Source organism: Cornus florida, unplaced genomic scaffold (assembly GCF_030987335.1).
Source record: "Cornus florida cultivar Cherokee Brave unplaced genomic scaffold, ASM3098733v1 CherokeeBrave_3.0.0_Hap2_Chr03, whole genome shotgun sequence".
NCBI classification, from domain to species: Eukaryota; Viridiplantae; Streptophyta; class Magnoliopsida; order Cornales; family Cornaceae; genus Cornus; species Cornus florida.
In genome coordinates this window covers 39871816-40015994 of record NW_026775573.1, presented here as the reverse complement: position 1 = coordinate 40015994, position 144179 = coordinate 39871816, and the positions used below count along the sequence as shown (strand labels likewise).

General features: G+C 37.9%; 1 protein-coding gene, 1 long non-coding RNA gene and 2 pseudogenes across 4 annotated transcripts; all 4 read left to right on the top strand.

Moving 5' to 3' along the window:
- Positions 1-28455: 28455 nt before the first annotated feature.
- On the top strand, positions 28456-28554 carry LOC132301838 (small nucleolar RNA R71; annotated as a pseudogene).
- Positions 28555-58511: 29957 nt separating this feature from the next.
- LOC132301475 (uncharacterized) lies at positions 58512-71475 on the top strand (annotated as a pseudogene).
- A 561-nt stretch (positions 71476-72036) lies between these two features.
- On the top strand, positions 72037-85024 carry LOC132300335 (uncharacterized). The gene is made up of 2 exons (XR_009480400.1): positions 72037-72926; positions 84814-85024. It is a non-coding gene; the product is annotated as an uncharacterized LOC132300335 (long non-coding RNA).
- Positions 85025-96368: 11344 nt separating this feature from the next.
- Positions 96369-102114, top strand: LOC132300334 (zinc finger BED domain-containing protein RICESLEEPER 2-like). 3 transcript variants are annotated; one of them, XM_059797361.1, is made up of 9 exons: positions 96369-99125; positions 99216-99281; positions 99373-99599; positions 99684-99921; positions 100014-100467; positions 100604-100669; positions 100749-100842; positions 100948-101013; positions 101098-102114. In XM_059797361.1, exons 1-2 carry the CDS (start codon positions 98118-98120, stop codon positions 99252-99254), a joined length of 1047 nt encoding a protein of 348 aa, XP_059653344.1. In that variant the 5' UTR covers positions 96369-98117; the 3' UTR covers positions 99255-99281; positions 99373-99599; positions 99684-99921; positions 100014-100467; positions 100604-100669; positions 100749-100842; positions 100948-101013; positions 101098-102114. The 3 variants fall into 3 exon arrangements, with proteins under 3 accessions (XP_059653344.1, XP_059653343.1, XP_059653342.1); XM_059797360.1 differs by having other exon boundaries at positions 100014-100669; positions 100754-100842; XM_059797359.1 differs by having other exon boundaries at positions 100014-100669.
- Positions 102115-144179: the final 42065 nt, after the last annotated feature.

Here is a 144179-nt window from a genome sequence, read left to right as displayed (position 1 = left end):
CTTCCAAAAGATATTTTCTTAGATGCCCCTGAAATAAAATATCTTCAAAAGATATTTATGAAAAACACCCCAAGAAATGAAAAAGATTCTGAAGAATTGTGCATCCATACCCCTATGGATACCGGGAACAATCAGAGTACTTTCTTGCAAAAGTGAAGATACGTATTTCGAGGAAACCACTGAAGATGAAGACACGTGAAGTCAAAAACTAACTCCGAGCATGAAAAGTGAGGTTGCGCTAAAAACTGACAAACGGAGATAAGACAGAATAGGGAAAAGACGAAATAGCGCGTAGTGTCCGAAAAGTGAAAATGCAGAAATGACTCGGTCCTCAAAGAAATTTGTTAATCCACAGAAAAGAGTCTCGGAATCACTCCAGAGCCCTCGAGACGACTCTAATCGACAAGAAACCAAACTTAGAAGGGAAAAGACAACGGAAAAAATTTATCCGACAAATTCGAGTCATTACAACCTTCCCACCTTCAAGGGATTTCGTCCCCGAAATCAGGAACAAACAAAAGAGAACCGAACAAAATCAAAGCAAGATCAAACTAAAGGACACACGATAAGGTGCTAAAGGACAACTTCAAAAGCCTGAAGATCATCTGAAGGAATGCAAAACCCAATAACTCAGTGACACTTCCCAAACAAATTGACATATTAACTCAACGCCAATCACTGAGAGAATCCCAAGACAACTACAAGTCAAATCAAGACAGATGGCTAAGAATGACACGGCAGTACGAACAATGGCCAGAACCCGCCCACACTGACTCGTCAGTAAGGTAGCATGACAGTATAAAGCACTAGTTCACAACATGCCACAGAAAGAAACATTTCGATACAAATGACATCAATGTCGGAAATGATTATTACTAAAAGCACTACGGAAACCAGCCATCCACGAGAGTTGGGGTAGCTAATCCCAAAACTCTAACAAAAATGTCAGTGGCACTGTTACGCTTAAGGCTTTAAATCCCTAACACTGGAGTACTAACGAACCCCACATCTGAAAATGTAACAACAACAAAACTAGTCCCGAATCCACAGCCTGACAAGTCTGTGCCCTCAAGCCAATGAATTGGACCCGCAAAATCAAAAACCTAAACACAGATCTGAAGTAGACCTACCGTAAGGCTACATATAAAAGACAAAACCCTCTATGGTGGACAACTAAAATCCTCAAAACACAAGTCTACAACGTGGTTCACTCATCTCTATCCCAACAACCACGGTCACAAAACCCCAACATAAGTGCAGGAAAGATGAAGCAGTATTAAAACAAATACTTACATAGTACATGTTCACAAAAATTAAATGATATAAATCAAATAATATCTTAGTACTAAGCATAGTACACACAAGGTAAATGAAACATGCCACCTATCACATAGGGGTTAAACAAACAATGACATGCCATACACCACTAATGGTACTAGCATGTTAAATGGATACAGTATATGAAAACGTATCATATACACCTTCACACAAACTACCACATATCCTAAACATGTTTCTAATGCATGCCCGAAAACAATGGGACTCATAAACATGTAAAAATGGTCACACAAATATCAAGTTCTTAAAATCAAAAGAAATGAATGGAATGTCTCGTAAAAGACACCATGCAGAAAACATAACACAAAACCTGGATGAGTCCAATCTCTCACTACGAGGAAAGAAACCATCCCTTAAATGACCACTAAGGTCCTCGAGACATAGGGTCAGCAAATCTTTCCCAAGACCAGCTCATACCCCGATGGAATCCCAACACCACACGAAACAAGACAACATCGAAATGGATGGCCCCAATGCTAACTGTTACAAGACAATCAACAAGAAAACTCCCGATCGAAGATGCCAATGAGTCCGATAGGAACTCTACAGGATTCTACCAGAACCCTAACATAACGCCCCAAGTCTCCAAAGATAAGGGAGAGTAATTAATTGCACCAACACAATTAATTACACAAAGCCGCTTACATCCCAACTGTAGCTCGTAAGAGCTAACCAAGGCAACAAAAGAAGGATTCTAGGTTAACGCACCTATCCAAATTTCGAAACCATCGCCCTAAGGAGGCAAGACACAAGAACCTCGCCCTGAGGCTCACAAGAAACTTCCCAACTCCTAAAGGAAAGATTCGAGTCAATCCTGACTCATCATCCTATGATGCTAGAAATAAAGACCTTAATGATATCACGATGTCAAGACCACTATGAAGTCCTAAGGGATGACACTGACACCTCCAACACCACCGTGACTATGTCATAAAAAGACAAAAGAAAATGAGATGAAATGGTGCCTCCGTGGCTTACGTCTCATCTCATCAAAAAGGAGACTACAACACCATGCTCATCTGAGCCCTAACGAGAAGACTCTCCGTGAGTCAAGACTGTGACGCTATATGCGTAAAAAAGAAACGAGATCAATAATAACACGAGTTATTATGATCGAATGCAACTCGCTCAATAAATGCATAAAATAATTACCACGTCAATGTATGCAACATACAGTCATGCATAAGCAGATAAGCATATACAACATGCTAAACAGATAATGAAAACTCCTAGGTACTTAAACACATAAGCACGTATCAAACGATGATGCTTTTAAACACATAAGCATATAAGTACAGCAAACATGTCATCACACCGAGCATGTTATCAAATGGCACGTATACATGTTATCAAAAAGCATGTGAACATATCAAAGTACATCAACAAAACATGATATGTACCTAAAACCCATTGTCTAAGGTATTCGAACTCGGACGCTCTGATACCACTTGTGACGGCCTAAGTTTTTCAACCCGGTGCGTCAGTGATGAATCAAAAGATGACTCGATAACGGATTTGAAATGCGGAAGCAAAAGATAAACAATGGTCTCTAGAGATACAACATGACTCTAAGACGCCAATGTGACCCTCAACGAGGTCACGGAACCCAAAGGAATCAAATGCGGAAGCAACGTTTCAAAAACAAACAAGAATGAACCTAGGGGAAAAATCATCATTTCTAGCTTAAAAGTGGGTGCCACCAAGCACACCATTGGAAAAACAATGAAAAATTAATGAATTTAGACTCAAGAATCACATGATTCGGAGTCCGGATGAAGAAGATATGGCTAACGGAAGAAGAAGGGGCAAAACGGTCAAAAAAGTGACAACCATGAACATCTAACCGATTAGGAGACCTTCCTAACCGGTTAGAAGGCCAAAAATCACAACATATACACTGCCCACACTCAGCTAACCAGTTACGAAACCCCTCGTAACCGTTTAGATGTGAAGGCGGCAGAATGGGTAACAAGAAACCCTGGCAGCAGGGATTTTTCTGGGAAAATAGGAAATTTGAGGGCCAAGATGACCTTTTCTGGAAAAACTCAAAGAAGAAACCCCCCTCAAGATTGAGTTTTCTATGTGAAACTCAAAAAAAAATCAAATAATAAGCAATGTGAAATTCCCAAAATGCCCCTCCATGAAATCTGGTCATGGAGGTCCAAAACGCTGCTAAATTGAAAAACTGAGAGCTGAACTTCGGAAATGGTTTTCGATGCCAAGATAACATTTTCCGAAAAAACACGAAGAAGAAACCCCCCCTAAAATCACATTTTCTAATTGAGCATGTGAAGAACGGAATTTATTTTCTAAATAAAATTCCCAAAATAACCTTAGGTCAGAATATGCAACAAAATTATAAAATGAGTCCGTAGGAGGCACATTTCACCAAAGAATAAGCTTTGCTTGGAAACGACCATGCACACAAACATAACATACCTACTAAGATGTGCTACAATGGTCCAAGGCTCAAAAATATGGCCGATACAAAATATGACCCCCCAACGGCCAAAATGACAAAATGAAGTTTGGAATGAAAACTTGAAACATAAAATCATGAAATGATTTTAAAATGCCGTTTGGCCCTTGGCCACACTTCATGCATGTTAAATGAATGCTAATGGAAGAAGTTCATACATAATGCACGCTCTGGTGCAAAATAGCATACTAAAATGCATGGTTTTCCATATGTTCTCATTGAAGGCAAAAATTAACATCCATAACATAAATGTAATTTCAAAAGGAGTTTGGCCATTGGCCTCATGTCATATACATAAAATAAGAATCAAAAAGTGTGTTTAGGCACACATTACAAGTCTAGAAGCAAATATACACGTTTAACATATAAGGTTACAAATGGCTTTTTAAGCCAACCTTCAGAAGAATTGAACCCTTCAAGTTCCCAAATCATCCAAGCATGGTGAGAATCTCTAACCTTGAATCATATACCTGAAATATGCCCCAATATCGTAGGGGTGAGTAACATAAAGCTACTCGTAGGAAATGAGCATGCATCGACCTACGTTTTACAAGTTTGCATGATAAATTATTGTGGTTCATTCCACCTAATGTCTATGTCAAAGGTGAGACTCAAGAAATATCTTAGCTACTTAAGATCATTTCTAGCATCAATCACCTCACTCATGCAATTTTAGCAACATAGGGTCATGCTTACACAAAGCAACAACATAGGAGCATGCTTACACCAAGCAACAACATAGGAGCATGCTTATACAAAGCAACAAACATAGATTCTCAAAGTCATCAATTTGAAATCTAAAGAACGAAAACGACATAAGTGATCATGCAACCTAACGTCTATGTTCCAAATGAATCTATAGGATCATTCCTAATTTATATTTGAACAACACAACATGAATGTACTTGACAACATCAAAAGCTTATAATGATTCATTAAAATCATAAAACAAGAATGTACTTAACAACATTAAAAGCTCACAATGATTTATTAAAAATCATGAACATGAATGTACTTAACAACATTAAAATGATTTATTAAAATCATAAAATATGGATGTACTTGGCAACATCAAAATCTACAAAGATCATAAAGGATGGATGTACTTAACAACATCAAAATCGCCGATAGCCAAAACCACAAGTCACAATATAAACATGATTGCTAACTTGGAATTGAATGCGAAAGTAAATATTGGAAGACTTGGACATCTAGACTCAGAATTCTGCCAAGATCAATGATTGTTCCGGGCACTAACCTGTAGGGAAAACCACCCTAAGTGCGCACTATCTCAATTGGGGAGAACTCATACCACCCGCACTAAAGCCGAACTTTAGCCATATCATAGTAACCATGTCCCAAGTGACTCTAAAATAAATAAGTTAACAACTTATATATATACGAAACCACATCCCATGCACAAATAGTTTGTAACCACACAATTCATGCTCTAAATCCACAACTACTATAGGATGACAAATGTCAAATCTTCAGAGCGCGATTCGTTACGCTCTATAATAACATCACATGTCGAATCTTCAATATGCGATACATTACACGCTATAACAAAATAATCCAATATTGAAATGTAATCTCATAAATTCATTATAAGTCTAAAATCATGCTTTAGATATATAATCAACGTCGAACACATGATTTAAATTCATAATGCAATAGAAACGGAATTTAATCAAGTAAACTAATTAATTCCTCTAAGTTGCAATTCTCAACTAAATGGCTTCAAATTACACATGTTAAACAACATAGCATGGTCATTGCATTTACCAATTCCAAAACTTGATTAGGCCAATTGAATAACAAAATAAAATTTAATTAAATCATGATAATCAAATCCCTAAATTCTAAAACAACATAAAATGGTCCCATATTAACATATACTAGTATACAAGTCCTAGTCATCTCAAATATCAAGTCAAAATTTAATTAAGCTAAAGGAACCATTAAATAGATTTTAATTAATCATTTTAATTAAAGTCTCTAGATTTTCATACTTATCCAAATGCTCTCAAATTTAAGAATGTTAAACAACATGCCTAGACTTAATTTAAAAGCATGCTACAAGTCAATTTCATACAAGGTACATCCATGTAAATTTAATCTTGTACAAAGAATTAAATATTACTAATTTTCTAGATTTGGTACAAGTCATGCAATCAAGTTGTATAATCATGGAAAACACCCCATACAACACATAAAAAATCCTAAAACATCCCTTACCTCTATTTGAGATGAAATCTCAAATCCCTACCAAAATAAATCGGCTCGAAATCTGACGAAACTCCTAGGTTTTGTCGGGGACAACACCATGAACATGAATCCCAAGGTAGCCCCATCAAAAACACAACTTGACTTCAAGCCTGAACTCAAGAAATGGCCAAAGCAAGATTCCAATCGGTTGCAATCGAAGGCCTCGCCGAAGGGAACAATAAACACTGAGGCACTAAGGTATTTCATTGAAGGGAAGAAGCTCAAAAGAAGAGAGAGAAGATGGAAGCCACGGCTACCTCTAGATCAGGCCAAGAGAGAGGAGAGAGAGAAAAATCTGATTTTTTCTTTCTAAGGCCCCCTATTTATAGAAAATCTCAAAAAGAGCCCCGAACGGGCCCCCCGGGTCCGGAAAAGTGAAATTTGAGTATACGCGCTCAAACGTTGAAACTCTGTGAATGAAAAAGATTCAAAATGAGAGAATATGAACAACGGAAGAAACGGCGTCAAAAACTGAGTCCCGAGCAGAGAGTTATGCCCCAAACAAGTTTGGCGCAAACTAGGGCCAAAAACCCTGAAACTGGAAAACATCGACTAGGTGGAAATTCTAAGAGTCCATGACTCGACGAAATGTGAAAATGAATCCCGTACGAGGATCCAGGCTCAAAACAAGACATTTAGCAATAACTTTCATTAATTGCATAATGGCCCCTCCAAAAAGTGAAAACTATGAAACTGCCCCAGAGTGAAAATATCTTCCAAAAGATATTTTCTTAGATGCCCTTGAAATAAAATATCTTCAAAAGATATTTACGAAAAACACCCCAAGAAATGAAAAAGATTCTAAAGAATTGTGCATCTATGCCTCTATGGACACCGGGAGCAACCAGAGTACTTTCTTGGAAAAGTGAAGATACGTATTTCGAGGAAACCACTGAAGATGAAGACACGTGAAGTCAAAAACTAACTCTAAGCATGAAAAGTGAGGTTGCGCCAAAAACTGACAAACGGAGATAAGACAGAATAGGGAAAAGACGAAATAACGAATAGTGTTCGAAAAGTGAAAATGCAGAAATGACTCGGTCCTCAAAGGAAGTTGTCAATCCAAAAAAAAGAGTCTCGGAATCACTCCAAAGCACTTGATATGACACTAATCGATAAGAAACCAAACTCATAAGGGAAAAGACAACGAAAAAAAATTATCCAAAAAATCCTGGTCATTACATAACTGGATCAGGAAACTATGGTATAACTTGAGCATGCTCTAGAGAATGAACTAGCGACCCTGCTGGAGAGTGATACTGTAGACACTCTGTAGGATACTACTCCAAGTCTATATCCATATGGACTACAGCCGGGTCGACTACTGGATCGTCCGCTTCTGGTGCGTCTGCTTCTGCTGCTATCTCCTCCGCTTCTACCTCCTCTGCTGCTATCACTGCGTCCTCTAGAAGACTCTTAATAAGAGTATTGTAGCTTTTATTCTAGTCCTTCTTGCCAAAATGGCAAGCTCCTATCTCTGAGCACTCATTGTGATGAAATGGATAGCACTGATCCCGGAGGATCTGAGTGATAAGATGGCTAAATGGAAAATACTTAGCCCACTTGGGCTTGGCCGTGCTGATATAGTCGGCATAGAGCTTCATCATCACAGTCCAGTATAAGGCTAGAATAAAAACCCGGCACCCTATGTAGAGAGCATACAAGGCAGTCAAATAATCGCCGCACCTCTGGATCGTGTGGCCGGCCATGAACACATTTCGATACAGGACCGAATTAAAGAACTACAGGTCATCGGGTAGGTAGGTGCGAGTAGTAAATTTTTAGCCCTCACTATAATGGCCTGTAAGTGCCTCGACTATAAATGTATAAGAAGGCCTCCTCTCTAAAATGGGATAATCGAGCTCAAGCTCAGAAGGGCAGGCATGCGGGCATCGGCAGGATCGGGCCAGAGTCTCCACTGTAATACTGATAGGATGGCCATCCACTGTAGTGTGCAGCTCCGCCAGATTACTTGAGGCAGGTCGGAGGTTCTGGAAGAACATCCGAACAAGCCTCGGGTAAACTGGGTAAGTGACCGGGGCTAGAATGGCTGAAATGCCCCTACGGTCAATGTCCTCATAGGCTGCCCGGGTCAAGATATATCGGGAGAAGAAAGAGATGTCAAAAACTGACTCATGCGCCACCTGAAGGCATGAGTATCTTGGCAGAGGTCTGTCTAAGGCCTGGTCTGGCTGTGTAGGAGGCGGAGATGAAGAAAGTGATGGTGTATGCTCAGCCTTATCATGAGATGATGAAGATGCAGAAGCAGAAGACTGTAGTCTGCTGTCTGATGGGGACTGAGCTAGATCGGCCTCTGTATAATCCTCTTGCTTCTCAGGTTACTTAGGATCATGAGATGGTCCTACCTGATGCTTGGGCTGCTCCCGAACATGAGAGGGCTCACTTGGCCCCTCTAATCTGGGCCTGACTTGGCAATGATAATGTCCACGGCAACTGCAAAACAGAAAGAAACATATAGAAACATATAAGTTAGTATTGGCATTAAGAATTGAAGCACAGTATATAGAAACATATATGTCAAATAAGATAGACAACACAAAATCATGAATCTACGAAGTGATGATGGGGCTAAATAAACAGTGACAGTAAGTGAAGCATGCTAAACAATATAAGTATGGGATGTATCCAATGTGGAAAACACAGGCATTGGGCATGTATGAGATAGCATGGAATCATAAAAGAAAGTGTGTGAAGTGTGGGATGCAAATCTGTGAAGTTCGATCGATCACAAAAATGTGAGATCGATCTCTATGAGATCGATCTTTGAATGATCGATCTGAGAAAACTTTGATCGATCGAACTAGGATGGGAAATTCGAAAAGTCACAGATCTGTGGCGTGGAAGGCACGGGGGCACCCAAGCAAACTTGTGGGGCCCTCTTACACATCAACAACACAATATGGTTCACTTGTTTGGCCAGTGACACTCAAAAATCGATTTAAAAATGAAATATATATACAAAACTATATATACATATATACACGTATATACACAATCATGGAAACTTCAAATATGGGAAGATTTAGACATAGTAACCCTAGATCTAACATGGCAAGTATCTGAAACATAGGATTAAAGATCAAAAATCAAGAAATACAATGTGAAACTTACCAAATTCGAGAGAGAGAAGTGGTGCGAAGGAGAGATGTAATGACCCGAATTTTTCGGATAAATTTTTTTCCGTTGTCTTTTCCCTTCTGAGTTTGGTTTCTTGTCGATTAGTGTCATCTCGAGTGCTCTGGAGTGATTTCTGAGACTCTTTTCTGTGTATTGACAACTTCCTTTGAGGACCGAGTCAGTTCCACTATTCACTTTTTGTCTTTTCCCTATTTTGTCTTTTTTCCTATTTCGTCCTTTCCTCGTTGTCACTTTGTTTGCATAACCACACTTCTTGTGCTCGGAGTTGATTTCTGACTTCACGTATCTTCATTCTCAATGATTTCTAGGAGATACGTATCTTTACTTTCGTGAGAAAGTACTCTGGTTGCTCCCGGTGCCCATAGGGGCATAAGTGCAAAGTTCTTTGAAAACATTTCCCTTTCTTAGGGTGTTTTTCGTAAATATCTTTTGAAGATATTTTATTTCAAGGGTATTTAAGAAAATATATTTTGGAAGATATTTTCATTCTAGGGCAGTTTCGTATTTTTCACTTTTTGAAGGGGCCATTGTGCAATTAATGAAAGTTATTGTTCAATGCCTTGTTTTGAGCCTGGATCCTCGTACGGGATTCATTTTCACATTTTGTCGAGTCATGGACTCTTAGATTTTCCTCCTGATCAATGTTTTCCAGTTTCAGGGTTTCTGGCCCCGGTTTGTGCCAAACTTGTTTTGGGCATAACTTTATGTACATGACTTGATTTTTGACACCGTTTCTTCTGTTATTTATATTTTCTCATTTTGAATCTTTTTCATTCACAGAGTTTTGCCGTTTGAGCGCGTCTGCTCAAATTTCACTTTTCTGGACCCGACGGGGCCCGTTCGGGGCACTTTTTTGAGATTTTCTATAAATAGGGGGCCTTAGAAAGAAAAATCAGATTTTTCTCTCTCTCTCTCCTCTCTCATGGCCGGTCCAAGCTCCATCCATGGCTGCCATCTTCTCTCTCCTCTTTTGGACTTCTTCCCTTCATTAAAAAGTGGTGATGCCTTTGTGTTTATTGTTCCCCTCGGCGAGGCCTTCGATTCCAACCGATTGGAATCTTGTTTTGGCCGTTTCTTGAGCTCGGGTTTGAAGTCAAGTTATGTTTTGGATGGGGGTTCCTTGGGATTCATGTTCGTGATGTTGTCCCCGACAAAACCTAGGAGTTTCGTCTGATTCGGAGCCAATTTATTTTGGTGGGGATTTGAGATTTCATCTCAAATGGAGGTAGGGGATGTTTTAGGATTTTGTATGTGTTGAATGGGGGGTTTTCCATGATTATACAACTTGATTGCATGACTTGTATCAAATATAGAAAATTAGTAATATTTAATTCTTTGTACAAGATTAAATTTACATGGATGTACCTTGCATGAAATTGACTTATAGCATGCTTTTAAATTAAGTCTAGGCATGTTGTTTAACATACTTTAAATTGAGAGCATTTGGATAAGTATGATAATCTAGAGACTTTAATTAAAATGATTAATTAAAATCTATTTAATGGTTCCTTTATCTTAATTAAGTTTTGACATGATATTTGAGATGAGTAGGACTTGTATACTAGTATATGTTGATATGGGACCATTTTATGTTGTTTTAGAATTTAGGGATTTGATTAGCATGATTTAATTAAATTCCATTTTGTTATTCAATTGGCCTAATCAAGTTTTGGAATTGGTATATGCAATGACCATGCTATGTTGTTTAACATGTGTAATTTGAGGCCATTTGGTTGAGAATTGCAACTTAGAGGAATTAATTAGTTTACTTGATTAAATTCCGTTTCTATTGCATTATGGATTTAAATCATGTGTTTGACGTTGATTGTATATCTAAAGCATAATTTTAGACTTGTAATGAATTTATGAGATTACGTTTCAATATTGGATTATCTTATTATAGCGTGTAACGAGTCGCACACTGAAGACTCGATATGTGATGTTATTATAGCGCGTAACGAATCGTGCTCTGAAGATTCGACATTTGTCATCCTATAGTAGTTGTGGATTTAGTGCATGTATTGTGTGGTTACAAACTACTTGTGCATGGGATGTGGTTTCGTATATATATAAGTTGTTAATTTATTTATTTTGGAGTCACTTGGGACATGGTTACTATGATATGGCTAAAGTTCGGCTTTAGTGCGGGAGGTATGAGTTCTCCCCAATTGAGATAGTGCGTACTTAGGATGGTTTTCCCTGCGGGTTAGTGCCCGGAACAACCATTGACCTCGGCAGAATTCCGAGTTTAGATGTCCAAGTCTTCCATTATTTATTTTCGCATTCAATTCCAAGTTAGCAATCACGTTTATATTGTAACTTGTGGTTTTGGCTATCGGCGATTTTGATGTTGTTAAGTACATCCATACTTTATGATCTTTGTAGATTTTGATGTTGCCAAGTACATCCATGTTTTATGATTTTAATAAATCATTTTAATGTTGTTAAGTACATTCATGTTCATGGTTTTTAATAAATCATTGTGAGCTTTTAATGTTGTTAAGTACATTCTTGTTTTATGATTTTAATGAATCATTATAAGCATTTGATATTGTCAAGTACATTCATGTTGTGTTGTTCAAATGTAAAATAGGAATGATCCTATAGATTCATTTGGAACATAGACGTTAGGTGGCATGATCACTTATGTCCTTTTCGTTCTTTAGATTTCAAATTGATGACTTTGAGAATCTATGTTAGTTGCTTTGTGTAAGTATGCTCCTATGTTGTTGCTTTGTGTAAGCATGACCCTATGTTGCTAAAATTGCATGAATGAGGTGATTGATGCTAGAAATGATCTTAGGTAGCTAGGATACTCCTTGAGTCTCACCTTTGATGTAGACGTTAGGTGGAATGAACCACAATAATTAATCATACAAACTTGTAAAACGTAGGTCGATGCATGCTCATTTCCTACGAGTAGCTTTATGTTACTCACCCCTATGCTACTGGGGCATATTTCAGGTACAGGATTCAAGGTTAGAGATTCTTAACATGCTTGGATGATTTAGGAACTTGAAGGGTTCAATTCTTGTGAAGGTTGGCTTGAAAAGCCATTTGTAACCTTATATGTCACATGTGTATATTTGCTTCTAGACTTGTAGCGTGTGCCTTAGCACACCTTTTGATTCTCATTTTATGTATATGACATGAGGCCAATGGCCAAACTCCTTTTGAAACTACATTTATGTCATGGATGTTAATTTTTGCTTTCAATGAGAACATATGGTAAACAATGCGTTTTAGTATGCTATTTTGCACCGGAGCATGCATTATGTATGAACTTCTTCCATTAGCAATTCATTTAATATGCATGAAGTGTGGCCAAGGGCCAAACGGCATTCCGAAACCATTTCATGATTTTAGATTTCAAGTTTTCATTCCAAACTTCGTTTTTGGCATTTTGGCCGTTGGGGGGGTCATATTTTGCGTCGGCCATATTTTTGAGCCACAGACCATTGTAGCACATCTTATTAGGTAAGTTACATTTGCGTGCATGGTCGTTTCCGGGCAAAGTTTCTTCTTTGGTGAAATGAGCCTCCTACGAACTCATTTTACATTTTTGTTGCACATTCTGACCTAAGGGTATTTTGGGAATTTTCTTTGGCAAATAAATTCCTTTCTTTACATGGTCACTTAGAAAATGTGATTTTAGGGGGAGTTTATTTTTTGTATTTTTCCAGAAAATTCCATCTTGGCATCGGAAATCGCATCCAAAGTTCAGCTCTCAGTTTTTAAATTTAGCAGCTTTTTGGGACCTCTGGACCAGTTTTCATGGAGGGGCATTTTGGGTATTTCAAATTGCGTATTTTTTTATTTTCCTAACAAGTCCCATAGAAAATTCGATTTTGAGGGGGGTTTCTTCTTTGAGTTTTTCCAGAAAATGTCATCTAGGTCCTCAAATTTCCTTTTTTTTCCCGAAAAACCCCTGTCGCCAGAATTTCTTGCTGCCCATTCTGCCTCCTTCACAAGTAAACTGTTACGAGAAGTTTGGTAACCGATTACATGTGCTTGGGCAGTGTTTTGGTCGAATTTTTTTGTCTCCTAACTGGCTAAGAAGGCTTGGTAACCGGTTAGATGATCTAGGGTTTGCACTTTTTGACCGTTTTGCCCCTTCTTTTTCCGTAAGCCATATCTTCTTCATCCAGACTCCGAATCAAGTGATTCTTGAGTCTAAATTCATTAATTTTTTGTTGTCTTTCCAATGGTGTGCTTGGTGGAACCCACTTTTAAGCTAGAAATGATGATTTTGCCCCTAGGTTCAATCTTGTTTGTTTTTGAAACGTTACTTCCCCATTTAATTCCTTTGGGTTCCGTGACCTCGTTGAGGGTCATAATGGTGTCTTAGAGCAATGATGTACCTCTAGAGACCGTTGTTTTGTCTTTTGCTTTCGCATTTCGGATCCGTTATTGGGTCATTTTTCGGTTTATCACTGACGCACTGGGTTGAAAAACTCAGGTCGTCACAAGAGAGATGAGATCTGAGATGAAGGAGAGAGATTCGAGGCTCGGGAAAGTCGCCGGAGGGCTCACCGGAGATGGAAGAGATGTGGTTTGTAGCAGCGAGGGTTGAGAAGGTCTTAAATCGATCTAATGATCCTAGGGTTTTGTTTTTAAAAACATTTCCCGACAGGTTCGATCGATCAAGGAAAATTTTCGATCGATCGAACAAGATCGATCTTAAAAATGTTGAGATCGATCTCTATTCACTAAACGACATATTTATTTTATTTTATTTTATTTATTTATTTATATATATTTGAATATTTACAAATTAAAAATTGAAGTTCAAAACATTTTTTTTTTTTTTTGGATTTTTGGAAAAATAACATAAAATACAATTTTTGGAATTTTAGAAAATATATAAATTTTTGGATTTGAAAATTTTAAAATGAAAAGAAAAGTAGAAATTAAAAATCAAAAATCTTTAAAATAAAATAAAATAGAAATCTTTTTAAGGTTTTTTAAGATAAGATAAAATAAAATAAAAATAAAAATAAAAATAAAAACAAAAATTCAATCAAAGTCAAAATCAAGGTTAACAAAGAGTAGAGATCGATCAAGCTGAGATCGATTGAAAAGGTGCTTCGATCGATCGAATAGGTGAAAACCTGCAGAGATGTTCGAACGATGCACAAAGAGGCCTTTTTTTCATAGATCTCAAAAAATTTCTAAGTGTGGAGTGAAGATCGATCCAAGAAAAAGTTGAATCGATCTAGGAACTTTCAGATCGATCCAAAAAAATTCTCGAACGATACACAGAGGGCTGATTTATGCAGGAATTTTCAAATCGATGGAACAGAGCAATGATTAGATGTAGGGATGAGTGTTCGACCGATCGAGCCTCATTTGAGATCGATTGAATAGGGATAAAATGCCTATTTTCAGAACGAAAGTGCATGCATACTCAATCAAAATTCCTAGCCATGTGTATGAATTCCAAAACATATCTAGACGACGCAAGAAATGAAAGATAAAACAGAAATGAGGGAGGAATAGGGTTGTAAACCCTACGAAGCATTTATTAGTCTTTAACGTCTCTAGCAAGATGTTGGGCTCTTTTAGCCAGGATCAAACATCTTGTAATGCATCCCCTCCTTGTCGGGGTGATAAGTACTTTGAATTCCACCCAACAAACGGTTCCCTAAAGAACTTGTTGGATTAGATTCAAAGGAATTTGTTAGTCCTTTGTTAATGTGATCTTTGTGCTTCCATGCCCTTTCAAAGCAAGATTTTAAAACATCATTTTTTAGTTTCAAGGTTGAAGATGAACTTTTTGAAGTTTTGGTTTTAAGCAAAGACTCCATTCTTTCACATTCATTGTCTAGACATTTTTCTACAACATTTACTTCTTCATGCTTGTCAAATGAATTTGGGGTCGGATTGAAGATATTTAACTTCACTTGCATATGCCCAAATGAAATTATCATTACCCCCGTCCTACAATTGATGTTGGTATTTAAGGTTGCCAAGAAAGGACAGCCAAGGATAACAGGACTTTGGCTCTTGGGATTTGGAACCGATTCCATGTCAATGACAACGAAATCGACCGGGAAAAAGAATTTATCAATTTTAATCAAGACGTCCTCAATGATACCCCTAGGCTTTTTGATGGATCGGTCGGCAAGTTGTAAAACCACCGATGTCGGTTTCAAGTCTCCTAAGCCTAATTTAACATATATCGAGTATGGAAAAAGATTAATGACATGGTCAACAATGATACAAGAAGTAGTAGGCGAACTGGGGTCCTTAAACTTTGAAAGGGTGTTATGTTCTAAGATTGAGCTCACTTGCTTGGTCAAGACCAATTTCCTAGGTGCTTGGCTCTTGTTCATCCTCTTTTGGGTGCAAAGATCTTTTAAGAACTTGGCATAAGCTGGAATTTGCTTAATTGCATCCAAAAGTGGAAGATTAATCTTCACTTGCCTAAACATTTCAATGATTTCATTGGTCTTGGTCTTTTGTTTATTAAGATAAATGGATCCTTTCAAGGCATCCGGAAATAGAGCTCTTGGCTCAAAAGCTTTTTCAAAATTTTCTTTAAAGAATCTTCAATACAAGAATTTTTAATATCCTTTTTCAAAGCTTTGTTCAATTCTTCCTTCAAATCAATTTTGGACTCACTGTTCAGATCACTTTCTAACACTTTCTTATTTGAATGATCATGCATATGCAATGAAGGAGGAATATGATAAGAAATGGGACGGGTGTCAACTTTTGGTTTCGCCGGTTGACTCTTTTCATTGGACACACCTACTTTGTTGTCCACAATCTTCCCACTTCTCAAGTGTGACGGCCCAAGTTTTTCAACCCGGTGCGTCAGTGATGAACCGAAAGTTGACCCGATAACGGATCCAAAATGTGGAAGCAAAAGATAAAACAATAGTCCCTAAAGGTACAACACGTCTCTAAGGCCCAAATATGATCCTTAATGAGGTCACAAAACCAAAAGAAAACAAGTGCGGAAGTGACGCTTCAAAAATGGACTAAAAGGGGCCTAGGGGTAAAATGGTCATTTCTAACAAAAAATTGAGTGTTACCAAGCATACCGTTGGAAAGACAACAAAAAATTAATCAATTTCAAAAAAAAATTCACTTGATTTGGATTCCAGATGAAAAAGTTATGGCTAACGGAAGAAGAAGGGGCAAAAAGGTCAAAAGTAGCTAACCCTAGGTCATCTAAATGTATAGGAAGCCTTTCTAACCGGTTAGAAGGCTGAAAATCACATCCAACCCACTGCCCAAGCACATGTAACCATTTACATAGCCCCTTGTAACCGGTTACGAAGCAAAAAACAGAATAGGCAACAAGGAAAACTGGCAGCAAGGGTTTTTTTGGTATAAAATGTGATTTTGAGGGCCAATATGACATTTTCTGGAAAAACACAAAAAAGAAACCCCCCTCAAAATTGAGTTTTGAAAAAAAATGAAAATGAAAAAAAATGCATTTTTAAATACCCAAAATGCCCATGGGACAGAATAGGGTCAAAACTCAAAAATATGCAACTTTAGGATTTTGTTTCATCAAGAAAGGTATTGTTTGCCAAAGTGAGTATACAAGTGCATGAAATATGATAAAATAGATGTACCAACATGGCCTAAAGCCTCATTACATTCCATTAACAAGTTTTAACATACAAAACCTCAATTTCTCACAAACAAGCTACAATGGCAAAACTTGAGTTTTAAAGAAATATACTTGCAACCTTTCATGTTGATGGCTCTTGGCCTTATGTTATACATACAAAACAAGTAACAAAAAGAGTACTTAGATACACATTACATGAAGGAAGCCATCTTAGCTTCTACAATACCATACATCCATGGTATGCAAAAGTATTACATCCAAAAGATAAAACATGTTAAACAAGTGCATGCTAATACACGAAAATGTTTCAACTAGCTCAAAAGCTTCTAAGGATAATGAGCATCCATGAACATGGTCTCTTTACCTGAAAAACAACCCAAACCACTAGGGTGACTAATCAAGTTACTTGTAGGAGAAGTAGGAGAAGCATATGCGTATACCCTAAAGTTTCAATATCATTGCAAGATCAATATAGACGAATACAAGAGAGCATTCCACCTAACGTCTATGTTCAAGGTGTTCTAAGGGATCATCTTAAACTTAATGCAATGATTCTATTGCAACACAATATCAAAAGGATGTACTTAACAACATCAAATCGCATGAAACAAAAATTACAAGTTACAACTTAAGCATTGATTGTTAACTTGGAATTGAACGCGAAATCAAAAGTGGAATCCTTGGACACCTAAGCTCGGAATTCTGTCGAGACCTCAACGGTTATTCCGGGCATTAACCCGCATGGAAGACCACCCTAACTACGCACTATCCCAATTGGGGAGAACTCATACCTTCCGCTCTAGAGCCAAACTCTAGCCATGTTAGTAGAAACCATGTCCCAAGAGAATCCAAAGTATATATCATGCTCAAAACTTAAATATAGATAACAAGGCATATAAACCACCTTCCATGCACAAGTACTTTGAAACCATACAAACCATGTCTTAGGGTTCCAAGTCTAGAATGGCATACCAAATGACAATTCCTCATTATGGTACTATGCACAATAAAATACCATTAACTTAACAACTTAGATCATGCCTCAACAATAAGCTTCATATACTAAATATCAACATTATAGCAATAAGCTTCCAAATAATTACAATTAGTAATTCACAAGGATATAGAATTATTGTAACAACAAATATAGCAATTCATATCAATAGAGATTGCATATAACATTAACAATTCTACAAGTGTTCCATATCACTAACAAATGTGAAATTTCTAGAATTTACATACTACTAAATTTTATAATCCTCTACACATGGTTTTATACATAACATACATGCTTAATCCAATAAACCCTATGTCAAGAATTAAGGGTTTCCTATAATATGCAAAACTATCTTATTAAAAGCATGTACACAATATATATTAAACTCCAAGGATTATAAAACATTTAGAATATTAACATACTACCACCCCTACCTCAATAGAGAATTGTATCTCGATAATCCAAGCTACCAACCACAAAATAGAAAACAAGTTTAGGGTTCTTGAAGAGGAGAATGAGAGGAAACTTTTCTCTCCCAAGGTTTTTAGTCTAAGGTGTATGGAAGTGAGCCAAATTGAAAGGGTAAGCTATGGAATAAGCTTTTATTTGTTAGGGTTCATGTGAGATAATGAAATGAAGAAGGTAAAGTGTAAAAAATGGTGAGTGGAAGGGCTAGAGATCCTCCACTCACTATGTGCTCTTGCACTACCTCTCTCACACACACAATGCAAGACTGCATCATGGCCATACACTTATCATTAATCCAATGCCTCTTCCAAGACTTAATCCTAAGCTTATATTTTTCAATAATCAATGGCTACATGTGCACCAATCCTAAGCCAACAAATGGATGACTCTCCACCTTCCAATTGTCAAGAAACTATGGTATCAAGTCTCTTCACCCAATTGCCAATAAGTGGCACCATGAGAATGTGACACTTGTCACATTTTCCAAAAATTGCAAAATGATCCTTTTCAAAATATCTTCCAAAATAAATTTCAAAAATGTCCCTCAAACGAAAAATAATTATTTTATATAATTACCCTAAAAAACCAAAATTGAGAATAATTAAACTAAAGTATGCATTCATGCCCTTTATGAAAGATAAAAGCAACTAGCATGCTTTTCAACAAAAGTGAAAATACCAATGTCATGGAAATCAAGTATCATGAATGCATGCAAAACTGGAATCAAATCCGAACACTCGAAGTGAGGTTAAGCAAGGAAAAACGATAAACGAGTAAAAGACGAAATAAGAAAAAGACGAAAAAAAAAAGAAAATCACCAAAAATGAAAAAGGAGGAAAAAAACCAGGTCATTACAACTTACCCTCCTTAAAAAGATTTCGTCCCCGAAGTCAAGTCGTACCTGAAAGAGAGAACAAATGGGGATACCGAGAGCGAACCTCCTGCTCGAGCTCCCAGGTATCCTCCTCAACGCCGTGGTGTCTCCACAAAACCTTAACCAATGGAATGGTCTTGGTCCACAAGACTTGCTCCCGTGAATCAAAAATCTAGACTGGACCCTCCTCGTAGGTCACGTCGTCATCAACAACAACATCTGTCTACCGTAAAACATGTGATGGATCCGGCTCATACTTCCTCAACATAGATACATGAACGACGTCATAAACTCTATCCAAGTCTGGCAGCAATGCCAAATGATAAGCAACTTCACCGATGCGCTCTGAAATCTGAAATGGTCCTTTGAACCTAGGCGACAACTTGCCCGTCTGTCGAAATCTCAGAAGTCCCTTCCGTGAAGAAATCTTGAGAAAGACGTGGTCCCCTACCTCAAAAGACAAGGATCTCCTCCTCTTATCAGCATAACTCTTTTGCCTACTCTGAGCTGTAGCCAACTGCTGCCGAATCAACTTGATCTTCTCTGTAGTCTCAATGACAATGTCGGGACCCAAGGCGACTGTATCACCTACCTCGGTCCAACAAACTGGAGATCTGCAAGGTCTGCCATACAGCGCCTCAAAAAGGTGCCATGCCAATACTGGTCTGGTAATTGTTGTTGTAGGTAAACTCAACCAAGGGTAAGTAGTCTTCCCAATTACCCCCAAAATCTAAAATGCAAGCCTATAGCATGTCCTCCAATGTCTAAATGGTACACTCTGACTGACCATCAATCTAGGGATGGAATACCGTACTGAAATGAAGCCCCGTGTCAAGAGCCTCCTGAAAACTCTGCCAAAAGTGAGACGTGAACCTGGGATCCCTATCCGAAACAATGGATATCGGAACCCCGTGAAGCCTGACAATCTGCCCCACATACAGTCCACTAAGCCTCTCTGCGTCATCTGTCACTGCCATAGGCAAAAAGTGAGCCGTCTTAGTCAATCTATCAACAATGACCCAAATGGTATCATTCCTTGCCTTAGATCTCGGAAGTCCCGTCACGAAATCCATAGTGATGTGCTCCCACTTTCACTCTGCCACTGGTAGTGGTTGCAACAAACCTGCCGGTCTCTGATGCTCTGCCTTTACTTGCTGACAAGTAAGGCATCTAGCCACAAACTGAGAAACTTCCCGTTTCATACCTTTCCACCAAAACTGTCTCCGCAAATTGTGATACATCTTCATACCACCAGGATGTACTGCGAGTCGAGAATGGTGAAAATCTTGAAAAACATCGTCACAACAAGACAAAGGAACAAACATCTCCCTCTGTACCTGATACCACTGTCTGAATGTAAGGTCCAACCCTCTACATTCCCGCCGCCTGAAATCTGATCGTGGATGGACTTCATCTCCCCATCCTCCTGCTGTACCTCAATAACTCTACTAACAAGTGCCGGTTGAGCCACAAGGCTAAACAAAATAGCCGGTGAAACATCTTCACACAACCACAAACCAAGATCTGCAAGCTCTTCTAGCATCTTCCATCTGTGAAGAAAAATGCTAGCAAGAGTGCCCCGTGACTTCCTACTCAATGCATCGGCCACCACATTGGCCTTCCCCGGATGATACTGCAACACAAAATCATAATCCTCCATGAACTCAACCCATCTGCACTGTCTCAAATTCAAATCTTTCTAAGAGAAGAGATATTTGAGACTCTTGTGATCGGAGAAAACTTCAAACTTCTCCCCATACAAATAATGCCTCCACCCTTTCATGGCGAAGATAACTGCTGCCAACTCCAAATCATGTGTCGGATAGTTCAACTTGTGAGTTTTCAACTGTCGAGACCCATAAGCTACCACTCATTCAGTCTGCATCAGAACACAACCCAAACCTTCTCGCGAAGCATACACAATAGACCACGTAACCCAAACCACGTTCAGGTATGATCAAAACTGGAGCTGATGTCAACCTGACCTTTAACTCCTGAAAAGCAAAATCACAAGCCTCATTCCATATGAACTTGACTCCCTTGCGAGTAAATCGAGTCATAGGTGCTGCTAGACGAGAGAAATCCCAAACAAATCTCCTGTAATAGCCAGCTAGGCCAAGAAAGCTCTGAATCTCAAACCCTGTTTTCGGACGCTCCCAATCCATCACAGACTCAATCTTTGATGGATCCACTGCAACACCGCCCCCTGACACGACGTGTCCAAGGAACTTCACCTCTGGTAGCCAAAATTTGCATTTCTCGAACTTGGTATACATTTGGTTATCCCTAAGGATCTGCAAAACTGCTCTCAAGTGATACTCATGCTCCTCCCTCGAAGCTGAGTACATGAGAATGTCATCAACAAACACCACCAAAAACTTATCAAGATAGTCACTGAATACACGGTTCATCAAATCCATAAAAGCTGCTGGAGCATTGGTCAAACCAAATGGCATCACCAGAAACTCATAATGGCCATACCGTGTGTGAAAAGTGGTCTTGGATATATCCTCATCCTTAACCCTTAACTGATAATAACCTGATCTTAAATCAATCTTCGAAAATCATGTCGCTCCCTTCAACTAATCAAACAAGTCATCAATCCTAGGCAAATGATACATGTTCTTGATCGTAGCTTGATTCAACTTGCGATAATCAACACAAAGTCTCAAAGACCCATCTTTCTTGTTTACAAAAAGAACTGGTGCTCCCCATGGTGAAGCACTAGGACGAATAAAGCCCTTAGTTTTCAAATCATCCAACTGACTTTGCAGCTCGTCAAGCTCTGCCGGTGCCATACGGTACGGTGCCATAGAGATGGGTGTTGTACTGGGAATGACATCGATGGCAAAAACAACTTCCCTTAAAGGAGGTAACTCTATCAGTTCCTCAGGAAAGACATCAACATAATCCTCAACAACTGTCAGAAGAACATAGCCTAAATTGTTATCCTCATCAACTAGCAAACTAGCCAAGTAGGATCTGTGGCGACTCTAGTCACCAATGCTGAAAACCATTACCGGGTGGGAATCACATGGATCTCCCATAAAATGGAAACAATCTCCCTTGGGAGTGCAAACAGACACCCTCCCACGGAAGTAATCGATCGTAGCCCAGAAGAATGACAACCAATCCATCCTAAGAATGATGTCAAAACTCGTCATATCGAGAACAACAAAATCGAACTCCAAAGTCCATCCAGCTATCTCAATAGCGCAACCCCGACAAACACGATCCAAAGACATTGGACCCCCTATTGGTGTGTCAACACAGAGAAAACTGTCCCGAAGTGTGACCTCCGGACCCAATGAATGTGCAAATGATGCAGAACTGAAAGAATGTGATGCACCCGTGTCAACAAGAACTCGTGCCCAAGAACTAAAATCTGGAAAGATACCTCGAACTGAAGAGGTGTCTGCGGAAGCATCCACCTGTGGAAGAGCGTAAGCTCGTCCCTGAGTCCCTGAGCCCTGCTGTGAACTGCCCTGATAGCCTGACTGGTGTGTAGAAGCAGTAGGTGTAGAACCTCTGGCTATATAAGTGCCAACTGGCGCCACTGGCTGTGGTGCCTGAGGAACTCTGAAACCAAACTGAACCACTGCAGACTGTACCGGTACCGTCTATGAATCTGTGCCACTACGTGACTTATTCAACAACTTTGGACAATCCTTCCTGAGATGACCTGGCCGTTTACAATAGAAGCAAGCTCCCTACCCTATCTTTGTAGAAACTAAAGTCTGACTGGCCTGTGCCCGAAGCTGTGGGCAATGAGGCTTGATGTGCCCCGGCTGCTGACAATGGTAATAAACCACTCCTTGGGTTGATCCCCGAAGATACAGGAACTATGGGTGCAGAATGATTCTGCTGTGAAGCCCCCTATGAGTGAATACCATTCCCTACCCTGGCCTTCTTTCACTGACTCCCGGAAGATGATGGATTATCTCTGCGAGGCTGCTCATGTGAACCCCTGATCCGTAACTGATCTCGTTCCTCTGCCTCAGCTAGCATAGCCCTCTGGACCACTTCTCTGTAAGTCCTCAAATCAAGAATTGAAACCCGTGGCCTGATGTCAAGATGTAGCCCATCCTGAAACTTCATTGCCTTGGCCTCGTCTGTTGCTACCATATCCTCGGCATGACGAGAAAGAGAAGTAAATCGTGTCTCATACTCAATAACACTCATAGTGCCCTAATAAAGACCTGCAAACTATGTCCTCATCTCCCGCCTCATAACCCTAGGAAAGAAATGCTCAAGGAACAAACCCCTAAACTCATCCCAAGTCATCAACTCAATATTGTGGATATAGGTCATAGACCTCCACCAGATATCTACATCCCCCATGAACAAAGAAGCAGTCAAGGAAATCCTCAACCTGTCCGTGGGTACCGCCATATTGTCTAACTTGCGAACCATAAAGTCCAACCAATCTTCTGAGACTAGCGGATCTGAACTCCCTGCAAATGGATCAATCTTGACCCTCTGAAGTCGTATAAAGTACTCTAGTGCCTCATTGACTATCGGTGCCGGTGCCGGTGCTAGAATCTGTATCCCTGCCACCTGCCTGAGTATCATCTCCTGTAGGGATTTAGCAATTCCCTAAGTTATACCCTGAGCCACTCGCTCCTCGTAAATCGGTGCCTGTGGCGGATTAGCATCTACGCCACGAACTGAAATGCTGGGCCTTCCCGGACCCCGTGTGAACTCGGTGTTAGCTACTTGCTCCTCAGTGCCCTGACGTGAAGACTCTCCATGTGTGACAACCATGGTGCTAAACGTGTAAAAGAAAGCAGGTCAACAATAACACAAGTTATTATGACCAAGTGCAACTCACACTGTGAATGCACAAGACACGAAGTAAGACAAGATATGCAACATACTGTCATGTTAAAGCAATCAAAGAAAGCTCTTAAAATAGTTAAGCACTTGAAGCAAATAAGCATACATGTCAAACTAAAATGCTCTTAACCACATTGGCATATAAGCACAAAGGCATGTCATACTACTAAACGTGCAATCAAGAAACACTTAAACATGTTATAAAGACAAAACATGTTATCAAAAGCATGTGAATATGTCAAATTAGATCAACAAAAGCATGATATGCACCCAAAACCCGTCGTCCTAAGGTTTTCAAACCTATGAGCTCTGATACCACTTATGACGGCCTAAGTTTTTCAACCTGGTGCGTCAGTGATGAACCGAAAGTTGACCCGATAACGGATCCAAAATGTGAAAGCAAAAGATAAAACAATAGTCCCTAGAGGTACAACACGTCTCTAAGACCCTAATATGATCCTCAATGAGGTCACAAAACCAAATGAAAACAAGCGCGGAAGTGACGCTTCAAAAATGGACTAAAAGGGGCCTAGGGGTAAAATGGTCATTTCTAACATAAAAGTGAGTGTTACCAAGTATACCGTTGGAAAGACAATGAAAAATTAATCAATTTCAACAAAAAAAGTCACTTGATTTGGATTCTGGATGAAGAAGTTATGGCTAACGGAAGAAGAAGGGGCAAAAAGGTCAAAAGTAGCTAACCCTAGGTCATCTAAACATTTAGGAAGCCTTTCTAACCTGTTAGAAGGCTGAAAATCATGTCCAACCCACTTCCCATGCACATGTAACCGTTTACATAGCCCTTTGTAACCGGTTACGAAGCAATAAACAAAATAGGCAACAAGGAAAACTGGCAGTAAAGGTTTTTCGGCAAAAAATGTGATTTTGAGGGCCAAGATGACATTTTCTGGAAAAACACAAAAAAGAAACTCCCCTCAAAATTGAGTTTTCTACATCGTAACCAAGGAAAATGAAAAAAAAAAAAAAAAAGCATTTTGAAATACCCAAAATGCCCATGGAACAAAATAGGGTCAAAACTAAAAAATATGCAACTTTAGGATTTTGTTTCATCAAGAAAGGTATTGTTTGCCAAAGTGAGTATGCAAGTGCATGCAATATGATAAAATAGATGTACCAACATGGCCTAAAGCCTCATTATATTCCATTAACAAGTTTTAGCATACAAAACCTCAATTTCTCACAAAAAAGCTACAATGGCAAAACTTGAGTTTTAAAGAAATATACTTGCAACCTTTCATGTTGATGGCTCTTGGCCTCATGTTATACATACAAAACAAGTATAAAAAAGAGTACTTAGATACATATTACATGAAGGAACCCATCTTAGCTTCTAAAATACCATACATCCATGGCATGCAAAAGTATTACATCCAAAAGATAAAACATGTTAAACAAGTGCATGCTAATACACAAAAATGCTTCAACTAGCTCAAAAGCTTCTAAGGATGATGAGCATCCATGAACATGGTCTCTTTACCTGAAAAATAACCCAAACCACTAGGGTGACTAATCAAGTTACTCGTAGGAGAAGCATATGCGCATACCCTAAAGTTTCAATATCATTGCAAGATCAATATAGACGAATACAAGGGCGCATTCCACTTAACGTCTATGTTCAAGGTGTTCTAAGGGATCATCTTAAACTTAATGCAATGATTCTATTGCAACACAATATCAAAAGGATGTACTTAACAACATCAAATCGCATAAAAAAAAAATTACAAGTTACAACTTAAGCATTGATTGTCAACTTGGAATTGAATGCGAAATCAAAAGTGGAATCCTTGGACACCTAAGCTCAGAATTCTACCGAGACCTCAACGGTTATTCCGGGCATTAACCCTCACGGAAGACCACCCTAAGCGCGCACTATCTCAGTTGGGGAGAACTCATACCTTCCGCACTAGAGCCAAACTCTAGCCCTGTTACTAATAACCATGTCCTAAGAGAATCCAAAGTATATATCATGCTCAAAACTTATATTTAGATAACAAGGCATATAAACCACCTTCCATGCACAAGTACTTTGAAACCATACAAACCACGTCTTAGGGTTCCAAGTCTAGAATGGCATGCCAAATGACAATTCCTCATTATGGTACTATACACAATAAAATACCATTAACTTAACAACTTAGGTCATGCCTCAACAATAAGCTTTATATACTAAATATCAACATTATAGCAATAAGCTTCCAAATAATTACAATTAGTAATTCACAAGGACATAGAATTATTGTAACAACAAATATAGCAATTCATATCAATAGAGATTGCATATAACATCCATAATTCTATAAGTGTTCCATATCACTAACACATGTGAAATTTCTAGAATTTACATACTACTAAATTTTATAATCCTCTACACATGGTTTATACATAACATACATGCTTAATCCAATAAACCCTATGTCAAGAAGTGAGGGTTTCCTATAATATGCAAAACTATCGTATTAAAAGCATGTACACAATATATATTAAGCTCCAAGGATTATAAAACACTTAGAATATAAACATACTGCCACCCATACCTCAATAGAGAATTGTATCTCTATAATCCAAGCTATCAAGCACAAAATGGAAAACAAGTTTAGGGTTCTTAAAGAAAAGAATGAGAGGAAACTTTTCTCTCCCAAGGTTTTTAGTCTAAGGTGTATGGAAGTGAGCCAAATTGAAGGAGTAATCTACGGACTAAGCTTTTCTCCAATGGTGGATTTGTTAGGGTTCATGTGAGATAATGAAATAAAGAAGGTAAAGTGTAAAAAATGGTGAGTGGAAGGGCTAGAGATCCTCCACTCACTATGTGCTCTTGCACTACCTCTCACACACACACAATGCAAGACTACATCATGGCCATACACTTGTCACTAATCCAATGCCTCTTCCAAGACTTAATCCTAAGCTTACACTTGTCACTAATCCAATGCTTCTTCCTAGACTTAATCCTAAGCTTACACTTGTCAACAATCAATGGCTACATGTGCACCAATCCTAAGCCAACAAATGGATGACTCTCCACCTTCCAATTGTCAAGAAACTATGGTACCAAGTCTCTTCACCCAATTGCCAACAAGTGGCACCATGAGAATGTGACGCTTGTCACATTTTTCAAAAATTGCAAAATGATCCTTTTTCAAAATATCTTCTAAAATAAATTATAAAAAGGTCCTTCAAACGAAAAATAATTATTTTACATAATTACACTAAAAACCCAAAATTAAGAATAATTACACTAAAGTATGCATTCATGCCCTTATGAAAAATAAAAGCAACTAGCATGCTTTTCAACAAAAGTGAAAATACCAATGTTATGGTAATCAAGTATCATGAATGCATGCAAAACCAGAATCAAATCCGAACACTCGAAGTGAGGTTAAGCAAGGAAAAATGATAAACGAGTAAAAGACGAAATAAGAAAAAGACGACAAAAAAGAAAATTACCAAAAATGAAAACGGAGGAAAAAGACTAGGTCATTACATCAAGGTTGTCACCACATTGATATATTCAATTATGTGCCTTTCCGATGAGGAATGAGTCTCTACAACACATCGTTGCTTTGGTGGGGCATTCAAAGGCATCTTCCCCTTCTCTCTAGCATTTAAGGTACTAGCTATTTGCCCTACTTGGGTTTCTAGCTTTGCTATGGATTGAGAATGAGAATGAAGTAATTGAGTGTTCGCCTCTAAAGTGCCTAGAGCGGTTAAAACTTTTTCTTCAAAGGGGGGACTCCTAGAATTTCCTTGGGAATATGATGGTTGATTAGGAAAATGAGAATTAGAAAATTAATTGCCATGTGATTGAAATGATGATGATTTAAAATCTTAGGAACCTTGGCCTTGCATTGGTGGAGGACCATACTTCCCTTGAAAACCACATTGGGGAGGGTTTGAGCCTTCCCCTTGGCTTTTCCAAGAAAAATTTGGATGGTTCCTCTAACTTGAATTTTAATAAATGCCATAGGGATTATTCCCTTGATTAATAACTGTAGCATTAACTTGCTCATGGGGCTCACTTTGCACATATCCATGGGGACAATTGGAAGTAAAATGCAAGACACTTAAACAAGTCATGCAAGATTCATTAGATGCACGATGATGAATATGAGTAGGGGAAGAAGATACTTATTTCCGAATTTTGGTTGATCAAAAATTGATCAAACCTTTGAGACAAGGATTTCATCTTGGTGGCTATGTCATTGGAGTTGTTAACTTGATACAAGCCGACATTCTTCCTTCCACCTAGGTTTCTACCATTTTTAGAAGATAAGGACCTATGCATTGAATTTTGATTCATACTTTCATACAATTGCCACACATCATTTTCATGCTTATCAAGATAAGAACCACCCATAGATGTATTAACCATACCCTTGTGATTATCCGGTAAACTTTCAAAGAAATATTGGACTAGTTGTCACTTAGGTATGTCATGATGAGGACACTTTCTAAGAAAATCATTAAATCTTTCCCATGCCTCATGAAACATTTCCCCATCCCCTTGAGAAAATTCTCTAATTGAAGTTCTTATGGCATTTGTAATACCCCTAATTTTACAAGGATATTCCTGGTATTTAATTTTTATTTCATTTATTAGTTAATTGCATTTTAGTTGCTTAATTGTTTTATTGTGGTGATTAAATTGAATTAATTGAGTTATTTTTAATTATTTACTTGGAATTAATTGTTTAAGTGTATTTAATTATTTAATTGGTTTTATTATGTTATTTTACTTAATTGGTTTGTATCTGATTTAATTAATAACTTGGATTAGTTAACTATTTTAATTACTTTAATTACTTAATTGTTTCATTTAGTTAATTCACTATTTATTGATCTTGTGTATCATGACTAAGGGTTTTAGGTTTCAAGGTATAGCCGACTTATTAATTTAATTATTGAATACATTCCATTCTTGGATTACAATTAGAATTAGGGTTTAGGGTTTATAAATCTATAAATATACATGTATACGTTCTGCCTAGGGTTGAAAACAAAACCTTACTCCCGGAGTAAGAGGCAGAGAGAAACAGAGAGAAGGATTGGAGAGAAACACAGAGTAACCTTGGGTGATTAATAAAGCAGTTCAAAGAGGAAGGCACAGGGTTGTTTCTGGGTTGAACCAAAGCACTGGAGGAGCAGACTTGTAGTTTAGGACACAAACGTATCATACAGAAACTGTGGAATTAGAGTTTCAAATCTAAAACTCAAAGACAAGTTTCTGCTCTTCTCTTTCCCATGAATCTGTGTTCTGTGCATGCTTAGTTAGACTCTAGGAATTAAACAAAGTTTTAATTACATCGTTTATGCATGTTAAATTAGTTTCTAGCATCATTGAATTAAAATCTATTTCTCAGTTGTTACAAGTTCAGTTTTTATATGGTTGTCGTTGCTTTAAACATTGATCTGTAATTCAATTCATAGATGTATAACTCTGTCTTGTGATCAATCTGGGATGAGGATGGGACCTTAAAACATGTAATAAAACTGAATTTAAAGATTGGAAACTACCGGAGTCAGAGAAGACAACAGAAGAACAGCTTACGGCTCTTATGGTTGACTAATGCACCAGCGGTTTTCATGGATTTAATAAATAGAGTCTTTAGGGATTACTTGGATCAATTTTGTTACCCAAGAATTGACTCTAGAGGGGGGGTGAATAGAGTCAATTGCCAATTTTCGCAAATTATAGAAATACAATTTCTAATTAACAATATAACCAATTATGCAATAATCAAGATATGAAAGTAATCAATTTAGCACAATTGTAAAAGAGATAAGGGAAGAGAAATTGCAAACAATAACACGGCGATTTTTGTGAGGTTTGGAAACTCCTACTCCTCGGCTCAGGATCCCTCTTGAGACTTCCCAAATTCCTTAGAGCTTCTCCTTAATGGTGGAGAGCAAACCTTCAATTGAAGCAAGACCTTGCTTCTCTTTCTTACTAAGAGAACACCCTTCTCCTAGGCTTCCTTTTAGGTCACACCAACCCTTTACATAACTTGTAATAGAAATGAAGTGTACAATGAATCTTTCAAAGTTAGTAGTACAATTTTTTAGCTCACAACTAAAGTATTGATGAATATAAATGAAGCTAAAACTCTATGAATGAAATGAATGAGAGAAGATGAAATATGTGAAGAAAATAAGCTCCTATGAATTCAATAGAATCTCTCAAGTATATAATAGAGCAAAAACTCTATGAAGATTAAAACAAGAGCAAAAACGCTTTTAATCTTTACTGAAATCTCTTAAGATAGAATAAGAGTGAAATGAGATAGATGAAGAGAAGATGGGAACAAAAGCTCTCTTTGCAATGTAATATAATGTCTCTCAAAATGGTTTTTTTTTGTTAGCAGACAACCCCTCTGTATATATATAAAATCGCAGCTCAATATAGCTGTTAGAAGTAGTTGGAGGAATTAAATGCAGAAAAATTGCCGTTGTAATTCAAATCCCTCAAAGGAGCCGGCTCTTTACAAAAGTGGAGGTAGCTCCAATATGAGTGGAGCAGGCTCTTTTTCAAATGGAGGCGGCTCCATTAAAAATGGAGCAGACTCTTTTTCTGAAATGGAGGCGGCTCTATTAAAAAAATGGAGCAGACTCTTTTCTTAAAGATTGTTCTACGAGCCAAGAAATGCTACTGGAATGAAAAGAGAAGGCTCCTTTTTTTGAGTGGAGGCGGCTCCATTTGACAGAAAAGAGTTTGCTTTAGTTTTCATGGAGGCAGCTTATTTGTTGTGCATGACTTCAAATGGACATAACTTAGTCCATTTAACTCTAAATAAGGTGAAATTTGAGTCCAAATTCATTGTCTTGAAGTCAGTTTTCGAATGCCACCTACCTCACTCAAAAATTCCAACCATAGAAATAGTTATGGCTATTTAAGTGCAACCTAGTCAAAATTTTTGCAGAGCAGAATCAGGCATCTTGTGATAGTTATATCTCTCTCAATTCAAATCCTTTTTAGGTGAAATTTGAGTCTAAACTCAAGGGCTCGAAGTCAGATTTCCAATTCCACTTACCTTACATAAAAATTCCAACTACACAAATAGTTATACCATTTTTAGTAGAGGCTGGTCTAAAATTTTTCTGGGCTAAAAATTGCTTCTTATGAGATATCCATCTTTCTAGCACTTAGGACTTTGATGAATGGTTCAATTTAGTTCAAGGCCTATTTCTAAGAGTCTAGGGACATATGAAGATGATAAATTTCAAGTGCATTGTGTCCTAGAGTCATTTACCAAATTATGGCAACAAAGGCTTTAAAGATGAAAAATTAATTTCAATGCCTTTTCCTTTACTTTCTAGAGACTAAAATAAATATTATGATTAATGTGCATGGTCCTAGAATTTCTAGCTTAAATAATGAGTTCTTTCAAAGCTTATCAAGCTTGAACTAACTCTTTCTTAGCAAAGACTTCATATATCAATATATATAAATGAAGTTCGTAGTCTATTGCTAATGGTCATAGGAGCATATGAATGATGTATGATATGCATGGTCCTATAATTTTGAGCTTTAAAATATATTCAAATATACTTTGACATTAAATCTTAAGCCCTCACCATCCTATCTACCCTTTTCTTCATTCTTTGACCATGATCGTTTAGGCTTGATAAAAACTTGCTTTGTTTCTTTGAAATGCTTTGTGTGATCTTTGAAGTCTGAGTTTTTCTTTAATTTCTTGCAACTTTGGGCTTCCTTGAATCCATAGTTTGAGTATTTGGAATGCTTGGAATAGATCTTCTAGCTTAACATTGAGGATTGAATATTGATCAACTATATATCACTCAATGAAAATATTAGTACTTAAACATCATTAATGATTTGTAATCATCAAAATATAAGATTGACCTTTAGATAAAAATCCTTAGGCCAACAAATTTTTCATTGTCTTCATAGATGACATTTTGAATTACTCGAGGTCAGAGGACGACCATGCTAGACATCTACGGATTGTGTTGCAGACACTTCGTGAGCACCAGTTGTATGCCAAATTCAAGAAATGTGAATTTTGGCAGCGGGAAGTGAAATTTTTGGGTCACGTGGTGTCAGAAAGGGGAATAGCCGTGGACCCAACCAAGGTTTCAGCCGTGGTGGAGTAGGGACAGCCTACTTCACCTACCGAGATTCGGAGTTTCCTCGGATTGGCAAGATATTATAGGAGGTTCATCCAAGGGTTCTCAAAGATAGCAGGACCACTCACTTATTTGACTAAGAAAGGTGTACGATTTGTGTGGGATGAACATTGTCAGAAAGCTTTTGATGAGCTGAAGACTAAGTTGACCTCTGCACCTATTTTGTCTACCCCACAAAGCGGGATAGAGTATCTCGTTTACACCGATGCTTCTTTGCAAGGTCTTAGATGTGTTTTGATGTAGGAGGAGCAACCGATTTCGTATGGATCTCGTAAGCTTAAGCCTCATGAGCTTAATTATCCAACCCATGATTTGGAGTTGGCAGCTATGGTCTTTACCTTATATATTTGGAGGCATTATCAGTTGGGTGACTCCTTCAGATTATTTAGTGATCACAAGAGTCTATAGTATTTGTTCACTCAGCGAGAGTTGATTATGAGACAGCGCAGATGGTTGGAGTTTGTGAAAGACTATCACTTTTCTATACAGTATCATCCACGGAAAGCGAATATGGTGGCGGATGCACTCAGTCGCCGACCTGTTTGTAGTATTTATGCTCTATTCGCTACTGAGTGGAATGCTTTGAAGATGGTGGATGAGTTATCAGATGCTTTCATAACTTGTATGGTAGTTACACCTTCCATTATTCACAAGGTTTTGAAGGCACAACTCATATATCAGCAGTGCATTAACAAAATTGCAGATATAGCTTCCAGAGAGGTTCCATTCTACTATGTTGGGGCTGATGGAGGTTTAAGGTACAAGGGATGGTTAGTGGTACCTTCTGCTGATGATTTGAGGAAGGATGTGATGACTGAGACTCACCACTCTGAGTTTTCTGTTCATCCAGGAGGCGATAAGATGTATTAGGATATGAAGTGGCAGTTTTGGTGGGCAGGTATAAAGAGGGACATTGCTCTTTTTCTCTCACGATGTAGTACTTGTCAGATGGTCAAGATTGATCATCAGAGGCCGCCAGGAGCTCTACAGCCACTGCCGATACCAGAGTAAAAATGGGAGAGCATTTCTATAGATTTTGTGGAAGGGTTGCCAAATTCCTTCAAGGATCACAATTCCATTTGGGTCATTGTGAACAGATTGACAAAATCTGCTCATTTCTTGCCTATTCGCACTGGCTTCACCTCGGAGCAGTTGGCAAGACTTTACATTTTGAATATTGTAAAGCTGCATGGCATTCTATTGTCTATTATATTGGACAGGGATTCTAGCTTTGTGTCATGATTTTGGAAGAGTTTTCAGCAGGCTTTGGGTATAGAAGTACACCTTAGTACTACTTATCATCCTCAAACTGATGGACAGATTGAGAAGGTTAATCAGATCATGGAGGATATGCTTCGGTCGTGTGTTCTTGACTTCAAGGGCAACTGGGAGGATTAGTTGCCACTTGTGTAGTTTGCATATAACAGTAGTTTCCAGAAGACTATTGGGATGGCACCATTTGAGGCATTGTATGGCCGACTGTGTCGATCACCTATTTGTTGGATGGAGGTTGGCAAGAGAAGATTTTTGGGTCCTGAGTTCATCAAGGATAATTCTGAGAAGATAGCTCTTATTAGGGATCGCATGCGTACTGCCTAGAGTCGGCAGAAGAGCTATGCTGATCGTTGCACTCGTGCTCTGGAGTTTCAGGTTGGGGATCAGGTTCTCCTCAAAGTGTCTCCTATGAAAGGAGTTATGAGCTTTGGGAAAAAAAGGGAAGTTGTCACTGCGATTTGTCGGTCCATTTATGATTACGGATAGAGTTGGAGTGGTTGCTTATCGGTTAGCACTGCCAGATAATTTGGATCACGTACACAACGTATTCCACGTTTTCATGTTGTGGAAATTTCTACGAGATCAGGATCGGTATCAACATATCGATGTTGGGGAGATTGAGTTACAGCCGGATGCAACTTATTTGGAGCCACCATGTCGTATTGTTGACCGGCAGGATCAAATCCGTCGTAACAAGGTTATTCCATTTGTTCTTGTTCAATGGAGTCATCACAATGAGGCTGAGTCCACTTGGGAACGGGAGGATGTCATTCGCTCGCAGTTTCCTGAAATATTGGAAGAAGGTAAAAGCGAATTCCGAGGACAGAATTCCTTTTGTTAGGGGGGAAGAATGTAATACCCCTAATTTTACAGGAATATTCTTGGTATTTAATTTTTATTTCATTTATTAGTTAATTGCATTTTAGTTGTTTAATTGTTTTATTGTGGTGATTAAATTGAATTAATTGAGTTATTTTTAATTATTTACTTGGAATTAACTGTTTAAGTGTATTTCATTAATTAATTGGTTTTATTATGTTATTTTACTTAATTGGTTTGTATATGATTTAATTAATAACTTGGATTAGTTGACTGTTTTAATTACTTAATTGTTTCATTTAGTTAATTCACTATTTATTGATCTTGTGCATTGTGACTTAGGGTTTTAGGTTTCAAAGTGTAGTCGACTTATTAATTTAATTATTGAATACGTTCCATTCTTGGATTACAATTAGAATTAGGGTTTAGGGTTTATAAATCTATAAATATACATGTATACGTTCTGCCTAGGGTTGAAAACAAAACCTTATTCCCAGAGTGAGAGGCAGAAAGAAATAGAGAGAAGGATTGGAGAGAAACAAAGAGTAACAATGGGTGATTAATAAAGCAGTTCAAAGAGGAAGGCATGGGGTTGTTTCTGGGTTGAACCAAAGCACTGGAGGAGCAGACTTGCAGTTTAGGACACAAACGTATCATACAGAAATTGTGGAATTAGAGTATCAAATCTGAAACTCAAAGGCAAGTTTCTGTTCTTCTCTTTCCCATGAATCTGTGTTCTGTGCATGCTTAGTTAGACTCCAGGAATTAAACTAAGTTTAATTACATCGTTTATGCATGTTAAATCAGTTTCTAGCATCATTGAATTAAAATCTATTTCTCAGTTTTTACAAGTTCAGTTTTTATATGGTTGTCGTTGCTTTAAAGATTGATCTGTAATTCAATTCATAGATGTATAACTCTATCTTGTGATCAATCTGGGATGAGGATGGGACCTTGAAACATGTAATAGAACTGAATTTAAAGACTGGAAACTACCAGTGTCGGAGAAGACAACAGAAGAACAGCTTACGGCTCTTAGGGGTGAGAGCATGCTCCAAAAAAGGAGGGAGCCTGCTCCCAAATTGCTAGAGCCGGCTCTCTAGGGTTGAGAGCCAGCTCTCAACCATCTAGAGCTGGCTCCCAAGGAAAGGGAGCTGGCTCTCCTTGAATAGAGAAGGCTCTCTGAGTTTCAGAGCCTTCTCTTTCTCTTATTATTGCGTATACTGAGTTTTAGTGGACTGTTTAGCTGAGACTGGGTTTCTGAAACTATTTCAGGGCTACTGAATGATGTAATACACTGATTAAGACTTATATAAGAATTGAGAAGCAAGCTAATATCCAGAAATTTAGGATGGAAATAGCCTAAGGTTCAAAGTAAACCTGTAGGAGAAAGGGTTGACATAAACTGGTAATGTCTTACTGTTTTAGGGATTTAAGTTTCTCTGCATGACTTAGAATTATGAATCATGTTTTGCAGCTGAGTTATAAGCATTTTGTTATTTAATTATATGTATGCTTAGTTGGGATTAACTGACAATTAAATCTGTTATATATCTCATCTGTTACGACACTATTTGGAGGAGGTAATTGCATAGTTGGATTCTGTCAATTTAAAGGACTGGGATTTGGTTCCTTAATCTATTATTGGATGCATCATTCAGTTTTACACATGTTAAATTGTATTTATGCTTATTTTGGAATGTAGTTGATAACTATTTATACTGATTTGTCAACTATGGTAAATAGAGTGCAGTTTGCACCGGTATGGGATGGTGGCATACAAGGTATGGATTAGTTCAGACACTAAGCCTACCTAATCTAGATTGAGGTTCGGATTAATAATAAAAGTTAAGTCTGACTTCTGTTAGTGTCAAGTCAGTAAATAACTGAATGGCATAATTGGATTTCTGGGATGAATTGTTATACAGATATCAAGCCACTATATTAGATGGATGATATTTTGTATTAGGAGGACACGGACTTTATATATTTATGTTATGATGCCATGTTATGAGCTTGAGTTGAGTCTCATGACCATGGTTAGGGTGCGTATATCACCTAGGATGGATAGCTGGACAGAGGTGTTGTTCCCTGGTAGGTCTAGGTACACATGACCACGTAATGTGCGATTTGTATGGTATCTCTACTCAGGCTGAGACAGACTTATTGGACTAGTGAGCATCCTATACTGTGTAATATATACATATATGGACTACTCTAGATATTTTTGAGTATATCTAAGATATATCTGCGTATTGGATTCCTGTTTAGATCGGAGTAGATCAGGATTTGCATGTGGGCCTGACCCACTCTTTTATTTTTCAGGTGCTCGTCAGTTCCAGGGTTAGAGCTTGGTCGTGCAGAGCAGATACAGACTTCTATTCCATCGACTATGTAGGACTGCTTACTTATTAGCTTTGGATCTTATTTCAGTTATTCCATTTTACAGTTGGGATTTTTATTAGGGGTCCACTAGATGGATTCCCGAGTTGTTAATTAATCGGAAGTTTTGGAGTTAGATTTTATATTATTATTTTGAGGATTTTCAGTTAGAGTTCTTTTCAGCCATTTTTTTTTTACTTCTTATTATTTCATCATGTATTCTGTGTTCATTATTAAAGTATTAATTGTTTGATATTTTCCTCGGGTTTGGGCCTGGGCCAGATCAACCCATGTCTCGGATCCAAGGGGTATCACAGCATTGGTCTTAGAAACTGGATAGTACTTTTTCAAGAACTCTTGTTACATTTCCGCCCAAGAAGTTATCGAAAAAGGCCTAAGATTGTTGAACCAATATTTTGCCTTGTCTTTAAGGGTAAAAGGAAAAAGTTTAAGTCTTAAAACTTCCTCCGACATGTCCGTGTATTTCACGATGGAACACACTTCAAGAAACTCATCCAAATGCTTATAAGGTTCTTCACTAAGAAGTCCATGATAGTTTGGAAGCATTTGAATAGTTTATGATTTAATTTCATAGTGATGTACTCTAAATGGAGGCAAGTAAATGCAAGTGGGTGCATTGTATTCATTTGGCACATAATGGTCTCTTAATGCAATGGGAGTATTCACAATTGGTGGTGCTAAACGAACACCTTGATTAGCTTGAACTATGGGGGGTTGTGGAACAAATATTGGCCTAGGCATTCCCAATGGAACTTGGCCTTATTGTTGTGGGTGAATAAATGGTCTAGGCATGGCTAATGGTACTTGAACATTTTCATGATGCACATTAGGGTGGAGGTTACCTTGTTGGTCTATATGACCAAGGTCCTCCACATGGTCGTCATTTAAATCCTTCATTGGTGAAATGAATTGATGAGAACTACCTCTCCCCCTACGATTACGAACAACCGATTCAAGATGCAAATTAGGAGGGACAAGAGTAGGATTCAATGACCTACAACCATGCATAGCAAATCAAATAACAAGCAAGTAACAATCACTTCACCCCCACAACAATTCAATCAACAAATCTCCACATACAATGATCCCATACTCCCATGCTTAAACAACATGCAAAGAAAAGTAAATTGCCTCCACCCGGGCTCACGATTTATCTAAGAAATGAAAAACAAACCTCCACGGGGGCCGACGATTTAACTAGAGCTTGAGTTAGAAAGATCTCACAAAGGGTCCTTAAGCAACTTCAATTCATTTTCAACTTCCACGCTTTGCTATGCTTTGCATTTTTTTAGATTCTTAGTCCTTTTTGTGCTTAGCTTAGCTCCTTGCTTTGAATTCTACTTTGCTTAACCTCCTTGCTCAATTTCACCTAGCCAAATAAGAACAAACACAATAAGTAACCAAAAATAAAAAATAAATAAATAAAGAAAAGACAGGATCAAAAGAGTACTAATCCCTAATTATTTCCAAAACACGGTGTTGCCAATTAAATCCCCAGCAACGGCGCCAAAAACTTGGTGTTCGTCAAGCACCAAAGCTTAAAGATGTGCAAAAGATAGTGAATGTGCAATGTAGCCAAGTTTTACATTTATAAATGCCACTACTACCATTAACTAAAAATATAGCAAGGGTGAGTAGCGATCGTCCCAAGGGATTAAAGAGCTACTAGTAATGGAAACAATGCTTAAGGTTAGTAGGAAGAGTGATCAAAGGTAGGTTGTTTGTTTGATTAAACTACAATTAAGATTAAACAAAATCAATATAAAACAAGTAATTAAAAGATAGAGAAAATAAGAGAGAGAGATCTTAGGACTTAGAGATCACCACTAAGCATCACCTTTTTATATACTCAATTCACAATTAATGAGGGGGAAAACATATGTTTCAACAATAGTGAGTGTGTGTGGTTGTTTTTACAAGCATGGATGACCAATTAAGTATATATTGTCTAAATAATGCAATGAATAGCACAATACATCAAACTAAGTCATTAATCCTTCTTTAAGCTCACAATCCAAACCCATCACAAAATTAGAGAAATATACTACTTGCATGCATAAGTATGGAACATCAAATAACAAGCATGGATTGTCCTCCCACTTAACAACTAAGGTAGCTACACTACATCTAAGCTAATGACATGAAAATTAAACTAATTAGACTAAGGGAAAGGCACAATCCATCAAGAAATGAGTATGAACCATCAAATAAACCACAAGAACATTCTATTAAGCACTATGTCTTAACAATCTCTAGATTTATAGCATCAATACACATAGACATGCATCAACAACCCAAGAGATAGAGATAAACATATGAACATCTATCCTAGTATACATAGACATATGGATAGAATGAAATGATCAATTAGAAGAATTAAACCACACAAATCATTGAATAAACAAGATCTATGTATATAAATATGTTAAAACATGTATTACAACACAAATCCCCTCAAAAATACATAAATCAAGGTAAAGAAAGCATGCTTAGGGCTAACTCTAGCCCTAAGAAGATGTCTAGCCACTCATGAATGGCGTCCTCCAACCCTCAAGGGCTATCTCCATGGTAGAAGTGCTCTTCTTCTTGAGGAAGATGGAAAACCACTCAAGAATGTCTTTAGCCTCCTCTTCTTTTTTCTTCCTCTCTTAGAATTGTATCTAAGACTATCAAAAAACTATATGTAAAAGTGGTTTATATTCCTTATATAGGTAGCTCAAATGTCACACCCAATGGTTTAGGCTCGTACACAAGGGCTCCTTCAATGATTGCACAATGAGACAACTTTTAATGAGCTGGAGATATATTTTTTCGAATTTGAGAGGGTTCGATTGATCGAACCTATGCTGTGATCGATCGAACATAGCTGAGATCTTTCAAACTTTGGTTGGATCGATCCTCCAATGGTGGCGCCTTTTTAGATAATGACAGATCTGAGATATTTTGGGGAATGAGACAAAAAGTGGTAGGTAGGGTGGTACAACAGGATAAGATGGAATCTTTTCGATCGATCTGAGAATTGTTGGATCGATCGAACTTTATGGGATCTTTAGATAAGGACAAAAGAGCTTGGATCCATCTTGGAGAGTCTAGATCGAAGAACATTCGATCGATCGAAGTATTCTTGAGATCGATTGAACCTGCTGAATTTCCACACTTTGCTTCAATTTGCTTCCACTTTGCTCCTTTCTTCCATCTAGCTTGAGTTACCTTCTTTTAAGCTCTTATTTGGTTGAATTAGCTTATTTTGGGGATAAGCACCTAAAAAGGGCAATAACATGAAATTAGTCTAAAACGAGAAAGCAAGATAGATAAAGGTCCTATAATACCTAAGCTTAAGGGGTTTAAATGCACACTTTTCAGCGCTCATCATCAAGCTCAGATCGCGGTACCATAAGTATATGCTTAAAGTCCATCCTGTCCATCCACAATAAATCCAGTTAGCCGTTCAGCTTGTTCAGCCGCACAGGCTTACATATAAGTAGGATTATATTTTTCGTTCCCTTATTCTGGTATAGGTAGGACTTAGCGTCATGGGCTAATCCATCCCTAGTATGCCACCGTCCTATACCGGTGCATACAATCCAAACATCCAGCAGTTAATAAAATAATTAATAAATGCACATATTAATTGATTCACAATAAGCATAAATAGGCATAAATAAATTAACATGCTTACTCCAGTAACTGATAAATCTAAGTAATGAGATACATCAATCAATTTCCTGACAAGCATAATAAAAATAGATAATCTATCATGCTCATACTATACCAACCCAATAATTGATACGATAAATAATAAAATCTACACATCAATTAATTATCACTAAGCATAACAAAAATATAGGATTTGACATGCTTATTTTACATCAATGATACATGCTTAGAGACGTATAATCATTGACAGAAAATTGCTAAAATAAGTCCCAGCAATTTAGATACCCATTGTTAAGTTCAGTATATGTAAGTTATTAAGAAATTCCTTTTATTCAAATTTCTAACAATATAGAACTGAGTACACCTTCTGTGTTTTAACCTGCACTTCCAAACCATCCAAAACCTACCACCACAGTTCCTAGTTGAAGTTTGAAACCCCAAAATCCATTCACAGTGGCCCAAACCTCGCTGGAACTAACAAAGAAAAAAAATTAAAAATTAAAAAAAAATAAAAATTAAAAAAATCAAGGGAGCCGCCTCCATCACTCATGGAGCCGGCTCCCTCTTTGAGGGAGTTGCCCCCCATGCCCACAGAGCCTGCTCCCCACTTTGGGGAGCCGCCTCTTTCCTTAGGGGAGCCTGCTCCCCTCAAACGGGAGCCGGCTCTCCCCTGTTCCTTCATCTTCTTTGAGTCCGACGTCTTATCGGTGAACTATCCTCCATTCCTACGGTTCCTAGGTGTCTAAACTAGGCCCAATGTGTTTCAGAAACAATTAAACCCGTTGGTTAATAATCGACAACAATTAAAATCCGAACTATGCAATAAGGATTTAAAACGAGCAACTTACAGTTCATAAACGATTACTGTTTAAACAAATCAAACATGCAACCCAGACTTATTTTAATGTTCCCACAATGTGTTCCAGAACTAATTAAATTCATTATTTGATACTCGACATCAATTAAATCATAACTTAGGCAAGAAAGGATTTACAACGGGCAACAACCAATTCATGAACACGTACAATTTTAAGCATCACAGACATGCAAACTAGATTAATTTTAATCTTTATGTATTCATGGAATCGTGTTAGACATGTAAAGAACATAAGCCAAAGGGAGAGAGTTAGGAATAGAACTTGCCTTTAGGTCGCAGTCTGAAACCTTGCACCGCTAGCTTCCTAAATTCTCTAGCGAAATCCAACTACTGTAATCCCTCCTCTGTTCTCTTTCTGCCTGCACAGTCGTGAATAGGGTTCTAAAACCCTAAGCAAGACTTAATACTTATATTTATAGACCACATTTAAACCTAAGCCGAAGTGTATTATGAGACAGAGAACTAAGTCGGCTACAACGTGAAGAAAAATAAAACACAACCCTAATTAATCCCATTACCGTATTTACATAATTAAACAATTATAATAAATCAATTAAGGACACATAATACAACAATTTAAATCCATTAATATAATTAATGCAAATAATTCAAATAATTACACTTAAATCAATTAATTCAACTAATTCAAATAATTAAGCAAATAAACAATTAACTCATTAAGAATTCAAATAATCAAGCAAATAAACAATTAAATAAATAAAAATGCAATTAAACAACTAATTAAAATACCAGGACTATCCTTCTAAAATTAGGGGTATTACATTCTTCCCCCCTAACAAAAGGAATTCCGTCTTCGAAATTCGCTCTTACCTTCTTCCAATATTTTAGGAAACTACGAGTGAATGACATCCTCCCGTTCCCAAGTAGACTCAACCTCATTGTGATGACTCCACTGAACACGAACTGGTGTGCTCGTCGCAGTGCAACCAAATTTGTGCACAATAATGTGGCCAAGTTTTACATTTATAAATGCCACTACTACCACTAACTAAAAATATAGCTAGGGTGAGTAAGGATCGTCCCAAGGGATTTAGGGTGTACTAGTAATGGAAACAATGCTTAGGGTTAGTAAGTTGAGTGATCAAAGGTAGATTGTTTGGTTAATTAAACTACAATGCAATTAGAATAAAAGCAAGCAAAAGTAATAATTTAGAAAATAGGAAAAAAGATATGGAGGAGAGGACTTGGGGTACTAGAGATCACCACTAAGCTTGACTTCACTAGACACTAACAATTGTATATCAATAGGGAAATTGAATTGTAACTTGTGGGTGTGTATGACATTAATTGAAACTAAGCATGGATGGAAAATAAATATAGATTGTCAAGCCATTTCAAATGGAAAGCACAACCTATCAAATAAGACCAAAATCCATTCAAATGAAACCATAATTTATGCACGCACAAATGTCTAGAAATATACACCATTTGCATTCATAAGTATTGAACACCAAGGAACAAGAATAGATTGTCCACCTATCTATGAATCTAAACCAACTACACTACATCTACACTAAAGACATGGAAATTAAACTAAGTAAGCTAAAGGTGTGGCACAATCCATCAAGAAACAAGTGTGAACTATCAAATAGATTGCAAGAGTGTTCAATTAAGCACTATGGTTTGAACATCTCTAGATTAACTTCATCCATACACATAGACATGCATAAATTCCATTAAATCTATAAAAAAAAAAAAAAAAGCACATGAATCATCTATTCTGGCATACATAGACATATGATGAGAAATAGATAATCAATTGAAAGCATTAATCCATACACATCAAGTAGAAACCACAAGATATATATACAAATCCAAGATCAAAATATTTGTTACAAGTAAATCCCCAAAAATATACAAAGCACTAAGTCTAGGAAGCAAACTTAGGGGCTACTCTAGCCCCAAGTAGATGTCTAGCCACTCATTGAAGTAGTGATCCAACCCTCAAGGGCTATCTCCATGGTAAGAATGACCTCCTTTTTGATGGAAACCCTAGAAGAATGGAAGAACTCCCAAAGATATGTAAAAGCTCTCTCTAGTCTCTAGCCTCCTCTCCAAGATAGATCATATGATATCTATTTTATTACGAGATGTATGATGTAAAAGTGGCTCAAAATCCTTATATAGGAGGCTCATATGTCACCCCCCATGGTCTAGATTCGTGCACTATGGTCCTTAAATTGATTACACCCTGGGCCAACTTTTAATAAGCTGGAACTTTATTTTTTTTGGACTTGAGGAGGTTCGATCGATCAAACTTTAGTGAGATCGATCGAACTTGGCTGAGATCCATCGAATTCTGTAGAAATCGATCATGCTTGGTGGCACCTTTTTGAATAACGACAAATCTCTTACATATTTTTGAGATATTTTGGGAAAGAGACAAAAGTGGTAGGTGTGGATAGGATCAAGAATTTCGATCGATCAAAGAAAAGTTGGATCGATCGAACCTGGTGGATTCTTTTGGATAAGGATAAAGGATTGGATCTATCTTGAAAAGTTTAGATCGATGCTTCTTCGATCGATCGAAAAAATGTTCTGATTGATCAAACTTGTTGATTTCCACACTTTGCTTCATTCTGCTTCCACTTTGCTCCTTTCTTCCATCCAGCTGGAGTTAACTTCTTTTAGGCTCTTATTTGGCTGCATTAACTTATTTTTGGGATAAGCACCTAAAAAGGACAATAACATGAAATTAGTCTAAAATGGGAAAGTAAGATAGATAAAGGACCTAGAATACCTAAGCTTAAGGAGTTTAAATGCGCACTTTTCAGCGCTCATCACACCCCCAAACTTAAATATTGCTAGTCCCTAGCAATAAACTACAAAGTAAAGAAATGAAATGAACAACTAAACAACTATGAATCTAGAAAACAATAAATAGATAACGCCATTTTCATAAGAAACACGATTACATTTAACACATACAACAAGCCTTTTAAACCCCTAGGGTACCCCTAGTGGACGAGTGAAGTCTCGTGTGGGTTTTCAGAAATGATACCCACAAACATTAAGCTTATTCTCACAAAAGAGGCACCAAAATTGCAAACAAGCATTGGGAAAAAACTACCTAATATGCAATTTTTCAACCATTTCTAAGTAATCTCCAGAAATTTCAACATCAAGCAAGCAAATATGGTCCTCCACGCATCAAGAAAATGATTATGTAAATCAAAACAACACTAGAATCCTTTTTTAGTGGACCGACATCAAGTGTGTTGCTATCTAAACCAACTAAAGAAATGACCACATCCTTACCCTCAAACTAGCACACAAATCTAGTCTCGATCATCAAAACAAAGAATGGACCTTTTATTAAAGCTTATTGTTCTAGGTACGCTTATTCTTTCCACTCGATTTTTTTATTTTTTTATTTTTTTATAGGATTAAAGATGGAAGTATGGTGCAATGTAGTGATCTATTAAGCTTTCTAGCGATTCATGAGGCCGAGCGTTAGGTCAATGACTCCCAAACTGGACCGCTTTAGGGCATTAGGCATTCAAACACCCCAAGGACTTACAAGCTCAAATCAACTAAGCTATAAATCAAGATAACCTCCATCTCACCTTTTGGGAGAAGTCCTCACTTTTTTATTACTTTTTTTTTTTTTTTTTAATTGAAATTTAAAATTCAAAATAAAGTCAAAGTAAAAGTCAACAAGAGCATAGATCGATCAATCCAAGATCGATCTAGAATGGACTCAGATTGATCGAACATGTAAAAACCTACATACGTGTTCGAACGATGGAATAGAAATGCCTTTTTAAGGGGGTTAAAAATTTTCTTAGTGTTGAAATTGAAGATCGATCCAAGAAGAAGTTGGATCGATCTTGGAACTTAAGATCGATCTAAGAATGAGTTCACACGATAGGATAGAGAGCTGTTTTATGTAGGTTTTCATTGCACGATAGAACAGAGAGAAGATTGGATGCAGAGATGGAAGTTCGATCGATCGAACCTCTTTTGAGATTGATTGAACAGGCAGAAAATGCTCATTTTCAACATGAAAGTGTATGCAACCTCAATCAAAGTTCTTAGCCATATGTATAAACCCTAAACAAATGTCTAGCCATCGCAAAAAATGAAAGGTAAAAATAGAAATAAGGGAGTAATAGGTTTGTAAACCCTACGAAGCATTTGCTAGTCATTAACATCTCTAGCAAGACGTTGGGCTCTTTTAGCCAGGATCGAATATCTTGTTATGCATCCCCTCCTTGATGGGGTGAAAAACACTTTGAACCCTATCCAACAAATGGTTCTTTAGAGAACTTGTTGAATTTGGATCAAAAGACATTGATGGTCCTCGGTCAAAATAACTCTTAGGCTTCCATGCCCTTTTAAACTTTTCTTTTGAAACAACAATTCTTGAATTCAAGTTTGAAGATCGACTCTTAGAATTTCCAAGCAAAAACTCATATTTTTCAAGTTCATTATCAATGCACTTTTCTACAACACACACTTCTTCATGCTTGTCTATCGAATTCGGCGTTGGATTAAAGATGTTTAACTTCACTTTCATATACCCAAATGAGATTTTCATTATCCCAGTCCTACAATTTATGTTGGCATTCACGGTTGCCAAGAAGGGACGGCCAAGGATAACGGGAATTTGGCTCTTAGGGTTCAGAACCGGTTCGTGTCTATGACAACGAAATTAACAAGGAAGAAGAACTTATCAATCTTAATCAAAACATCCTCTATGATACCCTGGGGCTTTTTGATGGATCGGTTGGCAAGTTGTAAAACCACCGACGTCGGTTTCAAGTCTCCTAAGCCTAATTTGACATATACCGAGTATGGAAGAAGATTGACACTTACTCCCAAATCAAGAAGAGCCCGATTAATGACATAGTAACCAATAATGCAAGAAATAGTAAGTAAACCAGGGTCCTTAAATTTTGGAAGAGTGTTATGCTGCAAGATCGAGCTCACTTGCTCGGTTACGACCATTTTCCTAGGTGCTTGGCTCTTGTTCTTCCCCTTTTGGGTGCAAAGATCTTTTAAGAACTTGGCATAAGCCGGAGTTCACTTGATTGCATCCAAAAGTGGAAGATTAACCTTCACTTGCCTAAACACATCTATGATTTCATTTGTTTTGGCCTTTTGTTTGTCAATAGAAATGGATCCTTTTAAGGCATCCAGAAATGGAGCTTTTGGCTCAAAATCTTTTTCAAAAGTTTTCTTTGAAGTTTCTTCAACACAAGAATTTTTGAATTCATTTTTCAAATCAATTTTGAACTCACTTTTCAAATCATTTTCTAACACTTTCTCATTTGAATGATCATGCATATGCAATGAAGGAGGAATAGGATGTGAAATGGGATGGGTGTCAACTTTTGGTTGCACCGGTTCACTCTCTTCATTGGGAATACCTACTTGGTTGTCAATAACCTTCCCACTTCTAAAGGTTGTCACCGCATTTACATGTTCAATTGTGTGCCCTTCCGATAAGGAATGAGTCTCCACAACACATTGTTGCTTTAGTGGGGCATTCAAAGACATTTTCCCCTTCTCTCTAGCATTTAAGGTACTAGCTATTTGCCCGACTTGGGTTTTTAGCTTAGCAATGAATTGAGAATGGGAATGAAACAATTAAGTGTTCACCTCTAGAGTGCCTAGAGCAGTCAACACTTTCTCCTCCAAAGTGGGACTCCTAGTGTGATGACCCTGGATTTTTCAACCCAGCATGTCCTATGATGACCCGAACCGAATCCAAGATGTGGAAGCAAAAGAATTGGAATGGACTCAAGAGATACACAGCATCCTTTAGGCAGTAAAGTGACTCCCCACAAAGCCATTAAACTTACATGAGCTAAACAAATGAAGCAAGAATGCCCAATCCGAAAAGTAATGAACCAAGGGTAAAATGGTCATTTCTAAATTGAAATGGGTACCACTGAGCATATCATTGGAAAGATAACGAAAAATGAACAAGGTTAGACTCAGGGAGTATCCTAAGCTACCATGGAGCAATATCAACAAGAATCATGATACATATACATATATGAAACGAATCAAGAATGGAACAATCCAATGAATACAAGTAGTTTATAGTTAACATGAATCACGCTATTAATGTAATTAAACAAGGTTTACTATAATCAGTATAACACGATAAGGAGCATACTTAAATACAAGTTAACAAGAATTACATTATCAATGCAATTAACATGATTAGTACATACCAATTAACACGACGAAAATACACACGAAACCAAGAGCAAGGCATAAAATCTATGCAACTTAACATGATTGGAGCATTCCAATTAACACGATAGGAATAGTACATGAAGTCAAGAACAAGACATAAGATCTATGTGATTAAACAAGATTGGAGCATTCCAACTTACAAGATATGCATTATACATAGAATCAAGAACAAAGTATAAAATCTATGCGATTTAATAAGTTTGGTGCATTTCACATAACACGACAAGTTTAAATCTTCAAGGAATAGCAACTTGAAATTTAAAGAGCAAAATTAACCAATGTGGAAACTTGGATATCGCCCAGATTAAAATCGTACTCTTGAGATCACTTTAGGGCTACTAACCCATGGGTACCTTTCCCCTAGTGCGCACTATAGTGTAGGAGGACAATCCCCCATACTAGAACCAAGTCCAACCCATGGCAATCCCTGATTGATATCCTAAGTCCTAAAATCAACAAGTTGTACACCCAAGATTGTATCAAATACAATAAATACATTAACCACGTTTCATGCACAACCAAGATTTTGGAACACACAAGTCATGCCCTAAGTTCATTAACTATCATGACATGTGAAATGTCAAGAAATTATAGTGTGCAACTATATAGACAACAACCAAGATACATGGCACATGGAGTTCATTGAAGTAAATATACCACAAGTATAAGATACATGATTTAATTACTTTCTAAGCAACACGTGTTATTAAACCATTCCAAGACAAATGTGCATGTTTGTTAAGTACATTAATAAGATCAAGATACAAGTGTTCACGATGCTTGATAAAAAGAATAAATTCCATGGAATTCAAGTCAAATTCACAAGTCTAACAAGAATTCACTAACAAGGCATGATTAACTCGATGGAAGCATATAAGGAAATTTAATCTACGCAAGGATTAAATTATCAAGATTTCAAAGTGAGTCAAAATGTTCTATGAACAAGTTATTTCAAGGATCATGTCAAGGCCAAGTTCGTTTTCAAGTTACAAGTCCATTACATACAAGTTACAACCATGTGAATTAAATTCCATACAAGGGAATTAATTAAATATAAGTTTGAAGACTTATCCGATTATTCTTGATTTGATACACGTGAAGGAAATTGCCAAGGAAATCATGAATACAAGGTTAGAAACTTAATCTAGCTCATGGAATCATTTAATGGATTTTAATTAATCTCTAGATTTTAAAAGTCATCCAGATGACCTCAAATTAAAGTATGTTATACAACATATCAAGACTTGTTTTAAAACCATGATACAAGTAAGTTCTAAGCAAGATACTACCTTAAGTATTAAACTTTAATACTAGAAATATAATAATTGAAAAGTTCCAAAACCTAATCAAATATTCTAGATTTAATATATGTGAAACTAAATGGCATGTAAATCATGAATGTCAAGTCGGAATTCCAATGTGATGAATAGTGCACTTAGAGCAAATTAATTAATCTAATAAATTAAATATTACTAGATTTCAAAACACTTCCGATTACTCTCAAATTTATCTATGTTGAAGAGCATGCTAGGGCCTAATTTAATATGCTAACACATATCGATTTCAAGCTAGTTAAGGCCATATGATTTTATATTTTATTCAAAATAAATATTATATAAATTCTTCATTTCTCCAAATGATCTAGATTTAATATATGTCGATCAACATATCAAGGAGTAATATTCTATCATACCACATGTCTAAACAAAGCTATGGGCAACCGGGAAATTAAATCCTTCACAAGAAAAATAAATAATAAAATCTCTAGATTTTGTATCCAAGCATGTAATCAAGTTGTATAAGCATCACAAGTATGTAATATAACAAGAAAGTAAATTATAACACCCCCTACCTCAATTTGAGATGAAAATCCCAAATCCCCACCGGAAAAAAAGTGTTCTGAATTCGCCGAAACCGAAGGGTTTTGTCGGGTGACAACAAGATCTACATGAATCCGAAGGAAGCCCCATGAAAATCACAACTTGACTTCAAACCCAAACTCACGAAATGGTAAAAAAAAAAAAAATGAATTCTAATAAGGGGGAATGGTAGAACACGTCGAGGGGAACAAAAAACGTGAAGGCCAAAGACTTTTCACTTAGGAAAAGTAAAACAAAGGAGGAAAGAGAAGATGGCAGATCCATGGACATCCATGGCTGCTTTAGGTCATGCAAGGAGAGTGGGGAAGATGAAAAATGAAATATCTCATCCCCCTTTTATAGAAATCTCAAAAAGTGCCCCGAAAGGGCCCCGCCGGGTCCGGAAAAGTGGAATTTGAGCAAACACTCTCAAAAGGCAAAATTCAATGAAAAAAAAGATTCAAAATGAGAAAATATGAACAACGGAAGAAACGGCATCGAAAACCGAGTCCCGAGCAGAGAGTTATGCCCCGAACAAGTTCAGCGGCAACCAGGTCCAAAAACTCTGAAACTGGAGAAAAATGGCAGAAGGAAATTCTATGAATTTACGAGTCAATGAAAAGTGAAAATGAATCCCATACGAGGATCCAGGCTCCAGACGAGATATTTTACAATAACTTTCGTTAATTGCACAACGGCCCCTACAAAAAGGGTTAACTGTGAAACTGCACCAGAATGAAAATATCTTCTAATAGATATTTTCTTAGATGCCCTTGAAATAAAATATCTTCAAAAGATATTTACGAAAAATATCATAAGAAAAGAAAATAATTCCAAAGAATTGTGCATCCATGCCCCTACGGACATCGGGAGCAACCCAAGTACTTTCTTACAAAAGTAAAGATACGTATTTCGAGGAAACCATTGAAGATAAAGACACGTGAAATCAAAAACCAACTCCGAGCACGAAAAGTGAGGTTGTGCCAAAAACTGGCAAACGGGAAAAAGATAAAATAAAGAAAAGGACGAAACAGGGAAAAGGACAAAAGTAAATAGTGTTCGAGAAGTGAAAATGCGGAAATGACTCGGTCCTTAAAGGACGTTGTCAATCCACGGAAAAGAGTCTCGAAAATCATTTCTAAGCACCTGAGATGACACTAAGCGACGAGAAACAGAACTCAGAAAAGAAAATCAAACAGAAAAAATTTATCCGTAAAATTTCAGGAAAAAAGGAAAGGTAGGTAAATGACCGGGTCGTTACAACCTACCCTCCTTAAAGAAATTTCATCCCCAAAATTTGGAACATTCCGAAAATGAACAGAGCATAGTCCGAACGAAAGGTCAAACCAAGGGATAGCTCATAAAGCACTGAAGGACAACCCTAAAGATTTCAAGATCAACTGAAGGAATGCGAAATCATGAACTAAGACAACACCTCATACCAATCAGCGCGTTAACTTAACGTCAACTACTGAGAGAATCCCAAAACAACGAAACGTTGGAACATGATAGAAGAAGATAGTGACAAGGTAGTACAAAAAGTAGCCAAAATCCGCCCACACTTACTCGTCAGCAAGGTAGCATGACAATATTAGCCACTAGTCCATAAACGCCCCAAACCAGGTCAACTCTGAGAAACCTATTGATACGGATGACATTAATATCGGAATGATCATCACCAAAAGCACCACGGGAACCAGGCATCTGTGAGAGTTGGGGTAGCTAATCCCAAAGCTCTGACAACAATGCCCTAGGCACCGCTACGCTTAAGGCCTTAGATCTAGAAGTCACGAAGGAAAAGGAAATGAAACGGTGCCTCCCTAGCCTATGTCTCACTCCACCAGACAAGGATTGCGATTCTACGCTCACATGAGCCTTACTTACATCAACCAACAGACTAAGGTCTCGAAACACCCAACCAAGAAAACAAACAAGCAGGTTCCCTACATGGGTCCTTACAGAATGAATTTTTCCTATCCAAGGAAGAAACTCGTGAAACAAGAATGCATTCAAGGGATAGGACAGATCCTAAGAGACAATGCCAAAACCAGACATAAAAGTAAACAGCTAGCATGCATCATAGCAATGGACTATCTACTCAAGGTGCCACATAAGCAAATAGACATGTTATCAAGAAGCACGTAAGTACATGGTATGACAATACACGTGAATAAAAAGCATAAGGTATGCGTCGCATACGGTCATGCTAACATAAGCACACAGACATGTTATCACACTAGGACATGATAGCCACCTAGATCATGTTATCAAGAAGCATATATACACATAAGACATTCTTAACAAATAATAGGCATCCCAAAACACCTGAGCATGGGAACAAGTTAACATATGAGACATATTATCAAACAAGACATGTTATCAAATAAAACATGTTATCAAACAAAACATGTTATCAAAAGGCATTTAAACACGTAGAGTATGACAACGCAAGCATGATATGCACCCAAAACCCGTCGTCCAAGGTATTCGAACCCGGACGCTCTGATACCACCTGTGACAACCCTGGATTTTTCAACCTAGCGTGTCGTGTGATGACCCGAACCGGATCCAAGATGTGGAAGCAAAGAATTGGAATGGCCTCAAGAGATGTACGTTATCACTAAGGCACTAAAGTGACTCCCCATAAAGCCACTAAACTCACATGAGCCAAACAAATGAAGCAAGAATGCCTAATCCGAAAAGAAATGAACCAAGGGCAAAATGGTTATTTCTAAATTGAAATGGGTACCACTGAGCACACCATTGGAAAGACAATGAAAAATGAATAAGGTTAGACTCAGGGAGCATCCTAAGCTACCATGGAGCAATATCAACAAGAATCATGATACATATACATATATGAAACGAATCAAGAATGGAACAATCCAATGAATACAACAAGTTTACAGTTAACATGAATCACGCTATTAATGTAATTAAACAAGGTTTACTATAATCTGTATAACACGATAAGGAGCATACTTAAATACAAGTTAACAAGAATTACATTATCGATGCAATTAACATGATTAGTACATACCAATTAACACGACGGAAATACACAGGAAACCAAGAGCAAGGCATAAAATCTATGCAACTTAACATGATTGGAGCATTCCAATTAACACGATAGGAATAGTACATGAAGTCAAGAACAAGACATAAGATCTATGTGATTAAACAAGATTGGAGCATTCCAACTTACAAGATATGAATTATACATAGAATCAAGAGCAAAGCATAAAATATATGCGATTTAACAAGTTTGGTGCATTTCACATAACACGACAAGTTTAAATCTTTAAGGAATAGCAACTTGAAATTTAAAGAGCGAAATCAACCAATGTGGAAACTCGGATATCGTCCGGATTAAAACCGTACTCTTGAGATCACTTTAACACCACTAACCCATGGGTACCTTCTCCTAGTGCGCACTATAGTGTTAGAGGACAATCCCCCGTACTAGAACCAAGTCTTAGCCGTGACAATTCTTGATTGATATCCCAAGTCCCAAAATCAACAAGTTATGCACCCAAGATTGTATCAAATACAATAAATACATTAACCACGTTTCATACACAACTAAGATTTTGGAACACACAAGTCATGCCCTAAGTTCATTAACTATCATGGCATGTGAAATGTTAAGAAATTATAGTGTGCAACTATATAGACAACAACCAAGATACATGGCACATGGATTTCATTGAAGTAAATATACCACAAGTATAAGATACATGATTTAATTACTTTCTAAGCAACACATGTGTAATTAAACCATTCCAAGGCAAATGTGCATGTTCGTTAAGTACATTAATGAGATCAAGATACAAGTGTTCACGATGCTTGATAAAAAGAATAAAGTCCATGGAATTCAAGTCAAATTCACATGTCTAACAAGAATTCACTAACAAGGCATAATTAACTCAATGGAAACATATAAGGAAATTTAATCTACTCAAGGATTAAATTATCAAGATTTCAAGGTGAGTTAAAATGTTCTACGAACAAGTTATTTCAAGGATCATGTCAAGGCCAAGTTCCCTGTCAAGTTACAAGTCCATTTCATACAAGATGCAACCATGTGAATTAAATTCCATACAAGGGAATTAATTAAATATAAGTTTGAAGACTTATCCGATTATTCTTGATTTGGTACACGTGAAGGAAATTGCCAAGGAAATCATGAATACAAGGTTAGAAACTTAATCTAGGTCATGGAACCATTGAATGGATTTTAATTGATTTTAAAATTCATCCAAATGACCTCAAATTAAAGTATGTTATACAACATGTCAAGACTTTTTTTAAAACCATGATACCAGTAAGTTCTAAGCAAGATACTACCTTGAGTATTAACTTTAATACTAGAAATATAATAATTGAAAAGTTTCAAAACCTAATCAAATATTCTTGATTTAATATATGTGAAACTATATGGCATGTAAATCATGAATGTCAAGTCGGAATTTCAATGGGATGAATAGTGCACTTGGAGCAAATTAATTAATCTAATAAATTAAACATTACTAGATTTCAAAACACTTCCGATTAATCTAAAATTTATCTATGTTGAAGAGCATGCTAGGGCCTAATTTAATGTGCTAACACATATCGATTTCAAACTAGTTAAGGCCATATGATTTTATATTTTATTGAAGATAAATAGTAAATAAATTCTTCATTTCCTATCCAAATGATCTAGATTTAATATATATTGATCAACATATCAAGGGGTAATATTCTATCATGCCACATGTTTAAACAAAGCTATGGGCAACCGGGAAATTAAATCCTTCACAAGAAAAATAAATAATAAAATCTCTAGATTTTGTATCCAAGCATGTAATTAAGTTGTATAAGCGTCACAAGCATGTAATATAACAAGAAAGTAAATTATAACACCCCCTACCTCAATTTGAGATGAAAATCCCAAATCCCCACCGGAATAAAAGAGTTCCGAATTCGCCGAAACCGAAGGTTTTTGTCGGGGACAACACGATCTACATGAATCTGAAGGAAGCCCCATGAAAATCACAACTTGACTTCAAACTTAAACTCAAGAAATGGTCAAAAATGAATTCTAATAAGGGGGAATGGTAGAACACGTCGAGGGGAACAAAAAACGTGAAGGCCGAAGACTTTTCACTTAGGAAAAGTAAATCAAAGGAAGAAAGATAAAGTGGCAGCTCCTTGGACATCCATGGCTGCTTCAGGTTGTGCAAGGGGAGTGGGGAAGATGAAAAATGAAATATCTCATCCCCCTTTTATAGAAATCTCAAAAAGTGCCCCGAAAGGGTCTCGCCGGGTCCGGAAAAGTAGAATTTGAGTAAACACGCTCAAACGGAAAAACTCCATGAACAAAAAAGATTCAAAATTAGAAAATATGAACAACGGAAGAAACGGCGTCAAAAACTGAGTCCCGAGCAGAGAGTTACGCCCCGAACAAGTTCAGCGGCAACCGGGTCCAGAAATTCTAAAACTAGAGAAAAACGGCCAGAAGGAAATTCTATGATTTTATAAGTCAACAAAAAGTCAAAATGAATCCTGTACGAGGATCCAGGCTCTAGACAAGATATTTTGCAATAACTTTCGTTAATTGCACAATGGCCCTTATAAAAAGGTTTAACTACGAAACTGCCCCAAAATGAAAATATCTTCCAAAAGATATTTTCTTAGATACCCCTGAAATAAAATATCTTCAAAATACATTTATGAAAAACACCCCAATAAAACAAAATAATTCCAAAGAATTGTGCATCCATGCCCCTATGGACAACGGGAGCAACCCAAGTACTTTTTTGCAAAAGTAAAGATACGTATTTCGAGGAAACCACTGAAGATGAAGACACGTGAAGTCAAAAACTAACTCCAAGCACGAAAAGTGAGGTTGTGCCAAAAATTGGCAAACTGGGAAAAGACAGAATAGAGAAAAAGACGAAACAGGAAAAAGGACAAAAGTGAATAGTGTCCGAAAAGTGAAAATGTCGAAACGACTCGGTCCTCAAAGGACGTTGTCAATCCACGAGAGTCTCAGTAATCATTTCCAAGCACCCGAGATGACACTAAGCAACGAGAAGCAGAACTCAGAAAAGAAAATTAAACGAAAAAAATTTATCCGTAAAATTTTAGGAAAAAAGGAAAGGTAGGTAAATGACCGGGTCGTTACACCTAGAGTTTCCTTGAGAATATGATGATTGGTTAGGAAAATGAGAATTAGAAAATTAATTGCCATGTGATTGAAATGATGATGATTTAAAACCTTAGGAACCTTGGCCTTGCATTGGAGGTGGAACATACTTGTTTTGAAAACCACCTTGGGGAGGGTTTGAGCCTTCCCCTTGGCTTTTTGAAGAAAAGTTTGGATGGTTCCTCCAAATTGAATTATAAGGAGTGCCATAGGGATTATTCATTTGGGTGACAAATGTCGCATTGACTTGCTCATGGGGCTCACTTTGCACATGTCCATGGGGACAATTAGAAGTAGAATGCAAGACACTAGAACTAGTTATACATGATTCATTAGATGCACGATGATGAATATGAGTAGGGGGGAAGATATTTGATTCACCGAATTTTTGTTGACCAAAAATTGATCAAACCTTTGAGATAAAGATTTCATCTCGGCAGCTATGTCATTGGAGTTTTCAACTTGATATAAGCTAACATTCTTCCTTCCACCTAAGTTTCTACCATTTTTAGAAGATAAGGATCTATGCATTGAATTCTCACTCATGCTTTCATACAATTGCCACACATCATTTTCATGCTTGTCAAGATAAGAACCACCCATGGATGCATCAACTATACCTTTGTGATTATCCGGTAAACTTTCAAAGAAATATTGAACTAGTTGCCACTTACGTATGTCATGATGAGGGCACTTTCTAAGGAAATCATTAAACCTTTCCTATGTTTCATGAAACATTTTGCCATCCCCTTGAGAAAATTCTCTAATGGAAGTTCTCATGGCATTGGTTTTAGAAACCGGATAGTACTTTTTCAAGAACTCTTGTTGTATTTCTACCCAAGAGGTTATCGAAAAACGCCTAAGATTGTTGAACCAATATTTTGCCTTGTCTTTAAGGGTGAAAGGAAAAAGTTTAAGTCTTAAAACCCCTTCCGGCATGTCCGTGTATTTTACGGTAGAACACACTTCAAGAAACTCATCCAAATGCTTGTAAGGTTCTTCACTAGGAATTCTATGACAGTTTAGAAGCATTTGAACAGTTTGTGGTTTAATCTCATAGTGATGTGCTCTAAATGGGGGCAATTGAATGCAAGTGGGTACATTATATTCATTAGGCACATAATGGTCTCTTAATGCAATGAGAGGATTCATAATTGGTGATGCTAAACGAATACCTTGATTAGCTTGAACCATGGGAGGTTGTGGAGCAAATATTGGCCAAGGCTTTCCCAATAGAACTTAGCCTTGTTATTGTGGGTGAATGAATGGTCTAGGCATGCCTAATGGTACTTGGATGTTGTCATCATTATTGGAAAGCTTCCTTTTCTGACCTCGGTCGTTATTGGAAAGCTTCTCATTCTACTTCAGTTTTGGAAAATCTCTATGGCAACCTTCATTCTGAATTTTACACTTGGAGCAACAACGTTGTTGGATTAAGGCAATCTGAGCCTCTCGGAGTTGCCTTTCCAACTCAGCCACTGTTTCCTCCATGGATGCTGCTGCCTTAGGAATTTCCAGCTTTCCACTGGCCGTTAGATCTGTCAAGTCCACCTTCTTTTTGGGATGTTCCGGGACCATAGAAGTAACGTTTGTTGCAATGACCTTAGGGAAAGGATTTCTATCAACACCCATCACCTCTGATTTTTTGGAAACTTCAGCCTACTATCTTCAATTATTTTCTGCACAATATTGCGAAAGACTACACAATTGTCAGTGGAATGGCTCCACAAATTGTGAAACTTGCAATACTCTTTCTCAGCTATTTTAGAAGTAGTTGGTAGCTTGTAGCCAGTTGTGAAGATTAATTGTTTGTCAGCCACAAGCAAATCAAAAATTTGCTCGACTTTGGTATGTCAAAGGAATAATTCCTGGAAAAATCTATCCTTTTTCACTTGGAATCAGAAGCAGCCTATAAGTTGGCCATGGCTGATTTTGGTTTTATTAAAGCCTCACAAGTATAGGCCTTATTTATATTGAGCTCAGCTATATTAACTTCCAAATCTCCCTCTATTTCAGCGGCAAACACCTCATAGTTAGGGTCACGAGAATAAGTGCCCTTGAAAGAAGACTTACAATCTTGCTCTTCATGAAGGAGGTCTTTATACTTAGTCACTCTGCTTGCCAAATCGAATAAATCATGGAATTACACTCCTTCAAACTTCTTACGAAGTTCAAATTCTAAACCATTGACAGCCATTTTCACATACTCTTCTTGTGGCAAGGACAAATTGCATTTGTATTTGACCCTTCTGAATCTGGAAAGGAAGTTGATCACTGACTCTCCAGGTAACTGATGAAGTTTGGAAAGGTCCATGGACACCTCAGGCTTGGTACTATAGAACTGAGTATGGAACAAGTCCTCAAATTGCCGCCAACTTTAGATGGAGTTGGCTTACAAGTTGGAATACCACCTGAAAGCATAGCCAGTCAGTGTATTTGAAAATAAGCATACCTTCAGCCATGGATTGGCTACTACTTCTCCACATTGGATAGTGAAACGACTGATATGTTCCAATATAGACTGTTCGCCTTCTCCATTAAATGTTATGAATTCTAGAATTTTGAAATTCCTTGGATACTCAACTTCATTAATGAACTCCAGATAGGGCTTTTTGTAAGCTGGTCTTCTCGAGTTAGGCCAAATTCCTGTTAGAGGAATTCTGTAAATTGGCCTCTATCAACTACCATGGGCTATGGAAGGTTGTTATCTTGCCTCCCTTAAGGTTGGTTGACTCCTTGATGCCCTCCACCTACCATTGGTAATGGGTTGGCATCTGCATAGTAGTTTCTACCATGGTTCCTTCCTCCTTAGTCCGGAAGTGGCTCCCTTGGGAAAGGATACCCCCCAACTACCGTAGGAATGGCCTTATGTGGCCTTAGAGGTGTGGTAACTACAGGCTGAATGTTCACAGGTAGAATATTCTACTATCCTTGAGGAATAAAGTATGGCCATGGTTGGCTAGACTAATTATGCTATGTCCGCTGTGGGAATACCACAGTTGGAAGTTCTGAACTTGCTAAGTGGCTGGCATGGGCACTGATTATGGAATGGTCATCTATGCCACTAGAGCCGTCACAGGTGCAACTGGAATGTACGTCTGTGCCATTGGAAGGAACTATATCTGCTACAGAGTTGGAAGGAAAGAACCTGTATGTTATTGAGAGGGACTGCCTTCAATAAAAATAGCCAGCCTGCTAACTTAGAAGGCTGACTATTGAGTCTTTTTAGAATTACTTGGCCAAGGGGCCATAGCTTGTGTCAAGCTTCTAATGGACCGCTCTAACATAAACTCAAACCTATGAGAGATTTGGTATACCATTTCTGCTAGCTTCCGCTTATTAGCAAGAGTGGCTCTTGTATGATCTTGACTAGCCTTAGATTGGACTTGCGTAACTCTGGCTAAGTCTTGGGCTACTCTAGCTTTCTTGGTCTTGCGCAAACCTGTTATGTTGCATGGCCATCATACGGATATTATCCGTGATGGGGCCATTTGCCATTATTTGGGCAAACTATTCCACCATGATGCTGTAGTTAGGTGCAAATCATGAACCCTCAGCTGGAAGTTCACTGGCTTGCAATTCTTCAATCTTGGTAGGGACTTGGACAGACTTTCATTGCCTTCTTCCACCAACTATTGAATAATCTGTCTAGATATCTCGCTAAGCATGCCAATATGTTCGGTTCACGAAAAAGCACTAGTTTCACTCTTCGAAAAGTGTGAAATGTGGATAAGATAGAATAGTGTGAGTGTATAGGCATGCCAGGAACTGCAATCGTTCCAAAGTAGAAATCCGAACAGTAATCCAGTTGGCAATTTAAGGGGATCAGGCGATTGTACAAAGGTCTGGAATGACCACCTTCGAAGGGTCTTTTTTTTTTGCCTTTGAACAAGGACTTCAAACTATTCTATGGCTAATGGAAATGAAGACGATATTAAAGGTGCAAGACTGGAAATTTAGAGATATGGAAATGCAGTGTTTAGACGAAAAATACCAAAAGGAGTGCTGGACTTAACTCAAGCATTATAAGAATTCATCACATAGAATGAATGCTATACAAGATAGTAAAGTGCTGGACTCAACTTAAAATGATATACATTCATTATTGGAATGGAAATACATGTACTAGCAAAGTGCTAGGTTTAGACATAGTGAAAACTCATTGTTGAAATGAGAAATACATGAAAGCAAAGATGCTTGTGTTGATGTGTTGATAAAGCAGGGCTTTGAGTAGCATTGAGTAGGGTTTGCAAGCTAACCTTAAGTGCTCTATTTATAGATCTCTTCCATGCATGCAGCAGCTTGATGTGGCAGCTTCAGCGATTTCTACATGGACTGACTTCGGATTGCCAAGTGTCCCATGATCTCTTGGCAGTTGTAACCCCTTTCTTCCATCTTCTTCTTTCTCTTTATTTCCTCTGATACACAACTCCAGCCATATTCTCTAGTCTTCCATGAACTTGTATCGTGGGTAGTTTCTTTGGAATGAACTTTCCACTTGTCTTCTTCATAAATTTATACATGTACCGCTTCTTTATGTTCCTCTTCTTTCTACCGCAAATTCCTTCTCCAATTTAGACATGATTTAATCATCTTAGCCCTGTCATCCATAATTTATGACAACCATCTTCAATTAGTGGTAGTAGTTGCATGAAACAACACCACTTTCAACTGATGCATTCATGATGAGTTAAGTATCCCACGTTCCTTATGGTCCTTCCGTCTGCAGAGTCCTTTTTTCTGTATAAATTCTATATATATCATGCATGTATATAGAAATTATTCATATACCCACGTTCTCTTGGCTTTAGGTAACCTCTTCTGGTTAGACTTTCCTTCCTTTCATGGCGTCGTGTCCTTTAAAATTACAGCGACTTCTTCTCATTATGGGTGTGTATCTGATATAACATATATATATTTATAATATATATATATTTATAATATATATATATTTATATATCCATAAATATAAATCATTACCCACGTTCCTTTTCCTTTACGACCCACGTTTCCTTGACTTTGGTAACTTCCTTTGTAACGACCCAAGTTTTATTCGACCCGGAGTAATAGTGATGAACCGAAGATTAACCCGATAATGGATCCAGATGCGGAAGCAAGAAACAAGACAATGGTCTCCCAAGCCACAACACACCTCTAAGACCCTAAGATGACCTTCCATGAGGTCACGGAACCCAAAAGAACAAAGTGTCGAGGCAAAAGATCAAAAAAATAACAACTAAGCCCTTAGGGGCAAAGTAGTCATTTCTAAAAGTATGGATTCAAGTGCCACTGAGCATACCACTAGAAAGACAACGAAAAACTAATCAAGATGCACTTAAGAATCATATGATTCGGAGTCCAAACGAAGAAGAAATGACAAGATGAAGATAAATGAGGAAAACCAGTTAATCAAGGGCAAAATGGTCAATTCGCAACTACGAAGAGAAATTTAAATCAAATTTAAACTCACGGAGCAAGTATACAAGTTCAAGTATACTAAATAGGATTCAAATATCCAAAGCAAGCATTAATTCTCAAGCTACAAGTAATCCATGGTTAACAACTTTAAATTAAATGCGAAATTAAACAGTGGAAAGACTAGGATATGCGGTCTCTAGACCAAGCAAGTATTTTCGGGTAATTACGACCCATAAGGTACCACCTAGTGTGCACTTATGACTTAGAAGACTCTTGTCTTGGTACTAGCGCCAAACCCTAGCCATCACATAATTTATGTCCTCACAAGCTTTCTAAAATCAATAAGTTCAAAATTTATACAAAATCAAATGCAAGTTACCATATTCCATGCACAAGTAAGGTCGAATCCACCTAATTCATGTTGCAATATTGGTACCTCTTTTGACAAAAATGAGCTTAATGTTTGTGGGTACCATTTCTGGAAACCCTCACGAGACTTCACTCGTACACTAGGGGTAACCTAAGGGTTTAAAAGGCTTGTTGCATGTGCTAAGTGCAATCGTGTTCCCTACGAAAGTAGCGTTATCCATTTATTGCTTTCTAGTTATAGTTGTATAGTTGTTCACTTCATTCCTTTACTTTCTAGTTCATTGCTAGGGACTAGCAATATTTAAGTTTGGGAGTGTGATGAGCACAGAAAAGTGCGTATTTAAACTCCTTAAGCTTAGGCATTCTAGTGCCTTTATCTATCTTACTTCACCGTTTTAGATTGATTTCGTATTTTTTTCATTTTCAAGCACTTATCCCGAAAATAAGCTAACTCAGCCAAATAAGAGCTTAATTGAAGCAATTTTGGGATTGAACAAAGAAAGGAGCAAAGTGGAGGAAGAAAGAAGCAAAATGAAGCAAAGCAGCAAGTTCGATCGATCCAAGTCCAAGGTTCGATCGATTGAACATTGATCGATCTCAGCACCTCAAGATAGATCCAAGCCTTGACCCAAAGCACTTAAGTCCAAAAGTTCGATAGATCGAACATCATTCTTCAATCGATCGAACACCTTTGTCCTTATCCAAATGATTGATCCTATCCACAGCTGGACCACCCATTAACCACCTTTTGTCCTTTCCCAAAAATATCTCCCAAACTATCTCGGATTTGTCTTTTTCCAAAAAGCTCAGCCAGTTGGATTGATCCAGCCTCAGTTTGATCGATCTCAGCCAGTTCGATCGATCCAAGTCCAAGGTTCGATCGATCAAACTTCCTCCAGTGCGAAAAAGTTAAAATTCTATCCCATTGAAAGTTATCCTTTATCTAATCATTAGGGAATATTGTGTGCACGACCCTAGCTCATTTTGGGTGTCATTTAAACCAACCTATATAAGGATAAGGATTGCTTTTTCAAGGGGAGCCAACATTTATTTTTTTAATATCATCTCTTGGAGATGAAGTTTAGAGAAAGAGGAGGCTAGAGACACCATTGGAGATCTTCATCAACAAGGAGCAAACCTCTTCCATGGAGTTAGCCCTTGAGGGTTGGAACATCCTCACCATGAGTGGCTAGACATCCTCTTGGGGCTAGAGTTAACCCCAATCATGCTTTCTATATCTTAATCTTATGTATTATTGAGGGATTAGTGTTGTAATTAATGTTTTGACACTTTGAGATTTATAGATCTTGTTTAATCAATGATTTGTGTGGTTTAATGCTTCTAATTGATCATTTCATTCTATCCACATGTCTATGTATGCTAGAATTGATGTTTATGTTCTTGTCTCTAGATTTTGTGTTGTTGATGCATGTCTATATATATTGATGCCATGGATTTAAGGATTGTCAAAACATAGTGCTTAAATGAATACTTTTATGATTCTCTTGATGGTTCTTGCTTATCTCTTGATGGATTGTGCCTCTCCCCTAGTTTATTTTTATGCTAACAGCTTAGATGTAATGTAGTTGTAATGTAGTGTTAAATGGGAAGATAATTTATGCTTGTTGTTTGATGATCCAAGCTTTTGAATGCAAGTAGCATATGTCTCTAATCTTGTGTTGTATTTGGGTTGTGAGCCTAATGAAAGGATTAATGACTTGTTTTGATTTATTGTGCCTTTCATATGTTGTTTAGACAATAAATGCTTCATTGCTTAGATATATTGTGCCTTTCACATGATGTTTAGACAATACATGCTTAACTAGTCATCCTTGCTTATTGAATCAACCAAATACACACACACACCAATATTACAACACCCTAATTGCCCTCATTAATCACTTGTCAATAATATAGAAATGCATTGCTTGGTGGTGATCTCTAAACCCCAAGACTCTTCTCTCTTTTACTTGCTCTTAATTGTATTCTTTTGCTATTACTTAGTTTAATTTAGTTGTTCTTTAATCAACCAACCAACCAATTGTTTGATCACTCGACCTACTAGCCCTAATAGTGATTCCACAATCAACTCCGACATTGCTCAATCCCCATAATCCCTTGGGACGATCCCTACTCGCCCTAGCTATATTTATAGTGAAAGGTAGTAGTGGCTTCTACAAATGTAAAACTTGGCATTCGCCTTAATGCACACTCTTAAGCCTATGGTAGTACGACGGCCAGTACTTGTGTATATTACACTAACTCTCTCAATATTGTCCAAATTAATTATGTGAATCTGAGTTTATTATTTTTAATTCCCTTTTACAGATGGATCACCTCCAGCGCACAGTTTAGCTACCATTGCCGAAGAAAGTTTTCTCTTGATAGGTTCAAATTAGATGTTAAAAACAGTACTATTAATGACGTGTCCCATCAAAATGAAACTTCTGTTGACATTCTTGAAAGGATGACTTCAATACTTGAGGAGGTGCACACTCCGATATCACTGAATTCTGCTTTTGGAACAAATCTGCTTCAAAAGGGAGAGGAAAACATTGGCCAATTCCTCTACTTTGAAAGGATTGAATATCAGATGTGGAACACATATGATGTTCATTTTTATGCATCTTTTGCACTAACTATGCTGTTCCCAAAACTCGAACTCAGCATCCAAAGAGACTTTGCTGTAGCAGTAATGATGCATTATCCGAGTAAGATGAAACTTCTGCAAAATGGAAAATGGGCCTCACGGAAAGTGCTTGGTGCTGTTCCTCATGATATTGGAATGGATGACCCATGGTTTGAAGTAAATATATATAATCTTTATAATACAGATAGATGGAAAGATTTGAATCCAAAATTTGTTCTGCAAGTCTATAGGGACGTGGTTGCCACAGGTGATAAGAAGTTCGCGCAAGCTGTTTGGCTTTCTGTTTATGTTGCAATGGCTTTTATGGACCAGTTTGATAGGGATGGGGATGGGATGATAGAAAATGACAGCTTTCCAGATCAGACTTATGATACATGGTCTGTCTCTGGTGTGAGTGCGTACTGTGGTGGGCTGTGGGTGGCAGCATTGTAGGCTCTTCAGCTATGGCACGTGTAGTTGGCGACGAGGGGTCTGAGGATTACTTTTGGTTTAAGTTTCAGAAGGCGAAGATGGTATATAAGAAGTTATGGAATGGTTCTTACTTCAACTATGACAACAGTGGTGGTAGTACGAGTTCATCCATTCAAGCAGATCAGCTGGCCGGGCAATGGTCTGTTTCAATATATAGAGTAACTCCTTTCTATTTCAAAATATCAACTGATTCAAATTAATCATTTGGAGAAACAATAATGAGATGATATATATATATATATATATATATATATATATATATATATAATCATTTTTTAGTGTTTATGAAGTTCTTTTCTTGATCTTAAAGCAGAATTTGCTTTATTTATTTTCCTTTCAAAAGAATGAAAAGTACTTTTGAAATGCTTACCCTAGATGCCAAGTTTATCCATGTCACCATTAACTAGTTAGTTCCCATGCTAATGCTGAGATTATATATTAGTTGTTAACAACCAATTACTCTAAAAGCTTAAGCTATTAGAGAGGGTGTATCTTTAATTTTAATTCCTCTAACACGCCCCCTTACATGTGACCTTTTGGTCCAACACATGTTTTCAATTTTAATTATCAGGTGACGGTGAAGTTTGAACTCAGGATCTTGTCTGCTTTGATCCCATGTGCTCAATTATTTAATAGCTGCATGCTTTGTAGGTACACTCGAGCATGTGCTCTCCTACCTATTGTTTATGAAGAAAAAGCAAAAATTGCACTTGAGAAGGTTTATAACTTCAACGTCTTAAAGTTGAAGGATGGGAGATGTGGGGCTTTGAATGGGATGATGCCCAATGGAAAACCTGACCTCAAAACAGTGCAGTCGAGAGAAATATGGTCCGGAGTAACATATGCTGTTGCTACAGGTATGATTCGACATGGTGGAAATGGCATTTCAAACTGCAAGTGGAGTCTATGAAGCTGCTTGGTCCGAAAAAGGATTTGGGTGAGTTGAGATTCCTTTTATTTATGTGATAAAGCCTTACTTTCTTAATTATTATCACAATTGTTCTTAATACTTAAACCTCACCTCTCACTTTGGAAGGTAAGAAAATATCACTAAACTACCGTCATTGGTGTTTTTACCAATTACTTAAATAAATTACTTAATTCTGTAATTGAAATTCTGAAACATGATAAACAATGAAAGTATGAAATCTATAAATAGAGTAATTATTCGCGACTTATATTTTTAATTAATTACAATTGCAGAATAAAGGTGCTAATGCATATTTTTCTTCTCGAAACCTTGACCTATGACTTAAAACTTAAGATCCAAAGCCTCCAAAATAAGAGTATACCGGTTATTGAATGCATATGAATGGGTAAAATTATCATCCTTGCTGTTGAAAAGGAAAGATTCGGTAGTAATACTATCAAATATTATTAGCTGTAAATATAATATTTGGAGGATATTTGCTGTAAATAGAATATTAGTCAAATGCTGTAAATTAGAAAATTATTAATTAGGCCAGCTAGTTATTGTAATCAGTTTTCTAATTTTATACGTATTCTCTCCTATAAAGAGAACCTGTATAAACTTGTGAATTGTGTACTAATACAGAGAAAAAGGTTTAATCCATATTGCTTCCTTTCAAGTTTATATGGTATCAGAGCCACCCTAAGGAAAAAAAAAAAAAAAAAAAAAAAAAAAAAACCCTAATTTTCTTTTCTGCACAATTTCTATGATGTTTAGAGGTCCAGTTCCCGGAAGTCGAGATTCATCATTTTGAAGAGGAATAGGCTAATTTTGACTCTTTTGATGAGGTATTCTCCAAGTATAAACCAGAGGCTCAGTATTGGGAACTTTTGTACCCGGTTGTAGGGATTCTTCCCCTGTTTCATATACAATAATGTTTGGCACTATATGACTATGATTCCCTTCATTGTTTTCATTGGTTTTATCACATTGTTCCTGACTTTGAATTTCGTAAATAACAGTAGGATGAGGTAAAGTAGTCAAAATCACATTTGAAAAAGGACTAGGAGATAAGTCCCCAAAATTTTCTTCCATCACCTTATTCTCCCCCTGAAGAGAATTTTTGTGAAAGTAGGATTTATTTTCAAAGAAAGAGACATCCATACTGACATAAAATTTTCTTGTTTGGGGATTATAGCACTTATATCCCTTTTGATTAGAAGCATATCCTATGAAAACACATTTTTCAGCTCGAGGATCAAGTTTGGATCGAATAATATTGGGTATATGAACAAAAGCTATGCAGCCAAAAATCTTTAGAGGTAAATCTGAGTATATCCTTGATAATGGAAAAATTCTTTTGAAACATTCTAATGGCGTGCTATATTTTAAAACACGTGTAGACATTCTGTTAATCAAATACGAAGCTGTCCCCCCAAAGATATTTTGGAACATTTATTGAAAACATTATAGCACGAGCCACTTCAAGTAAATGTTTATTTTTTCTTTCAGCAATTCCGTTTTCAACCTCAAATTTTTCATTCATCAAATAAACCCAACATAAACGGGTACGATCATCTATAAAAGTAACAAACCATTTTTTTCTAGAGATAGTAATGACTCTTGAAGGTCCCCAAACATCATTATGTATTAAATAAAATGGTTTTGAAGAAATTTAAGGTTTTGGCAAATAAGTAGTACGATGACTCTTAGATAAGCAACAACTTTCACAATAGAACGATGAACAATCCAAACCTTTAAATAAAGTAAGAAACAAATGTTTAAGATATGGAAAGTTAGGATGTCTTAGTCTTAAATGCCAAAACATTATTTGTTCATAAACAGAGTTAAAACTAACACTACTAAGGCCCTGAGCCCTTTTATTACTGGAGAAGTCCCCATCAAAGTAGTAAAGTCCATCTATTATCTTAGCATTGCCAATCTTCTTCCCCGAGCTCCGGTCCTGAAATTCACAGTAAGAATCACATAAAATTACATGACAATTAGAGTCTTTGGTTAGTTTACTCACAGACAAAAGGTTATAGGCTAGTTTAAGGACATGGAGAACAGATTTAAGATCTATATTCTCGGATAATTTTACCAAACCTTTTCCTTCAATAGGTGAGAAACTACCATCTGCAATTCTAATTTTTTCAAGACCAAAACATGGTGAGTAAGTGTTAAAAAGATTGGAAAGGCTGGTCATATGATCAGAGGCTCCAGAATCGATGATCCATGGAGTAGAATTTAAACAACAAGAAAGGGCATTAAGTGCACTACCTGTTTGTGCAAGAGAAACACTAGGAATACCAGATAAGGAATTAAATTTCAGAAGCTTCAGAAGGTGATCCATCTGCTCCTTGCTTAAGGGACTTGTCTTAGCTTCATTAGCAGTAGGAACTGCACGCCTATTTCTGTTACCAGGCTTGCTACTCTTCTAATTCGCTGGTTTTCCGTGGATTTTCCAGCAGTTTTCCTGAGTATAGTGTTGTTTGTTGCAGAAATCGCACCAGACCCATGGCTTCTCTTCAAGTTTTTGCTGAAAATTGACTGCTTTATTAGCAGCAGTCTTGGCAAAAATAAGGGCAGAACTCTCAACAGGTCCGCTGATAGTCTTCTTCCCCAACATTACATGTCTGCGGCTCTCTTCTCTTCGAACCTCAGCAAACACCTCACCAATTGGAGGAAGTGGAGTCTTGCCAATGATCCATCCCCGTACTTCATCAAATTCCACGTTAAGCCCAATAAGGAATTTGTAAATGCAATGAGCCTCCACGGTCCGTTTTTAGTGATTGGCATCTTCAGTGGATTTCTATTCATAATCATTGAATAGATCCATGTCCTGCCAAAGGCGCTTCAATGAATTGAAATACTTGGTGACCGAGTCTTCTCCCTGCCGAATCTCACCAAGTTTTAGAGTCAATTCATAGATCTGAGACTGATTTCCCAAATCAGAGTACATTTGATTCACGTTGTCCCAAAGCTCCTTGGCCGTGAAGTAACACATATATTTGGAGGTAATATCCTCGTCCATGGAGTTCACAAGCCAAGTCATCACCATTGAATTTTCTGCATCCCAGGTCATATAAGTTGGGTCCTCCGATGTTGGTGCCTTCTTATCTCCCGTCAGGTACCCAATCTTTCCCCGTCGTCTGATGTACATCCGAACGGACTGGGACCACCGTAAATAATTGTCACCATTAAGATGAATATTGGTGATCTGAACCAAGTGAGAATCGATATTGGGGGCTTGGGTTGCAAGATTGGTTGGCTGGGTTGTGATAGGCGAGGTTGACATGGAGAAAACGTCAGACATGGCTGATCAGCGAAGAAATTGTACAGAAAAGAAAATTAGGGTTTTTTTTCTTTCTTTCTTAGGGTGGCTCTAATACCAACCTAATTCTCATGAAAGTATGAAATCTATAAATAGAGTAATTATTCACGACTTATATTTTTAATTAATTACAATTGTAGAATAAAGGTGCTAATGCATATTTTTCTTCTCTCCACCAATCTCGAAACCTTGACCTATTACTTAAAACTTAAGATCCAAAGCCTCCAAAATAAGAGTAGACCGGTTATTGAATGCATATGAATGGGTAAAATTATCATCCTTGCACTATGCTTAGCACCAATGCCTTGAATTACTGTTGTTTGAATTACAATATATATATATATTTAACAAAGTAGTTTCTAGTAAAATATAAATTGAATATTCAACAAAGTAGAACACACCCCAAACTGGCCAATTTACTTGTTAAGAAAATTTGAGATTGCACATGGCTACAATGGTCAAGTATGCTATTGACACCTCTTAAGCTAAGAACAAGACTATAGTTCTAAAGACAAAAATATAGTAAGAGAATAGTAGCACTGTTGTAAAGCATAAAACGGAAGCAAAGATAAATTAAACGAGTAGAACACAAAGATATTACGTGGTTCAGCTCCTAGGGCCTACATCCATGGCACAAAGAGACCAAAGGGCTACATCACTTTTATAATACTCTCTCAATTCATATCCAATACAATGGTGGAGGCTCCTATATATAGGAGAAGAAACTATGAGAATGGTAAGAATTAGTAAATAGGAAACAAGGAGGATTTTTCTTCATTGATTCCTTTAGTAACACCAAATCTTCAATAATAGGAAATAACATCAATTACTGAAAGATTTTCCTTCACTGATTTCTCCATTAAATCTTCAAGAAGCACCAATCTTCAAAATATATGTCAAGCTTAATCTTCTATATTTAGCCATTCCTAGTGCAAGCATTTTAGAAAATTCATCAAATATATTCATGTTGTTTACTTGAAAACATTTTTAGTTGTAGATTCTCATGTTCCCTCGGTTTTCCTATCCTATTCTTTTATGATTTATTGTGTCAGTGTATCCACGTCATGTGTATGTTCTATTTTGTTGATTTCCGATTAATGTTTTATGTAAAAGTCATTGTTTGAAATGATCTGAATCCTACTATCAGCCAAAATGACCTAGAGAATACACTATAAAGAATCACATGTTAGTGGCTGGACCAACAACAGGTGACAGCCATTAAGCAAAGTTGAATGAATTTTGTGAATAAGGGAGGTTTTGGATAACCTGATCCCATGGACAGCACAACCAGTGCTGCCAAGAATTGCCAAAAATTATTGAAATTCAGTCTCGTAACAGCTCCACCACTCACCAATCAATGCATTGACAGCAGTGTGGGGTCCCACCAACCTGACTTACAAACTAAAAGAAAATAATAAAAATTACGTGCACGGTTTGGTGTTAGGTGTGTTAGTGCTACACTTCATGTGTTAGGTTTTGGGAAACCTAAATGAATTGAAGATATTTTGCGTTCTGAGTGTGTGGGTGAATACATAGTGAGTGCGGAGTAAGATGGTGAATAGTACAACAACGTAGAGGAGAGATCGGTTTCGCATGTTTGCGAAGGGACGCTCTTCATTACTGTCTATTTTAGATTCTCAAGTAGGATCAATATTTCCCACGGGTGTTTGGGAAGGGTTGATTGTATTTTTCTAATTTAGGGCATAAGCTTGAGAACAACATTGTACCGCGTGATTTTATTAGTGGAGTTATTGTCAGTTTGCCCCGTGGTTTTCTTCCCTCCACATTGGAGGGTTTTTCCACATATATCTTTGGTGTGGTTTATTTTTCTTGCATCGTTTACTGTTTATAATTTTAAGAATATTTTTCTCAGCCAAAAACAGTTTTGGGACCAACAAGCAGCAGCTAATATCAGTCTCAAACTTGGTTATGATATTTTTCCAACATTGGGTGTTCGGTGTTCCTGATAGCTTTCTCCTAGATGCCGCCTCCAGTTCCAGCTAGCTTTCTCCTTTCAAGCCCCCTCCAAAAGAGAACCTAGGATTTCTTGATCGTGATTCCAAACTAATCTTAACTAATGATTCATTGCTCAAGAATTTAAATTCAGAAAGTTCATGTCATCCATACTTATTTCTTCAGTCGGGTTGTTACATAGAAATCTGCAATTTCTCAAAACTACTTATGTCTGTAACCTTGAGGTTCCTCTGTAAGATGAGAAAGAACATGTACAGGATAAGAAGGAAAAATGATGCCTAGTTATTCCTCATTACTTCTTTTTCAACTACTTTAATTATGCTGAATCTTTCCTTAAAAAAGAAAAAAGAAAAATGAATATTAGGAGGATGCAAATTGAACACTCAGCTGCGTTAATTATGGACGACAACAGACTTTGTAGCTGGGATGATCTAATTAAAAGCTGTTTTATGAAGAATAAACCTAGCTAGTTATGTGTTTTAGTATCTGAACCATGCACATTTGGGACACTACTGCATAAGTTTCTGTTTTCGATTCCCCAGAATTTCCATATGCATGCTCATTAATATATTGTTGTTTCTTCGACAGTTTTTCATTTCAAACTCCAGAGGCTTGGAACACGGACGGCCAGTACAGAGCTCTAGGCTACATGCGCCCTCTGGCCATATGGGCAATGCAATGGGCATTAACGCAGCAACCGAAACTTTGCAAGCAAGAGATGAAGCCAGAAGTAAAGGAAGATTCTTTGTTCAGGCAGCATGCCGGATTCTCAAGAGTTGCTCACCTTCTTAAGCTGCCGAAAGAGGAAAGTTCGACAAGTCTTTTGCAGGTTATTTATGATAACACTTGCAGAAGAATGTGGTTGTGAGAGAAATTTCTATCAGAATTTTAAAATTTCAAGATGGGAAAAATCAAATGCTGTACATGATGATGTTGGTTCATCATTCAAAATAAGAAAACATGAAAAACTGCATGCAATGCAAGAAAATTAATTTTACATATGAATCTTGAAATGTATGTATAGTGGATTAAATATTTCTTTGTGAATGCCATTCAAGGGAACCAGGCAACATATATACACTTGGGGGTCAATCTTTCAATTTCAAATATTAGTTACTGAGGAACTTTCAGAGTAAAAAAAGGTGTGATTTAAAATTACCAATCCACAGAACTTTTTGTTGTAACCATAGTTTAGGACTTATTCCTTTGTGTCCATGTCATGGTTAACTATCAATTTATTTTATTTATTTATTTTCTACAAGTACTTACAGGATAGGATACATGATGCATTCGTTTGCAGATCAACCGTAATAAATTTAAACCCATGTGAATTGATATTTACAAGTAATTTTTTATACTTGCAAACAGCGTCTTTGAGGAAGATAAAAAATCAATAAATAAATAAATAATAATAATTAGTTGTTAATATAACACAAAAACTTCCACGATGCTTGAATCACCAACCGTCCTCATCCCCAACCTCCCTTTATATAAACTGTAAACACAAAAACTCCATTCAAAAATTTTTTTCTTACCTTTTTTTTTTTAATTTTTATTTTTAGAAGAATTCAAATTCATTTTTTAAACACCAAGAAACTTGCAAAACATCATTGTCATGAACTGTAAATAAAAACAGGGTGCTTTCCTCATCAGGGCAATTTTCTGGAAATCACTTTTCTCCCTGGAATTTGCATATATTATCCTGGAAATTTGGCAAAAAAACAAATTACTTTTTATTAATTTTTGAGATCATATGAGTTTTTGTCATGTTCCGAATTTTTTCTAATTTTTTTAGTATTTTTATTTTATTTATTTTTCGTGCCATCGTTTTACGTGTCATGCAATCCGGTGATTTTATTGTATTTTTTTTTTTTTTTTTTGCCATTGAGGTGTGTGTGTATATATGTGTGTGTGTGTGTGTGAGAGAGAGAGAGAGAGAGAGAGAAAGAGAGGTTAGTGGAAGATGATAATATGTGGCATTAGACGAAAGTTGAAGGGGCTTTAGAGGGCGTTTTTGTCTTTGGAAGTGTTAAGTGGACCTTGACATTGACCATTGACTCTAGAAAGCTCTTGACTCATTTTTGGCCACAAGTCTTCACTCTCCATTCTCTCGGCCATCACTTTGTTTTCATCTTCATTCTTCTCTCTCTCTATATTTCTTTCTTTTCTGTAAGATTTTGCTTACATAAGTATAATTTGATCTAAGCCATTGTTAGAAAAGTTATAGAGCTCGACAAGGACTACATTTTGGCATCAATCTTGCATCATTTTGGTGGGATTTCGAGTTGAGATCTAAGGGCTTTGGTTGCATCTTTTGAGGTAGAAAAATCTAAATTACAAATTCTTTGATCTATGTGAGTTTTTACATGTGTATTTCGTTGAAATCATGATTATGTGTTATGTATGTTTCCTACATGTTCAACCTGTGAAATGATTGTCTAATTGCTTGAATCACGCTAAGTGATGATAAAGAGCTTCCATGTCTATGTGTATATGCAATTCCATGCCTTAGATGATTTATGATGTTGTATATGAAATGATCTTTCATGAATATGGTAATATGGATATGATGCATGACATGAACATAATGATCATTGATTAAGTTCAAGGGTTGGGAATGTAATGTCTCAGATTTTTTTAGAATTTTATTTATTTATTTTGTGTGCATCGTTTTGCGTGCCACGCGGGCCACAATGGCCATTTAGGTCAATTTCTTGAGCCGAGGGTTTTGGAAGTGTATTTTAATTATTTTAAGTCAATTAAAGGCGATGGGATTGATTTTAGAATTTTTCGAAAGTCGGGACGATTTCCGAGCTTGGGAACTTCTCCCGGTTTTGCCATTTGCTTTAAGGGGCGTTGTAGTCATTTCACACATATATACATATACATGTATATATAGATTAGAGATGATATTTTGGGGATCTTGTTGGCATTGCAATAGAATAAGGAGGGTATGATGGTAACTTGACAAAGTTAGTAAACCACAAGAATTTGACACTTGGCACAAGGAGGACCATGCATTCATATTGAAGACTTTTCTAACAACTCATTTTCGGCCCAAAATATCTCTCTAACCCTCCTCTTTCTCTATCTATATCTATTTATATACACCAATGGCTTCCATGCTTCAAGCTTCAATTTGAGAAGTTTAGAGTGAGAGTTTGATGATAACCAAGAAAGAAAATTGGAAGAACTTGGGAAGAGCTATTATTTGAGACCAATATTGTAAGGGTTTAGAGGGATTTCGAAATTGGCTTGACCTAGAGGCTTGTTTGGTTACTGAAGATGCCAAAAACGGATTGGACCAGACCCGACCCACGAGTGAGGTATCCGATTGAATGGTAGGTCCGAGCCCAAGCAAAAAGGGTACCGCAATGAGCCCAACACCCACGAAAGAAGGATCAGACTGAACAGTTGAGCTCAGCCCATAACACAACACTGAGAGTTAGGCCCAACATCTGAGGCTCACATAATGGAGTCAGGCCCAAAAGGAAGAAGGCCCTAGAATAAGAGCCCTATACAATAAGTTGGTGAGAATTTTGGTGATGGTCTATAAATAGACCGTACGAGTAGAAATAGGGGGAGGTTTTTTGGACTTTTTCATTCTGTTGAAGTGTAAGAATTTTAGAGAGAGAAAAATCGAAGGAAGTTCTTGCATCTTCAATTGGCGTCGTCTGTGGGAATACGTGGAAGATTAATTCTTGTTTGATCAACGTCATGTTGATTCCGATTGATTAATGATGACGAAGCTTAATTTGTGAGTTTAGTTCGGATCTAAGAGATTGCGGTTGGCTTTTGAAGAAATTCTGGATTCTTGATTGATTCTGAGAGATTGGCGTTAAGTTTACGCAGCCGTGATCCACTTCATCGCGACTCGATCCGGCAAGCTCAAACGCCGGAACAACTCTAATCTATTGAAAGGAAAGCAAAACTCTTAACATTTGAGTTCAGATCTACCGTGATTCACATTGGAGAGGCTCCGATCTAGAGTTGAACTCATGATTCATGCCTTTGCTCCATTTTGGAATGATGATTGGGGGTGAGAACTCCAATACGGTAGAGAATGTCCAGCAGGTGAAGCTTGATGAGTTAATGAGCATGATCGAAGCTCTCAGAAGAGAGAATGCAGATTTAAGGACTGAAATGCAGCGTCAAGAAGTCCCGGTGATTCCGCTACTGCTCCTGGCTGGAGAATAAGTTGCACATACCGATGCGGCACATGACGGCGAGGAAGTAGGGAACAATCAGACAGGTCTTCACCGCGAGGAAGTCCGGCCAAACGATTTGCCGCCAAATCCCCGTCGTATTAATGATCATAAAGGATCAACTCATGTGGATCCATAGCGCGAACAGATCAGGCAAAACGAAGCCATGACCTTTGATCCACATCAAGAAATGCTCAGCCAAGGTGAAGCAATGGAGTTTGATCGTCACAAAGCTATGCCTCCATGGCACAGAGAGTTCGTAGAGGACAGATCATTCGATCCGACCTATCGGCCTTCCATGGCGATGTTCGACTATCGCGGCTCAGAAAGGAGATTTGTGGATCAGAGAGCAACCGCGGGGTTCCAGAGGGAAAATGAAGCCCTCCATTCAGCAGCTCGAACGGTTGACTCACCGTTCACTGACGAAATTCTGAATGCTCCGAGTCCGAGGAAATTTTCCATGCCCATCTTCATTCTGTTCGACGGAACGACCGATCCGATTGATCATGTGTATCACATCCAGTTGAAAATGGCTCTGAACACTGAGAATGATTCCTTGATGTGCAAGTGTTTCCCTATAAGTCTAGCTGGACCAGCCCTCAATTGGTTTAAGAACCTGCCGAGGGGCTCAGTAGATAGTTTCCGAAGCTTATGTGATCGGTTCATAAGCCAATATTATGGAAATAAGCGTCCGGCAAAGGACATTTCAAGCCTATTCACAATGAAGCAGCATGAGGATGAGCGCCTCCAAGCTTTCCTAACCAGGTTTAACCTAACCAAGAGTATGGTAATTGAATGTCACCCTTCTACAGCGGTTCAAGCATTTATACTGGCCATGACTCATGGCACTCCATTCCACACAAGCTTGGTAGTGAACACGCTGAAGACTATGGATGAACTAAATGAAAGAGTCGATGGATTTGTGCGCTTGGAAGAAGAAGAGGCAGCAAACGCTCGGAAAACATCCGTCATATAAACAGAGGACAAAACCAAAGCAAAGATCAGACGAAAGCAGGTTCAGCCACAGCATTCCTTATGGAAATCTAAGAAGAGGCCCAGAGAGGAAGAGCTGGTTACTCCATTGAAAGTCACCATAGCAAGGCTGTACCAAGAAAATAAAGATAAGTTCCGACCACCTTTACCAATCAGACAACCCCTCGAACAGAGGGATCAGTCTAAGCATTATGTATTTCATTCTGACTTCGGCCATCAGACTAACGAATGCAGGAACTTAAGGAGACAGATAGAGATGCTGATAGCCAGAGAGGAGTTCGCAAGTTATATTCAAGGCCTGGCGACGGAACAGAACCGGCCAATGGAGCACGTGAAGAGGAATCAGAAGTCGAACCCTCACAATACGCAACCAGTCCGAATAATCAATGCAATTCACGGTCGGCCTGAGCCTACTGAGGAGTCAGATGAACTGCTTCAAACACGCCTTCGCCATGCACGGATGAAGAGAAGGGTGGGCAGTGTAAACACTCTGCACCAATAGAGTGCATCAACACAGATAAAGTTTGACAGAACAGATCTATTGTGTGTTCAGATGCCTCATGAGGACCCGTTAGTCGTTAGTTTGACAGTGGCCGAATGTTTGGTACGTAGAGTTCTGATTGATCCTGGAAGTAGTGCGAACGTCATGCCGAGGGATACATTTGATCGGCTCGAAATCAAGCCAGACCGGCTCAAATCTACCGGGAATCCTCTACTAGGGTTTGATGGAAAATGAGTGGAACCCATCGGTACGGTGGAGATAGCGGTACGCGCTGCAGAGAGGGTTCTGATGGAGACCTTTGTGGTTGTCGAAATCCATCCCTCGTACAACCTTCTGATAGGCAGAGGGTGGATCCACAGAGTTCAAGGTGTTCCTTCCACTTTGCATCAAGTAATGAGATGCCTGGGGCCAGACGGAGCCAAGGTAATCGACATCCATGGGGACCAGGTTGCAGCTAAGGAATGTTATTCAGTAACGCTGAAGCATGCTGGAAAAGGGAAAGCACCCATCTGTTCGGCAAGCCCAAGATAGCAATTACAGGAACCTCCACCCAAGCAGAATGGGGAGGATGAGCCACTGGACTTAACCGAAGAACCCCTGGTTGATGTACAGATCGATCGGTTCCAACCCGAACGAACAACTAGAGTGGGGGAACGACTTGCTATGGCAGAGAAACATGAGTTAGTTGATTTCTTGTCTCAGAACGCCGATGTATTTGCGTGGAGCCACCTAGACATGCCTGGAATCGATCCTTCCGTATCCTGTCACTCCTTAAACATAAATTCCAATGCAAGACCTGTAAAGCAGAAGCAGCGAAGGTTTGCTCCAGAGCGTAACCAGATCATAGCCGAGGAGGTTGACAGGCTACTTGACGCGGGATTTATAAGAGAAGTGTGTTATCCTGAATGGTTGTCAAATGTTGTTGTTGTGCAGAAGAAGAATGGGAAATGGCGGGTGTGTATCGATTTCACCAATTTAAACAAAGCCTGTCTCAAGGATAGCTTTCCGCTGCCGAAAATTGATCAAATGGTGGATGCTACTACTGGATATGAGCGCTTAACCTTCTTAGATGCTTATTCCGGTTATAATCAGATCCCCATGGACCCTGCTGATGAAGAAAAAACTTCTTTCGTTACTGAACGCGGGACCTATTGCTACAAAGTCATGCCATTCGAACTGAAAAACGCCGAAGCAACTTACCAAAGGCTTATTAGCAAAAATTGTAAGAGACAAATAGGAAAGACCATGGAAGCTTACATTTATGACATGGTAGTAAAAAGTAAGAAGAAAGCTGACCATCTGAAACATCTACAGGACATATTTGATGTGTTGAGGCACTACGGAATGAAGCTCAATCCAACCGAATGCTCATTCGACGTGACTTCTAGTCAATTCCTGGGACACGTGGTTAATCATAGAGGCATAGAAGCTAGCCTAGCCCAAGCAGAAGCTCTGACTAAGAATGCCGAGCCGACAACAGTCAAGGAAGTGCAAACACTTACGGAACGAATCGCAGCATTGAGCCGATTCATTTCAAAACTGTCAGACCGTTGCAAACCATTTTTTGACACAATACGAAGCCATGGCAGACAAGTTTGGGGGGATGAACAGCGCAAAGCATTAACAAGTTTGAAGGAATATATGTAGAACCTTCCGATCCTGTCAGCTCCAGAACCAGGAGAAAAATTATTTCCATACCTCGGGGTATCCAGCATCGCGACAAGTGGCGTTCTGATCCGTTATCCAAAAGGGAAGCAATATCCAGTGTTCTATGTTAGCAAAACGATGACTGAGGCCGAACGACGTTATTCAAAGGCCGAGGGAGTGATACTCTCGCTAATGCATGCAAAAAGAAAGCTCATGCATTATTTTGAATCCCATCCTATCATCGTTCTAACCACCTTCCCTATCAGAATAATCCTGCATAAGCCAGACCTCTCAGGAAGAATGACGAAGTGGGCCATAAAGTTAAGCTCATTTGACATAACATATGAACCCAGAACGGCAATCAAAGGGCAAGCAGTGGCAGATTTTCTACTGGAATGTGATTCAGAAGACATAGAGGAAGACCTACGAGGTTGCTTGTGGAAACTCTTCGTCGATGGATCCTCAAATCAGATAGGGGCAGGCATTGGGATCAAATTGCAGACACCAAAAGGTACGTCCTTGAGTCAAGCGCTTTGGCTTGAATTCAGAGCCACCAACAATGAAGCGGAGTATGAAGCACTACTGGCAGGACTTAAGCTTGCCAAGGAGTTGAAGGTCAGGAATTTGATTGTCTTTAGTGACTCGCAGTTAGTTGTTCGGCAGGTGAATGGCGAGTATGAAACCAAAGATAAAACAATGGAGGCTTATTATTCTGTTGTTGTGTGGAAGGCCAAAAACTTTGAATAAATTGAATTCATCTAAATACCGAGAGAGCATAACGAAGATGCCGACCGGCTAGCGTGTAGTGCCTCGGGTTCTGGAGAAACATTGGTCAGGGTAATTCCAGTAGGAATATTAACCAAGCCGTCCATTTTTGCAGAGCCTTCGGATCCAGATCCTTGGTAAGTAAATGTTATTCTATATGAGCCAAGTTGGATCGATCCGATCATAACTTACATCAGGGGAGGTATTCTACCCGAGCAAAAAGATAAATCTAGGAAAATCAAATCGAATGTTGCAAAATACGCCATAGTGCATGACCAGTTATACAGAAGGTCTTTTTCTGGGCCGTACTTAAAGTGCGTCACTCCCACAGAGACTCAGTAGATACTACGAGCTATTCATGAAGGTGTATGTGGAAACCACTCAGGAGGGATATCTTTAGCGCACAAAGCAATGAAGCAAGGGTACTTCTGGCCGAACATGTCGCGAGATGCGGAAGAATTGTCTAGAAAGTGCGATAAGTGCCAGAGGTTCGGACCACTGATTCACCAACCACCTGAGGACTTGCACGTAATGGCCACACCATGGCCTTTCGCACAGTGAGGGATGGATGTAGTTGGTCCTCTACCAACTGCAAGAGCTCAGAACAAGTATGTGCTACTGGCTACAGATTACTTTACTAAGTGGGTGGAAGCAGAGCCATACCCGAGCGTTACTCAAACTCATGTGAGATGATTCATTTGGAGTAATATTATTTGACGGTTTGGTGTTCAGAGGTCAATCGTCATGGATAATGGGACTAACCTTGACAGTAAGCAAGTAAGAGGGCTGTTGGAGGAATATGGAATTAATCAAAAACTAGCGGCAATAAGTCACCCACAGGCCAATGGACAGGCGAAAATCACAAATAGAACAATCTTTGCTTGTATCAAAAAGAAGCTAGAAGAAAAGAAAGGAAAATGGTTAGATGAACAGCCGAACGTCCTATGGGCTTACAGAACGACCCCAAGACGACCGACCGGAGAAAGCCCATTCACCATGGTGTATGGTACCGAGGCAGTTATACCAGTCGAGCACTTGGTCCCGACTGCTCGAAGCTTGGCATGGAACCGAGAGCATAATAATAGTATGTTGAGGTTTAACCTCGATTTGCTGGAGGAAAAAAGAGATACAGCGGCGGTAAGGCTCGCATCCTACCAGCAGATGCTTGCGAATAGCCATAACAAAAAGGTAAAGCACGGAGACTTTATACCAGGTGATCTGATTCTGAAAAAGAATGTGGGGATAGTCAAAAAGATGATGCCACCATGGGAAGGTCCATACAGAATTGCAGAAGTCATAGGAAAGGGGGCATATACCCTAGAGACCGTGGCCAGAAGGCTGGTTAACAAGCCTTAGAATGCTACGTCTCTAAAGAGGTATTATCAATAGAAAGTTAAGAGTTTCAATGTTGAATTTTGTTCATTTTCAATTGAATGCAAGCGAATGTACAAGTTTCTGAGATTTATAAAAGTAATATTCTTCTTTAAGAGATTGATCAAGTAAAAATAGCAAAGTAGATGGCAGCTGGCACTATGAGCCGAACGCCAAACACTTGCTGAGAAATAAAAAGCCAAGTGGCAAGTGGCATTCTAGCCGAGCGCCAGGCACTTAAGCAAAATAAGTGGCAGCTGGCACTATAAGCCGAACGTCAAAGTCTTGCTAAGAAATAAAAAGCCAAGTGGCAAGTGGCATTCTAGCCGAGCGCAAGGCACTTAAGCAAAATAAGTAGCAGCTGGCACTATGAGCCGAACGCTAAACTCTTGCTAAGAAATAAAAAGCCAAGTGGCAAGTGGCATTCTAGCCGAGTGCCAGGCACTTGAGCAAAGTAAGTGGCAGCTAGCACTATGAGTCGAACGCCAAACTCTTACTAAAAAATAAAAAGCCAAGTGGCATTTTAGCCGAGCGCTAGGCACTTGCTAAGTATTTGTTCAAAAATAAAAAGTAAGTGGCAGCTGGCATTATAAGCCGAGCGCCAGACATTGTAAAGTAGATGAATGTGAAGTTGGTTGTTACCGCCCATGCACAGATAAAGTCAATGTTGTTGGCATCTCATTCATGATATGATCTGAGGTTACAAAAGATAAGGCATACAGATGACATAACTATAAAGGAGCAGGAAATTAAAATATTAGAAGAGTCCTAGCTAGCTGCCTCTATTCTGTCAGCCTCTTGATTGTGTTGACTCGCCTCTTCATTTTCATTCGTCGTCCCATCCTCACGAGGTGGGGAGTCGAGATGAATAACTGAATCGTTTTGTTGGGGCCCAATCTCAGTAGCGGTTGAAGAGGGGACCATAGTAGACAGAGGAGGAACGTCCAGAGGCTGAACGACCGAGGGAACTGTAGTGACCCTGGAGGAAGCAATCTCCTGACACTCATCAAAAATGTGTTCAGCAGGAGTGGAGTCTGGATCAACATAGACTCCTAGAGGATCAATTTCTAGATCCTTATCAACTTTGTCCGGAGTGGAACCAGTCTGCCTGTCGGTAGGAGCACGGTCGAATAAACCCTCTCTGTACCCCTGAGCATACCTGAGAGCCCCAACCCTTGAAAATCGGGCGTGAAGAGCCAGCATACCACCATTCACCTTGCTAATGGTGTTGAGCAGAGCGTCACGCTCCTCCAGGGCTCTCTTCTCGAAGGTCATCCGAGCGGACTGTTCGTCAGCCAAAAGGCGCTGGAGTTCAGATTTTTCGTCCTTAAACGAGTTGCGCTCGGTCTGCCAAACGCTCTTCTCAAGGTGAAGGGCATCCCTCTCATCCTGAAGAGAATCGGTTTCCCTTTTCAGAGCGTCTCTCTCTTTTTCAACTTTTCCAAGCTGGACGAACAGTTCTGTGTTTTTGGTGGTGAGGATGTTATTCTCTTTATGGGCCACCTCAAGGCTGTCAGAGAACTTTCGAGCCTTGGCGTTCCCTATTTCCACCTGCTTTTGCATGGCCATCATACCAAACAGGGTCTGCAGAGATATGCATGAACACCGGTTAAACCGATCGCATGGTCAGAGGGGGTTAAGCATAAAGATTTTTCTGATTGGGAGATAAAAATTACCTCCATGGCAGATAAGGGAAAGCGGCTGAACACCTCCTTTTGGGATAGACCTTTAGCTGTTTCAATGTCCCTGGGAGTCCACATGCCCCTGTAATATGCCATAGCGGTCTGACCATCCTTGAACATGGTCTCGTTCGTCTTCACGAATGTCCCATTTGTTCGGGCAAATCGAGGAGTCCATGGTGACGTTGCAGAGGCAGAGGCAGAGGCAGAGACAGAAGCTGAAGCAGAAGCCGCAGCTGTAGTAGGCCCAGAGGGGGCAGTAGAATTGACTAGGCGATGCAAGAGTGTACCCTACCCAGAAATTCAGATCCTTCTTGTATGAGATACATCATCAAGGTCGGCTGCACTGTCAGGATGAGGCCTTTTGCCTCGCTCTTTATCCTGAGCACCCGCAGTAACAGCAGAATTAGTATTGACCTGAGGAGGTGCGTTCGGATTGGAAGAAGGAACGCTAACGGCAGGATCAGCAGCCACTACGTTCGGAGTGGTGTCAGAAATAGTGGCCGAAGAAGAAGCCGAGGCAGGAGAAGAAGTTGCCGGGGAGGGTTCTTCCTTCTGCCGAATGAAAGAATCTGGAGCTGGCTCATTGTGCGGCCGAGGGCTGAAATGGCGAGAAGGTTGTCTGAGGTAAGGAGGTCTAAGTAGGAAGGAACGTCATTCAGAACGTAATTCTTCAAGTAATTGTCCCTATCTCTGCAAACACTACAGCTCAAATCGTCACAAGGAATGCCTAAGGAATGGCATAAGAAAGTACAAAAGCGAGGAACACAAATTTTGCAGGGACAATCGTTCTTATGTGTTTTGAATTTCATATACGAAGAGACAGAACACATGCCAAAGGTGCTCGGGATTAGATAATCCTCTGTAGTTGGAGAAGACCAGGCCCCCCTAACCCCTATTATGTTGTTTTTCCAACCCTTTTCAGACTTGAGTGTGTCTTTGCATATGGACATTTTTTCAATCGGGTAGAGGTGGTAGAATGGTTCCTTAAGTCGGATCTTACTAACCTTGTAACAAAGAAGAAGATCTATGATGTTAAGATCCAGACCTCTGTCACGGGTCAGTAGTAGCAGAACGGATAGGATCCTAAAAAAATTTGGATTTACTTACAAAAGGGAGATCCCTAGTTTGTTGAAAACATAATTAAAGAAAGGATGTAAAGGAAACCTAATGATGTTCAACTGAAGATGGGTAAACAAGACTTCGCCAGGAAGAAGGCCGGCACCAGTCCAGATATCCACGTCTTTAGGGCAGTTTCTAATTTCTATATCGACAGGGAAATGAAGTTTCATGTGAAGAACATCAAGATCTACAGGCATGGTGAAAATGAATGAGGTTTTTAAGGGAGAAAAAGTGATCTTCCAAAAGAAAAAGGCAAACGAAACTAACCTCAGAAGGAGAAAACATAGATTACTGCAAGATTGCTGGAAAAAGGAGCTTTCGCAGAGGTTCGCCGGAGGATATTTGATTTGATTTGATTTGACTAAAAAGGAAGAGAGGCAAGCAAAGATTTGGCCAACAGTGATGCAAGATAAAGACAGTAAAAAAGGTTTGAGGGAACGTCTTTGATACTTATAAGGACAGAGTGGGCCCGAAGGTCGAAGCGTCAGGAAAACGAGGAGTTTCTTTGGAATCTCGAAGCATCGGTTTTAAATCCGACTGTCCATTTTCCCACGAGGTCTTCTTAAGCCGTCAGTGTCATGATTGGCCTCCGATAATAATTACCCCCTTATTTACTAAGGGGTAATTATGAGGGCAATTGAAGATGCCAAAGATGGATTGGACCAGACCCGACCCACGAGTGAGGTATCAGATTGAATGGTAGGTCCAAGCCCAAGCAAAAAGGGTACCGCAATGAGCCCAACACCCACGAAAGAAGGATCGGACTGAACAGTTGAGCTCAGCCCATAACATAACACTGAGAGTTAGGCCCAACATCTGAGGCTCACATAATAAGTTGGTGAGAATTTGGTGATGGTCTATAAATAGACTATACGAGTAGAGAGAGAGGGAGGTTTTTTGAACTTTTTCATTCTGTTGAAGTGTAAGAATTTTAGAGAGAGAAAAATCGAAGTAAGTTCTTACATCTTCAGTTACACACAATTGAGGTAGGGATTTCAAATGACTCAAACTTTGCCTTTTATTGAGTAATCTTCAATGATTCTTCATTTATTCTATGTAAAATGCAAGTTTTGTAAACAACATGATAGTTGAAGATGATGAGATAAAAGCATGCTAAGTGTAGTGATTAAATGTGCCTTATGTGCTAAGTGTGAAGCATGATGTTTCCAATTAGTGAAGATGCTAAATTCTAAATGCTAATAGTATGATGATGATGTGAAAATGATGATATGTATGCTTATAGTTAAAGTATGAGGAATGTGATACTTGTCGTTGAGTTCCATGGCATGCCATGTTTAAAATTAAGTTGTGGAAAATGCCATGCGTGTATTTATTGTATTGAGAATGCCATGTGATGCCATTACTATTGTATAATTGAAATAGAGGTCAAGTTGATGCAATTGCATTCATATGCTTGGCATGGTGGGAAAATTGAACTAGAAGGACATTTAAGCCATTTTAAAATGATGGGAAAAGTTGAATGAGATTGATAAGTTAGCAATCTTAAGATGGGCGGGAAAGAGGAATTTAGAGATAGACTGGCTATCGTAAGCCCGGTGCTAACTTGACGTAGAGGGAGCGCGGCCGGTGTAGGACGTGCAACGTTGATACTAGGCCCCAAATGGTCGTCGATTTAGAGGCCGGGATAGTATCAATCTCAGCTCAGTAAAGTCAATTAGCGTAGGTAGGGATTGGGGTCGATTTGAGACCAAGTTTAGGAATTACATTCATATTGTACAAAGTTGTATCTATGCCATTGATTAGATTGAAATGTGGTTAAAATTTCATAAAATCTCCAATGTATAATCCCGGTTTTCTTTTATCCCTAACATGTGATGTGTGGCTCAAGGAAATCCAAAGTTTGCGCCTTAAGCATCTTCTACTGAGTCTCCGTGCTCACCCCTTTCATTAATATTTTTCAGGTTATAGCAATGACACAGTTGAGGACAAACCCTCACATGTGTAGTTAGGGTTGACGAGGGCATTTTTCGACAATTTTGTAACTAAGGCTTAGTTGATGTATTTTCTTTTGTAAAGCATTGTAAATGTGACCTTAAAGGTTTAGACTTGTATTTAAATTCTTTTAGACCACTTCAAATGTAATTTGGGGCATGTAATTATCTATTTTGAACATTCTTTTGCAACTAATTAAATGAAATGGAATAGATGGGCAAGAAATGCAAACCTAAGGGCATTTGTCTATTTTTCTTGTTTTATGCTTGTAAATCATTTTACTTATATATTTATGTATGTGACTACTTTGGGACAAATTTTGAGTTGTATGAATATGTACATTACCATAATTGCAAGGTAAGATCAAATCAGAGTTCTCTTGGGAGCCCTTGTTCACATTCTAGGCTCAGTTTGATTGATCGGATTTCAATTCGATCAATCGGATTTACCCATACTTAGAATATTTTGAAACCCTCCGAAATATGCTTTCGATCTGATCAATCGGATTGAAATCTGATCAATCGGATTTTCCCAGACTTAGAAAATTTTGAAGTTGTCTAAATTGCTCGAATTAACCAAACTTTAACAAATCATAACTTGGTCATTTCTAACCCAAATTAAGTCATTCTTGAGTCTATATTGATGCTTTTTAAGCCACCTTTCCATTGGCACAAACCACATTTTATAACTTTAACTTGAAATGATTATTTTACCCCTCGCGAGCTTAGGGTTTCAACATGAACTTGAAATCAGAGTCATCAATCTTTAACGATCCATTATGATTATAAATGACCAGTATTGTAAGGGTCCAGATCATTATCCTCGTCCTTACCCAAACTTGAGGTCATCTAAGGGAATTACGGTCATTTTCATTGTTCAAATATAATTCATACACGCTACTAGTCTGTAATACCCCAAATTTTAAAAGGATAGTCTCAGTATTTATTTATTTATTTTAATTATATTTTTAATTGTTTAATTGATTATTTGACTAATTGCTTATGTGTTTAATTGAATTAAGTGTTACTTGATTAATTGGCTATTTGTCTATGTGTTACTTGTATTTTGTCTATGTGTTATTTGTATTATTTATTTAATTAGATTGTGTGCTTAAATGATGTGTTTGATTAATTGTAGATTAAATGATTAAATGTTTTATTTTATGTTATGGTTATGGTTAACAGTAATAGACTAATCAATTAGGTCCCATGGACTACTTGGATAAGAGGTTTAATACGTATGGATAATTACCCATGGATAATTGTATATGTATATACATATATATATGAAAGGAAAGTAATTTATTAATTAATATTATAATAACTTTAGTATTAATAAATAATCTGATGTATATATTTTATATATTTTATATATTTATATAATAAGGATATACATAGATTATATATGTATTATATTTTAAGTTACCTTTTAATATTATGGTAACTTTAGTATTAATAAATATCTGATGTATATATTTTTATTTATTTAATAAGGATATACGTAAATTATATAGATTACCTTTTTAATATTTTAGTATTTATTATTTTCTTTATTAAGTTGACTTTGATTGGGAAAAGGAGTAGGGTTATTATTTAGCCTATAAATATATAACTATAGGTTTGTAAAAAGGGGTTAGAAATATATAACGTAATATATTTTATAGAGAGACAGAGTTAAAGAGAGAATGAGGAAGAGGAAGGAAGAATGAGAAGAACTTTTAGAGAAAAAGATTAAGGAAAAAGAAGTTTAACTTTCGATCCAAAAATTTAAGGCATGTTCTTCTTCTATCTCTTTCCCTTTGATTTATGTTTCTATACATGCCTAGGAAATTCTAGAATGCTTAAACATTAAAATTGAATAATTTGGCATACTTGAATTGGTTTAGAATAGAAAGTTTTATATGTTTACATATATATTCTTGATTTAAATGATTCTTGAATTTTGATGTGTGATTTGGTGTTTAAGTTGTATTTTTACATGTTCAATCATCTAAAATAAATTAATATAGATTGTATAGGACTTAGATCGGAGCTTAGGACCCTTAACAATGAAGAACGAATTCACAGTAGAATTTCTGGGTAAATTCGCGTAACAGTGCTCGATCCGCTATTACAGTGCTCGAGCCATGGACAAAAAACTCGAGCCTTAAAAGAAAAGCTCGAGCCTTGGAAGCAAAGCTCGAGCCATGGGTAAACAGCTCGAGCCTTAGAGGCAAAGCTCGAGCCATGGACAAGAAGCTCGAGCTATGGATAAAAAGCATGAGCCATAGGATAAAAGCTCGAGCCTTACTTGAAGAATTTACGTAAACAGTGTTTCAATTAATTTAATTGATTTTGAGGTACTGAACATTAAATAGGGACTAGGTATGAGTTTAAATAAATAAACTTGATTTTAACGATGCATGCTATATGAAGTCTTGAAAGAATAATGAATTTAATTTTTTTTAATTTGTTCTAGCAATTGAGATTAAAAGTTTTGTATGAAATGTATTTGGAGAATGCTTACTTGACTGTGAAATAAAGTATTAGTATGTCTAAGGTTCAGTTTACGTAGGATACATGATATAAAAAGCTTAAATAAGTTATAAGTTATTCCTATTTGGTAATAACATGATATTTTGTTATTATGTTTATTTTGGATTATTTGATGTATTATTTTATTTGTTACATCAATTATTGGATTGTGTGGATGTAATGCACCAATATGGGATGGTATCATTCTATGGACAGATTAACTTATCAGTTAAGTTCTACCTATTTTTGTATAAGTGAATGGATTAACTAAAATGTTAAGTCCTACTTATATTCGAGTCAGGTCAACTAAACAAGTTGGATGATACATAGTGGATTAATTTATAGTGGATAAAATATTATATATATATATAGATATATGCCATGATATGAGCTTGAGCCTCAGGATCAGTGGTTAGGGTGTGTATATTGCCAGGGATGTGTAGCTAGATATAGTATAATTATGTGCCCTGGTAGATATAGGTATTTATGCCCACTATACATACGTTTTGCATGTTGCCTACTATTCAAGTTGAGGCAACCCTATAATCTAGTGAGGTTCTTTTAGTGTGTGTGTGTGTGCATATATATATATATACGGACTACTAGTTATTGTTGGATTGACTAGGATGTATACGTGTATCGGATCTCTGCTTGGACTGTAGTAGAGTAGAACTTATTTGTGGGTCTGACCCACCATTATTTTTCAGGTGTTCTTCAGGTGTAGAGGTTTGTTCGTGCTGAGCAGGGATCAGTCTACTTCACTCTTCCGAGTCTACTTAGGAGATTCATTTATGTTTCATCTTTTAAATGTAGACAGACATTATGGTTACTTATTCAATTGTAATTTTCTAGGGGTCCACACAGTATGGATTCCCGAATTGTATTGGAAGATTTATTGTATCAGAATATTTTATTATTTAATAAAAATTTATTCTGAGGGTTTATTAGATTATCATTTTAGTGTTTATTTCAGCATTTTTATTTATTATTATTTATCCTCTTGTATTCTGTGTTCGTTTATTACCGATTTGTTTTGATATCCCCAGGCGTTCGGGCGTGGGCTTGACCAACCTGCATTCAGTAATTCGGGGGTATCACAGTTGGTATCAGAGCACTCCAGGTTCAAGTGTCCTTAAGAGTGTCTTTCTTTATGTGATTTCTGCATTACATCTCTTAAAACTTAAAGCCCATATTAGGATTCATTGTACTCTATTTACGGTTCGTTAAGAGAAGCTAATTTCAATTATATTCTGTAGTCACAGAATGGTTGGCACTAGGAAGAGGATAGGGTCCAAGGCGAAAGCGATAAAGTCCCAAAGAAGTAAAGGGGTACATAATCGATTTCTTTGACCAGATGGTACAATTAGGGATCGAAGGTTTAGTTTATGTTGGCGCTACTTTAAAGTATAAGCCAAGGAATGATTTAAGTGTGTGTGATAGGTCACCATGTCTTGGGGCCTACACGACCTCAGTTATTCTCAAAAAGGAGAAAAGCAAAGAGGAGGAGCCCGAAGAGGATCATAATAGAGGAGATTGTAGAGTATCCAAGAAGGAGGGTACTAAATCTTGAAGATGAATGATCGCGCAAGGGTGATCTTATTTGCTAGTGATATAGCGAATGATATTAGTAAAATTAATGTTAATCAATCTAACATATAGTTAAACTTTATTGTCATCTCTAAAAGATGTATATAAGAAGTACTCTTCAGGAGTTTGGGGATCTGATGGAGTTCTTATTAGAACAAAATGCATGATTTCATATCACTTTCAGGAGAGCATTGGTATTACGTTGTGACGTTCTAATTTGCTTTATAAAGCCAAGTTAGACAGTCTACATTTCGCATATAAGGACGATGAGGGTTAAGCCCTTAGAATTTGCTTAGGCAAACATATGTTATTTTTAAGCTATGTTTAGAGGTTATGTTTCAAAGTTGGATGATTATCTACGAAATTATAAAAGAAAATTGGTTGAAACAATTTTGTAAGTTGATTTTAGAGGAGATTTTCCCTAAAAAGAACGATGTCTTGAGTAGGAGTATATTTTGTGGTACTATGTTTGTCTTACGTGTTTATTTTTCATTAAGTTTTCAGGATTTGGTATGTGGTTTAGTTGGGGATACAAGCATGTGATCAGCTAACTACTGTTTTTACATCATGGAGTAATAGTGTTATTTACGCTAGGATTGTGAACGTGTGGTCATAGAATTTGGTAGATATACTTAATTCTAGCCAATCTATTGGACTTGGACATGCGTCATTATGGTATGTTATTTTGAATGGGATAGTTAAACCATCACTATAAGTTAAATAATCTAGTACGATTAGTTTGATATACTTTACGCTAGGTATGGATTCATATCATATTACAACGCCATGATAAAAAGGTTGATAATATTTTTGTATTCGTGAGGTTGTGGTAAATAAGGTTCACTATAACGCCATGACGATTTATCAAAGGTGCTGGATTCGCTGAACATCTTCTTGGAAATTCCAAAAGTTGTTACCAAGTCAGAAGGAATATTTTGTGCTGGTTTAGGTACCTAGTAAAATGACGTCAAGTGAGGATAGTAGACTGGATAAATCTTCATCAGTCTATTCTTAAACAATACTCTATTCACGATGGTGTGTCATTAGGAGGAGTTGTCGGTGTTGCACTTGGAAAAGAAAACTAAGTCTTTTCACTTGCATAAATAATATGGATTTTTTTTTTAGGTCACAATTTGCAACAAATGGTTGTTGCTAAGAAATTGATGACTTATTTGGAGGATGGAAAGATTCCATATTCTTTTGAAGTTAGACAAAGATGTCGGATTGACACTAACTTGTCTTAAAGAAGCAGAGTATGTCAAAACAAGATGGTGAGACTAAACATCTATATAAAGAAAAGGTGCACGGTCTGTATGGAAAGGTTGTAGTTAATTGAATTTTGTTGTGTTGACTTTCTTTATCTGTAAGTCTATTGATGTGTCTCTCGAAATCGAACGATATCATGTAGGACAATTCTACGTAGAGAGGATGTCGAACCCACAGGGAGATGAGATTTATATTCAGTTTTCAATTTAGTTTTATTGGTTTATAGGTAATTTGGTTGGAAAAATTGTTGGTTGTCACGATTTAGCAAAATTAAATTATAACACAATATTTAAATAACACGAAATAAACTAATTTAAATGATCAGAGAGAGAAAGTCTTAGGGCTTTGACTTCACCACAACCGTCATATTATGGTTAATTGTACTAACTCTGGGAATTTAACAATGATATTTTTTAAAAGAATTGAACTTAATAACATTCATTCAATTCAGGTTTTAAAGAAAGATGTTTTACAAGATTAGCTAACTATAACCTATCTGCGGTTAGCATGGACTATCCGCCTACCTATTCTACCTACTTTAACTACTTTACGAATGAACCACCTTTCCTAAGCATAGATTATGAAAACGTTATTTTATAAAAAACATTAAAGTACCATTATATGACCCCTATTCTTGTGTTCGGCAGGGCTCCACCAAATACCACACAACAAGATAGGTTAGGAACAAAGAACAAACTATTACATCTAAGACAAGAGAATAATAGTTTATAATCTATTAAAGCATGAAAACCACTTAAGTTGTCTCAAGTGCTCATTGTCGTACAATCAAGAAAAAGAATCATATATTAAAACAATCCCAGAGTTAAAACAATCAAACCATAACAATAGGTTGGGTTACATCAATGCCCTAAGAAAGGGTTTAGCTACTCATGACGAGACTGGATAGCATCTGTGTTGAGTTCATCTCTATCGTCACAGACTACACTTCTCTTCTCAGGATCTTCACTTTCAAGGTTGTAGAAACCCTAAAAGCCACCACACTTTCAGCCTTCTGAATAACACCGTCAAAAGTGATTAAAATTTCGGACCTCTTCTATCATAGCTTGTGCCTTCTTTTATAGAAGAAAAAAATATTTGGTGGGCTTTTAGGTCTTCTGGCCCAATTAGGATGAGATACAGCTGGTAAAGAGAGTAATCCCACAGCTTTTAATCTGACATGTCATGGAAGGCTTGAGCTTCAGGAACAGATGCTCGAGCTTTAGGGTTCATGCTCGAGCTTCTCTGGATAAATGCTCGAGCTTCAGTAAATGGTGCTCGATCATCACATTGACACTTAGCCAATTTTCTTCAACTATTTTCCAAAGTGTCTTTTTCTTCAACACTTAGAATATTTTTGGGGTTGAACTCCTTTAACATTGCTCGATCCAAGCTTTATAGGCTCGAGCACTAGGTACCAGGCTCGAGTATCTGGGGCTTAATACTCGAGCATCAGTAGACGATGCTCAATCCTTTGTGGATGGTGCTCGATCTTGGAGGTGAGGCACGAGACCTGGGAGCATAACCTTTTCATTAAATCAACTCTTTTTATTTCCGACGCCTCATGCTCGAGCTTCAAGGTCAAGGCTCGAGCACCCTTGGTTAAAGCTCGAGCACCTTGAAGTAAGGCTCGAGCATTTGGGCCTTGTTTACTTTTCTTCTCTTCTTTGTTGTGATGCTTGAGCCTCAGCACTTGGGCTCGAGCTTTAAGGCTTGAATTACCTCAAACTTCACCAATTCAGCTCTCGGCTTGCTCTGAATAACCGGCAATGACTCTATAAGCTTCGATATCATCATAAAGTCCCGGTTTTAACCATCTATCTGGGAAAGTACCTACAAACACACATTAAACATAAATTAGTCTAATTATGGATAGAAGTATCACTTTAGGTCCTAACATATACGTACTTAGAGGCTCGAATATGCATATATTCAACACTTATCACACCCCCAAACTTACATATTGCTAGTCCCTTAGCAATACAGAGCTAAAAAGTCGCTTTTGTGGGAATCACGGTTGCATTTAGCCTATGCAACAAGCCTTTAAACCCCTAACTTACCCCTAGTGGACGAGTTGTAGTCTCGTAAGGTTTCCAGTGAAGATACCCACAAACTTCTCAAATCAGTGCCTTAAATGATTCAACCCTATTTTTAAGTCATATCATCCCTGCAGTTCATTAATCAGTTAAATACAGCAAGTATACCAATCATGTAATCAGAACCACTTTCAACTTTCAATTTCGATTAAGCAACCATAGTCCCCACATATCAGTTTAATCATTTATTCAACAATCTTAATCTCCAAAGATACTTTTTGAAAGTGACTCTACAATTCATCGTGTGGCTTACTGTCCATACTTGCCTTCATTACTTGCCATTCCTCAATTCACAAGCAGACTTTTCAAATTTCAACTCCCTTATTATTTTTTTCCGGGTATGCATTTTTTTCAACAAGGATATGTGCAATGTTCAGGTTTATTAAGCTCTCTAAATTACCCTTGTAGCGAACTTTCAGCCAATGACTCCCAGACCAAATGGTCTTAGGGCATTAAGTGTTAAAGCACCCCTAAAGACTTAATTGTTCAAGTAATCTAAGCAACCTAAACCCCTTATGTAACAAGCTTTCAGTCAATGACTCCCGGACCAGACGATCTTAGGGTATTAGGTGTCAAAACACACCAGACTTAATCACTCAAGCAATCTAAGTACAAACATGAACTTGATCATTGTCTATTTTTCTTTCCTTTTTTTTTTTCATCATGTTTTTTTTTTCATTTTTCATTCACATTGGTGAAGGATTTTTTTTTTCTTTATTGCATACATACCAATATTTCTCTATATTTTTTCTTTTATGCATCAGTCATCAAAACTATCAAATTTACCTGATCATCTCAGTCTAACTCAAAACTTAACAAGACTTCTATTTTCTACCCCATAATGCAAGTGTGAATATTGTGCAAAGTGTAGCATCTCAGAGATCAAAATCATTAAACAATAATCATTCTAACAATGTGGACCACAGGCCATCAACCAATTTCAAAAAATTTCAAGGAATCATTTTCACTTTATTTTAGTATACAAACTATCTCTAACCAACATTAGACTGCAAACAGAGTATATAACCATCAACAAACCCAAGCACAGGCTTATATCATCAATCAACAGAACATATCCTTGTGTAGGCAGATTAAAAATTAAAAATTTTCCAATTAAAAAGTTAATTTTCCTTCCAAACCTTACCCCCAAACTTATTGTGCACATTGTCCTCAATGTGGGAGAACAAAAGAGAATTAGAGAGATATTATCATACAAGCAGATTAGCAAAGATAGAATATAATAATGCAAAAACGGGTAAAAAGAATTTCCAGCATCTCCTCCTTCAATATAGTGGTTCTTCAAAACCACCCAAGGTTGTTATCAGTCAAATCGCCCCTAAACTTAATCTGTTGTATCTGGCAAAATCAATAAACTCCAACACACATCAGAGTATCAAGTATATATGGAGTAAGCAGAGGTAGAAATATCAACACAAGGATAATATAACCAAAAAACATGTATAAATATCAGAAATCAATACAATACTTTTGAAAGAAAGACTTAGGGCAGAAATACATCATATGGAAATAAATACAGTAAAAAGACTGCCCTAGTCAACAAAAATATAGAAAAGTCCTAAAACTAATCCATAGGTGGTGGCGGTGGAACGGAAGAAGTGGATGGATCGGACAGAATGCGGCACAATAGCTCCTCCCATATGCTCTACTGTGTAGTCAACATCTAACGCAGCACGGTCTAACTATCCTGCAGCTCGGCCACTCTGGCCTATAAAGCTCTAATCTCAGCCTGAGAAGAACTCTCAGGCTGAGCTGCAAAAGCGGGTTTCCTCCTAACCTGGGGCCTACTATAAGAAAGATCCATCCCTCCTCTGTAGCCTCATCATCAGCTCTCCTATCAACAACTACTATACATCCCTCATCACCAAACTCTATTGCATCTCGGCGATGTGTCGGCATATGTGACCAAAATTTATTCCATTCCCTCAGTCCAAATTGTGGAGATTCATCACATGATTCCTCTTTTTTGACTCACCACAAAACCCTGCAGCTTTAATATCCTGGTAATCATATATGAAAAAGGCAACGCATTTGTAGGAATATCCTTATGCGGTCCAATCTCAGACCAAAACTCTAATAGCTGATAGAAAATCATCCTAAGGAACGAATACCAGTGCTCAAACTGAATAGCATAAAAGGCCTGGAGAAAGACAATATTCCTAATATTCTTATGTCCAAGAGGATGGACATTAGCGGAGATGATAGAATCTAGAATCCACAACCTCTTAGGAATTTTGGCTTTAGTAGTTCTACTACGCTTTCTCCTAGCAAATCGACTATCGCATAGCTTCTAAATTAAATTCTCAGCAATTGGTACCCTAGAGAATGGTGTAAAAACAGGACAGCTACGTCTTTCATCTACAACCTCAGAAAGCAGATTATAACATTCTAAAGCTGCAGCAATAGCATCAGGATTAATAATCAAATCATGCCCATCAATTCTAGTCCTAAACTCCCAAGGATCATCCTCACTATAAACCAGATTGAGGTAAAACAAACAAATAAGTCAAGGATACGCAACCTAAGTAATAGGGACCATGAGATGAAGAAGATGCCTGTAACTAAAAGATTTCATAGCCCATCTAGTGTGCGGATCATTGATGAACGCCTAATCAAAGGTCATTTCATAAGAAATTGGAACTGTCTGCCATGCACTTGGCAATATATCTTTCATCCCTCTAGCGCATTTAGCAGAAGTAGGACGAACCATCTTCAAGATAACCCTTCAAATTTGAAAAGTCTCCAGTTGCTGCTTTCTGCAACCCAAAGCTCGAGCTTCAAGTACCAATGCTCAAGCCTGTAATAGCTAATGCTTGAGTCTCAACTTCAATGCTCGAGCTCTACCTAAACTTCACAGAATCAAATCATGGAACTTAGTTCAATAAATCAAGGAAGAGTAGATCTAAACAGCTAGTCTATGTAGATGATACAGAAACAAAATTCATAGACTCATATATCCAAAGAATAACTCATACTCTCCCGCATCAAATCTAGACAATTAATGAACCCAGGAAATTCTATTGGAAAGAGGAAGAAGAAAAGAGAAGATTACCTCTATTTCCTACAGATCTGGAACAAGAATGTGGATTAGCACCAATTATGAATAGAAAGAATACTTAGAAAGCTTATATAAAGAACCATGGCTTTCCTTTATGTTCTAGGTGAAGGAGTATTCAGTTTCCTAATTTTTAAAACTTTTATAACCTCAAGGTAAAGCATCAAGGGTGTAAGCTCGATCCTGCCACCATCAATTTCTAACTTTACGATGATGGAAAGCTCAAGCTGTGGGTATTGATGCTCAAGCTTTTTGCTGCTGATGCTCAAGCCTCAACTTTCATGCTCGAGCATTGTGACAAATTTTTGTATTTTTGGATTTTTTCAATTTTTATTTTCTTTTTCTATTTTATTCAAACACAAACTAACCTAAACCTAAATGAAGATTCATATGAACCTAAAATCCAGAAAAGAAAATAACTAAATCAAAAACTTAAAATAACGAAATAAAAATCAAAATAAACTACGGTACAACATACAAATGCTAAGTTTAACGTCGATATCTTGACAGCATGCTAAGTTTAATGTCGATAGCTTGACAAAAACCTAACCTCTCTAGTCCGAGTAAATGGGATCATGAAGTTCCACTGCCTCAACTGTGCCTCTCTGCACACTACCCTCTATGTAGGGTTTAAGTCTCTGTCCATTTACCTTGGACAGTTGTCCAGTCTTTCAATCTTGTATCTCTATTGTACCATAAGGTGTTACAGAAATAACCATGTATGGCCCTTTCCAATCATGTATTAAACAACCAAACCTTCTTCCCAGGCTCAAAAGTCTTACAAAAGATATGCTTGTCATGAAATGCCTTAGTCTTTGCTTTGTAAACCTTAGCACTCTCATAAGCATATCTTGAATCCTTTCCTTCATTTACATGATTATATATATATATATATATATATATATATATATATATAACCAAATTCTAAAAAAAATTCAAATTTTTTTATTTCTTTTCTTTTCTGATTGATTCGTTTTTTCTTTTCTGATTGATTCTTTTTGTTAAAGTAAAAGAAAAGAAATAAAAAAATTTGAATTTTTTTTAGAATTTGGTTTTATATATATATATATATATATATATATAAAGTTATAAAAAAAATTAGGATTTCCGCACCCCATCAATTTTTCCCAAAATGTTTTCGGTACAAAACACACAAAATAAAATAAAAAATAAAAAATAAAAAAAAATTGCCTGAAATTAACGTTTTATTAATTTGACCACACAAGATGATTTAGACGGAAAAGGATGCAGATGGTGAAAGAGTGACAGACTAAGAGTAATAAGAGACTGAGGGTTTGCATACTGAGAGAGAGAGAATGTGCGTCTAATGCAAATAATTGAGTGAGATGTTAGAGAGAGAAAAGCCTAATGAGAAAGAAAAGTAAATGAGAATTACTCGCATTGCCAAATTAAAAAACTATTAATGCAAATGTTGGATTTGCTTTTGACATGTGCATTGAGTGGTGTGGATTTGCTTTTGACATGTACATTGAGTGGTGTAGCTGGGTTGCAATAGAAGACTGGGCACAAGTTTGTGCTTTAATGATTGAACTAGCAATTATATTATATGCTTAAAAGGCTTTAAAATTAAGTTTAGCATTGATTTATTATAATTACAATGATGGAGCATGAAATCATTGATTTATTATAATTACAATGATGGTATCTGAAAGTTTTCACTTGTTGCATCAATCAATTAGCTTTCACTCTACTTTATTTTTACTTTTTTCTTCATATATAGCTATGTCAGATTCAGAGAGTATAGAAATGGATAGTAAAAACGAAGATGACAAAAGACCAATTGATGATGTGGTTAATGAAGTCATTGATGTCAAAGAAAATCCATTTCAAACAAATAAAAGAAAGAAAACATCTCATGTCTGGAATGAATTTGAGATAGTAACAGATAAATATGGCACTAAAAAGGTATAATGCATGATATGTAAGGCAAGGCTCGCTACTAAGGCAGGGGTCCTACAACTCATCTTATTAGGCACTTAAACAAGTGTCCACGATGTAATGTCGTTGGTAAAAAAACAAAATGTTCTTAATGTAGGAAAATGAGTCGTTGGAAGTGAAACAAATATTGCAAATTTCAAGTATGATCATGAAAAGGTTAGAGAAGCTGCTACCCACATGATATTAGTACATGAATATCCATTTAACATGATGGAGCATGAATTTTCAACCGGTTCATGAAAACTACCACCCCGCATTATCAAAAGATATCGCGTACAACTGCAAAGAATGATTATGTGGCAGTTTATGAAAAAAAAAAAAAAAAAAAAAAAAAAAAAAAAAAGGGTTGAAAACAACATTTAAAAGTGTTAACAAGATCAGTATCACATCTGATTTCTAGAAATCTGGTCAGCAAATTGGGTATATGTGTCTTACAAGACACTTTATTGATTCTGAATGGAAGTTACATAAAAGGGTCTTAAATTTTTATGATGTGCCACCTCCTCATACTGGTATTGTCATAGCTGATACTATTTTTCAATGTTTAATTGATTGGGGCATTGAAAATAAAGTATCAACAGTTACTTTTGACAATGCAAGTAATAATGATGCGGCAATTAGGATTTTGAGAGATAATTTCAGTATTAAAAGTAAACTATCTTTTGGCGGAAAGATATTTCATGTACGTTGTTGTACGTATATTTTAAACCTCATAGTGCAAGATGGGATTAGTGAGATCCAAAATGTGATTGAAAATGTTCGTGAAAGTGTTAAGTACTTAAATGCATCAAAGGTATGTTTACTTAAATTTAGTGAGATTCAAAGGTATGAAAATGTTGCAATTGCCTTCAAGGAAGTTAATTTTAGATGCAACTTATGCTATGTTGCAAGTAGCAATAAAATTTAAAGAGGTATTTCCAAGATATCAAGATAGAGATCTGAGTTATAAATGGTTGCCTAGTTTAAATGATTGGAGAAGAGTAGAAGAGGTGTGTCAATTTTTAAAGGTTTTCGAAGAAGTGACAAACACCATATCTGGAAGTCTGTACCCAACTTCCAATATGTTTCTTCCCGAAGTATGGAAGATAAAAGAAGCATTGAGTGAAAAATCATTGGATGAAAATGTTTATATGCGATCAATGGCTAACAAAATGAAAGATAAATTTGACAAGAATTGGGGTGAATGTAATCTTTTGATGGCAATAGGTGCAGTTTTGGATCCAAGGTACAAAATGGTGCTCATTAAGTTTTGTTTTCCCAAAATATATTCTGAGTTAGATGCATCAAGAAATATTGACTACGTGCGTAAGGCACCATATGATCTATTTAGTGAGTATGTGGATACTTATACTTCTAGCAACTTAAAGCAAGAAATGAATCAAACAATTTCAACTATTGATTGTGAGGCAAATCACACTTCTAAGTTCAAAAGTAAAGGAAGGCTTGAATTTGATCTTTTTGTTAGAAAAAGTGAGAGTGTTCAGCCTTTAAAATCTGAACTGGATATATACTTAGAAGAGGGTATTTTCATTTGTCATGGTGAGCCAGATTACTGTCTTGATGTAATTGAATGGTGGAAAGTCAATAATCTCAAATTTTGCATTCTATCCAAAATAGCAGTTGATATTTTGTCAATTCTTATCACTACAATTGCCTCTGAGGCTGCTTTTAGTACTAGAGGTAGAACTATTGATCCATATCATGCATCATTATCTACAAAAACAATGGAAGCTTTGATTTGTGCTGGTGATTGGGTACGGTCTATTCATGGAATGAAGGGAGTATTAAGTGTAAGTATTCATGAACCTTTTGACTGAACTTCTATTATCTTAAATTTGACTTTAAATTGAATTGTTTTGTTTTTTTTCTGCCTTTTTTAGAAAACAAAAGAAGATATGAAGGAGATAATATTGCCTTAGTCATCCCACAATTCATGATTTCGTCTAGTAAGTATATAATTTTTTTCATGTTTAGATTATTAATATACTTACAATATCCTAATCCGTAATCTAAGTGTTTTTTTAATTTAATGTATAGGTTGGACCTGTTATGGTGATTTTGATTTTGGAAAAAGGGAGTGAAATATGCATTTTGGAAAATCACATTGTTAGATCATTTTAGTTTTTAGTTTGTGATATTGGAGGCTCTTATTTATTTTCTTCTATGTATCAGAGTATCAGACTTTTTGCCTTTTTTAGAGAACAAAATAAGATATGGAGGAGATAATATTGCCTTAGTCATCCCACAAATCATGATTTCTTTTGGTAAGTATATAATTTATTTCATGTTTAGATTATTAATATACTTAACAATATCTAATCTAAGTGTTTTTTTAATTTAATGTGTAGGTTGGACGTGTTATGGTGATTTTGATTTTGGAAAAGGGGGTGAATTATGCATTTTGGAAAATCACATTGTTAGATCATTTCAGTTTTTGGTTTGTGATATTGGAGTCTCTTGTTTATTTTCTTCTATGTATCAGAATATGTATCAGAATATAAGACTTTTTGCCTTTTTTTGAGAACAAAAGAAGAAATGAAGGAGATAATATTGCCTTAGTCAACCCACAAATCATGATTTCGTTTGGTAAGTATATATTTTTTTTCATGTTTAGATTATTAATATACTTAACAATATCCTAATTCGTAATCTATGTGTTTTTTTAATTCAATGTGTAGGTTGGACCTGTTATGGTGATTTTGATTTTGGAAAAGGGAGTGAAATATGCATTTTGGAAAATCACATTGTTAGATCATTTCAGTTTTTGGTTTGTAATATTGGAGTCTCTTGTTTATTTTCTTTTATGTATCAGACTATCTATCACAGTATCAGACTTTTAATTTTGACTTTAAATTGAATTTATATATATATATATATATATTGCCTTTTTTAGAGAACAAAAGAAGATATGAATGAGATAATATTGCCTTAGTCATCCCACAAATCATGATTTCGTTAGGTAAGGATATAATTTTTTTCATGTTTAGATTATTGATATACTTAACAATATCTAATCTAAGTGTTTTTTTAATTTAATGTGTAGGTTGGACATGTTATGGTGATTTTGATTTTGGAAAAGGGAGTGAAATATGCATTTTGGAAAATCACAATGTTAGATCATTTCAATTTTTGGTTTGTGATATTGGAGTCTCTTGTTTATTTTCTTCTCTGGATCAGACTATGTATCATAGTATCAGACTATTAATTTGACTTTAAATTGAATTGATTTTTCTTCTTTTTTTTCTTTTTTTTTTTTTTGTCTTTTTAGAGAATAAAAGAAGATATAAAGGATATAATATTGCCTTAGTCATCCCACAAATCATGATTTGGTTTGGTAAGTATATAATTTTTTTCATGTTTAGATTATTAATATACGTAACAATATCTAATCTAAGCATTTTTTTAATTTAAAGTGTAGGTTGGACCTGTTATGGTGATTTTGATTTTCAAAAAGGGAGTGAAGTATGCATTTTGGAAAATCACATCGTTAGATCATTTCAGTTTTTGGTTTGTATATTGGAGTCTCTTGTTTATTTTCTTCTATATATCAGCATACTTTTAATTTTGACTTTAAATTGAATTGATTTTTTTTTTTTTTTTGGCCTTTTTTAGAGAACAAAAGAATATATGAAGGAGATAATATTGCCTTAGTCATCCCACAAATCATGATTTCGTTTGGTAAGTATATAATTCTTTTCATGTTTAGATTATTAATATATTTAACAATATCTAATCTAAGTGATTTTTTAATTTAATGTGTAGATTGGACCTGTTATGGTGATTTTGATTTTGGAAAAGGGAGTGAAATATGCATTTTGGAAAATCAAGATCATTTTAGTTTTTGGTTTGTTACATTGGAGTCTCTCGTTGTAATACCCCTAATTTTAAAAGGATAGTCTCGGCATTTTATTTATTGTTTTATTTTATTTTTATGTGATTAATTGCATATTAAATTGGTTGTTTAATTGTTTTATTATTTGGGTTGTTTTAACTGTTCAATTGTAGTTAGTTAATTAGTTGCCTTAACTGTTTTATTAATTATATTACGTGATTAGCTGATTGGATTATTTAATTGGGATCATTTCATTAAATTATATTATTGGATGTATTATTTGATTAATGGTTAATTATTAAATTGGTTTGCATTAAGCTGTTATTTGTTTTATCTTAAGGTAGGGTTTTATGATTCAACGTAGCCGACTTAAGGTTGGTGTAGGATTAGAATTAGGGTTTTGCCTCTAATTTTACACGGAGTAGGGTTATTGTTTTGAAGCCTATAAATACTATATGATATGTCGACTTAGGGTTTTAGAATACAGAACCTCTTTTCCCGTAGTGAAAAACACAAAGAGATACAGAGAGAAACAGAGAGTGAACTTGGGTGATTAATAAAGCAGTTCAAGGAGGAAGCAACGTGGTTGCTTCTGGGTTGAACCAAAGCACCGGAGGTGTAGAACAACAGTCTAGGACATTGATAGAACATTCAGAGATGGTGGATTAGAGTTTCAAAACTGAAACTCAAGGTAAGTCTCTATTTTACTCTTTCCCGTAAATCTGTGTTCTATGCATGCCTAGGTAGACTCCAGGGATTGAATAAATGTTAAAATGGATTAAACGAATGTTATAACACATCAATTATGCATACTTAAACAGTATTTAATTTCATTGAATTATCTGTGCTGTGTTGCTTAAGAATTTCTAACTGAAACCCTGTTGCCGTTGTTTTCAAACGTTGGGTTCAATTCATGTCATGGTTGTATACCAATGGTTTAGGATTAATCTGGGAATAAGATTGGACCCTAGATCAAGTATTAAAAATATTACAGAGGCCTTGGGAATCACCGGAGGTGAGGAAGGCGAAGTGGAACGGACAGACGGCTCTTCAGGAGAGAGAGTAGGCTCCAAGAAAAGAGGGAGCCAGCTCCCTCAAGGCAAGAGCCGGCTCCCACAAGGAGGGAGCCAGCTCCTAGCTCATAAAAGCAGGCTCCTAATGTTAGGGACCGGCACCCAGTGTGTAGGAGCAGGCTCTCAACTTGTGAGAGCCTGCTCTTGCTCCAAATTTGCGTTTTAATGGTTTTAGGCTGCGTTTTGACTGTTTCAGCATATTTGTTCTCTGTTTAAACTGTATTAAATGTTGTATGGGACTATTGTAGACCTGTAAAATTATGAGGAGACATAAATTCATAATTGGACTGAAGAATAGAGCAAGAAAAACCTAAGAGAAAAACTGGTAGGTTACACACTATTTTGTTAGTTTTACTTACTGGAACTTGACAAGGTTTTTATAAATGATCTAATTATATATAATCATATTTTTACAATGTTATAAGTATGGTGAATTAACTATAATTAACTATACTTAGTTTGGATTTAATTGATACTTAAATTGTTGTAATTGTATCAATTTATAGGCTGTTTTGGAGGATTTAAACGCTATGATTTATTTTAGCAGTTTAAATGGTTGGAACATGATTTTTAGGTTCTGTAGTGAATGCCTAATGTCATTATATATGTATTAAACTATACTGATGCCTATTTCGGAGAACTGTTGATAAATTATTTAATGTTATTTTAATCAATTATGTTGTTGGAAGATTGTATGCACCGGTATGGGACGGTGGCAAACTAGGGAGGGATTAGTTCAAATACTAAGTCCTACCTAATCTAGAATGAGGTATGGATTAACCATAAAGGTTAAGTCCATCTCATACTTGTGTCATGTCAATAAAATAATTGAATGACCTACTGTTGTTTTTGGATGGATTGTTATACATATATCAGACCACTATACCCGATGGTTGATATTTTGTATTAGGAGTATATGGACTTTATATATTTAAGTTATGGTGCCATGGTATGAGCTTTAGTCTCAGGACCACAGTTAGGGTGCATATATCGCCTAGGATGGATAACTGGACATAGGTGTTATTCCCTGGTAGGTCTAGGTACACATGACCATGTAATGTGCGATTTGCATGGTATCTCTACTTAGGCTGAGACAGACCTATTGGACTAGTGAGCGTCCTATGGTGTGTAATATATACATATATGGACTAATCTAGATATTGTTGAGCTATCTAAGATATATCTACGCATCGGATTTCTGTATGGATTGTAGTAGGATAGGTGATAAGCGCCGAATATTACATATTCAAGCGCCCTTACTTGCATTAGTTAAGTCCATTAATGGAGCATAATGTATAGTTTAGTTTCATTTGTGTATTTTTTGTCTCTTTCAGGATGGTCTCCCCTTATTTTGATCAAAAGAATGATTTTGGCAAACTTTTGTAGACTCAAAGATGAGCCGTTGATGGGGACTGTTGGTTGCATCCAGTTTTTGAAGCCATCGTGAGTATGAAAATGATGGCCTTACATTCACTTCGTGATAGTGTTGCGGCACCATCAAAAGGTGTTAAGAAGATGGCTGAAGGAGTTGAGGCCAAAGCCCCCGCGGGCGCCGTTGGCGCCCGCCAAATGGCCCTTCTTTCTGTCTAGTTTCGCGGACCCCCGCCAAGCTCCTGCGGGTGCCCGCCGCACCCCCGCGAGCGCCCACCGTTCCTGCCAATGGCTACCTTAGATGATGCAAGCGCCCGCGGGTGCCCGCCGATATGCAGACAGCAGGTCACCTGCTCCTGAATTCAAGCTGATTCTTGTCTCCTATGCATTTTCTGTGGTTCTAATGGCTCTAGGGTGGTTGGAGCTCATGATGGAGTGGATAGAGAGTATATTTTGGGTAGATAAAGGATGGGAGGCTTTTTTTTGGGGGATATATCTCATTTTTGTAAAGTTCTAGAGGGAGAAAAAGGGTTGAGAGGTTTTGGGTGTTCTTAGAGCTCAAGGTGCATCAATGGAGAATTCTTCTTCTTCATCCTCTTCATTCCTTGCAGTAATGGGTAACTAAACCTCCATCTAGGGAGGTGATGAAGCCTCCCCTTGTAATCATGTACTAGATTAGGCTCTATTTTGCGGATAATAATATATAATTTTTGGTCTTTTCATAATCTAGAGCATATTACTTCTTGTAATGAATTCTAATGTTTATAAATGATTTATGTAAGTTAATTATCTTGTCTTAGATGGTTCTTATATTAATCATAATGCTTGCACTTTCATGGTGACAATGGAAATAAGATTATGAATGGTTTTTATGGCATGTTGATAGAGAGACTTGATAGTCCATTGCTTAGGTATTCCCTTTGATGGTTTATACTTGATTCCTAACTTCATGTGCTTCATCATTTGATTAAAGGCTTAATGATCTTTTGCTTGAGATAGTATGTTTGATGCTACACCCTAGTTTAGGTAGTTCAAATGTATAAACTTTTGATGGATCATTCTTGTTTTGATTTAATGAACTTCTTGATGATTATAAGGCAACCATGTGTTGCTGTATAATTCTTGACCATCATATATATATTGTCTATTCCCAATGTAGTCTTGATCTAACATGTGTTCAGGGTTTAGTGCGGATTCACTTCCCTAGTCCCTTTGTAATTGTCTTTGCCTCTCTACTTCTTAGCATTACTATTTTATGCATTTTTCACTTCATAATTGTAGTGACAAACCAATAAACTTCTATATCCCCTTTCATCATTCTAAAAGTGATTCTAGATACCTTAGTTGCCATAAACTAGCAGTCCCAGTGGTTCGACTTACCGACCAATAGCCCTATTTTACAATGATTTGTGCTATTGCAAAAGGGTTGATTTATAATTGTAATCGATCCGGCAATCAATTTTTGGCTCCGTTGCTGAGGACTGCAAACGGTTTTGTAACCGAGGTTTTATGATTACCTTTGGTTTGATTGTCAATATTATGTTTCATGAATATTTTCTTGTGTTGTTTTGATCATTGTGACATTTTAAGTGTTTGTGAGATTTTAGATATTCAAGGCTTGCTGAGAAAAGCTAGCAAATTTATAAGTCTAGACGACTTCAGGTAAGTTTTCGAAACTCTAGTTTCAAAGTTGTGAATATCTTACATGTTTTTGGTTTAGATATAGTTAAGTTGTGAAGCCCTTGTCGAGGCTATTTATTTTTCTTTTCAATTGCAAGCATCGGTCCTTGTCGTGGCCATTTACATTTCTGTCTTGATAATTGAGGAGAAAAGGAACATCGTATGTGGAGTTGTTGGTGATGAATTGTTGTCTTGATTGTGCTATGTGTTGTTGATGTTTGGCCGTAGGTCACTTTCCTTACCAACTCTTGACTCGCAAGTTAACATAAATTCACTTAAATGAACTCTTAGAAGAAACCTTAGGGAATCTACTAGCATAAGAGAACTTGAAACTGAATTTAACACAATGGCTAAAAATGTAGGAAATGTCGGAAATGAGGGAATTAATAATGATAGGGCCGAAATTCCAAATGTGGTTCCCATGACTCTTAGGGACCATTTCATCCCTACCACTTATGCTTCTCCCTCTTGCATAATGATGCCAAATATTGAGGCCGCTCAATATAAAATCAAATATAGCACCATCGAAATGCTTCCATCTTTTCATGGCTTTGAAAATGAGGACCCGTATAAGCACCTTGATGAATTCCTTGAAATATGCTCTACCATCAAGCTGAGGGGCTTCCCTTGCAATGCTCTCCATTTGCATCTCTTCCCATTCTCCTTAAAAGATAAGGCAAAATATTGGTTGAACTCCCTTGCTGCAAATTCCATCACTACATGGGCTCAATTGCAACAAGAATTCTTAAAAAAATATTATCCAGTGAGTAAGACCAATCTAATGAGGCGTTTTATTCTTAGCTTTTCACAAAGCGATGGGGAACAACTCCAGTAAACTTGGGAAAGACTACAAGACCTCCTTAGGAAATGTCCACACCACTTAATTCCAAAATGGCAATTGGTGCAAGCTTTCTATGCTGGTTTGACCGACACCCATAGATTTATGGTTGACTCCTCATGTGGAGGGATGTTCATGTCTAAAAGTGCGGATGAGGCGTGGACCTTACTAGAGAATCTGAGTGAGAATTCATTGCAACACAATTCTCATAGGGCTCCAGCCTCAACCAATGCAAAGAACACCAACCCTTATTAACAGAAGACAATGATGGAAGAATCATCTCAAGTGGATGCCATAGATCATAAATTCTATCAATTGATAGCACCACATCTATCTCCTTCCTTGTCTCAAAATTTAGCTAGTACGGTGTGTACATCATGGACTAGTCATTTCCATCTCTCGAAAGATTGCCCCACACCGGAGCAATTTTCTAATCCCAATCAAGAGCAAGCCAATGACATGTTCTCAAAACCCGAAAATAATCCATATTCCAATACTTACAATCCGAGATGGAGAGATCATCCGAATTTCTCGTGGAGGCAACAAGCCCCACAAAATTCACAATTTCAAAATCAAGGGCATCAAAATCAGCCCTCTTCTCAATTTCAAAATAGGCCATTTTAGGCCTCATCAAGCTACCGTCCTCCGTATAATCCAATGTCTCTAATCAACCTCCTATGTTCCCAACTGATGAGATTTTGGCTGCAAGCAAGCAAATGATGGAATCTCTAAATAAGCAAATGATGGAATCCAATAAGCAACTCTTGTCATCTTTGTAGCCCACTCTCCAAATGGTTCATTCCCATACTCAGTCTATTGCTAAACTTGAGAATCAAGTGGGGCAAATAGCCACTTCAATGAACCAAATCCTTCAAAGAGATAAAGGGAAGCTTCCCGCTCAACCATTTGAGAATCCTAGAGGGATTCATGTGATTGACGAAACCCCTCCTCCAAGTGGGCCTACTCATGAACAAGTCCAAGCAATAACCACCTTAAGGAGTGGTCGAGTTGTGGACAACAAGGTTGATGGAGAGAAAGATGGAACAACCCTTCCTTCTAAAAATCCAAATCTTCTCTCTAATCCAAAAGTCACTCCTGGAAATCCAAATTCTAGCACTCATGAAAATTCCAAGCTTGTCAACCCAAATGTGGAGACTTCTTATGAGCCTAAGGCTCAGTTTCCTCAACGTCTCCAAGAGTCGACATATTTTGGAAACAAGAATTGTAAAATTCAAGACATGTAGGAAGTTTTCAAGCAAGTAAAGATCAACTTGCCTCTCTTTGATGCTATAAAGTAAATCCCTCCCTATGCAAAATTTCTCAAGGATTTGTGCACTCAAAAGCGCACTTCAAAAAACATTTGCCAAAGAAGGTGAGATTAACTGAAAATGTGAGTGTAATCATTCAACACATTGCTCCTCCAAAGTATAAGGATCCGGGCGCCCCAACTATCTCGTGTGTCATTGGCGACAACAAGATAGAAAAAGGCCCTCTTTGACTTAGGAGCTAGTGTAAATTTGATTCCATATTCAGTTTACTTACAGCTTAGGTTGGGAGATCTGAAGCCAACCTTCGTGGTCTTGCAACTTGCCGATAGATCGGTTAAGCACCCACGAGGCATTCTTGAGGATGTCATTATCAAAGTGGATAAATTCTACTTCCTGGTAGACTTTATGGTTCTTGACACGGAACCGGTCCATGACCCAAAGAAGTATGTTCCGGTGATCCTCGGTAGGCCATTTTTAGCTACGGCTAACGCTTCAATTAATTGCCGAACCGGGGTGATGGATATCGCCTTTGGAAATATGCAAGTCAAACTCCACATTTTCTATGCCACTCAACATCCTTCCGAAGAGGATGATTGTTTCCTTATTGATATGATCGATGAGGTGGTTGAAGAATCTCTCCCATTCATTCTAAGCAAAGACCCTTTGAAAACTTGCATATCTCATTTTGACCTCTCGAACTTTGATATTGACCAAGCCATCCAAGAAGTAAATTCATTACTTGACATAGGCGCTATCATGGATTTTCCTCCTTGGAAGATACCAAAAGAACCACTTCCTCAACTCTCTACTACTCCTCCGGTCCCTTCCTTGAAATTTCCACCACAACTTGAGTTAAAGCCGCTCCCGGCCCACCTCAAATATGTGTTTCTTGGTACGAGTAAAACTCTCAAGTCATCATTGCTTCTAACCTTTTAAAGGACCAAGAAAATAGCCTTTTAGCGGTGCTTCAAGAGCACAAAGAAGCTATTGGCTGGGCAGTGGCTAATTTGAAAGGAATCGACCCTTCTATTTGTATGCATCGCATTCATATGGAGGACGACGCAAAGCCTACTAGAGAGGTCCAGCGCCGGTTGAATCCTAACATGAAGGAAGTGGTCATGAAAGAAGTGATCAAATTGCTAGATGCGGGAATCATCTACCCCATCTCTGATAGCAAATGGGTAAGCCCCACTCAAGTTGTCCCCAAAAAATCTGGTCTCACCATTGTCGAAAATTCAACGGGTGAGCTTGTGCCACAACAAACCACCACCGGGTGGCGTGTGTGCATTGACTATCAAAAACTCAACTCTACTGCTAGGAAGGATTATTTTCCACTCCCATTCATTGATTAAATCCTAGAAAAGCTAGCCAGCCAAAGCTACTATTGTTTTCTTGACGGTTATTCCGGCTATAACCAAGTGGCAATCGCCCCTCAAGATCAAGAGAAAACAACTTTAGCATGTCCCTTTGGAACCTTTGCCTATCGACACATGCCTTTTGGGCTATGTAATGCACCGGCAACGTTCCAAAGGTGTATGATGTCCATATTTTTCGATATGGTTGAAAAGTTCTTGGAAGTTTTCAAGGACGATTTCTCCGTCTTTGGCTCCTCTTTTGACTCATGTCTCCACAATCTATCTCTTGTACTCCAAAGATGCAAAGAGACAAATCTAATTCTAAGTTGGGAGAAAAGCCATTTTATGGTCCAAGAAGGCATTGTTCTAGGACATGTCATTTCAAAATGGGGAATTGAGGTTCACAAAGCCAAAGTTGAGTTAATCTCCAACCTCCCTCCTCCAAATTCTATCGGTCAAATCCGTTCCTTTCTTGGCCATGCCGGCTTCTATCGTCGCTTTATCAAAGACTTTAACTAAATTTCTCGGCCCTTGTGTAATCTTCTTACTAAGGATGTTCCGCTCAATTTTGATGAAGCTTATATGGAAGCTTTCGTGAAACTTCGCACTCTTCTCTCATCCACCCCAATCATGAAACCGCCTAATTGGTCTCTTCCATTTGAGATCATGTGTGATGCATCCGATTATGCATTAGGTGCAGTTTTGGGCCAGAGTATGGACAAGCTTCCACATGCTATCTATTATGAGAGCAAGAGTATATCTGATGCTCAGTTAAATTACACCACCACTGAAAAAGAATTGTTGGCCGTGGTGTATGCCTTGGATAAATTCCGTTCCTATCTTCTTGGATCCAAGGTTATTGTTTTTTCGGATCATGCCGCTCTTAGGCATTTGCTCTCAAAAAAAGAGACCAAACCCTGCCTAATTCGATGGATACTCTTACTTTAAAAGTTTGACATTGAGATCTGGGATAAGAAGGGGACAAACAATTTTGTCGCAAACCATCTCTCTCCTCTACTTATTGAAAAATCTTCTGAATTTGCTGCAATCCAGGATTCTTTTTCAGATAAGCAACCATTTCAGATTTCCTATTCAAATCTCCCGTGGTTTGTGGACATTGTCAACTACCTTGTGGTAGGCAAAATTCCCTCCAATTGGTTAAAACAAGAAAGAGACCGTTTCTTCTCCCAAGTTAAGTATTTCTTTTGGGAAGATCTGGAATTGTTTAAGTACTGCCCGGATCAAATCATCCAGAGATGCGTTCCTGACAATGAAACCACAAATGTCCTAAATTTTTGCCACACTCTTGCTTATGGGGGACACTTTAGTGCCAGAAAGACCACTGACAAAGTCCTTCAGAGCGGATTTTATTGGCCATCCTTGTTTCGGGATGCTTATAATTTCTGTAAATCTTGTGAGTGTTGCCAAAAGCTCAGATCTATGTCTAGAAGAGACATGATGCCCCTCACTCCCATCCTCATTATTGAAATTTTTGATGTGTGGGGGATCGACTTCGTGGGACCATTTCCATCTTCTTACGGCTATGAGTATATCCTTGTAGCGGTGGATTATGTTTCCAAATGGGTTGAAGCCAAGGCTACCAAAACTGATGATCATAAAGTCATGATCCAGTTCATTCAATCCAACATTTTTAGTCATTTTGGTATGCCCCGAGCAATCATCAGTGACGGTGGATCTCATTTCTGAAATTGTTACCTTAAATCCGTCCTCTCCAAGTACTCTGTCATTCATAAGGTTGCCACACCTTACCATCCTCAGATGAGTGGTCAAGTTAAAGTATCTAATCAGGAGATTAAGCATATCCTAGAAAAAATGGTTCGACTGGACTGCAAGGATTGGTCATTAAGACTAAACGATGCACTTTGGGCTTACCGAACAGCTTATAAGACACCAATTGGCATGTCACCGTATCGACTTGTCTTTGGCAAAGCCTGTCATCTTCCAATCGAACTAGAGCACTGTGCTTATTGGGCCATAAAAAGGCTCAACTTTGATCTCAAACAAGCCGGCTCTACTTGCAAATTGCAGCTCAATGAGCTTGAGAAACTTCGCAATGATGCGTATGAAAGTGCCAAAATCTATAAGGCGAAGACTAAAGCTTTTCATGACAAGCACATTGTCAAAAAGTCTTTTGCTCCTGGACAAAAAGTTTGGCTTTTCAATTCTAGATTGAGACTCTTTCCTGGTAAACTCCATTCACGGTGGGATGGTCCATATGTCATCACTGCCATCTTTCCTCATGGAGCAGTCGAGCTTCAAGATCCGGCTGATGGATCTCTATTTAAGGTTAATGGCCAATGGCTTAAGCCTTACATTGATGGCATAGTCCCTATCCGCAAAGTAGAGAAAGTCCTATTAATGGACCTAGTCTACGAGGACTAATGTGCGATCTTGCTTCGTCTAGCTATCGACGTTAAATTTAGCCCTCATCGGAAGCAATTCCTTCATACTCCAAGTTTCCTTCTCCCAAGTGTCAATTGCCTAGAATTTTCTGGCAATTCGCTAAGTTTAACCAAGATGTGCACTTATCCGGAATTGTCTCATCTTGCAATCCATGGTCACATTCGGTTTCCTTAGTTGTTTTCAGGTCTTTGTACCATTCTTAGAAATATTCAAGGTTATTGAGGCATTTGTCTCGTCCAATCCAAAAATTCAAATAGGATTGGAATCTCATGGCTGTCGCTTCTACTTTGAGCGCCTAATCTAGTTTCGGAGCTTCTATGCGCATACTAGGGTCTTGGAATGCTTTCAATCCAGGTTTACGTTAGCTTGGTTCCCATCCCGGCCCTAGCAGGCTGCCAAATGCTGCACAAGACAACATTTGAAAAGGTCCTGCGGGCACCTGTCGCGCCACCACAGGCACCCGCCAAACATGGCAGTAGGCTCAATCAATCCCCGGGGCCCCGCCACCATCCGCGGGCCCCCGCCGCATCTTCGCGGGCGCCCACGGCTTCCCTCTGCTGGATTTTTAAATGGGCTTGAAAGCCCATTTATGCTTTATAACTCTCCTTCTCCCTCTTCACTCTCGCCCCAACCCTCTCAAACCCTTAATACCTCCCACTCTCTTCCAAATCTTAACCATCTCCATCTCATTCCATCCATCTCCAACTCATCTCCCGTCAGCAAACTCTCATTCCCATCTCCCAACAATCAAGCAAGCAAGGTCTTGTGTTCTTCATAGTTTGGTAAATTCCTTTTCTTCTTCCTCTTTCAAGTTTTGCTTCATGGCGGACAGGGTTGATTGTGTAGAGGATGTGTAGTTGTTGGGACTTGTATTTTGTTGATTAAAGACTTCAAATTTTTGGGATTTTTCAAGTTCTCTCACCATTTTGCATCTCTTCCCTTTCTTACTTCACACAAGGTGTTCGTAAAAAGGTCTGAACCAATTCTTGTCCATTCAATGGCTTCTAGAGTGGCCTTCAAGTGTGCTAGATCGTCCGAGGGCCCTTCTAATGCAGCTCCAACCCCAAATTGGGCTGAATGGCCAATCGTTCCCAAAGCCAAGTTCGCTATCAAAGATGGTTTTGACCACAATCATGAGACGGCGTGGTCAGTCCGTGAATTGAAGAAGCGTGGTCTTGAAACTCTCTTCAAACCACATGGTTACTCCTACTACCCACGTGTGGTCCGTCTCTTCTATGCCAACATGTTCTATTCATGTGCAGATTCGGACAAAATCAAAGCCACCATTGATGATTATAAGTATGAGTTCACCCTTGATAACCTTGCTATGGCTATGGACTGCCCCTTGGAATCTCCCGTGGATAGGGTGGGCTTGCCTCTCTATGTTGCTCCTCCCGACGCCACCTTGTCCGACATTGTGGGGGAGATTTGCCACGGCCAATTCACCAGCACTCAAACCATAAGCACCAACAAGTCCTTTTTGCCATGCCGGTTGTGGTTTCTTGATTCGGTCCTTGCTAAGAATGTCCTTCCCGTGCTAGGCCATTCCAAGCGTAAGGGGGATTTTCTGAAAACCCCCTACAATGCTGAAAAGGGGTATTGGTTTTATACCCTGCAGCTTGTCTGGGACCAAATGCTAAAAAATTACAATGAATTACTCTTGGTTAGGTCACGCACTACTACCACATGGGCATTCCCTTTTCCTTACCTTATTACAGGGTTGCTTAAAGATGCCGGATTCAAAGCACCCTGGGGTGAAAATAAAGAAAAGACGGTTCTTGATTTTTCTCTTGGGGTCTCGAAGTCGAGCACAGCTCAGCTTCAGACATCCCGTCAGGCCCGCATTGGTGGCGAGTTGGAAGGGGGTGCTCCAGCGCCCCCTGTGGCTCCTGCTCCGCCTGTTCATGATGCCCATGCGCCTCCGCCATTAGATGTCATGACCCGAGCTGACTATCTCGCCCTGGATGCTTATCTCTATGCATTTAACTTGCGCTTTGACACCATAGAGGGCGCCGTCCAAAAGACTCAGGAGAATCAAGAGATTTTACAAGCTATGCTCCAGTTATTGATTGACCGTGCGCCTAGCGCACCCAGTGCTTCCTCCTCCACTCCGATGGTGGAGTGATTTTATGCTTTCAGTTTTATTTCCCTTTTCCCGTAGTATTATTTTAGACTTCTTTTGGGCCGTATTTGGCATTTATTTTCCAATTTCTTTTGAACTTATAACTGCATTCCATTTTGCTTCTTTGCATGGATATTAGCTTTGAAATAAATTGCAATTATCGTTGGTGATTTCTGGATTCATATGATTCTTGCTCTGTTTAAATACTTTTGACAGGTTTTTGCATTCAAGTTTGAGGGTATGCTCATGGAATTCACGAAATGGCCTATTTTTGCACCGCCACTCCATTCCTCCTCAACTTGGTACTATTGTTCTTCGCACTCTCCATTTTTTATTTTTATTTTTCTTATCCTTTATCTTCTCACATTGAGGACAATGTGACATTCAAGTTTGGGGGTGCATGTGCTTACATTCTTATGATTTTTGTTCATTTTTTATGCATGTTAATTAATAAAATCATGTTGATTAGGAGCGATGATAGTGTAATTTGGAACTTTTGGAATCAAAACATGTGTTTAATACTTTGCATATAGAAGCCAAGAGATTTTTGAAAATAAAGAAAAATTTTGAAACAAGCATGTTGGTTCATGCATATCGGTCTATATAAGTACTTCAATTAGATTTTCGTGGGACTTCATACTCTTTTACGTTTCACATTGCACATATGCACATAGGAAACCTAATTATGAGGTATGTAACCCAATTGAACTTGACCGGGACTCAGTTGATCTGAATTGATGACCCTAATAAATGGATACCCTTGGCATATATGGAAAAAAATAAAATAAAATAAAAAATAAAAAAAATAAAATTGTGACCAGTTTGAGTTCGTAGCCTTTCCAACTCGAGTTATTAAGCCTAAGGGTGTCTCTACACTTAACACCCTAAAGCCATCTAGTTTGGGAGTTGTTGGCCTAACACTTGCTACATGGGTTGGTTAGAAAGCTTAAAGGATTTAGACATTGTACAGTCATTCAAAAATAAATAAATATGGTTCGTCAAAGTTCATAGCCTTTCTAACTTGAGTTATTAAGCCCTAGGAGTGTCTCTACACTTAACACCCTAGAGCCATTTGGTTTGGGAGTTGTTTGCCTAACACTTGCTGCATGGTTTGGTTAGAAAGCTTAAAGGATTTTGACATTGCACGACCATAGTAAGTGATCTTTTGAGATGATCAATAAAATCGTCATTAAGCAACAAAAGTTGTTTTGTGAATAAAGTTAAGCCTTGGGGACCTCATTTAGAAAGAGATTTAAGGATTTAAAAGCTTGTGTTTTTTAGATTGGAAAAAGAGGGTAAAAGCCGCATATTGGGAATCCGGTTCACTTTCACTGAAGTTAGAGTTAAATTCCATTTTAGAAATGACAATTGAAGTGTTTATATAGGTCTTAATGAGCAGTGTGTAAAAGTTGAAACTTATTTTGCCATTTTGAGTATCAAGGCCTTATATATGTAAGGTAGTTTGCTTGATGAGTTTATTTCCAAATTTTTGTTGTTCCAAGTTACATTTGAGCTTCGTAGGTAATTTCTAGCTCCATGATTGATACATGTGGTCAGCATTCCATTTGTTGTCATTTTTGGTTAGGTTCTATGTTTCGGTTTTGCTATGGGATTAGCAAAATGTAAGTTTGGGGGTGTGATAAGCGCCGAATATTACATATTCAAACGCCCTTACTTGCATTAGTTAAGTCCATTAATGGAGTATAATGTATAGTTTAGTTTCATTTGTGTATTTTTTGTCTCTTTCAGGATAGTCTCCCCTTATTTTAATCAAAAGAACGATTTTGGCAAACTTTTGTAGAATCAAAGATGAGCCGTTGATGGGGACTATTGGTTGCATCCAGTTTTTGAAGCCATCCTGAGTATGAAATTAATGGCCTTGCATTCACTTCATGACAGTGTCGTGGCACCAACAAAAGGCGTTAAGAAGATAGCTGAAGAAGTTGAGGCCAATGCCCCCACGGGCGCCCGCCGCGCCATTGCGGGCGCCCGCCAAATGGCCCTTCTTTCTATCTAGTTTCGTGGGGCCCCACCGAGCTCCCGCGGGCGCCCGCCGTTCCTGCCAGTGGCTGCCTTCAATGATGCAAGCACCTACAGGCGCCCGCTGATATGTAGACAGCAGGTCACCTGCTCCTGAATTCAAGCTGATTCTTGTCTCCTATGCATTTTCTGTGGTTCTAATGGCTCTAGGGTGGTTGGAGCTCGTGATGGAGTGGTTGGAGCTCGTGATGGAGTGGATGGAGAGTAGATTTTGGGTAAATAAAGGATGGGAGGCTTATTTTTAGGGGATATATCTCATTCTTGTAAAGTTCTAGAGGGAGAAAGAGGGTTGAGAGGTTTTGGGTGTTCTTGGAGCTCAAGGTGCATCAATGGAGAGTTCTTCTTCTTCATCTTCTTCATTCCTTGCAGTAATGGGTAACTAAACCTCCATCTAGGGAGGTGATGAAGCCTCCCCTTGTAATCATGTACTAGATTAGGCTCTATTTTGGGGATAATAATGTATAATTTTTGGTCTTTTCATAATCTAGAGCATATTACTTCTTGTAATGAATTCTAATGTTTATAAATGATTTATGTAAGTTAATTATCTTGTCTTAGATGGTTCTTATATTAATCATAATGCTTACACTTTCATGGTGACAATGGAAATAAGATTATGAATGGTTTTCATGGCATGTTGAGAGAGAAACTTGATAGTCCATTGCTTAGGTATTCCCTTTGATGGTTTATACTTGATTCCTAGCTTCATGTGCTTCATCATTTGATTAAAGGCTTGATGATCTTTTGCTTAAGATAGTATGTCTGATGCTACACCCTAGTTTAGGTAGTTCAAATGTATAAACTTTTGATGGATCATTCTTGTTTTTATTTAATGAACTTCTTGATGATTATAAGGCAATCATGTGTTGCTGTATAATTCTTGACCATCATATATATATTGTCTATCCCCAATGTAGTCTTGATCTAACATGTATTCAGGGTTTAGTGCGGATTCACTTCCCTAGTCCCTTTGTAATTGTCTTTGCCTCTCTACTTCTTAGCATTACTGTTTTATGCATTTTTCAATTCATAATTTTAGTGACAAGCCAACAAACCTCTATATCCCCTTTCATCATTCTAAAAGTGATTCTAGATACCTTAGTTGCCATAAACTAGCAGTCCCAGTGGTTCGACTTACCCGACTAATAGCCCTATTTTACAATGATTTGTGCTATTGCAAAAGGGTTGATTTATAATTGTAATCGATCCATCGATCAATAGGACTTGTATGTGGGCCTGACCCATTCCCTTATTTTTCAGGTGCTCGTTAGTTCCAGGGTTAGAGCTTGGTCGTGCAGAGCAGATACAAACTTTCATTCCACCGACTACGTAGGACTGCTTCCTTATTAGCTTTGGATTTTGATTACAGTTATTTTATTTTTACAGTTGGGATTTTTATTAGGGGTCTACTAGATGGATTCCCGAGTTTGTTAAATAATTGGAGGTTTTGGATTAACGGATTTGAACAATTATATTTTGAGGATTTTTAATTAGAATTTTTTTCAGCCATTTATTATTTATTTCTTAATAATCCATTTTGTATTCTGTGTTCGTTAAATATTAATTGTTTGATATTTCCCTCAGGTTTGGGCCTGGGCCTGATCAACCCTTGTCTCGGATCCGAGAGGTATCACAGTTCGTATCAAAGCACTCCAGTTTCAAGTGTCTCTAGGATGTTTCGTATTAAGACTTCCGCATAGCGTACTTTATTGTTTAGAGCTTAAGTTTAGGATTCATTGTATTCCTTTACGGTTCGGTTTAATCATACTGATGTCTGTCTTTCTGTGTTGATAGAATGGTTAACGCAAGAATCAGACAGAACAATCAGTGACGAAGGGAAGCAGCCCATAGGCAGCTTCAGGAGGAGGATGGTCAGTTCTATAAGGAGCAGGAGGAAGTTCAGCAGACTTGGGGTCAGGGAGGAGATACAGAGTATCCTCCTCACCTCAACGACCTCATTGCTCGGGCTATAGAAGCAAGGGTAACAGCTGCACTTTGGAATCAGCCTCAGGTACAGCCGGCACCATTACCAGCACCAGTTGTTCAGACTGATACTTAGGAGTAGGCCAAGAGTTCTTTCACAAAGGGGAGCCCACCTGAGTTCACAGGCTCCACCGATGCGAAAGCAGCTCACCAGTGGAAACAGGACATCGAGCAACATCTTTGCTTGGTTCACTGCACCGAGGTTCAGAAGCAGATGCTTACTACCTTCAAGCTAGTTGGGGATGCATTACAGTGGTGGGAGTCAGTTACCACCGTAGAGGAGAGAATGGCATTGACTTACGATCAGTTCAGTACACGCTTTGATAAGAAGTACTTCCCTTATGCAGTCAGGGCAGCCATGAAGACTGAGTTTCTTAATCTGCAGCAAGGGAACATGACAGTGGCGGAGTATGAGCAGCAATTCACGCCCTTATCTCTTTTTGCACCGGAGAAAGTGAATACAGAGGAAAAGAAGCGTAACAACTTTGTTAAGGGACTGATGTAGTCTATCAAGAGAGCTATTACAGGCAGTCCAGCCTATACTACATATGCTCAGGTGGTATACGCCGCTCTACAGCAGTATCAGTTGACCATGGACTTCAGACAAGCTAAGGGTGAGAAGCGAGGTGACAGAGATTCTGCTAATCAGTCAGCTGAGAAAGAGAATGGGAACGGACACCGACAGAATGACAAGGGCAAATTCCAGGGACAACAGCCTTGAAAGAACCACAAGGGTGGTTCAGATGCTCACAGGGATGTGGCACCTATTTAGCTACAGCAGAATGGGGGACCGCAGGCAAGACAGGATCAACCATAGGCTAACTGACAGTGGAGGCCATTTGGTACTTTCCAGGGTAGTTGCTACACTTATGGAGAATATGGTCATACTTCCAGGCAGTGTCCTAAAGTAAGACAGGGATAGCATGTGCAGCAAGGGCAGAGGGTGCCAGTGCCTTTACCAGCTCCACAGGTTCCACGGATTCAGGAACAGACATATCCGGCTTTACCAGCTCCGCCGTAGCCTCAGGGACCACAACAACTACGTTATGGTAGGGTGTACAAACCCATGCCACAGGATATGCAGGTACCTCAGGCTGTTGAAGGTAAGTTTCCTATTAATGGTTTACATAGATGTGTATTATTTGACATGGGTGCTACACACTCATTTGTAGCTAGATCTTTTGTTGTTTTTTCTGGGATGATGACTCGAGTATGCAGTAGACCACAGGGTATTTTTACACCGTTAGGCAATACAGCCATTTTATATGAAAGTGATGGTTCTGTGACACTGGATATTGGTAGACTCAGATTTCTAGCCAATCTATTGGTCCTGGACATGCACACTTATGATGTGATACTTGGGATGGATTGGTTGTCTCACTACCATGCCAAAGTTAATTGTTTTAATAGATCTATGGTGTTCACCATACCTGGTCAGGATATGTATGTTGTCGATATGCCACGTTTTAATGAAGGCAGTAGCACTTATTTATTCCATGTGGAGGAGGAAATGGAAAAAGAGGTTATTATGTCATTGGATCAAATACCAATTGTACAAGACTTTCCGGATGTTTTCAGGAGATTCCAGGGTTGCCTCTTAGTCGCGAGATCGATTTTGTATTTGACCTAGCTCCAGGCACTACGCCTATTGCTGAGGCACCGTATAGGATGGCACCAATGGAGATACGAGAGCTGAGGGATCAGATTCAACAGCTACTCAGCCAGGGTTTTATTCGCATGAGTACTTCACCCTAGAGAGCACCGGTTTTGTTTATAAAGAAAAAGGATGATTCACTTCGGCTGTGTATAGATTACAGGGAGTTGAACAATGTTACTATTCATAACAAGTATCTGTTACCTAGAATTGATGATGTTTTTGACCAATTGAAGGGAGCTACGTACTTTTCTAAGATTAATCTGCGATCTGGATATCATCAACTTCGGGTTCGGGAGTACGATGTTTTAAGGATAGCGTTTCTCACTAGATATGGATCTTATGAGTTTCGAGTGATGCCGTTCGGGTTGACTAATGCACCAGCAGTTTTCATGGATTTAATGAACAGAGTCTTCAAGGCTTATTTGGATCAATTTGTCATTTTATTCATACATGACATTTTGATTTACTCGAGGTCAGAGGACAATCATGCTAGACATCTTTGAATAGTCTTGCAGATACTTCGTGAGTACCAGTTGTATGCCAAATTCGAGAAATGTGAATTTTAGCAGTGGGAAGTGAAATTTCTGGGTCACGTGGTATCAAAAAGGGGAATAGCGGTAGACCCAGCCAAGGTTTCAACTGTGGTGGAGTGGGGACAGCCTATTTCACCTACCGAGATTCAGAGTTTCCTTAGTTTGGCGGGATATTATCGTAGGTTCATCCAAGGGTTCTCCAAGATAGCGGGATGATAAGCGCCGAATCTTGTATATTCTAGCGCCCTAAATTGCATTAGTTAAGTTCTTTATTTGTGTATTTTATATAGATTATCTCCAATTGTATGTTTTTGCACATTTTCAGGTCCATTGGCCAAAAAGAAGCAAGAAGGATGCTTTGTGGAGTTTTGAACATCAAAGGTGCCAATTCTGAAATTCTGGCAGCAGTGAAGCCCGAACTTTGTTCACCATTTTGACCTTGTAAACTCGAGAAATGGACTTTCATTATAAAATAGCATATTTAGAGCTCTGAATCAGCTTTCCAAATCTTCAAGAGGTTCATCATTCGGAGCTCGGAGCAGAGAGTTATGGCCTTGTTACCAGAGGTGCGTAGAACTGCCTGGCAGCAATGAAATTCTGCATTGATCTTCATTTTTGACCAACCATCTTTGAGAATTGGATCTCCACCAAAACATGAAGTTTTTAGAGCTTTGAATTAGCTTTCCAAATCTTTAAATGGTTCATCATTTGGAGTTTAGAGTGCAAAGTTATGGTCATTTTACCAAAGCAGGTCCGGGCGGAGCAAACCAAGCATAGGGCATTCTGGCCAATTTTCGAGTGCTCGAGGCCTTATTTCGAGTGCTCGAAATTAGGGCAGATTGCTTCACGAGATCAGCAGTGGAGTCAGGACTTTGCTCGCCATTTTGACCCAGAAAGGTTGAGAACTAGACTTCCATCATAACATGAAAGATTTAGAGCTCTGAATTAGCTTTCTAAATCTTCAAACGGTTCATCATTCGGAGCTCGGAGCAGAGAGTTATGGCCTTGTTACCAGAGGTGCGCAGAACTGCCTGGCAGCACTGAAGTACTGCCTTTCTCCCCATTTTCGACCAACCATACTTGAGATTTGGGTCTTCATCAAAACATGAAGTTTTTAAAGCTCTGAATCAGCTCTCCAAATCTTTAAACGGTTCATTATTCGGAGTTCGGAGCGCAAAGTTATGGCTGTTTAACCAAAGTAGGTCTGGGCGGAGCAAGGCAAGAATGGAGCATTCTGCTCCAATTTCGAGTGCTCGAGCCCTTATTTCGAGTGCTCGAAATTAGGGCAGAATTGCATCCGGAAATGGCCCATTTTCAGCCACTTGCATCTTGGGTTCCTCAATTCTAATTTCCCTCTTTAATGGTTGGTTGGAGATGTTGGTTGGTGGGGATTTTTTGAGCTTTATCTCTAGAAGATAAGAGAGGGAAGCCACACAATACATAAAGCTTGATTCTACAAGAGTAGAGGAGAGAGAAGAGAGCAAAGAGGAGGAGTTCTTGAAGCTTCAAGGAGGAAGCTCGAAAATGGAGGGGAAAGCCTTGCTTCTTCCTTCTTCTAACTCACTCATGGGTAACTAAACTCCATCTAGGGAGGTGATAAAGCCTCCCCTTTTGTTCATGTTCTAGATTAGGTTCTATTTTGGGGATTATAATGTATAAACTTTGGTCTTTTCATAGTTTAAGAGCTTATTACTTCTTGTAATGAATATTCATGTTTAAATGATTGATGTGAGTTCTTTAGCTTGTCTTGATGATTCTTACATTAGTCTTATTGCTTTTATTTTCATAGTGAAAATGAAGATATTAACTATGAATGGTTTTCAAGGCATGTTGATTTTGAAACTTGATATTCCATTGCTTAGGTACCTCCTTTGATGGACTATGCTTGATTCTTACCTTCATGTGCTTCATCATTTGATTGAATGCTTGATGGTCTTTTGCTTAAGTTAATGTATTTGATACTACACCCTAGTCTAGGTAGTCCAAATGTGTTGTCTTTTGATAGACCATTCTTGTTTTAATTTCATGAACTTTTTATTGGTTATGAAGCAACTATGTGTTGCTACATAATTCTTGATCATTACTTATATAGTGTTTATCCCCAATTTAGTCTTGATTTAGCATGTATTTAGGGCGTAGGTGGATTCACTTCCCTAGTCTCTTTTACCGACATTTTATCTCTTTTTTAAATTATTGCAAGTTCTATTTTATGCATCTTAATTTCATAGATTTAGTGACCATCAAACAAACCCTTATTACCCCTTATCATTCTAAGAACAATTCTAGACACTTAGGTTGCCACAAACTAGCGCAGTCCCAGTGGTTCGACTTACCCGACCAATAGCCCTATTTTACAATGATTCATGCTATTGCGAAGGTTGATGTATAGTTGATCAACCGATCAATTTTTGGCGCCGTTGCCGGGGACTGCAAACAGTTTAGCGACCAAAGTTCTAGGGTTAATTTTAGTTTGATTGTGAATATTGTGTCTTGTGAATACTCCTTGTGTATTTTTGATCATCTTCGTGTTTGTGAGATTCTAGGGACTCGAAACTCGCCGTGGGAACGCTAGCAAATTGTAAGTCTAGAGGCCCCCAGGTAAGTCTCGTGACTTCTAGTTTCGCATTGTGAATATTGTGTATGTGTTTAATTTAGCTTATGAAGCCCTTGTCGAGCCTATTTTTATTTTACTATATTGCAAAGCATCGGTCCTTGTCGTGGCCATTTATTTCCTATCTTGTTGATAATTGAGGAGAAATGGATCATTGTATGTGGAGTTGATGATAAAGAATTGTTGTGTTGATTATGTTGTGTGTTGTTGATATTTAACTCCTAGATGGAGAATAATTATCTCCCAACTCAATTCTACACACCACATGCGTTTTGTGCTTTTTGCTCTAGTAATACATATCATACAAGAGATTGTCTTCCAACGAGACAATTCTCGGATTTTTATCTAGAGCAACCAAATGCAAATTTCTCTGAACCGGGTAATGATCCATACTTCAATGGTTATAACTCAGGTTGGGGAGACCAACAAAACTTCTTGTGGCATGACATAGGAAATTCAACCCCACAATCTCATATGCAACCTTTTCAACCCAATGATCATTCTTTCCCGCCCTCTTCTCCTTTTCCACCGTCTCCATTGGATGAGCTAATTGTTGCTAAAAAACAAATGATGGAGTCTATGCACACGCAAATGATGGACTCCAACAATCAACTATTGGCCTCCCTTGCTAGCATGCAATCCACAATAGAGTCTATCAATCAAGTGGTACCATATCACCAGTCCCAAGTTAGTGCAATGATAGATGACCAAATATCTCAAATTCAACAAAGGATTAATGCTAAAAATCATGAAGAGAAGGAAACATTTTCATTTGAATTTATGGCCAATCCAAAAGAAAATTCTATGAATGATGAGATTACTCCTAGTAACTTTTATCATAAGAATGATCAAGTGGTTATTACATGTGAAAATGATGAAATAGTGGTTGAAGATCAAATTGTTGCCACTCATAAAATGGAAGAATTTGTGGTTAAAAATGAGGAAAAAAAATGATGAGATTGCATCCTTTAAAACTCCAGAACAACCCCTAAATAATCATTTACTTGATGCACCTCCTTCAATGGAGGATCCTCTAAAAGCTTGTTTGGCTTATTTCAATTGTGAGGATTTTAATGTTGAAAATTCCATTTCGGAGGTGAATTCTTTGCTTAATATTCATCCACCTATTCATTCTCTTCCTTGGTCAACATCAAATGTATCTCTTTCTTGGGAGCTTGCATCTCATCCCATTCCCTCACTTGAGTTGTCTCAAGTTGTTGAGCCCGAACCGCCGGATAAGTGTGAGGAGGATGTTGAAATTTTGAAGGATAAGTTGTCGAGCATTCCCGTGCTCAATATGACCCTTCAAAAGCCTTTGCTAGGTGCACTCTCACCTACTCCATCTTCCTATAATCCAAATAAGCCCCATAATCCAAAGTTCTTCATTGAGGATGAAGAGTGGGTTGAGGTCTTTCCGCTACCTCTTTTCCATTTTTGTCTTCAAGCTCTTCCTCCTTCGCTTTTAAAAGAATTATCCTATTTAGGGAAGCTTGAATCTTTTGAGAGACATGGTATAGGGTGATAAGGACCAACTTGATCTCGGTGCGTCTAGCTATCGACGTTAAATTTAGCACTCATGGGAAGCAATTCTTCCAATTTCCATGCTTCCCTTGTCTTCAATTGCTCGTGCCTTGAAATTTTCTGGGAAATGGTTTAGAAAAGCCAAAAGTTTAATTTTTCTGGAAATATTTTTAGTTGTGTTCCACAATTTTAGACTGGCCTCTTAGATTATCTCAATTCTCACTTTCATTCCTGGAAGTTTATATCTTAATGCATTAACATAATTCTTGCAAACTTTAAGAATTTTCTCAAAATCATCCATGTATTGGAGAGATTGTGTGCAATTTAAAAATTTTCTTAATTTCATCCAGGCATTAGAAGAAAGGTTAAGCAATTTAAAAAAAATTTCCAGAAATTTTCCATGCATGGCTTGAATTGAAGCTGCTGCTTGCAATGATTTTTCAATGCATGGGAATGACATGAAAAATTTTCGATGCATGGAATGGCATGCAAAGTTTTCAAAATTTTCCTAAAAATCTATCCATGCATTGGATTGGAATAGCATGCAAAGTTTCCAATGATTTTCCAATACAAAGTCTCCATTTCTTCCCATGCATGCCAAGCTTGAAAATTTCATTTTTGAGAAATTCATCCATTTTGCATCATGTTGCAATGTATCAAACTTGGAAAATTTTCCATTGGCATAATGTTGCAATTGTTCAAAAATCCTTCCCAGTGATTTCATCCGCCTAGCATGCTCACTGCCTCCAGTTCGAGGGCTCTAACACCCATTCCGAGTGCTCAGCATTTCATCTCATAAGCCTCTTCATTTTCCCGAGCTTACTGATCCAATTTCGAGCACTCGAATTGGCATTTCGAGTGCTCGACATCCCTCCACATCTTGGCCATTCTCTCTGCCCCAAGCTCGAGCACTCCAGCTTCCTCTTTGGAGTGCTCGAATTTTGCTCCATCCCATACTAACCTCTCTCAATTTCACTGCCTCATTTTCGAGCCCTCTATCTCCCATTTGGAGTGCTCGAAAACTCCATGAAACTTCTCAACCCATTCCGCGGCCACTCCCCTCACTTCGAGCACACACTCACCTTCCAACCATCCCTCATCTCTCACAACTCACCTCACCAAACCATAACCCTTACCAGCTCTCGGCATCAACCATCTTCCCCATCTCCCTCACCTGCAAACCACCAACTCAACCTCAACCCCACACACCACCGTCATCCCTCTCGGCAACTCCTCAACCAACCCACATCAACCCACAACCATGCATGCACAACCTTCATCTCAAACGCATCAACCTCACCTCATCATCCTCAACCCGCATCTCACCTCCCAAACCAACCACCATCCCTCTCGGCCTCACACCATTCAACCACCATCAACCTCACTTCACCACCCTCATCTCATCCCACCATGCATGCAACCCACAACTCACCACCATCAACCCCCCAACCTTCCTCATCTCTCTCAGCAAACCTCAACCCATCAAACCCACCCTCACCACCTTGCTTGACTCACCACTCTCGACCAATCACCACCTCACTACCACATCTCCCTCACTCACTGCCAAGACTTAGAGCACTTGAAGTCCCATTTCGAGTGCTCGAAGTGTGAACCAACTACACCATCCTCACAATCCCGAACCCACTGCCCAAAACTCGAGCACTCCAACTCCCATTTGGAGTGCTCGAGCCCAACATCAACCACTCATCCCTCTTAACCGAGCCTCACCAACATCCACACAAACCAACCAACCCACACACAACCCATCTTTCCCTCTCTGCAACTCAACCACTCCATCCCTCCATAACCAAACCACCACACAAGGAAATGCATTCATGCATGCACCACCACTTCTACCCCACATTTCCCACCATGCATGCATGCGTGCACCTCTCCATACATGCTTATCCATTTCCTTCCACTCCCCATGCCTGCTTACCCACCCATCCATCAATCTCTCATCCACATCTTCCATTAACCACAAATAATGGGCCTTGTGTTCTCCATTGTTGGGTAAGTGTCTAACCTTCTTTTTCTTTCCATTTTTGATCAATGGAGGATGGGATTGCTTGTGTGAAGGATTTGTGATTGTTTGGGAGTTGTGTATTGCATTTGCAGGGCCAAATTTTTGGATTTTCTCATCTCTAATCAACCTTTGGCCCTCTTCCTTTTTGTCTTGCACACCACGTGTTTGACGAATTGCCTAAGCCAACTTCATCTCTCTAAATGCACGGCTTTTGGCATTATTTTGTTTTCCATTTTAAAGTTATGACTCATGTGTGCCAATTTGTATTTTGTATGGATTTTTACCTTGCAATAACATTCATCTTAGTGTTTTCATTTCTGTTTTGATTTTTCTTAAGAGACCTATGCTTTTACCTGTGTATATTCGTTGTATTTTGATAGGTCTTCATGTCCAAGTTTGGGGGACGCAGTTGCGCACTCACATAGCTGAACATCTTCGCCTTTGTCACTCCACTTGGTATTATTGTTCCTTTCCCCCCTTTTTGCTCTTATTTTGATTTACTTGTCTTCTCACATTGAGGACAATGTGACATTCAAGTTTGGGGGTGCATTTATGCATTTTTGGTTTCATAATTTTTGCTAAGCAATGATAGTATAACTTGATACTTGTCGGAGATGAAGCATATGTTTAATACCTTGTGTATAGAAACAATTGACATTTTTGAAAATAAAGAAAAATTTAAGTTGAAATGATCATGTAGATTCAAATTAGTCTGTATAAATGTCTCAATTAAATTCTCGCTGGATTTGACACTCTTTTAAGCTTCACAATGCACAGATGCACATTGGAAACTTAACTGTGAGGCATGCAACTTGATCGACCTTGACCTTGGCCTAGTTAATTTGATTTGATAAACCTGATAGATGAATATCTTTGGCATGATTTAAGCTGGACCTAATGTAAAAAAAAAAAAAAAAAAAAAAAAAAAAAAAAAAAAAACTGAGAAAGAAAGAAAAAAAAAATGATGATCAGTTGACGTTCGTAGCCTTTCCAACTCGAGCTATTAAGCCCTAGGAGTGTCTCTACACTTAGCACCCTAAAGCCGTCTGGTTTGGGAGTTGTTGGCCTAACGCTTGCTACAAGGGTTGGTTAAAAAGCTTAAAGGACTTAAACATTGCACGGTCATTCAAAAAAATTGTAATAAACATGGTTCGTTGGAGTTCGTAGCCTTTCCAACTTGAGCTATTAAGCCCTATGGAGTGTCTTTACACTTAACACCCTAAAGCCATCTGGTTTGGGAGTTGTTGGCCTAACGCTTGCTACATGGGTTGGTTAGAAAGCTTAAGGGACTTTAGCATTGCACAACCATTCTATGTTTCGCTTATGAGTTGCAATAAATTGTCAACAAGCAACAAAAGTTGTCGTGTAAATAAAAATCATGCCTCAGGGACCTCATTTAAAGGGGAATTCAATGATTTGAAAACTTGTGCTTGGGAATTGGAAAACAAAGTAAAAGCCGCATGTTGAGAATCCAATTCACTTTCACTGAAGCTAGAGTTGATTTCCATTCATGAGATGATAACTGAGTTAATTATATAGACTTTGATGTTGATGCATGTATGTGGAAATGTATTTAGCCAATTTTTGTATCAATGCTTCATATATGCAAGGTAGTTTTCCCAATGACCCCATCTCCAGTTTTTGTCTATTTCAAGTTGTATTTGAGCTATGTATCTATTTTATTTTACCATGGTAGATATTTTTGTAGTAGCAGTCCCATGTTTGTCATTCCATTGAGTTTGGCATTTTGGTTTTGCTAAGGGACTAGCAAAATGTAAGTTTGGGGGTGTGATAAGCGCCGAATCTTGTATATTCAAGCGCCCTAAATTGCATTAGTTAAGTTCTTTATTTGTGTATTTTATATAGATTATCTCCAATTGTATGTTTTTGCACATTTTCAGGTCCATTGGCCAAAAAGAAGCAAGAAGGATGCTTTGTGGAGTTTTGAACATCAAAGGTGCCAATTCTGAAATTCTGGCAGCAGTGAAGCCCAAACTTTGTTCACCATTTTGACCTTGCAAACTCGAGAACTGGACTTCCATTAAAAAATAGCATATTTAGAGCTCTGAATCAGCTTTCCAAATCTTTAAGAGGTTCATCATTCAGAGCTCGGAGTAGAGAGTTATGGCCTTGTTACCAGAGGCGCGTAGAACTGCCTGGCAGCAATGAAATTCTGCCTTGATCTTCATTTTCGACCAACCATCCTTGAGAATTGGATCTCCACCAAAACATGAAGTTTTTATAGCTTTGAATTAGCTTTCCAAATCTTCAAACGGTTCATTATTTAGAGTTTAGAGCACAAAGTTATGGCCATTTTACCAAAGTAGGTCCGGGCGGAGCAAACCAAGCATAGGGCATTCTGGCCAATTTTCGAGTGCTCGAGGCCTTATTTCGAGTGCTCGAAATTAGGGCAGATTGCTTCACGAGATCAGCAGTGGAGTCAGGACTTTACTCACCATTTTGACCCAGAAAGCTCGAGAACTGGACTTCCATCATAACATGAAAGATTTAGAGCTCTGAATTAGCTTTCTAAATCTTCAAACGGTTCATCATTCGGATCTTGGAGCAGAGAGTTATGGCCTTGTTACCAGAGGTGCGCAGAACTGCCTGGCAGCACTGAAGTACTGCCTTTCTCCCCATTTTCGACCAACCAAACTTGAGATTTGGGTCTTCATCAAAACATGAAGTTTTTAAAGCTCTGAATCAGCTCTCCAAATCTTTAAACGGTTTGTTATTCGGAGTACGGAGCACAAAGTTATGGCTGTTTAACCGAAGTAGGTCTGGGCGGAGCAAGGCAAGAATGGAGCATTCTGCTCCAATTTCGAGTGCTCGAGCCCTTATTTCGAGTGCTCGAAATTAGGGCAGAATTGCATCCGGAAATGGCCCATTTTCAGCCACTTGCATCTTGGGTTCCTCAATTCTAATTTCCCTCTTTAATGGTTGGTTGGAGATGTTGGTTGGTGGGGATTTTTTGAGCCTTATCTCTAGAAGATAAGAGAGGGAAGCCACACAATACATAAAGCTTGATTCTACAAGATTAGAGGAGAGAGAAGAGAGTAAAGAGGATGAGTTCTTGAAGCTTCAAGGAGGAAGCTCGAAAATGGAGGGGAAAGCCTTGCTTCTTCCTTCTTCTAACTCACTCATGGGTAACTAAACTCCATCTAGGGAGGTGATGAAGCCTCCCCTTTTGTTCATGTTCTAGATTAGGTTCTATTTTGGAGATTATAATGTATAAACTTTGGTCTTTTCATAGTTTAAGAGCTTATTACTTCTTGTAATGAATATTCATGTTTAAATGATTGATGTGAGTTCTTTAGCTTGTCTTGATGATTCTTACATTAGTCTTATTGCTTTTATTTTCATAGTGAAAATGAAGATATTAACTATGAATGGTTTTCAAGGCATGTTGATTTTGAAACTTGATATTCCATTGCTTAGGTACCTCCTTTGATGGACTATGCTTGATTCTTACCTTCATGTGCTTCATCATTTGATTGAATGTTTGATGGTCTTTTGCTTAAGTTAATGTATTTGATACTACACCCTAGTCTAGGTAGTCCAAATGTGTTGTCTTTTGATAGACCATTCTTGTTTTAATTTCATGAACTTTTTATTGGTTATGAAGCAACTATGTGTTGCTACATAATTCTTGATCATTACTTATATAGTGTTTATCCCCAATTTAGTCTTGATTTAGCATGTATTTAGGGCGTAGGTGGATTCACTTCCCTAGTCTCTTTTACCGACATTTTATCACTTTTTTAAATTATTGCAAGTTCTATTTTATGCATCTTAATTTCATAGATTTAGTGACCATCAAACAAACCCTTATTACCCCTTATCATTCTAAAAACAATTCTAGACACTTAGGTTGCCATAAACTAGCGCAGTCCCAGTGGTTCGACCTACCCGACCAATAGCCCTATTTTACAATGATTCGTTGTATTGCGAAGGTTGATGTATAGTTGATCAACCGATCACGGGACCACTCACTTATTTGACTAAAAAGGGTGTACGGTTCGTGTGGGATGAACATTGTCAAAAAGCTTTTGATGAGCTGAAGACTAAGTTGACTTCTGCACCAATTTTGTCTACCCCACAGAGCGAGATAGAGTATCTTGTCTACACAGATACTTCTTTGCAGGGTCTTGGATGTGTTTTGATGCAGGAGGAGTGACCAATTTCGTATGGATCTCGGAAGCTTAAGCCTCACGAGCTTAATTATCCAACACATGATTTAGAGTTGGCAGCTGTAGTCTTTGCCTTACGTATTTGGAGGCATTATCTGTTGGGTGAGTCCTTCAGATTATTTAGCGATCAGAAGAGTTTGCAGTATTTGTTCACTCAGCGGGAGTTGAATATGAGACAGCGTAGATGGTTGGAGTTTATAAAAGACTATCACTTCTCTATACAGTACCATCCAGGGAAAGCGAATGTGGTGGCGGATGCACTCAGTCGCCGACCTGTTGGTAGTCTTTCTGCTTCATTCACTACTGAGTGGAATGATTTGAAGACGATGGATGAGTTTTCGGATGCTTTCATGGCTTGCATGGTAGTTACACCTTCTATCATTCACAAGGTTTTGAAGGCATAACTCACGGATCAGTAGTGCATTGACAAAGTTGCAAAGATAGCTTCCGGGGAGGTCCCATTTTACTATGTTGGGGCTGATGGAGGTTTGAGGTATAAAGGACGGTTAGTAGTACCTTCTGCTGACGATTTGAGGAAGGATGTGATGACTGAGACTCATCATTATGAGTTTTTTGTTCATCCAGGAGGGGACAAGATGTATCAGGATATGAAGCGGCAGTTTTGGTGGGTAGGTATAAAAAATGACATTGCTATATTTGTCTCACGATGTAGTACTTGTCAGATGGTCAAGATTGATCATCAGAGGCCGCCAGGAGCTCTACAACCACTGCCGATACCGGAGTGGAAAAGGGAGAGCATTTCTATGGACTTTGTGGAGGGATTGCCGAATTCCTTTAAGGATCAAAATTCCATTTGGGTCATCGTAGCCAGATTGACGAAATCAGCTCATTTCTTGCCTATTTGCACTGACTTCACTTCGGAGCAGTTAGCGAGACTTTACATTACCAAGATTATGAAGTTGCATGTCATTCCATTGTCTATTATATCAGACAAGATTCGAGCTTTGTGTAAGGATTTTGGAAGAGTTTTCAGCAGGCTTTGGGTACAGAGTTACATCTTAGGACTGCTTATCATCCTCAGACTAATGGACAGACTGAGAGGGTTAATCAGATCATGGAGGATATGCTTCGGTCGTGTGTTCTTAATTTCAAGGGCCACTGGGAGGATTATTTGCCACTTGTGGAGTTTGCGTATAACAATAGTTTCCAGAAGGCTATTGGGATGGCACCATTTGAGGCATTGTATGGCCGACTGTGTCATTCACCTGTTTGTTAAGGATACTTCTGAGAAGATCGCTCTTATTAGGGATCGCATGCACACTGCCCATAGTCGGCAAAAGAGTTATGCAGATCGTCCTACTCGTGCCTTGGAGTTTCAGGTTGAAGATCAGGTTCTACTCAAGGTGTCTCCTATGAAAGGCGTAATGCACTTGGGGAAGAAAAGGAAGTTGTCACCTCGGTTTTTTGGTCCATTCATGATTATGGATCGAGTTAGAGCTGTAGCTTATCAGCTGGCACTTCTGGATAATTTGGACCGCATCCACATCGTGTTCCATGTTTCCATGTTGTGGAAATTTCTGCGAGATGAGGATCGGTATCAGCATATCGATGTTAGGGAGATTGAGTTGCAGCCGGATGCAACCTATTTGGAGCCACTGTATCGTATTGTCGATCGTCAGGATCAAATCCTTCGTAATAAGGTTATTCCTTTGGTATGTGTTCAGTGGAGCCATCACAACGAGGCTAAGTCCACTTGGGAATGGGAGGATGTCATTTGCTCGCAGTTTCTTGAAATATTGGAAGAAGGTAGGAGCGAATTCCAAGGACGGAATTCCTTTTGTTAGGGGGAAGAATGTAATACCCCTAATTTTAAAAGGATAGTCTCGGCATTTTATTTATTGTTTTATTTTATTTTTATGTGATTAATTGCATATTAAATTGGTTGTTTAATTGTTTTATTATTTGGGTTGTTTTAACTGTTTAATTGTAGTTAGTTAATTAGTTGTCTTAACTATTTTATTAATTATATTACGTGATTAACTAATTGGATTATTTAATTGGGTTCATTTCATTAAATTATATTATTGGATGTATTATTTGATTAATGGTTAATTATTAAATTGGTTTGCATTAAGCTGTTATTTGTTTTATCTTAAGTTATGGTTTTATGATTCAACGTAACCAACTTAAGGTTGGTGTATGATTAGAATTAGGGTTTTGTCTCTAATTTTACACAGAGTAGGGTTATTGTTTTGAAGCCTATAAATACTATATGATATGTCGACTTAGGGTTTTAGAATACAGAACCTCTTTTCCCATAGTGAAAAACACAAAGAGATACAGAGAGAAACATAGAGTGAACTTAGGTGATTAACAAAGCAGCTCAAGGAGGAAGGAACATGGTTGCTTCTGGGTTGAACCAAAGCACCGGAGGTGTAAAACTACAGTCTAGGATGTTGACGGAACATTCAGAGACGGTGGATTAGAGTTTCAAAACTGAAACTCAAAGCAAGTCTCTATTCTACTATTTCCCTTAAATTTGTGTTCTGTGCATGCCTAGGTAGACTCCAGGGATTGAATTAATGTTAAAACAGATTAAATGAATGCTATAACACATCAATTATGTATGCTTAAACAGTATTTAATTTCATTGAATTATCTGTGTTGTGTTGCTTAAGAATTTCTAACTGAAACCCTGCTGCCATTGTTTTCAAACGTTGGGTTCAATTCATGTCGTGGTTGTATACCAATGGTTAAGGATTAATCTGGGACTAAGATTGGACCCTAGATCAAGTATTAAAAACATTACAGAGGCCTTTGGAATCACCGAAGGCGAGGAAGGCGAAGCGAAACAGACAGAAGGCTCTTCGGGAGAGAGAGTAGGCTCCAGGAAAAGAGGGAGCCAGCTCCCTCAAGGCAAGAGCCGGCTCCCACATGGAGGGATCCAGCTACTAGCTTATGAGAGCAGGCTCCCAATGTTAGGGAGCCAGCTCCCAGTGTGTAGGAGCAAGCTCTCAACTTGTGAGAGCCTGCTCTTGCTCCAAATTTGTGTTTTAATGGTTTTAGGCTGCGTTTTGACTGTTTCAGCGTATTTGTTCTCTGTTTAAACTATATTAAATGTTGTTTGGGACTATTATAGACTTGTAAAATTATGAGGAGACATAAATTCATAATTGGACTGAAGAATAGAGCAAGAAAAACCTAAGAGAAAAGCTGGTAGGTTGCACACTGTTTTGTTAGTTTTACTTACTGGAACTTGACAAGGTTTTTATATATGATCTAATTATATATAATCATATTTTTACAGTCTTATAAGTATGGTGAATTAACTATAATTAACTATACTTAGTTTGGATTTAATTGATACTTAAATTGTTGTAATTGTATCAATTTATAGGCTGTTTTGGAGGATTTAAACGCTATGATTTATTTTAGCAGTTTAAATGGTTGGAACATGATTTTTAGGTTCTGTAGTGAACGCCTAATGTCATTATATATATATTAAACTGTACTGATGCATATTTCGGAGAACTGTTGATGAATTATTTAATGTTATTTTTATCAATTATGTTGTTGGAGGATTGTATGCACCAGTATGGGACGGTGGCATACTAGGGAGGGATTAGTTCAAATTCTAAGTCCTACCTAATCTAGAATGTGGTATGGATTAACCATAAAGGTTAAGTCCATCTCATACTTGTGTCATGTCAATAAAATAATTGAATGACCTGTTGTTTTTGGATGGATTGTTATACATATATCATACCACTATACCGGATAGTTGATATTTTGTATTAGGAGTATATGGACTTTATATATTTAAGTTATGGTGCCATGGTATGAGCTTGCATCTCAGGACCACAGTTAGGGTGCGTATATCGCCTAGGATGGATAACTGGACATAGGTGTTGTTCCCTGCTAGGTCTAGGTACACATGACCACGTAATGTGCGATTTGCATGGTATCTCTACTCAGGCTGAGACAGACCTATTACTAGTGAGCGTCCTATAGTGTGTAATATATACATATATGGGCTACTCTAGATATTATTGAGCTATCTAGGATGTATCTGCGTATCTGATTTCTGTATGGATCGTAGTAGGATAGGACTTGCATGTGGGCCTAACCCACTCTCTTATTTTTCAGGTGCTTGTCAGTTCCAGGGTTAGAGCTTGGTCGTGCAAAGCAGATACAGACTTCCATTCCATCGACTACGTAGGACTGCTTCCTTATTATCTTTGGATTTTGATTACAGTTATTTTTTTTTTACAGTTGGGATTTTTATTAGGGGTCCACTAGATGGATTCCTGAATTGTTAAATAATCGGAGGTTTTGGATTAATGGATTTGAACAATTATATTTTGAGGATTTTCAATTAAAATTCTTTTCAGCCATTTATTATTTATTTCTTAATAATCCATTTTGTATTCTGTGTTCGTTAAATATTAATTGTTTGATATTTCCCTCGGGTTTGGGCTTGGGCCTAATCAACCCTTGTCTCGGATCCGAGGGGTATCACACTTGTTTATTTTCTTCTATGTATCAAACCATGTATCACAATATCAGACTTTTAATTCTAAACTTCTATTATTACATATGTTGTAAGTTTTTTTTTCCCTACGTGTTGTAACTTCACACTTGCTCAGTTGTTCTTATTTCTTATAAAAGAGGTACTGGTAGTGTTTACCTTTCAGAATTTTTTTTTTTTTTTTTTTTTTTGTGGAATATTAATTAATTTTGAGAAGTAAATTTTTTTCAAAAAAATATTAACCAGCCGAGCCCGAGCCCGAGCTCAATTTTCTGAGCTCGTCACTAGCCGAGCCCAAGCTCGAGCAGACCCGTAAACAAACGAGCCGAGCCTGAGCAAACCCAAGCTCGGCTCGGCTCAGTTCATTTGCAGCCCTAATGATCGATCAGAGCTTGGTTCGATCAATCGAAGAATGCTATTTTTCACCACTTTACCTCCACTTTGCTCATTTCTTCCACTAAGCTTGAGATTGCATCTTTTATACTCTAATTCAGCTGAAATGACTTATTTTGGGGATAAGTGCCTAAAAAAGGAAATAACTTGAAATTAGACTAAAACGAGAAAATAAGATAGAATAAGGTCCTAGAATGTTCAAGCTTAAGGAGTTAAAATGCGCACTTTTCAGTGCTTATCAGTACGCATTGCACTAGATACGAGTCCTATACTGCCACTCATCATAATCAAAAACATTATCCACACTTTCAAGGAAACCACTAAGCATACGAGGTACAAGTCCCCAATACAAACACCGCAACTCTACCCAGGTCATAACTAATCAAATCCCTTAAAAATTATCATCTTTTAAATATAACCACCAGTCAATAATATATCCTCAAATGACGATCCTCGCCAGTCTACATAAATCCACTTATATTTAAAAGAATTCATTCAACCCAAATCATCGCAATACTCAGCTGTCTATCTTACATACACGAGATTAAGGAAACTACTCAACTCAAGGTCAAAAGTGATCTAAAACTTAAAACTGCGACAATGCCCTTAGTGCTCACAAGGATAACAGTTATAAAACCGTTCTACACCCCAGAACACGAGTTCGACTCACAATCCCATGCTACTCATCATATAGCATTACAGTCATATGACCGCACTAGTGATTACCAATAGTATGATCAAGAAACTCATCATACTCGTTGACTCCCACGGGAACTAATGAGGGTAAACTCCTCTTATGACTGCACACAACAAAGAATCAGCCACATCCTCAAATATACAAACAAACATTCAATGCACAAATCTCCAAAATATCGTTCAAAGATTAGATGGTCAAACCACTCAAATCGTTGGACATGTAGTCCTGGACCAAACATGTCACTACTTACGATAACTAATATTAATTTATAAAAGCATCATCACTCCCCAAAAACACCCATTCTACATAAAACTCACTTCCAACTCCAATCTACACTACACATTGCATCCTATCTTAGTCATCATCAATCACATGAAACGATCGTTAACCTTTGACCCGACATTATGTCAATGATGGAACCGACTTAGGAAAAATGGTTGGTCAGGCCACTCCTCCCCATCAGTCCATCCCTGACATTTATGTAGTTCTTGTCTTTACGTCGGAACTCCAATCATTACTCTCACGCAACTTTAAAGAAAAAGTCTAAACTGCTCCTGCAATCCTTTAAATCTTCAAGCTCCAAGATTTCCCAATCCAGTGACTCTGCACACAGGCTTTCAAAACCATACCTATCAACCCAAACCACTTTACCAGGAACTTCATATACGTGAATCCTCAAGAGTGAAAGTAACCTCCACATCCGTTCCCTAATTCAGATGACTACTTCCACCTAGTCGTCATTACAACAAGACTTGAGGAAAACCTCATGCTTCATCGATAACTCACATCTTAGACTCGAATGGTTTCAAATCTGGAACAACCGCCACAAAAATAAAGACTTCACTTCCCTCCGCAGAAGTAAGTTAACTGATCCAATCAAATCCTCACCAGAGGCTCTTAACAAGGAGAGGACTCTATGGAAGTCCACTCATTTTCTGGCAAGCATAACTCCTATATAGAAAAACAAAACCCATAAACGACAATGTCCATTCCAGGACAAAATTAAACAGGAAGGGGAAATAAACCTTGCGCTCCGCAGAACTGAAAAACCTAGATCTGGGTATACCTAATACCCCGTTATATGATACCCATAAAGTGTCCAACCGTGGACATCCACCCTCACGTAAGGTGAAATTGAAGCACCTGTACACAAGGAACGTGAATATCTCAGGAGAACGCACACGAAACCCATAACCACGGGGAATTCTGAATCGTTTCTACGCGATCCCATCCTAAACCAATAACCTCATACCACCCATGCCAATCGGGAATCCCCCAAAAAACCCAACACTAAGACATCGCACATAAAATTCCAAAATGCCTATGCAGAAGTAAATGAGTCAAATACACTTTACATGCATATTGAGCACCAGGAAAGTCACATATAAATAAAATAAGATAAGATAAAAATATGCCTCCACATAAGAACATCAATACATATGACATAACGACTCTAGGGAACAACCAATACTACTCAGAATATCGCATTCTACTCTATCTAAAGAATAATCCCTTCCAAATGATAGTCCCTATCTTTTGAAAACGATGACACACCTCTAATCCATGGCACCAAATCACTAAGGTGAAACAACTACACAAAAGGTACATGAGATGCCCACGACATTCATCACTACAACCTACCTACCTATCAAATGGTGCAACATGCCTGTATGGCAACACAATCCTAACTAATCCCAAGAAAAGATAATAACCCGTGATTACTCCCTCAATACTAAACCACGTCACAAAATCAGCAATAAATAACTATCAAACACTACATTCTACCTGAACACTCTGGTCACACCATCTGCCAACTCAATCCTCAACGCAAGAACTTCAAATTCCTACACCATTGTCATCTCTTCTGAAATGACTGTATAAACCTCTTATCCCATGGAAACAAAAAATCCCCACTAGTCAACCTCTCCTTATTCAAAATGATACTAACCTAACACGAGAGTACACATCACCCTCGATTCAACACACCACGATCAACAACCTACTACAAGGATAAGAATCATATGTGGCAATACTGCACTAATAAACCTTAAGAAGGAAATAACGTCATGCCAAACAGCTAACTACTCAAATCGCATCCCAGGTCGCCTACAAAACAATTATCAATCATTAACATCCATTGGATACTCGAGTTATATTATCTGAATAACATACTCAACCAAACAAAAGGTCCCATATTTCTAACAATCCCATGACTACTTCTTCTCAATCGGTCACTACGAATACTATCCATCATAATGGAAACTCCACATCGATTTCATTTGAGTTGAGTGCCCGTAACTTGTCCAGTGTGGTAGCCTTCTGGTGCCGCCTGCACACGCTCATGTACACCCGCCCACTAGGCCACAAAACAAAGGAATCAAATAGAACAAGCTACCCAGCCCAAGAGGTCACTCCTCATCCTGGGTCACCAAGATCTATGACCAACACTCTGTAATTATTCTGAACATCACTTCACCTAGCTCCCACAGCTAAAGCATAAGGAAAAAGGTCCAACTCACCTATATCATAGTGTACTCAAGGTCATTCTCAACCCAAAACCTCCTGTCTTCCGAGATAAAAATCTAAGTAAGACAACGTGTCCTAATTCAAATACGACCATCAGTGATGGAAACCTACCTTTCTCAACCATACTTTTCTCTCAATAATCAAATTCTTTCACGAGTCATACACCACAAGTACAACACAAACCCTCTATCGTGCAGGGAAACGAAAGCCTCAATCCCAGAAAGGACTTAAGATCAAACCCTATCACCATCTCGAGACTCTAAAGTAAAGACTTCTAATGACAACAACGTGCTAAGGTAGAACTGGACTACGAAAGATGACACTAACCGCATCATTCCCGCTTACAAACACCAAATCATGACAGAGGTTCAACCCTCACTCAACTATGCATAGGAAGGCTAGATAAATAGCATAGGACATATAGCTATGAATGGCATGGTCATAATTTAATTATTGTCAAGTGAAACACATATAGCACATAAGCATATATAGCACTTAACGCATAATCATATCCTTCATATAACATATTTTTTAACTCAAGCAAGTAGCATGTAATCACATAGAGCCTGTTTTATCATCATCCATAACATAACAATACTAAAATTCCTATGTATGACAGATATATTAAATCAAATACCATATGCCCCATAAGTACACATCTACCCATTCTCGTCATCCCTTGGTAGTCAAACCTAGAGCTTTGATACCAAGTTTGCGACCCTGACCTGGGGGTCCGGATCATTATCTGGGTCTTTACCCGAACCCGATGTCATCTAAAGGCGTTACGGTCATTTCCATTGTTCAAATATAATTCATAAACGTTACTAGTCCTTAAGATACACCTTAGCAACACTAGATAGATCGGGACTGGATAAAATATGAAGGAAAATAAAAATGGGAAACCTACAGGAATCAGTCCACGTGTGCAAGTTACATGTCGACCGATTTAGCTAAATCGATCGACGTCTGGGTCTAGACGTTGACCGGTTTAATAACGCACCAAAATATTTGTTTCTGCTGAGATACCGGTCGACGTTTGGGTTCCACACGTCGACCGATTTAGGGTGAAATGACCTTTAAGGCCTGTTTTGTGGTTTAAACTCGAGGCATCCTCCTTTAGCTCATTGGTGAGCCTAGGTATGGCCAAACCTGTCCCAAAAACATACATTTGATTGAATACTACCTCAATTAACATCCATACATTTACATAAACATTAAGTGAGCTTAAAGCATCATATATAGTCAAAACGAATCCGGTTACAGTTTAACATAACCATAAGGCCTTACATGGATTTAGGAATCCAAATAGGACCATAAGAGATACAAGGATGGTCTCAAAACTATTTCTAATCGCAAAATGAGTACATGCCATTTTTAATACAAGCTTGTAGCAAAAGAATTACATAGCCTTTACAAATTCATCATTTTCACAAAAATTAAAACATCCAAAATATACTACATGTCTAGTCTACAAAAGAAGTCCACAGGGTTATCATGGGAGATGTTGTGGGTTGTTCATTATCTCCTTTGTGGTTCCTGAAAAAAGTTAATAAATGGGTGAGCACAACGGCTCAATAAGAGGCGCTTAAAACACACTCTTTAATGATTCCGTCAATCACATATAAATCATAGAGTAAATAAAGAGGGTCATACTTATCTTAGGGAAAATAATCATCATCACACAATCCAAGTCCCATGAATGCAATGAGACGCAATGCCAATGTCACTCCCCATTTTCCAAAATCTTTGCCAACGCAACAACCGTCAAACCATTAATGTAACCCGGCCCTAGGTGACTCCCCGGCGCCACGAGAGAAGGATTGGCTAACTATCCCTAACCTAAGGTAACTCCTTAGCGTCATTTGTAGCCTAGGTAACTCAATAACGCATAGGGAAGTCTCCATACGTTCCCTCTAGGATCTATTACCGCCACGAACACAAGGTGACTTCTTGTCGTCCGGTTTTCACAAACATCCTTTTAAGACCTTCCCCCAATCAATTTCTCTTTTCAAAAATCAATTTCTCATTTCTCACCCAATGCCAATGCATGAATGTCACATACATTTCAATGTCATGCCAATATAAATTTTCTCACTAGAAAACTATAACCACACTTACATGCTTTGGGAGTAATTTAACACAACATTTATTATGCTCTTAATTTCTCAACCATGGAATTTTAAGCTTGTTGAACATGTAGTAATATCAATCAAATATTTAACTTCACAATAGCTCACATAAGCACATAATTCAACACATCATATCACATTAAACATAATTATCATGCTTTAGATTGATTAACCCTAATAACCATGAATAATTTGACAAATTACACACACCATAGCACATATACAAGAGAAATAACTCACAAAAATCAAAGGTTGTAGGTTTTAGAAACCCCTACCTTAAATGGAAGAAAAAAGTCCCAGATTTGCCCAAAATTCAAAAATGCCAATTTCACCAAATTGAAAATCTACTCTAATTAAATCGTAGCCCTCGCCAAGCTCGTTAACATTGCCTTTAATAGTAAAGTCCAATTCCTAGTGGAGATGGAAAAATTCTAAACTTTTATGTAAGTAAAAGTAGTGAAAGAAAAGGAGGAAGAAGATAGGGAGAGTGGGCTACGGGAGAGACGAAGAGAAGGTGAAGAAAAAGAAGTCCCAAACACCCTTTTGTCCTCCACCAGCAACATAGTCAAAGGTGGGGCCCACCTTTGACCTCTAAAAGGTCTAAATTGCCCCTCACATGAAAATAAATCCCCACCATGCGACAACCATGTAAAAACCCACATATACTCTCACATATACATCAAATAACATACAATACATTTAATTGAATCCAGAAATATTTTCCGGACACCCAAAATCGAGCCTAGGATCCACACGGGACCTCCCGGACCAAAAATCTAAAAAATGCCTAAATGATTCGAAATGCATTTCTAAGAGTTCTAAACCCAAAGAAATGTCCCAACTCACTCTTGGAATCTCCGTTGCACGCCAACTGATGCATGGCATGCAAAACGAGGCGCCAAATAAATAAATTTTGAAAATTCAAAAAAAAATTGAAAAACGAAAATTTGAGAAACGTCACAAGTATAACTTCATTATGACTCTTAACATATAGTAAGGTGTAGAAATTGTTTTTTGTCATTCTTTTCTATTATATACTATTTCTTCTCTTAAGTTTAATTTTTTTTAAATAAATCATCATTTATTGCTTCATCCAACGTAAGTTTTAATTGTCCTTTTTGTCGCTCGCTTTCAACACCTCTTCATTTTTTAGCATGTAAAATAAGTTTTGTGTAGTAAATAAAGTATTTGGAGAACATGAACCTAAGAATTTATCCATAATTCAATCATTCTTAATGTAACTTTTACAGTGATCCTTTTCAAAATTTGTCGTGGGGGCAGCGTGAACACGAGCCCTCCCTAGCTTGGTCCACAAACTATAATATATAAGGTTTTTTGTTTGGAAATATTTATATAACCCCCTCTAATACTTTTAATTTTTTAAATTGTCTTAACTTTTCTGTCTTTTTTCTTTTAATCTTCAAAATCTGTTTAAAAATAAAATTATAAATTTTCCTTCTCCATTCAAACTCTAATTTTGATTATATATGTTGATGTAAAAATCTACACGCTCCAAAGCCAGTGATGATTCCTGCAAGACAAGAGAAGACCGGCATGGTACCGGTCGGGTGCACTCCAATGGTTAAGTTAGTCCCCCACCATTCCATCTCCGATAAAGGATTAAATATAGGATTTATGGTGTATCTTTTTTTGTTGACTGGCTTCACTTTTATAGAAAGTTGAAGTTATCATTTCTGCATTTCCTTCCGAGAGAGAAGGGATTAGTTAATCGTATCTTTAGTGCAACCTTTGAATTAATCAAATTTTATCCTTTAATTACCTTATGAGATGGTCACCTTATCTCCTTAAGTTTATCCATGCCCTTTGAGTCTCTATGTCACTTGGAATTCTTATCTAGTCGAATATTCCATATCAGTAGCCCCCCATTCCCAAAATCTTGCTTGTCAAGATTCGGGAAGTCCTTCTAAACAAAGCATGCTTGATGATTACTTTCTTGCCCTTTTTAATAAGGGAGTGGATTTACTCGAGCTTTGTGAGCTCACCATTTAATAAGGAGTAGTTAGCCCCTTGTCTCTTTAACAAGGGAAGAAATTGAAGTTGACCCTTCGTTCCTTTACGGGGGAAAGAGGTATAGTCTTAATGAGGGTGACCCGTTTAATACGAGAGGTAGTCATTTCATCTCTCTAGTAAATGAAGGAAGCATTAATTATGACGCCCTTCTGTGTAGAGGGAATAGTCATTTTCTCGTTCCTTTTAATGAAGGAATAAGGTGTAGTCGGCCTCTCACCTTTTAATGAAGGAATGAGGTGTAATCGGCCTTTCATCCTTTTAATAAAGAACCCTTTAATTAGGTGTAGTCAGCCTCTCGTCCCATTAATAAGGAATGAGGTGTAGTTAGCCTTTCATCCTTTTAATAAGGAAACCTTTAATAAGGTGTAGTCAACCTCTTGTCCCTTTAATAAGGAATGAGGTGTTGTCGGCCTTTCATCTTTTTAATAAGGAAACCTTTAATAAGGTGTAGTCAGCCTCTCGTCCCTTTAATAAGGAATGAGGTGTAATTGGCCTTTCATCCTTTTAATAAGGAAACCTTTAATAAGGTGTTGTCAGCCTCTCGTCCCTTTAATAAGGGAAGTAGATTAATACGAGTTTCACTCCGCTTGTCTCTTTAATAAGGTAAGTAGATTAATTAAGTTTCACTCAGCTCACCCTTTAACAAGGGAAGTAGATTACTATGAGCTTCACCCAGCTCACCCTTTAACAAGCGAAGTAGATTACTTTGAGCTTCACCCAGCTCATCCATTTAACATGAATATCTTAACATATCAAAATGATAATGAATTATTTGAAACAACGGATCCAAGTAGGGAATACTTTACTATTGAAGCGAGATTCTGCACGATCCAGAATGACATCGTTTCCTGCAAAGAGAAGCAATGAACCTTGACAATACCGATGTGGTGCCTGCTAAGAGCTCTCCGACGTTCAAACTAGTCACCGGAGCTCTGAAATAATAGCAAGATTTAATATATTAATTATCTTATACCTTTCAAGTCAATTATTTACCTTCTTATAGGAGATAGTAACTGTCGTTACATATGGTAAACGTCAGAGATATTTTTTGTGATTCCACAGAGATTTTGGGGAGGATAAATCCCTTACCCTTATCTCATTTCTCATTTGAATTTGAATTGCTCATTATCCATATTCAAACTGCTTAGTATTTTTATTCTTATCATGTATGTTGCCCCCCATTCTCATGCTTGCTCGTCAAGCATCGAGAATGTCAAAGTGTTTTTTGACCGACCTCTCTTTGGCAGAAATCAATCTCTTTTTAGGTTAACCCTTGTTGGACGACCTCTTTTTGGTTGACCTCTTTTACTCCTTTAATAAGGTGTATAATTCATTAAGTATTAATCCACATAATATAGTTAGGTAATTGAGACATAGACACGTACAAAATGGATAAATAACTAATTTTGTCATGCATGTTGATGTCAACAAAGTACTGCATAACTAGTTGCAAAAATATCTTCTTCATAAGAAAACCATGACTGGAGATCTATGACTGGAGACCTATGTTGTGCCAGAGGTTGAAATTTTTACTAAAGGCCACATATAAATAGGACGGTGACACTAAAAGTATTGATTGAATTATTAACCTTGTAGTGTCAATCAAAAGAGTGATAACTATTTCACAACCTAATCAACATTTATACCTCTTTCTCGTAAATGAATTATAGTTCCCAAATGGCCAAATGATAAGAGCACCGATAGACTCAACATAACTGAGGTTTGGAGCTGTGGGATATCGACTTTATCTACTTTAATGAATATTTTAAAAGGTTATATAACCAAACCATCCCAACTACTATTGACAATATCCAACAATAGTAGGGGAAAAAAGAGATCGAGGAAAGAAACCATGCATGTAATTTATTAAAAACATGTATGAAAATCACAACGACAGGTTCAATAAGAAATCTCATGGCAACTCAATTGTTGGCCACATTCATCCTTGTACTAAATAGGATTCATTAAGTGATTTAGTGCCAAATAGGATTTTTAGCTGAGAGCATTGTATTAAAAAGGGATGTCGAGTTGGAAGGGACATGTTTAACACCACTG

Bases quoted from the DNA above. Each gene is read 5' to 3' on its own strand.
- LOC132300334 (XM_059797361.1), top strand. From the start codon at position 98,118: ATGCATCAAAGGTATGTTTACTTAAATTTAGTGAGATTCAAAGGTATG. The intron at 99,126-99,215 runs GTAAGTATTCAT...TGCCTTTTTTAG, and splicing joins GAATGAAGGGAGTATTAAGT to AAAACAAAAGAAGATATGAA.